This window comes from Thalassophryne amazonica, chromosome 4, assembly GCF_902500255.1.
Source record: "Thalassophryne amazonica chromosome 4, fThaAma1.1, whole genome shotgun sequence".
In the NCBI taxonomy this organism is placed as follows: domain Eukaryota; kingdom Metazoa; phylum Chordata; class Actinopteri; order Batrachoidiformes; family Batrachoididae; genus Thalassophryne; species Thalassophryne amazonica.
This window is the reverse complement of record NC_047106.1, coordinates 131,455,258-131,597,263: the sequence shown is the minus strand read 5'-3', so window position 1 is coordinate 131,597,263 and position 142,006 is coordinate 131,455,258. Positions and strand designations below refer to the sequence as shown.

The window sequence follows — 142,006 nt, the reverse complement described above, 5'->3', positions numbered from 1 at the left end:
CTTAAGTTTTGTGTCATGTCTGTGATCTGCTTTTTTTCTACAAAATTAAACAACTGAATGAACATCCTCCGAGGCCGGTGATTCCATAATTTTTGCCAGGGGTTGTATTCGGTGACTTGGAAATGTTCATGTTTCCATCCCTGACTTGTCTAAAGAAAACTGGCAATAAAACTGATTTTATTTACAGGTTTTATCAAGTTTTAGAGATTTGCTTTCAGTTTGAGTTTGAGGAAGATAATTTTAGAAATTTTAATTCTTTATTGTTTTGTATTTCTTGTATTTAAAATCAATCAATCAATCAATTTTTTTTTATAGCGCCAAATCACAACAAACAGTTGCCCAAGGCGCTTTATATTGTAAGGCAAGGCCATACAATAATTATGTAAAACCCCAACGGTCAAAACGACCCCCTGTGAGCAAGCACTTGGCTACAGTGGGAAGGAAAAACTCCCTTTTAACAGGAAGAAACCTCCAGCAGAACCAGGCTCAGGGAGGGGCAGTCTTCTGCTGGGACTGGTTGGGGCTGAGGGAGAGAACCAGGAAAAAGACGTGCTGTGGAGGGGAGCAGAGATCGATCACTAATGATTAAATGCAGAGTGGTGCATACAGAGCAAAAAGAGAAAGAAACAGTGCATCATGGGAACCCCCCAGCAGTCTACGTCTATAGCAGCATAACTAAGGGATGGTTCAGGGTCACCCGATCCAGCCCTAACTATAAGCTTTAGCAAAAAGAAAAGTTTTAAGCCTAATCTTAAAAGTAGAGAGGGTGTCTGTCTCCCTGATCTGAATTGGGAGCTGGTTCCAGAGGACAGGAGCCTGAAAGCTGAAGGCTCTGCCTCCATTCTACTCTTACAAACCCTAGGAACTACAAGTAAGCCTGCAGTCTGAGAGCGAAGCGCTCTATTGGGGTGATATGGTACTACGAGGTCCTAAGGTAAGATGGGACCTGATTATTCAAAACCTTATAAGTAAGAAGAAGAATTTTAAATTATATTCTAGAATTAACAGGAAGCCAATGAAGAGAGGCCAATATGGGTGAGATATGTCTCTCCTTCCAGTCCCCGTCAGTACTCTAGCTGCAGCATTTTGAATTAAATGAAGGCTTTTTAGGGAACTTTTAGGACAACCTGATAATAATGAATTACAATAGTCCAGCCTAGAGGAAATAAATGCATGAATTAGTTTTTCAGCATCACTCTGAGACAAGACCTTTCTAATTTTAGAGATATTGCGTAAATGCAAAAAAGCAGTCCTACATATTTGTTTAATATGCGCTTTGAATGACATATCCTGATCAAAAATGACTCCAAGATTTCTCACAGTATTACTAGAGGTCAGGGTAATGCCATCCAGTAGAAGGATCTGGTTAGACACCATGTTTCTAAGATTTGTGGGGCCAAGTACAATAACTTCAGTTTTATCTGAGTTTAAAAGCAGGAAATTAGAGGTCATGAGACTGGCAGCTGGAAACCATTAGAAAAATTTATCTGGCTTTTGGTGAAAATGTTACGGGCTTGGTGAGAATAAGGAGTGTTACTGTCGCTTTAAGGATGGCCCCCAGCGGCTGTGGGGCACGCCGCGCTCCGAAGCCGCCATCGACAGGCTGAACGACCATTTCATTTCTAAACGGGATGGAAATGAACGGCACATTCCACTGTTACAGGAGTTTTTTGTCATGGAAAGAGCGAGGCTTCGCGCGTCGCGGCGGTGCCGCATGGCGCACAGCAACGCCGTGATGAAGCCTCATGGACATGTTCTGGCATGTCCAGGCACATCCACAATTTCTCGGATAATCACTCGATGGAAAACCACCGACAGCTGTCTGAACGCCATCTCAAAGCCGTCCTGTGAGACCAAAACGGAGGTGGTTTTGTCTCGCTCCAGTAGCGAATCCATCGTGACGCGCAAAGCCTCCGCTCGGCTTTCCATGACAAAATCTCTTGTTAAAAGTGAAATCTGCCGGAAAATGGTTGATGTCCAGCTCTTGTGATAACCAGAGAAATGGCACACGATGGTCACGGATCCAGACAGGCATCCATTTAGAAATGAAATGGGTCGTTCAGCCTGTCGATGGCGGCTTCGGAGCATGGCGCGCCCCACAGCCGCTGGGGGCCGTCCTTAAAGCGACAGTAACACTCCTTATTCTGTACCAAGCCCGTAACAATTTTCACCGAAAGCCAGATAAATTTTGAATGGTTTCCAGCTGCCAGTCTCTAACAGTTTCTGAAAAAATTCTGATGGAAAAAAAGCCCAAATCATTCCGCCATTTCCGGACAATGAAAATCCGACAAGGGGGCTGGACCACTCCTCACTCAAAGCCTGCTCACAGGCGAATGATGCAAACCGACAGGCGTGGAAAAACTCACGCATGCGCACAAGGTTCAAGCTTGTCTGACGCAATCAACCGTGATTCAAACCATATGGTTTTTGAAAAAAATAATAAGGTCAGATACTTTTCTAATAGACCTCGTAAGTACTTAGTTCTGAGAATAGCCAGCATTGATTTTATTAACATCCTGATGTAAATAAGATATCACCACATGTGTAGAACTCAAAAAGAATGGTAGGTTGGGTTTCATTAAAAAAAACAACTGCAATGTGGTAAAATGTATTCATAAATATGAAAGAACAGGCTCTTAATAATTATTAACTATCGCATTACTGTATTTTTTTTTTCTCAAGATTGTTTTGCATAAGTTTGAAAAAACAACAGATCATAGGTTTAGGATAAATTACTTATCATGAATTTAATTTACAAAGTGGCACTAATAACAACAGACATACTGAACATAATTTCGCTTGCATAGACTGATTTTGGAGATCAAGCAATAATTGCAGATGGGGTGCAGATGAGGTCCCAGATAGCTTTTCTGATTTCCTTTTCTAAACTTTTAGAAAACTCCTCCACGTCGAAAAGGAGTAAGTTGAGGTGGCTCGGGCATCTTTTCCAGATGCCCCTGGACGCCTCGCTGGAGAGGTGTTCCGGGCACGTCCACTGGAGGAGGCCCCGGGGAAGACCCAGGACATGCTGGAGGGACTACATCTCTCGGCTGGCTTGGGAACGCCTTGGGGTTTCCCCCGGAGGAGCTGGGGGAGGTGTGTGTGGATCGGGGAGGTCTGGGCGGCTTTGCTTGAGCTGCTGCCCCCGCGACCCGACTCCGGATAAAGCGGAAGAAAATGGATGGATGGATGGATGGATAATGATCACATAACAGAGAGACACGTTGGTGTGTGTGCTGAACTGACAGCAGCTGTCTGTTGAGATCTGTGGTTCTGGATGTCACAGCTGGGGGACACGTACCATGTTTGGACGGATTATGAACTTACAACTGTCCACTGTGACGTGCGTGTGTCTGCTTGCTGTCCTCACATGGACATACATAAAAACATATATCGCTGTTGCAATAGGTTGCAGCGAGCAAGCCACGGCACACACATTGACAGGCTGCCCCAGGTGATACGTCAGATCATAGCACGTAGCGGGCAATCTGAATGTCACATCACCCACGTGAGCTCTGTTTCACATGATGCGGTGTCCGTCTTGCGGCACACCGTCCACAGGACACACATGCACGGGACCAGCTGACACACCGGGCCAGTAGATGTGGACATGATAACAGCACACTTCTCCCTTCTTGTCATTTCTGTGACCATGGGTCATCTACAGAGGAACAGACGGATCATACTTGTATTGTCTGCTTGATAAGAGGAATTCAATGAAATGTGGTGTTGTTTTTATGGTGTGTGATTTTATTTTTTTTAAATACATCTATCTTGTTTTGATTTCAGGCATTTTTCCACACTTTTTAGAGGACAGCAATGGTAGTGCAGTGGTAAAGTTTCTGGCTGACAATCAGTGATTTTGGAAATTGCAGGTTCGAATCCCGTGGGTGGCATGTATTTTTTTTCTTTTTTTCACAGCAGCAGCATGATGTGGTTACACATGCTACTCACTGCTCGCACTGTATTCCCACTGCGACGGTTTTGTGCACACTCATGCTTGACGGTGTCATGTGCACGAAACCGTTGCAGCGGGATCATTCACGCATACCTGTCTGTTGGGAAGGTGTCGTAGCATGGACCCACAACAGGGGGCGCAAATGAACGGACAATGAGTAAGCAAAAAGGTAACAATTTAATGTTGTGATAATACACAACGAAATTGGTCGTAATTTTCACAGTCAATAAACACCAGGTGACGTGTGGGCAGGCTCAAGATAGAAGAGACGCCCGACGAGAGAGAAGCCGCGTCCCACACGGCCTCCACCACCAACGGTCTGAAGAAACCAACGGAGGCCCGCCAAGCTCCCGAGTCCCCAGGTGGCCTCTGTCTTCGCTGTCGACCCTGGTACTGCTGGCAGAAAACAGAAAGATGATGTATGAGTGTGAGTCCGCACACTCAGTAATTTACAGTCCAGACACCGTTAGGAGGGAGCCCTCCACCTCCAAATCACACACACTCGTGCAGCTCCTGATCAACCACTTATCTGGGAGGGGGTGCGAGGTGAAGCCGTCACTGTCACAACCAAACGCCAATCCTCCAGACAAGGCACACTTCAGGAAAACGGCTGCAACAGAAGTTCAGTTGGTTACACAATGTGTCAGTCAGCAGAGAAATTACCTTAGTACTGGTAGTCGATTTCTCGGCGGGGAGGTGGAGTTGCAGTCCGGCTTATATGGTGGTGTAGATGAGTGACAGCTGTCACTCACTCTGGGTCTGGCGCCCTCATCGTGCTTGGAGCCCGCACTCCAAGCAGGGCGCCCTCTGGTGGTAGTGGGCCAGCAGTACCTCCTCTTCAGCGGCCCACACAACAGGACCCCCCCCCCCCTCAACGGGCGCCTCCTGGCGCCCGACCAGGCTTGTCCTGGTGTCCGTCTGTAGAAATCGGCCAGGAGGGCCGGTCCAGGATGAAGCTCCTCTTCACCCAGGAGCGTTCCTCAGGTCCATACCCCTCCCAGTCCACCAGCTATTGGAACCCCCGTCCCTTACGACGGACGTCCAGGAGCCTGCGGACCGTCCAAGCAGGCTCCCCGTCGATGAGCCGGGCAGGAGGCGGCATAGGTCCAGGTGCACAGAGGGGCGAGGTTGGTGTGGCTTGATACGGGACACGTGGAAAACAGGGTGACCCGCAGTGAAGCTGGGGAGTCGGAGCTTCACTGCGGCCGGGTTGATGATCTTGAGGATGGGGAATGGTCCGATTATCTGTCCTTTAACTTGGGTGAGTCCACACAGAGGGGGATGTCCTTCGTTGACAGCCACACCTCCTGCCCGGGCTGGTATGTGTGGGGCCGGGGAACGTCGGCGGTCCCGCATGGGTTTGGCCCTCGTCCAGGCCTTTAACAGGGCAGAGCGGGCGGTCCGCCACACCCGGTGCGGCACCTCCTGAGGTGGGCCTGGACCGAGGGCACACCGACCTCTCCCTCCACCAGCGGGAACAATGGGGGCTGGAACCCCAAACATGCCTCAAAAGGGGAGAGGCCGGTAGCATACGAGACTTGGCTGTTATGGGCATACTCGGTCCAGGCCAGATGGTGACTCCAGGCCGCCGGGTGCGCGGAGGGTGACGCAGCGAAGGGCCTGTTCCAACTCTTGGTTAGCCCGCTCTGCCTGGCCGTTGGTCTGGGGGTGGTACCCGGACGAGAGACTCACGGTGGCCCCCAGCTCCTTACAGAAACTCTTCCACACCTGCGAAGAGGAACTGGGGACCACGATCTGAAACGATGTCCGATGGTATCCCATGCAGCCGCATGACGTGGTGGACCAGGAGGTCTGCCGTCTCCTGGCCGTCGGGAGCTTCGGGAGGGCCACGAAGTGGGCCGCCTTGGAGAACCGGTCCACTATCGTGAGAATAATGGTGTTGCCCTGGGACGGCGGGAGGCCCGTGATGAAGTCCAGGCCGATGTGAGACCAGGGGCGATGAGGCACTGGCAGGGGTTGGAGGAGTCCCGTCGTCCTCCGATGGTCTGCCTTGCCCCTGGCGCAGATGGTACAGGCCTGGACGTAGTCTCGGACGTCGGTTTCCAGGGACGCCCACCAGAAGCGCTGCTGGACTACTGCCACGGTCCTACGCACTCCGGGATGACAGGAGAGCTTGGACCCGTGACAGAAGTCCAATACGGCAGCTCTTGCCTCTGGTGGGACGTACAGTCTGTTCTTGGGGCCAGTCCCCGGGTCCGGGCTCCTTGTCAGGGCCTCCCGGACGGTCTTCTCCACGTCCCAGGTGAGGGTGGCCACGACAGTGGACTCGGGGATGATGGTCTCGGTGGGGTTCGACAGCCCCGCTTTGGCTTCTTCTTCGTGCACACCGGGACAATGCATCTGGTTTTTGGTTCTTGGTCCCGGGGCGATACGTGATCTGGAAGTCAAAGCGCCCGAAGAACAGAGACCAGCGGGCTTGCCTGGGGTTCAGCCGCTTGGCGGTCCGGATGTACTCCAGGTTCCGATGGTCTGTGAAAACCGTGAAGGGCAACGATGCCCCCTCCAGCAGGTGTCTCCACTCTTCAAGAGCCTCCTTCACCGCAAGAAGTTCCCGATTGCCGACGTCATAGTTCCGTTCAGCTGGGGTCAACCTGCGGGAATAAAAGGCACAAGGATGGAGGACTTTATCAGCCTCCACGCTCTGGGACAGCACGGCTCCTATCCCTGAGTCAGAGGCGTCCACTTCTACTATGTACTGGCGATCAGGATCTGGCTGCACCAGAACTGGTGCAGTCGAGAACCGGCGTTTCAACTCCTGGAACGCGGCTTCGCATCGATCCGACCAGGCGAAGGGGACCTTGGTGGAGGTCAGGGCAGTCAGGGGGCTAACTACCTGACTGTAACCTTTAATGAACCTCCTGTAGAAATTTGCAAAGCCAAGGAACTGCTGTAGTTTCCTGCGGCTTGTTGGTTGGGGCCAATCTCTCACCGCCGCAACCTTAGCCGGATCAGGGGCGACGGAGTTGGAGGAGATGATGAACCCCAGGAAGGACAAAGAAGTGCGGTGGAACTCGCACTTCTCGCCCTTCACAAACAGCCGGTTCTCCAACAACCGCTGTAGGACCTGACGTACATGCTGGACATGGGTCTCAGGGTCCGGGGAAAAGATGAGTATATCGTCCAGATATACGAAGACGAACCGATGCAGGAAGTCCCGCAAGATATCGTTTACCAATGCTTGGAACGTCGCGGGGGCGTTAGTGAGGCCGAACGGCATGACCAGGTACTCAAAATGACCTAACGGGGTGTTGAATGCCGTCTTCCATTCGTCTCCCTTCCGGATCCGAACCAGGTGGTACGCGTTTCTAAGATCCAATTTAGTGAAAATTTGGGCTCCATGCAGGGGCGTGAACACTGAATCCAACAGAGGTAACGGGTATCGGTTGCGAACCGTGATCTCGTTCAGCCCTCTGTAATCAATGCATGGACGGAGTCCGCCGTCTTTCTTGCCCACAAAAAAGAAACTAGCACCCATCGGGGAGGTGGAGTTTCGGATCAGCCCGGCAGCTAAGGAGTCCCGGATGTAGGTCTCCATTGATTCGCGTTCCGGACGTGAGAGGTTGTACAACCTACTGGACGGGTACTCAGCGCCCGGGACCAAATCGATGGCACAATCATACGGTCGGTGCAGGGGAAGAGTGAGTGCCAGATCTTTGCTGAAAACGTCAGCAAGATCGTGGTACTCCTTTGGCACCGCCGATAGATTGGGGGGCACTTTGACCTCCTCATTAGCCGTAGTGCCGGGAGGAACCGAGGATCCTAAGCACTCCCGGTGGCAGGTTTCGCTCCACTGCGTCACAACCCCAGACGGCCAATCTATCCGGGGATTGTGCTTCACCATCCATGGAAAGCCCAAAATCACGCGGGAGGTAGAAGGTGTTACATGGAACACTATCTCCTCCCTGTGATTCCCAGACACAACCAAAGTCACTGGTTGTGTCTGATGTGTGATTAATGGAAGCAGGGTGCCATCTAGTGCTCGCACCTGCAATGGTGCCGGCAGAGCCACCAGAGGGAGCCCTACTTCCTTTACCCATCTGCTGTCCAGCAGATTCCCTTCAGACCCCGTGTCTATCAGTGCTGGGGCATGAAGGGTTAAATCCCCACAAAGGATTGTTACTGGGATTCGTGCAGATTTGCGGGGTTTTCCCGCATGCGTGTTATGACCCACCCTTAGCCCAGTTTCTAAGGACGGGCGTTGTAGTTTGACCGTTTTAGGGCAGTCCCTCTGCATGTGCTCGCAAGAGCCGCAGACGAAACACTCCCCGCGGGCCAGCCTCCTTTGTCTGATGTTTGATTTTAATTTGGCCCTGCTCATGTCCCTAGCCTCCTCAGCAGGGGGAGCTGTAGCCACATGGAGCTCTCTGGCAGTGAAGCGTGGGGACGATGTCATCTTATCGGAACCGGAAGGGGGAGGGACGACTCGTGCCCGGTCATGCCTCCCGGCCTGCTCCCGACGATGCTCATTTAAACGGTTGTCTAAACGTATAACCAAATAGATCAGCCCGTCCAATTCCCGCGGTTCCTCCTTGGCCAGTAGGTGCTCCTTAAGGACCGGGGACAGTCCATTTACAAAGGCGGTGCGGAGCGCAACGTTATTCCAGCCGGACCTCGCTGCCGCGATGCGGAAGCCGACTGCATACTCGGCTGCGCTACGACGCCCCTGTCTCATCGACAGCAGCACGTTCGAAGCGGTCTCGCCTCTGTTGGGATGATCAAACACTTGTTTGAATTCCCGTACAAACCCAGTATAAGACGTTAGGAGCCGTGAATTCTGCTCCCAAAGCGCCGTAGCCCATGCGCGTGCCTCTCCTCGAAGCAAATTAATAACATAAGCCACCCGGCTAGCGTCTGATGCGTACATGACGGGGCGCTGTGAAAAGACGAGCGAACACTGCATGAGGAAGTCCGCGCACGTCTCGACACAGCCCCCGTACGGTTCCGGAGGGCTTATGTATGCTTCAGGGGACGGTGGGGGGGTTCGTTGAACGACCAGTGGAATGTCTAATACAGGCCCAGGACCAGCCAGAGGAGTGGCTGCAGCAGCGCCCTGATCGCGCGCTTCCACCCTGGCGGTGAGAGCCTCCACCCTCCGATTAAGGAGGACACTCTGCTCGGTCACTAATTCTAACCGGGCCTTGAAGGCGGTTAAGATCTGCTGCAGCTCACTCAACCCGCCTCCCGCTGACGCCTGCGCTCCTGGCTCTTCCATTGGCCGTTCAAGATGGAGTTGACGCCCCTCGGAGTCCATGACGATGGCCGAGAAATCCTGTTGGGAAGGTGTCGTAGCACGGACCCACAACAGGGGGCGCAAATGAACGGACAATGAGTAAGCCAAAAGGTAACAATTTAATGTTGTGATAATACACAACGAAATGTGTCGTAATTTTCACAGTCAATAAACACCAGGTGACGTGTGGGCAGGCTTGAAGATAGAAGACGCCCGACGAGAGAGAAGCCGCGTCCCACACGGCCTCCACCACCAACGGTCTGAAGAACACCGGAGCCGCCAAGTCCCGAGTCCCCAGGTGGCCTCTGTCTTCGGCTGTCGACCCTGGTACTGCTGGCAGAAAACAGAAAGATGATGTATGAGTGTGAGTCCGCACACTCAGTAATTTACAGTCCAGACACCGTTAGGAGGGAGCACCTCCACCTCCAAATCACACACACTCGTGCAGCTCCTGATCAACCGCTTATCTGGGAGGGGGTGCGAGGAGAAGCCGTCACTGTCACACCAAACGCCAATCCTCCAGACAAGGCAACACTTCAGGAAAACGGCTGCAATAGAAGTTCAGTTGGTTACACAATGTGTCAGTCAGCAGAGAAATTACCTTGGTACTGGTAGTCGATTTCTCGGCGGGGAGGTGGAGTTGCAGTCCGGCTTATATGGTGGTGTAGATGAGTGACAGCTGGAGTAATGAGTGACAGCTGTCACTTCCTCTGGGTCTGGCGCCCTCTCGTGCTTGGAGCCCGCACTCCAAGCAGGGCGCCCTCTGGTGGTAGTGGGCCAGCAGTACCTCCTCTTCAGCGGCCCACACAACACCTGTCACCTCGATGTTTTTGTGGTTTGCTCATACGAGCTGTTCCGCCGTGATTCGCCCTGATTTGTAATTATTCATACTATGTGTGAAGGGGCCCTAAAGTTGGGCCAATAGTTAAATCTTGCTTGAAAACCTTTCAGCAGTAGTAGTGATGATACGACAGTCTTACTTTGGCCTGAATATGCACAGCGACAAGCACAAACACATGCTCCAGAATAATACTTTGCCCTCACTGTTTTCTAGAATGCCAAGACTGGAGCAAGGGCATGGTCTCTCCTGAAACAGCAGAAGCTCATCTTCTGTCTTCTGTAACTGTCCAGTGCAGAAGGACGAGGGCTACTGAGTGTCCTGCTGTCTCATGTCCAGCTGCAGCGTTCTCCAAAAGGACTCCAGAGGAACTTTCTTCATTCCCTCGTTGCAAACCTAAAAAACACAAAACACGCAAGCAAGATGCACATGAATCATATATCCGCTTAAAGCTGGGAATGTTCTCTATCAAACAGTGTCAGTGTGGGATTTACAGCAAGGGAAAACAATACCGCAGTCTGAAGAGCATTTGGGAAGGCGTGGTTGCTAATGCATGAAAAGTTGACCATCAAGTGATTAAGAAAGTGACAGAATCCATGGATGGGACTTACTAGTGAGATGCGAAAATTAATTTTTTTTCATTTCCTTGCATAATAATTCTGCACACACATATATGTTAAGTGCTATACGAGCAGCCCTATTTTGAATAATCTGTCATTTATTTATCATTTCTCCAATGGCATTTGACCAAACTGCTGGGCAATAGTCCGGATATACTAATAGTAATGCGTTAATAGTATAATTCGTTGTAGTACAACTTAGAAACCTTGCATGTCTTCTCATAATCAATATAACCCTGCCCATTTTATAAAACATATTATTTATGTTTTTTCCATGATAATATTGAATCTACCGTTACACCCAGCCGTTACACCCTCAGCCCCAACCAGTCCCAGCAGAAGACTGCCCCTCCCTGAGCCTGGTTCTGCTGGAGGTTTCTTCCTGTTAAAAGGGAGTTTTTCCTTCCCACTGTAGCCAAGTGCTTGCTCACAGGGGGTCGTTTTGACCGTTGGGGTTTTACATAATTATTGTATGGCCTTGCCTTGCAATATAAAGCGCCTTGGGGCAACTGTTTGTTGTGATTTGGCGCTATATAAAAAAAATTGATTGATTGATTGATTGATTGGTCTCATGTACTTGATTTATTATCATATTATTAATCTTAATGTTTAATACAGGTTTTTTTTTTTAAAAACAACACAACTGGAGCCAATAATCATACAGTTAGTCTTTTCTGTATTTAACACTAGCTTGTTAGATGTTACCCAGCCAACTACATTGTGCAGTTCCATATTTAAAACAGTTTCTAGATCATTGCATGAGCGTGCTTATGTATAAATGGTTGAATCATCTGCATACATCACTATACTAGCTTTATGTAAAATATATGGTAAATCATTTGTGAAAATCGTAAATAATAATGGACTGAGGCAACTCCCTTGTGGCACTCCACATACTACACTCCTGGTGTTAGAAGCTGCCATTAACAGAACACTGTCTGTGTTCTGTTAGATAGGTAACTATAGAACCAAGTCAGAGCTGATAGCTCAAAACCATAACAAGCAAGTTTTTCCAATAACAAATCATGGTCAATGATATCAAAAGCAGCAGAGAAATTGAGAAACACAGTAAAACTATATTCTTCTTCTCAACCTCTCTGAACCTATCATCGGACATATGATTCAACGCCGTGGCAGTGGAGTGACTCTTTCTATTCACATGTTGGAAATCCGTGATTAAGTTAATAGAAGAAAAAATAATTAATTTAATTTGCTGATATACAGTAGACTCCATATTTTTTCCTAACACAGGTAGAATACTTATGGGTCGACTATTTAAAGCCGAGAACGGAAGTTCCTTATTTTTCGGTAGTGGGATAATTTTAGCCTGTTTCCACGTTTGTGGACATGTATTATAAGTAAAGCTGAGGTTTATTATATGGGCTAAAACAGGAGCAATACAATCAACCAATACAGCTGCTAGTTTGAGAAGCCTACTCTCAAGACCATCAACACCCGGGGGCTTGTCTTTACAGGATTTCGGGAATTCCTTTACCTTATTTGTACTTACTTTTTCAAATTTAAACCTGATGTTTTTATTATTCATAAATTTATTTCTTATCAATAGATAAGCTTTAACATTACTTGGATTAGGCATATTTTCTCTTAATTTGTCTAGTTTGCTTATAAAAATATCATTAATATAATTAGCAATATCTACAGGCTTTGTTATGAATTTATTATCTACCTCAAGAAAAGACAGATTGATTCTGTTTTTCTTACCTGTCAGCTGTTTTAAAACATTCTATATCTTTTTATTGCCAGTTCCTGCTTTCTGAACTCAATCCTCAAAAAAAAAAAAGATTTTTCTTTTTATTACGTTTTTGAACCACTAAATCAATATGAAGCAATTGTGTTTAAAAGATTCAGTGTTTTGAAGCATTGGATACAATTAAATATGGAGACATCTGCTCACCAATCTTCAACATAGCATTTGCATTGAGCAATAAAGTGCAAGGTAATATTAAATAATAAGGCACTGTTATGAATGTTTAATAATAAGGCTTCTATGTGCATCTTGAAATTTTTATTTAAGGGCAAATGCCGCCCAAACAGTTATTTGACCTACACTTGGCCAAAGATGTAACGCACTCCAAAGTCCACTGACAGCAGTTGTAGTGCACTCCCAACAGTCGGGTACAATCAAGCAGCCGGCGCAAATATAGAGCACATGCCCATGACTATTGAGGTGCAGATGAAGTGGTGATTGTGTGCACAGTGGTCAAGGTGCTGTCTGATTGCAGTCTGACTGCAGTCGCAGTGGTTGAAACGGCACCCCGACAGCATTTGAAACAATCTGCACGGGGCTGGGTGACATACTGCAATTGCCAGCCACTACAGACTGCGGCCGAATACCCTGGGTGTGGCACAAATGAGGCAGATTGCACCTGAGCGCCCCTAGTGTGTCCCTAGTGGTGTCTGAGTGCAATACGGATGTCAAATGAATGCCCACAGTGGCCCTTCATGCAACACGAATGGAGTTCGAATAACATGAGTGGCTCCCTTAAGCAACACAACTGGCATCTGAATGTCACAAGTGGCTCCCCCATATCAGGCATGGTGGACAGGAATGGCTGGACACAATTGTACAATTCGATTATACAGCTCTGTAGAGTAAAACAGTTTAATAAAGTACTTAGTTGGGGTCAGCACACAGTAAGGCAGTCCAAGAGAAGCAACAGTACAAAAATCATCAGGCAAGGGTGTGGTCAAATGAACAGGCAGGTGATCCAAAAACACGATGAGATGGGCAGGATGAGAAAACACAAGAACAAAGCCGGAAAGAAGGCACAAGGCACATCAATCTGGCAAGAGAGAAGTGTAACCATTGGGCTTTATATACACCCAGGTGATGAGCTACAGATTAGGAACAGGTGTGTGGAAAGCACCAGAACAGGGTGTGGCCAGACAGAGTGAAACGCAGGTCAGGTTTTATGTGGGGTGAAGTTCAGTGTCTGCACACCCAAGCTTGGACTGGATGTCATTGGCAAGCCATCCGTTGGAGTTTCACTGCTGAAGATCTGTGTTTCTGAGAGGTCTTCAGTATCAAATATTGAGGGCAAGACCACTGTTTCCATTCTTCTTAACTGTGAGAGGATAAAAATCTCTTTCAGTGTTTTGATGCAATGCACAGAGGATAACTCATGATTTTTCCACTTCTTTCAATTCAATTAAATTCAGTTTATTTAGTTTATATAGCGCCAAATCACAACAAAGTTGCCTCAAGGCACTTCACACAAATAAAGTCTAACCTTACCAACCCCGAGAGCAAGCACACAGGTGACAGTGGTAAGGAAAAACTCCCTCTGATGATAATGAGGAAGAAACCTCAAGCAGACCAGACTCAGAGGGGTGAGGGGTGACACTGCTTAGACCATTCTAACAGTTACAAGATTTTGCAAAATTCTACAAATTAATTTGTTGAGAAGTCCATGCAGGCATCCAGCCCACAGGCAGGGGTCATCCATCATGTCATTCAGTGGGCCTGTTCCCTGAGCAGAGCCCATTCCACATCCCTTTCAGAAATTATGCAAATTATGCGTGAAATCCATCACATGATGTCATGACGTCGTCCATATTTTGGACAGAGAGAGAGAAAAAAAAGCAGAATCAGTCAGCCAGAAAACCTGCACCTAAGGTAAAATTCATCAACATTATCAATCAATCAATCAATTTTATTTATATAGCGCCAAATCACAACAAACAGTTGCCCCAAGGTGCTTTATATTGTAAGGCAAGGCCATACAATAATTACGTAAAAGCCCCAACGGTCAAAACGACCCCCTGTGAGCAAGCACTTGGCGACAGTGGGAAGGAAAAACTCCCTTTTAACAGCTACCTTTTAATTCTATTCTAGAATTAACAGGAAGCCAATGAAGAGAGGCCAATATGGGTGAGATATGCTCTCTCCTTCTAGTCCCCGTTAGTACTCTAGCTGCAGCATTTTGAATTAACTGAAGGCTTTTCAGGGAACTTTTAGGACAACCTGATAATAATGAATTACAATAGTCCAGCCTAGAGGAAATAAATGCATGAATTAGTTTTTCAGCATCACTCTGAGACAAGACCTTTCTAATTTTAGAGATATTGCGTAAATGCAAAAAAGCAGTCCTACATATTTGTTTAATATGCGCTTTGAATGACATGTCCTGATCAAAAATGACTCCAAGATTTCTCACAGTATTACTAGAGGTCAGGGTAATGCCATCCAGAGTAAGGATCTGGTTAGACACCATGTTTCTAAGATTTGTGGGGCCAAGTACAATAACTTCAGTTTTATCTGAGTTTAAAAGCAAGAAATTAGAGGTCATCCATGTCTTTATGTCTGTAAGACAATCCTGCAGTTTAGCTAATTGGTGTGTGTCCTCTGGCTTCATGGACAGATAAAGATGGGTATCATCTGCGTAACAATGAAAATTTAAGCAATGCCGTCTAATAATACTGCCTAAGGGAAGCATGTATAAAGTGAATAAAATTGGTCCTAGCACAGAACCTTGTCGAACTCCATAATTAACCTTAGTCTTGTTATGTGTCGACGCGGGTTGAGGAGCGGACCTGCATCTGATGGAACCCAGCGCTAAAACAACCAGAAAGCGGTTCCAATAACAAAACAATTTTATTTTCCCCCTTCTGTGCAATACAAAGTGTACAAACGTAAAATGCGTCAATCTGGCGGAGTGAAGGACGACACGCTCTCCAGCGCCCAAAAGGATCGAAGCCTGGCGCTTCTGGACCCACGTTCACAGCCAAACACTGCATACCACCTGGAGAGCAAATCAATCAATCAATCAACTTTTTTCTTATATAGCGCCAAATCACAACAAACAGTTGCCCCAAGGCGCTCCATATTGCAAGGCAAGGCCATACAAAAACCATGAAAAACCCCAACGGTCAAAACGACCCCCTATGAACAAGCACTTGGCCACAGTGGGAAGGAAAACAGGAAGAAACCTCCAGCAGAACCAGGCTCAGGGAGGGGCAGTCTTCTGCTGAGACTGGTTGGGGCTGAGGGAAAGAACCAGGAAAAAGACATGCCGAGAAGGGGGGCAGAGATCGATCACTAATGATTAAATGCAGAGTGATGCATACGGAGCAAAAAAAGAAAGAAACAGTGCATCATGGGAACCCCCCCACAGTCTACGTCTAAAGCAACATAACCAAGGGATGGTCCAGGGTCACCCGATCCAGCCCTAACTATAAGCCTTAGCGAAAAGGAAAGTTTTAAGCCTAATCTTAAAAGTAGAGAGGGTATCTGTCTCCCTGATCTGAATTGGGAGCTGGTTCCACAGGAGAGGAGCCTGAAAGCTGAAGGCTCTGCCTCCCATTCTACTCTTACAAACCCTAGGAACTACAAGTAAGCCCGCAGTCTGAGAGCGAAACGCTCTAATGGGGTAATATGGTACTACGAGGTCCCTAAGATAGGATGGGACCTGATTATTCAAAACCTTATAAGTAAGAAGAAGAATTTTAAATTCTATTCTAGAATTAACAGGAAGCCAATGAAGAGAGGCCAACACGGGTGAGATATACTCTCTCCTGCTAGTCCCCGTCAGTACTCTAGCTGCAGCATTCTGAACCAACTGAAGGCTTTTTAGGGAACTTTTAGGACAACCTGATAATAATGAATTACAATAGTCCAGCCTAGAGGAAATAAATGCATGAATTAGTTTTTCAGCATCACTCTGAGACAAGACCTTTCTGATTTTAGAGATATTGCATAAATGCAAAAAGGCAGTCCTACATATTTGTTTAATATGCGCTTTGAATGACATATCCTGATCAAAAATAACTCCAAGATTTCTCACAGTATTACTAGAGATCAGGGAAATGCCATCCAGAGTAACGATCTGGTTAGACACCATGCTTCTAAGATTTGTGGGGCCAAGTACAATAACTTCAGTTTTATCTGAGTTTAAAAGCAGGAAATTAGAGGTCATCCATGTCTTTATGTCTGTAAGACAATCCTGCAGTTTAGCTAATTGGTGTGTATCCTCTGGCTTCATGGATAGATAAAGCTGGGTATCATCTGCGTAACAATGAAAATTTAAGCAATCAAGCAAAGAAGCAAAGAAGCAAAGAAAAGAAAAGAACACCCAAAAGTCCAGCCAAACCCCCCAACACACAACAGTACCCCCCCTTTAACGGGAAGCCTCCCGGCGACCGAACAGACCAGGCCCGAGAACAGCAGATCCCTCCGGGGTCCTCGTCAGGAAGCAGACAGCGTAACGCTCCCAAGGTCCACCGCAGACAGCAGGACAGGGCGCCGCAGCTGGAAGGCCGGCTGGCATCAACAAAAACCCCAAAACAGTCCCAAGTACAACCCAACATACAAGAAAAACATAAAACCCACCCAAAACCTCCCCAGGGGACCGTCCCATCCAACCCGGGGAAGAAAAGAAAAACTCCCAAATGCAAAAAACCAACACAGCCCCACAAACACAATACAAACATAAATGTTATGTGTCGGACGCAGCCCGGAGAAACGACCAGCGTTTGAAGGACCCAGTATAAAATAAGCAGAGCACGGTACAAAGGATAACAGAGTTTAATAAACATAACAGTGATGTGAAAAAATACAAACAAATAAGTGCGCGGTCTGGCGTGGCGGATTTGCGGTGTGCTCCCAGCAGCACAAAACGGTCCGGAGCCAGAACCAGTTCGGACCCAAGGACCCCGCCGACACCCCCCAGGTGGCCGCGACAAACCGAGTCTGTGAAAGAAGAAATCATCATGTGAGTCCACACTCTACACACAGAGAGAACGCTCAAAGGTGTACAAACAGCAAACACTTCCTGGCTTAATTACTAATCAGCTTCCCACCCTGCAGGCATAGAACACCCTGTTCACAAAACTCCACTGCAGTGGAAGCTGATTAAACGACTACATACAGCTCAATATAATAAGGTGTGAGGGACACCACATTTACTGACTGTATAAATGTTAGTCACAAAATCTAACGTACCTCAGGAAGTGTGCTGACGAGCGTGAGACCTCACCCCCTCCTCTTTCACAGACCATGCATCAAACCTGGACGTTCTCTGCATCCACTGATGATGAGATGGCTCTCGAGACGACGATCTCACCCGTCTGGTCACAAGGTCGAGTCTCTGGCAAATACACACAGTGTACTCCAGTCTTAAATGCCACCATGTTCCAATCCATGTAGATGCACCACAGCTGTGAGTCCTGATGAGCCGCAGGTGATCAGCCTCAGGTGATCAGGGTGAGGTCCTGATAAACTCAGCTACACAGTCACTCAGTCCCAAATGCAAGCCACCTGGAAGGAAAAACAAAAGACAGGACAGAAAACAGAAACAAAAGGCAGCCAGGCCCCCCCAGCCACACAACAGCACCCCACCCTCACGGGAAGCCTCCCGGCGCCCACACAAACCCGGCCCAGGAGAAACACCCCCCTCCAGGGGCCATGGCTGGAAACCGTATCTGCATTCGTCTTCCAACAGAATGGTTGATGTCTTCTCCTCTGGCTGCATCTTTGCCTTTGTTTCTGTCAGTCACTTAGCACAGGTGTGGCCAGGAGTTCTTAAACCTGTGCGGTCAGCCTTTGTCCAACCATGTTTACAGTCTGATTAGTCATAAAACAAAAAAGACAAACACAAACAACCAAAACACCCCCCCCCCCCCCCCCCCCCCAGGGGACCTTCCCATCAAACCCCGGGAAGAGGAGAAAAGAAAAACACAACCCAAACTTAAGCTAACAAATAAAAACACTAACACCCCCCCCACCCCCAACGACATGTAGGGACCAACACCCCCCAGAGGACATCCCGCCAGCTCCAGGAGTAATAACCACAGCCGAGGTTCCTCTGGGATCCAACGTCACCCACGGGGACTCCCAGCGCCTCCCAGAGGACCATTCCATCAACCCCAGGAGACGCCTCCCCTCATGACCAACGGACCCAGCCCCGGCCGTCTATGGCTAGATGGACCCACAGCCCTTTCCCCCCCAGAGGACACCACAGTCAAACCCTGAGGGCGGAAACTGGGGGGAAAAACAAAAGGAGAAAAAAAAACATACAAACAAAACAACCCCAACCCCACCCCCTTGGCGCAGTGGAAACTGGAAGCACGTCCAGTGTCACCAACCGTGACTATACCCCAGAAGCCAACCGGGAGGAGTGGAACAGCGGTTATGGCAGACGGCACAAAACGGCGCCACTCCTCCGACTCCCAAACCAGCCACCAGCTGCGGGTATATCCCACTGCCCCAAACCTCAGCCACACCGATGGCAGACGGCTCAAAGGCGCGCTGAAGCCGGAGGTGGAACAGGGAATCAACAAGCAAAAACACCCCCCCCCCCCCCAGGTGCAGAGGTTACCTGGGAAACACCCAGCATAACCAAACTGCACCACTCCAGCAATGCCGACACTACGGCTCACACGGCTGGAGCCAGAGGAGAAGAGAGGGAACAAAAAGAAAATACCCCAAAACCCCCCCCTCCCCTCCCGGGTGCAGAGGTTACTTGGGAAACGCCCAGCATAACCAAACTGCACCACTCCAGCAACGCCGACTCTACGGCTCACCCGGCTGGAGTCAGAGGAGAAGAGAGGGCGTAACAAAAAACAAAACAAAAAAAAAGAAAAAAGAAAAAACAACCCAATTACCCCCCATCACCCCCCAGGGGACCGTCCCATCAAACCCTGGGGAGGTGAAACTAAAAGAAATAAAAAGTAAGACTAACAGACTAACATAAAGTTGCTTGGGTCCTTTTTTGTTGCTCCAAACAGGCTGCAGGGTCACAACTCCAGACACTAATAGTGAAAAACAAAAAATAAAATCCCACACAAAAACCAACTCAAAAAACACCCACACAAAATGAACTAACACAAAACAAATAAGTGATTTATACCGTCAAGCTCAAACAAATGGAACACACCTGCTCCAACTTAAGAGCTTGACGGTAATGTGACTCAGTCACCAACAGAGGGAGCCAGAGTGCTAAAAATGGAAAAACCCCCTTTGGTGACAGAGAAAACAAACGAGCTGCTTTTCTGTGCGCAGCTGAGTGCAACACACAACCAAAAATGTGATTCAACTAAATAACACCGGAGCTGACACAACAGACGCAGTAGCTATCTTTACCCGGGGAAACGGGGCTACGACTGTAACACAGGAAGCACCGCGACCCGTGCCACAGAGCTCCGCCATGCGTGTGCACCCATTACAGACCCACTCCTGCAGCTCCCGTTTAAACCTCTTATCCGGTCGAAGTGTGACGCGAAGCCGTCGCCAGTCACACCCCACCACGACCCACGGATAAGGCACAAACACAGGAACACGGCTGCATGAGCGCTCAAATCAGTATTCAGTAATGGGTTCTCCAACGCGCACCATCCGGGCGGAGAGCACCCGCAACTGATCCGGATAACTTCTGAACGTCTGCTGCCGCCTTCCCGGCGCGTTACCGTCTCTGCTACCACTGGGTCCGTGATGTTTGGCCAGAGACTGCTAATATGTGTCGGACGCAGCCCGGAGAACCGACCAGCGTTTGAAGGACCCAGTATAAAATAAGCAGAGCACGGTACAAAGGATAACAGAGTTTAATAAACATAACAGTGATGTGAAAAAATACAAACAAATAAGTGCGCGGTCTGGCGTGGCGGATTTGCGGTGTGCTCCCAGCAGCACAAAACGGTCTGGAGCCAGAACCAGTTCGGACCCAAGGACCCCGCCGACACCCCCCAGGTGGCCGCGACAAACCGAGTCTGTGAAAGAAGAAATCATCATGTGAGTCCACACTCTACACACAGAGAGAACGCTCAAAGGTGTACAAACAGCAAACACTTCCTGGCTTAATTACTAATCAGCTTCCCACCCTGCAGGCATAGAACACCCTGTTCACAAAACTCCACTGCAGTGGAAGCTGATTAAACGACTACATACAGCTCAATATAATAAGGTGTGAGGGACACCACATTTACTGACTGTATAAATGTTAGTCACAAAATCTAACGTACCTCAGGAAGTGTGCTGACGAGCGTGAGACCTCACCCCCTCCTCTTTCACAGACCATGCATCAAACCTGGACGTTCTCTGCATCCACTGATGATGAGATGGCTCTTGAGACGACGATCTCACCCGTCTGGTCACAAAGTCGAGTCTTTGGCAAATACACACAGTGTACTCCAGTCTTAAATGCCACCATGTTCCAATCCATGTAGATGCACCACAGCTGTGAGTCCTGATGAGCCGCAGGTGATCAGCCTCAGGTGATCAGGGTGAGGTCCTGATAAACTCAGCTACACAGTCACTCAGTCCCAAATGCAAGCCACCTGGAAGGAAAAACAAAAGACAGGACAGAAAACAGAAACAAAAGGCAGCCAGGCCCCCCCAGCCACACAACAATAAATGCACAAAGAAAAATAACAAACAACCCCCCCAGAACGACCTGCAGAGCCCAACACCCCCCAGAAGGCCTTCACCGCCAATTGCAGGAGGAATAGCCAAAGCCGGAATCCCACAGAGGTCCCCAGGTACACATGGAGCAAACGGCGCCCCCCAGAGGACCGTACCATCAAACCCCAGGAGGCACCCTCCCCACAACCCAGGAACCCCAGACCCGGCCACACTTGGCTAGTCGGCCCCACAAGCCAATTCCCCCCCAGAGGACCGTCCCATCAAGCCTGGAGGTGGAACCTGGAAGGAAACAAAAAACACAAAAGTCCAACCCCCGGAGGACTACATTAAACAACCCCGGGGGCAAATGAAACAACCGATAAACCCTGTTACCTTCCCCAGCACCCCGAAAGACCCCAGATCCCTCCCAGAGCCTTTCGGTGGCTCAATTTTGGCGAACGGCACAAAACATCAAGCCGGGGAAGGGAACAGGAAAAACTAACCCGGCCCCAACCCCAAGGCGCAGCGGAAAACCGGAAATACGTCCGGTGCCCCAACTCGACCATACCCCAGCCTATCGGGAGGGGTGGAACTACCGAAATGGCGAACGGCAACAGATCGGCCCACCCCTCCGACTGAGGTACGTTCCCGCTGCACCACACCCCGGCAACACCAATGACGAACGGTACAAAGGCCCACCGAGGCTGGAGTGGAACCGGGCCCTAACGAAACAAGAAAAAAACGCCCCTAACAATCCCCCCCCCCCCCCCCCCAGGTGCAGAGGTCTTCTGAGAACGCTCAGCGTGACCAACCTGCACCACCCCACAACCCACAAGACGAACGGTCTTGGGGCGAGTGAGGTTGGGGTTAGGGAAGTAGGGAAATAAAAAACCCCAAACCCAAACAGAAAATACCTAAATACAAATAATAAAAACCAACGATCAACTGAGTCCAGACGGGCCTCGAACCACCTGTCGTTCACTCCACCAGAAACGCCTCTGACTCCCCAAACAATTTATAACCCCTTTCAGAAAGAAAAAAGAAATTAGCCCAAACAATTTTTTTTTTTTTTTTTTTGTGTGTGTATTATTTTGCCTGTCCCAGAACACCTGGAGAGACGTCACCACTATTTTTCTTGACGCTTATATGACGGGGCAATATAGCGGCTTCAGCTCGTCCGAGCTGCATGGGCTCATCTGCAAGGTCCCATCGGAGGAGTCTCAGTGGGGCGAAGAAGAGGCAGCCCAGATCTGTGTCGGGGAAAGCCCCGAGACGAAAAAACCCGTTCTGATGGCCGCCCTCTCTCGCATCCACGCTCCTTCATCCGATCATCTAGACGAATCACCAAAGATAAATCGTCTGGCTCGTCACGGACTGCTAGCTCGTCTTTTAATGACTCATTTAAACCATCCACAAACACTCCTCGTAAAGCTGCGGCATTCCAACCGGACTGAGCAGAAAAAATCCGCCGCACTCCGCCTCCCCTGCCTGAGATTCAGCAACCGTTGGGCAACGGTATTCGTTTTCACCGGATGGTCAAAAGAAGAGAAGGAAGCCGGTCGCTGAGCAAAAACCAGAGAACATTGCATCAAAAATGAAGCACAGGCTTCAACGTCTCCCGCATAAGGCTCCGGATGACAAATAATCGGTTCGGACGCCGAATCTCTGGGTGACGGAGTTATCTGCACCGGTATCGATGGTGCCGCAGCTGGAGCAGCAGGAAGTGGAACGGCTTGCTCTGCAAGCTCCGTATGTTTATGTTTATTTACAGGGTGATTCCATAATTTATTCCTCAGAATTGAGTGAGTCCATATTTTTTTCCTCTGCTTGGTCTAAAAAAGTAACCGTTACTGACTACCACAATCTTTTTTTCTTGATTTCTTATAGTGTTTCTTAAAGCCAGAAAGTTGCCATTTGAAATGACTTAAGTTTTGTGTCATGTCTGTGATCTGCTTTTTTTCTACAAAATTAAACAACTGAATGAACATCCTCCGAGGCCGGTGATTCCATAATTTTTGCCAGGGGTTGTATTCGGTGACTTGGAAATGTTCATGTTTCCATCCCCTGACTTGTCTAAAGAAAACTGGCAATAAAACTGATTATTATTTACAGGTTTTATCAAGTTTTAGAGATTTGCTTTCAGTTTGAGTTTGAGGAAGATAATTTTAGAAATTTTAATTCTTTATTGTTTTGTATTTCTTGTATTTAAAATCAATCAATCAATCAATTTTTTTTATATAGCGCCAAATCACAACAAACAGTTGCCCCAAGGCGCTTTATATTGTAAGGCAAGGCCATACAATAATTATGTAAAACCCCAACGGTCAAAACGACCCCCTGTGAGCAAGCACTTGGCTACAGTGGGAAGGAAAAACTCCCTTTTAACAGGAAGAAACCTCCAGCAGAACCAGGCTCAGGGAGGGGCAGTCTTCTGCTGGGACTGGTTGGGGCTGAGGGAGAGAACCAGGAAAAAGACGTGCTGTGGAGGGGAGCAGAGATCGATCACTAATGATTAAATGCAGAGTGGTGCATACAGAGCAAAAAGAGAAAGAAACAGTGCATCATGGGAACCCCCCAGCAGTCTACGTCTATAGCAGCATAACTAAGGGATGGTTCAGGGTCACCCGATCCAGCCCTAACTATAAGCTTTAGCAAAAAGAAAAGTTTTAAGCCTAATCTTAAAAGTAGAGAGGGTGTCTGTCTCCCTGATCTGAATTGGGAGCTGGTTCCAGAGGACAGGAGCCTGAAAGCTGAAGGCTCTGCCTCCCATTCTACTCTTACAAACCCTAGGAACTACAAGTAAGCCTGCAGTCTGAGAGCGAAGCGCTCTATTGGGGTGATATGGTACTACGAGGTCCCTAAGGTAAGATGGGACCTGATTATTCAAAACCTTATAAGTAAGAAGAAGAATTTTAAATTATATTCTAGAATTAACAGGAAGCCAATGAAGAGAGGCCAATATGGGTGAGATATGCTCTCTCCTTCCAGTCCCCGTCAGTACTCTAGCTGCAGCATTTTGAATTAAATGAAGGCTTTTTAGGGAACTTTTAGGACAACCTGATAATAATGAATTACAATAGTCCAGCCTAGAGGAAATAAATGCATGAATTAGTTTTTCAGCATCACTCTGAGACAAGACCTTTCTAATTTTAGAGATATTGCGTAAATGCAAAAAAGCAGTCCTACATATTTGTTTAATATGCGCTTTGAATGACATATCCTGATCAAAAATGACTCCAAGATTTCTCACAGTATTACTAGAGGTCAGGGTAATGCCATCCAGAGTAAGGATCTGGTTAGACACCATGTTTCTAAGATTTGTGGGGCCAAGTACAATAACTTCAGTTTTATCTGAGTTTAAAAGCAGGAAATTAGAGGTCATCCATGTCTTTATGTCTGTAAGACAATCCTGCAGTTTAGCTAATTGGTGTGTGTCCTCTGGCTTCATGGATAGATAAAGCTGGGTATCATCTGCGTAACAATGAAAATTTAAGCAATACCGTCTAATAATACTGCCTAAGGGAAGCATATATAAAGTGAATAAAATTGGTCCTAGCACAGAACCTTGTGGAACTCCATAATTAACTTTAGTCTGTGAAGAAGATTCCCCATTTACATGAACAAATTGTAATCTATTAGACAAATATGATTCAAACCACCGCAGCGCAGTGCCTTTAATACCTATGGCATGCTCTAATCTCTGTAATAAAATTTTATGGTCAACAGTATCAAAAGCAGCACTGAGGTCTAACAGAACAAGCACAGAGATGAGTCCACTGTCCGAGGCCATAAGAAGATCATTTGTAACCTTCACTAATGCTGTTTCTGTACTATGATGAATTCTAAAACCTGACTGAAACTCTTCAAATAGACCATTCCTCTGCAGATGATCAGTTAGCTGTTTTACAACTACCCTTTCAAGAATTTTTGAGAGAAAAGGAAGGTTGGAGATTGGCCTATAATTAGCTAAAATAGCTGGGTCAAGTGATGGCTTTTTAAGTAATGGTTTAATTACTGCCACCTTAAAAGCCTGTGGTACATAGCCAACTAACAAAGATAGATTGATCATATTTAAGATCGAAGCATTAAATAATGGTAGGGCTTCCTTGAGCAGCCTGGTAGGAATGGGGTCTAATAGACATGTTGATGGTTTGGATGAAGTAACTAATGAAAATAACTCAGACAGAACAATCGGAGAGAAAGAGTCTAACCAAATACCGGCATCACTGAAAGCAGCCAAAGATAACGATACGTCTTTGGGATGGTTATGAGTAATTTTTTCTCTAATAGTTAAAATTTTGTTAGCAAAGAAAGTCATGAAGTCATTACTAGTTAAAGTTAATGGAATACTCAGCTCAATAGAGCTCTGACTCTTTGTCAGCCTGGCTACAGTGCTGAAAAGAAACCTGGGGTTGTTCTTATTTTCTTCAATTAGTGATGAGTAGAAAGATGTCCTAGCTTTACGGAGGGCTTTTTTATAGAGCAACAGACTCTTTTTCCAGGCTAAGTGAAGATCTTCTAAATTAGTGAGACGCCATTTCCTCTCCAACTTACGGGTTATCTGCTTTAAGCTACGAGTTTGTGAGTTATACCACGGAGTCAGACACTTCTGATTTAAAGCTCTCTTTTTCAGAGGAGCTACAGCATCCAAAGTTGTCTTCAATGAGGATGTAAAACTATTGACGAGATACTCTATCTCCCTTACAGAGTTTAGGTAGCTACTCTGCACTGTGTTGTTATATGGCATTAGAGAACATAAAGAAGGAATCATATCCTTAAACCTAGTTACAGCGCTTTCTGAAAGACTTCTAGTGTAATGAAACTTATTCCCTACTGCTGGGTAGTCCATCAGAGTAAATGTAAATGTTAAGAAATTTTTGCTGGTGTCGCGAAGAAATCGCGACACCAGCAACCATAGTCAATTGTCTTCCGGGGGCCAGAGCAGGCGACATTGAAGGAAATTTGAAACTGCTGGTTAAGGCTAAGCGTAAATTTGGTAAGATTGTAATTCACGTCGGCAGTAATGACACCCGGTTACGCCAATCGGAGGTCACTAAAATTAACATTAAATCGGTGTGTAACTTTGCAAAAACAATGTCGGACTCTGTAGTTTTCTCTGGGCCCCTCCCCAATCAGACCGGGAGTGACATGTTTAGCCGCATGTTCTCCTTGAATTGCTGGCTGTCTGAGTGGTGTCCAAAAAATGAGGTGGGCTTCATAGATAATTGGCAAAGCTTCTGGGGAAAACCTGGTCTTGTTAGGAGAGACGGCATCCATCCCACTTTGGATGGAGCAGCTCTCATTTCTAGAAATCTGGCTAATTTTCTTAAATCCTCCAAACCGTGACTATCCAGGGTTGGGACCAGGAAGCAGAGTTGTAGTCTTACACACCTCTCTGCAGCTTCTCTCCCCCTGCCATCCCCTCATTACCCCATCCCCGTAGAGACGGTGCCTGCTCCCAGACTACCAATAACCAGCAAAAATCTATTTAAGCATAAAAATTCAAAAAGAAAAAATAATATAGCACCTTCAACTGCACCACAGACTAAAACAGTTAAATGTGGTCTATTAAACATTAGGTCTCTCTCTTCTAAGTCCCTGTTGGTAAATGATATAATAATTGATCAACATATTGATTTATTCTGCCTAACAGAAACCTGGTTACTGCAGGATGAATATGTTAGTTTAAATGAGTCAACACCCCCGAGTCACACTAACTGTCAGAATGCTCGTAGCACGGGCCGGGGCGGTGGATTAGCAGCAATCTTCCATTCCAGCTTATTAATTAATCAAAAACCCAGACAGAGCTTTAATTCATTTGAAAGCTTGTCTCTTAGTCTTGTCCATCCAAATTGGAAGTCCCAAAAACCAGTTTTATTTGTTATTATCTATCGTCCACCTGGTCGTTACTGTGAGTTTCTCTGTGAATTTTCAGACCTTTTGTCTGACTTAGTGCTTAGCTCAGATAAGATAATTATAGTGGGCGATTTTAACATCCACACAGATGCTGAGAATGACAGCCTCAACACTGCATTTAATCTATTATTAGACTCTATTGGCTTTGCTCAAAAAGTAAATGAGTCCACCCACCACTTTAATCATATCTTAGATCTTGTTCTGACTTATGGTATGGAAATAGAAGACTTAACAGTATTCCCTGAAAACTCCCTTCTGTCTGATCATTTTTTAATAACATTTACATTTACTCTGATGGACTACCCAGCAGTAGGGAATAAGTTTCATTACACTAGAAGTCTTTCAGAAAGCGCTGTAACTAGGTTTAAGGATATGATTCCTTCTTTATGTTCTCTAATGCCATATAACAACACAGTGCAGAGTAGCTACCTAAACTCTGTAAGGGAGATAGAGTATCTCGTCAATAGTTTTACATCCTCATTGAAGACAGCTTTGGATGCTGTAGCTCCTCTGAAAAAGAGAGCTTTAAATCAGAAGTGTCTGACTCCATGGTATAACTCTCAAACTCGTAGCTTAAAGCAGATAACCCGTAAGTTGGAGAGGAAATGGCGTCTCACTAATTTAGAAGATCTTCACTTAGCCTGGAAAAAGAGTCTGTTGCTCTATAAAAAAGCCTTCCGTAAAGCTAGGACATCTGTTGTGTGGGCCGCTGAAGAGGAGGTACTGCTGGCCCACCACCACCAGAGGGCGCCCTGCCTGGAGTGCGGGCTCCAGGCACCAGAGGGCGCTGCCGCCGACGAAGGCTGTCAGGATGACAGCTGTCACCCATTACTGGACACAGCTGACTGCACTCAGGACGGAGTATATCAGCAGGACAGCGTCTCCACCTCAGTGCCGAGATATCGCCTTGAGCCTAAGGTAATCTTCTCTGCTGCTTATTTAAGTAAAATATTATAAATACGTGTTAAACCTTTCAGGACAGCTGACTACCGAAAGCCGAGTGATCGGATAAGTACTCACCTTCCTGCTTATTGTGACAAGAGGTGGAGGCGGCTTGCCCCTCTCATCTACTGGGTGCGGTCGCATCCCAACCTGTGTGTTTGTGTTCTTTCCCGCCAGCAGTACCGGATCCGACGAGCGAAGGCAGTGGCCACCTGGGAATTCGGGACTTGGCGGTTCCAGTACTTCTGGGTTTCGGTGGCAGAGGAAATCTGGGTGGTTCCGGTTCGACTAGGACGGACGTCTCCTACCTTCGGGCCTGCCCACAGGACACCAGCAGATTTCGGCTTACACCTCCAAATTGTGCATTATTGTATCAGTTGTGCTGATTTCACAACAGTAAAACTTGTTATTCACCTTTCTCCATTGTCCGTTCATTGCGCCCCCTGTTGTGGGTCCGTGTACCTACACTTTCACAACAACATCTTTCTACTCATCACTAATTGAAGAAAATAAGAACAACCCCAGGTTTCTTTTCAGCACTGTAGCCAGGCTGACAAAGAGTCAGAGCTCTATTGAGCTGAGTATTCCATTAACTTTAACTAGTAATGAGTTCATGACTTTCTTTGCTAACAAAATTTTAACTATTAGAGAAAAAATTACTCATAACCATCCCAAAGACGTATCGTTATCTTTGGCTGCTTTCAGTGATGCCGGTATTTGGTTAGACTCTTTCTCTCCGATTGTTCTGTCTGAGTTATTTTCATTAGTTACTTCATCCAAACCATCAACATGTTTATTAGACCCCATTCCTACCAGGCTGCTCAAGGAAGCCCTACCATTATTTAATACTTCGATCTTAAATATGATCAATCTATCTTTGTTAGTTGGCTATGTACCACAGGCTTTTAAGGTGGCAGTAATTAAACCATTACTTAAAAAGCCATCACTTGACCCAGCTATCTTAGCTAATTATAGGCCAATCTCCAACCTTCCTTTTCTCTCAAAAATTCTTGAAAGGGTAGTTGTAAAACAGCTAACTGATCATCTGCAGAGGAATGGTCTATTTGAAGAGTTTCAGTCAGGTTTTAGAATTCATCATAGTACAGAAACAGCATTAGTGAAGGTTACAAATGATCTTCTTATGGCCTCGGACAGTGGACTCATCTCTGTGCTTGTTCTGTTAGACCTCAGTGCTGCTTTTGATACTGTTGACCATAAAATTTTATTACAGAGATTAGAGCATGCCATAGGTATTAAAGGCACTGCGCTGCAGTGGTTTGAATCATATTTGTCTAATAGATTACAATTTGTTCATGTAAATGGGGAATCTTCTTCACAGACTAAAGTTAATTATGGAGTTCCACAAGGTTCTGTGCTAGGACCAATTTTATTCACTTTATATATGCTTCCCTTAGGCAGTATTATTAGACGGTATTGCTTAAATTTTCATTGTTACGCAGATGATACCCAGCTTTATCTATCCATGAAGCCAGACGACACACACCAATTAGCTAAACTGCAGGATTGTCTTACAGACATAAAGACATGGATGACCTCTAATTTCCTGCTTTTAAACTCAGATAAAACTGAAGTTATTGTACTTGGCCCCACAAATCTTAGAAACATGGTGTCTAACCAGATCCTTACTCTGGATGGCATTACCCTGACCTCTAGTAATACTGTGAGAAATCTTGGAGTCATTTTTGATCAGGATATGTCATTCAAAGCGCATATTAAACAAATATGTAGGACTGCTTTTTTGCATTTACGCAATATCTCTAAAATCAGAAAGGTCTTGTCTCAGAGTGATGCTGAAAAACTAATTCATGCATTTATTTCCTCTAGGCTGGACTATTGTAATTCATTATTATCAGGTTGTCCTAAAAGTTCCCTAAAAAGCCTTCAGTTAATTCAAAATGCTGCAGCTAGAGTGCTGACGGGGACTAGAAGGAGAGAGCATATCTCACCCATATTGGCCTCTCTTCATTGGCTTCCTGTTAATTCTAGAATAGAATTTAAAATTCTTCTTCTTACTTATAAGGTTTTGAATAATCAGGTCCCATCTTATCTTAGGGACCTCGTAGTACCATATCACCCCAATAGAGCGCTTCGCTCTCAGACTGCAGGCTTACTTGTAGTTCCTAGGGTTTGTAAGAGTAGAATGGGAGGCAGAGCCTTCAGCTTTCAGGCTCCTCTCCTGTGGAACCAGCTCCCAATTCAGATCAGGGAGACAGACACCCTCTCTACTTTTAAGATTAGGCTTAAAACTTTCCTTTTTGCTAAAGCTTATAGTTAGGGCTGGATCAGGTGACCCTGAACCATCCCTTAGTTATGCTGCTATAGACGTAGACTGCTGGGGGGTTCCCATGATGCACTGTTTCTTTCTCTTTTTGCTCTGTATGCACCACTCTGCATTTAATCATTAGTGATCGATCTCTGCTCCCCTCCACAGCATGTCTTTTTCCTGGTTCTCTCCCTCAGCCCCAACCAGTCCCAGCAGAAGACTGCCCCTCCCTGAGCCTGGTTCTGCTGGAGGTTTCTTCCTGTTAAAAGGGAGTTTTTCCTTCCCACTGTAGCCAAGTGCTTGCTCACAGGGGGTCGTTTTGACCGTTGGGGTTTTACATCATTATTGTATGGCCTTGCCTTACAATATAAAGCGCCTTGGGGCAACTGTTTGTTGTGATTTGGCGCTATATAAAAAAAAAATTGAAATTGAAATTGAAATGATCAGACAGAAGGGAGTTTTCAGGGAATACTGTTAAGTCTTCTATTTCCATACCATAAGTCAGAACAAGATCTAAGATATGATTAAAGTGGTGGGTGGACTCATTTACTTTTTGAGCAAAGCCAATAGAGTCTAATAATAGATTAAATGCAGTGTTGAGGCTGTCATTCTCAGCATCTGTGTGGATGTTAAAATCGCCCACTATAATTATCTTATCTGAGCTAAGCACTAAGTCAGACAAAAGGTCTGAAAATTCACAGAGAAACTCACAGTAACGACCAGGTGGACGATAGATAATAACAAATAAAACTGGTTTTTGGGACTTCCAATTTGGATGGACAAGACTAAGAGACAAGCTTTCAAATGAATTAAAGCTCTGTCTGGGTTTTTGATTAATTAATAAGCTGGAATGGAAGATTGCTGCTAATCCTCCGCCCCGGCCCGTGCTACGAGCATTCTGACAGTTAGTGTGACTCGGGGGTGTTGACTCATTTAAACTAACAAATTCATCCTGCTGTAACCAGGTTTCTGTTAGGCAGAATAAATCAATATGTTGATCAATTATTATATCATTTACCAACAGGGACTTAGAAGAGAGAGACCTAATGTTTAATAGACCACATTTAACTGTTTTAGTCTGTGGTGCAGTTGAAGGTGCTATATTATTTTTTCTTTTTGAATTTTTATGCTTAAATAGATTTTTGCTGGTTATTGGTAGTCTGGGAGCAGGCACCGTAAATCGGCTAAGAGCTAGTAGCTACGCTAAGCTAGCGGATTCCTAAAAACACGCAAAGTGAATAATGTATAAATAATTTAGAGGTGATTCAGCAGAAGGAGTGCTTTAGTTAAGGCACGTAAAGATTACACTGGGAAACAAATCGTAATCTAGATAACTAGATCAATCTAACTGCGCAGATTAAACAGCTAACAGATACAGAAAAACACCGCTGTGCTCCGGAACAGGAAGTGATACAATACCGCAGTGAGAGCCAACCACCAGTAGAGGCAAGCAAGAGCAAGGCTACCTTAATGGCATGAACAAATTAAAATGTGTGTGAAATTCCAAGTGTTCCAATACTTTTGGAGGGCACAGTATCCTAACCTTATGATGAGTGCAGAATGAGTGTGGTATTATTACTGTTTTGATTAAGAATGTTTAATTTTCACTGTTGCTGCACTTTGTGTCAAATCATAGTCATATCATATATCATATTGATATGAAAATTCAGTAAGATATATCTTCTATTATACAGTCCAAATCTAAGGTGTTTACTAGTGTTTACTAAGGTACACCTAAATATCTTTTTTAAAAAAAAAAGAGTAGAGCCACTTAGGTGCCTGGTCTTGAGAACCAGGGATGGTTGGTTGAAAAGCTTTTTTCTCCCATGGGAACTCTTCCTACCCACCTAAGCGGCTCAAGAATATGGACAGCATGTATATAAGTGACATCTACATGACAATTTATATGACAATATTGAGATACGATATTGTACCATATTGTACAGCCCTACTGTCAACTAGCTGAAAACTTTGAATATTAATTTACATCTACATTTAAAAAATGCTTAAAGTAGCAGGGAGTTAAGAGGGCTGTAATGAGGGGGTCAGCTGAAAAGCCAAAAAAGATAAATGCTTAAAAAGGTGGGGAGTATGGGGGGGCAGAGCCCCTCCAGAAGCTGAAAGGCAAAATAATGAAAATGCTTAAAAAGGTCTGAAGGTCTGAGTCTGAAGCTGAACGGTTTTAGTCATGCTCCCAAGAATCATTTTACTGAAAAAAGTCTGAAGGACCTAAAGGACATGGTTTGATGGTGAGGAGCTTTTCCAAGCATGTGAGAGGCAAATAAAGAAAAGAAAAATGCTTAAAAAGGTGGTGGGTCTGGGAGAGCAGAGCCCCCCAGAAGCTGAAACGTTTTTACCATGCTAATGTTCCCCTGAAGTATTTACTCAAAATAAAGTCTGAAGAACTTAAATGGCATGGTGAATGCTGACAAGCTTTGCTCGTTCATGTCCGCGACATATGCATATTAAACATACTTAATTTACTCATATTTGAAGTCAGTCTGGGTAAATCGTCTCATCCTGGCTGATTTTGTCTTTTTGCTCTGGTTAAAAAAATCCTTGCATTGTTAAATGTGGCGCTTTTTCAAATGTTTGATTCAGGACGTGATGCAGCGTCCGCCTTCTCCCAGTGTGTCCGCTGAAATAAATAAACAGCTTTGCAAATATCTGTGACAGAACAGGCATCTCACAAACTTACATGAACAGCAGTTAGAGTTACCTCAGTGTAGAACACCCCTCTCCACCACAGCAAACTGGTTCACACACACAGCCGCTTCACAGAGGAGTTTTCTTGGATTGCAAAACTCAGCGGGTGTTATCGCAATTCATCAGTGGAGTTTAAATCTCTACTGTCGGTCAAAATTATACCATATACAAATTAAACTGGCTATACCATGCAGCGCTAGGTTGGACCTTATTCTTCTTCCCTGGAGTTGCCAAGGGTGTGAGGTACCAGGCAGGTGTGGGGATACTCACGAGTCCATAACTGAGCTCTGCTACAGTGGAGTTTACCCCAGTAGATGAGAGGGTCACCTGCCTTGTGCCTTTGGGTGGAGGGGGAAACTATGACTGTTGTTTGTGCATATGCACCGAACAGCAGTATGGAGTATTCAGCATTCTTGGAGTCCCTGAATGGAGTCCAGCATGGGGCTCCGACGGGGGTCTCCATTGTTCTGCTGGTGGACTTCAACGCACATGGGGGCAATGACAGAGACATCTGGAGAAGCGTGATTGGGAGGAACGGCCTCCCCAATCTAAACCCAAATGGTCATTTGTTATTGAACTTCTGTGCTAATCATGGACTGTCCATAACGAACACCATGTTCGAACATAAGGATGCTCATAAGTGTACATGGTACCAGAGTACCCTAGGCCGAAGATTGATGATCGATTTTGTGATCGTATCATCTGATCTGAACCCCCATGTTCTGGACACTCGGGTGAAGAGAGGCACAGAGGTGTCAACTGATCACCGTCTGGTGGTGAATTGGATCAGAGGGTGGGGAAGGACTTTGGACAGACCTGGTAAGCCCAAACAGATAGTGCAGATGAACTGGGAATGCCTGGAGGAGCCCACTGTCTGACAGATCTTCAACTCACACCTCCAGCTGAGCTTTTCTAACATCCCTGTGGCAGTTGGGGGCATTGAACCAGAATGAGCAATGTTCAAAGCTTCCATTGCTGAAGCTGCAGCGCGGAGCTTTGGCCTGAAGGCTTTAGGTGCCTCAAGGGGCAGCAACACTCAAACACAGTGGTGGACACCAGTGGTCAGGGAAGTCGTCCGAATGAAGAAAAAGACCTTCGGGATATGTTGTCTCAGAGGATTCTGTAGGCAGTTGCAAGATACTGACAAGCCTGAAGGACAGCAGCCTTTGCTGTAGGGGAGGCAAAGCAGCAGGTGTGGCAGGAGCACAGAGTAACCATGGAGAAAGACTTTTGATTGGCACCAAGGTGCTTCTGGCGGACCGTGAGGCAGCTCAGGAAGGGAAAACGTGGAACCATACAAGGTGTCTACAGTAAAGATGGGACTCTGTTGACCTCAACTGAGGATGTAATCTGCTGCTGGAAGGAACACTTTGAGGAACTCCTGCATCAGACCGGTGCACCCTTTATATTAGAGGCAGAGGTGGAAGCTGATGGAGGAATATCATCAATTTCCCTGGTGGAAATCACGGAGGTAGTAAAACAACTCCGCAGTGGGGGTTGATGACATCCATCCAGAAATGCTGAAGGCTCTGGGTGTGGAGGGACTGTCTTGGATGGGACGTGTCTTCACCCTTGTGTTGAGGTCTGGGACAGTGCCTAAGGAGTGGAAAATTGAGGTGGTGGTCCGTATATTTAAAAAAGGGGACCAGAAAGTGTGTGCCAATTACAGGGGCATCACACTACTCAGCCTCCCTGGTAAAGTCTACTCCAGGGTGCTGGAAAGGAAGGTTCGGCCGATAGTCGAACCTCTGATTGAAGAGGGACAATGCGGGTTCCATCTGGTCGTGGAACAACCGACCAGCTCTTCACTCTCATAAGGATGCTGGAGGGTGCCTGGGAATATGTCCATCAGTCTACATGTGTTTTGTGGACTTGGAGAAGGCATATGATCAGGTACCCCGGGAGATACTGTGGGAGGTGCTGCGGCAGTATGGAGTGAGGTGGTCCCTTCTCAGGGCCATCCAACCTCTGTACTCACAAAGCGAGAGCTGTGTTCGCGTGCTTGACAGTAAGTTAGACTCGTTTCCGGTGGGGGTTGGCCTCTGCCAGGGCTGCGCCTTGTCACCAATCCTGTTTGTGATATTCATGGACAGGAGATCAAGGTATAGTCTAGGGGAGGAGGATTTCCAGTTTGGTGGGCTCAGAGTTTCATCACTGCTTTTTGCAGATGATGTGGTCCTGCTGGCTTCAACATGACTGTGACCTCCAGCACTCACTGGATTGGTTCACAGCTGAGTGTGAAATGGCTGGGATGAGGATCACCACCTCTAAATCTGAGGTCATGTTTCTCAGCAGGAAACCGATGGATTGCCTACTCTGGGTATGGAATGCGGTCTTTCCCCAAATGAATGAGTTCAAGTACTTTGGGGTTTTGTTCATGAGCGAGGGGACAATGGAGTGTGAGATTGGCTGAAGAATCAGCGCAGCAGGGGCGGTGTTGCATTCGCTCTGCCTTACTGTTGTGGCTAAAAGGGAGCTGAGCCAAAGGATGAAGCTCTCGATCTACCGGTCAATCTTTCTCCTACTCTTACCTATGGTCATGAGGGTTGGGTCATCACCGAAAGAACTAGATTGCAGGTACAAGCGGCCGAAATGGACTTCCTTAGAGGGGTGGCTGGTGTCTCCCTTAGAGATAGTGTGAGAAGCTCGGTCATCCGTGGGGAGCTTGGAGTAGAGCCCCTGCTCCTTCAGGTTGAAAGGAGCCAGCTGCGGTGGTTTGGGCTTCTGGTAAGGATGCCCCCTGGATGCCTCCCTTGGGAGGTGTTCCAGGCACATCCATCTGGGAGGAGACCCCGGGGAAGACCCAGGACTAGGTGGAGAGATTATATCTTCACACTGTCCTTGGGATGCCTCAGGATCCCCCAGTCAGAGGTGGTCAATGTGGCCCAGGAAAGGGAAGTCTGTGGTCCCCTGCTGGAGCTGTTGCCCCGTGACCTGATCCCGGATAAGCGGTTAAAGATGAGTGATGAGTGAGTAATTTGCGTGTTATTGCATGAAGTAAATATTTGATCACCTACCAACCAGCAAGAATTCTGGCTCTCACAGACCTGTTAGTTTTTCTTTAAGAAGCCCTTCTATTCTGCACTGTTTACTTGTATTAATTGCACCTGTTTGAACTCTTTACCTGTATAAAAGACATCTGTCCACACACTCGATCAATCGCACTCCAACCTATCCACCATGACCAAGACCAAAGAGCTGTCTGAGGACACCAGGGACAAAACTGTAGACCTGCACAATGCTGGGATGGGCTATAGGACAACAGGCAAGCAGCTTTGTGTAATTATTAGAAAATTGAACAAACACAAGATGACTGTCAAACTTCCTCAGTCTGGGGCTCCATGCAAGATCTCGCTTGTGGAGTAAGGATGATTCTGAGAAAGACCAAAACTACACTGGAGGACCTGGTCAGTGCCCTGAAGAGAGCTGGGACCACAGTCACAAAGATTACATTAGTAACACACTACGCCGTCATGGTTTAAAATCCTGCAGGACACACAAGGTCCCCTTGCTCAAGCCAGCACATGTCTAGGACTGTTTGAAGTTCACCAGTGACCATTTGAATGATCCAGAGGAGGCATGGGAGAAGATCATGTGGTCAGATGAGACCAAAATAGAGCTTTTTGGTATCAACTCCACTCGCCGTGTTTGGAGGATGAGATCAACCCCACGAACATCGTCCCAACCATGAAGCATGGGGTGGAAATCATTTTTGGGGGTGCTTTTCTGCAAAGGGGACAGGACGACTGCATCGTATTGAAGGGAGGATGGATGAGGTCATGTATAATGAGATTTTGGCCAACAACCTCCTTCCTTCAGCAAGAGCATTGGAGATGGGTCATGGCTGGGTCTTCCAGCATGACAATGACTTGAAACACACCGTCAGGGCAACTCAGGAGTGTCTCCATAAGAAGCATTTCAAGGTCCTGGAGTGGTCTGGCCAGTCTCCAATCCAGAACTCTATAGAAAATCTTTGGATGGAGCTGAAACTTGAAACCTGAAAGATCTGGAGAAGATCTGTATGGAGGAGTGGACCAAAATCCCTGATGCAGTGTACAAAATTGGTCAAGAACTACAGGAAACGTCTGACCTCTGTAATTGGAAACAAAGGTTTCTGTACCAAATATTAAAGTCTGTTTTTCTATTGTATCAAATATTTATTTCATGCAATAAAGTGCAAATTAATTATTTAAAAATCATACACTGTAATTTTCTGAATTTTTTTATTTTTAAATTCTGTCTCTCACAGTTGAAGTGTACCTACGATACAAATTACAGACCTCTCCATTCTTTGTAGGTGGGAAAACTTGCAAAATAGAGAGTGGATCAAACGCTTATTTGCCTCACCGTATATTGAACTGACTTTAATGTTCTTACAGTATGATCTGTGCAAGTGTAATATCTGGAAAATGCAAGTATCAGCAGATACTCTGATCAGAGGAACAAAAAAACATGATTGTGACATCATAGATAAAAGCCTCTTATTAATACATTTATTTCTTTCTGTTTTGTCACTTCCATTCAGTAGTTTGTAAACTAGCAAACGGCACTGCACCCTATATTTTGTAAAAAAAAATATATATATACCGCTTTCGGTTTGATTTACATTTTCTTGGCACCTTCCTTTTTAGTGCTGAATGCTTTTGTTGCCCCCTTCCCCCACCCCATGCAGGTTCAGTGTGAATTTACAGTGTGGTTCTATGGCCAATGCTGTCATTGCCTTACATTTTAACCCACGCTATGAAACCCAGCCTGGATATGTGGTTGCCAACACCTTCCAGTATGGCAACTGGGGCTCTGAAGAGCGGAAACCAAACACTCTGCTACCTCCCGGATCCAGCTTTAACCTGGTGATTAATGTGTGCCGTGACAGCTACCAGGTCTGTATCATCACACTGGTACACAGCATCCATACCTGAAAACATACTGTCAAATCATTAATGTACATATAAGTCAGGGACATAAACGAGCGAAGCTCTTCAGCATCTCCCCGTGTCATTTAGGTCCTTCAGACTTTTTTCAGTAAATGCTTCTGGGGAACATTAGCATGGCTTAAAAACCTTCAGCTTCTGGGAGGCTTTGCCCCCAGATCCCCCAATTGCAGTCCTCTTAACCCCCCACCATTGAAGCATTTTTCTTTATTTGCATCTCATGTGCCTGGAAAGTCCTCACCATCTCATTTAGGTCCTTCAGACTTTATTTTCAGTAAATGCTTCTGGGGAGCATTCGCATGGCTAAAAACTTTCATGCAATTTACACACTAAATAGTCACTGACTGACCTCATGTGCTGTCAAGATGAGCGCTTTCTCTCACTTTAGCGTTCCCAGATTCAATGTTGATTCAACATTTAGCATTTCCTGTTTCAGTGTTGACTGTGCACTGAATTCCTGCAAGATCTCCTCTATTCACGTGAGATCTCCTCTTTCCCCTTTTTGAAATTTTCTTTTTTTTTAAACCGAGACAAACAGTTACACAAAAACCTTACAGAGGATAAACATAACAGTGCAAAACCAACATAATGAAAAACAGGTTAATATCCTTTGCTATAGCTCCTGGAAGTGTTCAACTTTTGACATTTCATGTTTCACCGTGGGCTCAAAATTTGGCACTTCCTGTTTCAGTGTCAACTTACCACTGAATTCACGCAAGATCTCATGAGATCTCCTCTGTTGTCAATCCAGGAAGTGTCGATCCAGGAAGTGTTCAACGTGTGACATTTCCTGTTTCACTGTGTACTCAAAATTTGCCACTTCCTGTTTGGGACTCCCTGTACCATGAGCGAGCTTGTGCTGCTTGCGCGACGCTTCGCTCATAGCGTATTTTGGCCCCAGTCTCCAACATAATACTGTAAAGTGTCTCTGCTAATATCTCAAACTAAAAGGGAAAGGATAAATAAAAATCACACATTTAAAATGAAGTCACGGCAGTCTTTGTAAGACTAGAGCTTACGAATAAAGTAATCCAGAGAATATTAGACAGTAATCGTTGCTACAGTTGCACCCATCAGCACACTCTGACGCGGTGTCAAACAGGGTCAGAGCTGCTTCTCCACATGACTGAAATGTTTAGTGGTTTTAATGTCTTCAGCCACTGTCTTTGTTTTGCTAGGGATGTACCGATCCCGATACCAGTGTGGGGTATTGGCCCAATCCCGTATTCATTTACTCGTGCTTGTAATCATAAAACTTCTCAGATACTCCAAGACACAATACCCCTTTACAGCGGCATGAATTCAACCTCTCAATGAGGGATTTTCACGCACACACTCGTTAATTTCCAGACTATAAACCGCTACTTTTTTCATACGTTTTGAACACTGGCTTAAACAGTGATGTGGCTAATTTATGGATTTTTACGGGCTTTCATGTAATTTACTCATAACTTGTAATACGTCCATCAGTGCTGTCCATTGATTGGATGAAAGCCGCTGTCCATCATGCGGAGAAAATCCACACACAGAGTAAATAATAGTCTTACCTGTTCATGGAATTCATCATCACATGATCCTGAAGAATTATCCACATACAGTCTCCTGAGTTTGGAAAACAACATCTGAAAATACTTTAATTCCTAAGAAACACAGGGTGTCGCGCGGCATCTCCGCAACACACAAAGGCAAAATTGAGTAATTTTGACATTATTTTATTTTATTTTATTTTTTCTTTGTGGATCATGGGATAATTTTCTTGCGTTCAGACAGAATAGCCTGTTGCCTGTGGTAAATGAGCCATTAATGAGGCACAGTGACTCAAATTCTGGCTTAAATTGTGGCTTGTGGAGGCAAGCGGAGGGTCCGGACGCAGCGCCACAGACATTCTGCAAATGGATTACACCTGTAGTGGATCGAGCAGGTCTCCCATTGGCCTGAACACCTGCACCGAGGGCTGAAACTCACCAACCTGATGGACGACCTCCGCCGCTGAAACCATGACCTGCTGAGTTCTGACAGAGGAAATGGTGCAAAGTGTTGAAGTCAAGGAGGAACTTTTTTCAGCCACGACAAGTATTTTCAGATGTTGTTTTCCAAACTCAGGAGGCTTTGTGTGGATTATTTTTCTTCAGGATCATGTTTGGATGAATTCTACTGAAACAGGTAAGACTTTATTATTTACTGTGTGTGTGAATTTACTCCGTATGATGGACTGAATTAGGGGAGGTGATGGTCTAGTGCAGGGGTTGGCAGCGAAGGGCCGAGACACTGCAGGTTTTCCTTGCAGCCGGTCACTTCACCAGGTATGTTTGCCGATGAGCTTCTCCCTTGAAACACCTGATCATTAATGAAATCACCTGCTGAGGTGGTTGGTATCAAGGAAAACCTGCAGTGTTTTGGCCCTTCATGGCACATGATTGCCCTCCCCTGGTCTTGTGGTTAAGCGTTGGGCTTCAGACCAGAGGATCCTCGGTTCTCCTCATAACTCACTCAGTCACCTTAAGCTTAACTCTGTCACTTTATCATCTTATCACGGGTCACTTTAGACAATGTACTTTGGTTTTTAATTGCACTCCTCCCACTGCACTATTTTTTCTGTTTCTCTGTTTTTCTGTTGCACACAGCCTTTCATATTTCATATTTCTTTTTTTTATCTTAGATTTTATCTTATTTTGACACATATGTTATATTTTATCTTAGCATTTTATCTCTTCTTAATGTTGCACCATTGTACCGAAGCAAATTCCTAGTCTGTGAATCCTGTTCACTGGCAATGGCAATAAACGTCTTCTGATTCTGATTCAAATCCCAGCCTGACCAGAAAATCACTAAGGGCCATTGGGCAAGGTCCTTAATCCCCTAGTTGCTCCCGGTGTGTAGTGGGCGCCTTGCATGGCAGCAGCCTGACATCGGAGTGAATGTGAGGCATTTGATGTGTAAACCTTGGATGCTGTAGCTCCTCTGAAAAAGAGAGCTTAAATCAGAAGTGCCTGACTCCGTGGTATAACTCACAAACTCGCAGCTTAAAGCAGATAACCCGTAAGTTGGAGAGGAAATGGCGTCTCACTAATTTAGAAGATCTTCACTTTGCCTGGAAAAAGAGTCTGTTGCTCTATAAAAAGCCTTCCGTAAAGCTAGAACATCTTACTACTCATCACTAATTGAAGAAAATAAGAACAACCCCAGGTTTCTTTTCAGCACTGTAGCCAGGCTGACAAAGAGTCAGAGCTCTATTGAGCCGAGTATTCCTTTAACTTTAACTAGTAATGACTTCATGACTTTCTTTGCTAATAAAATTTTAACTATAAGAGAAAAAATTACTCATAACCATCCCAAAGACGTATCGTTATCTTTGGCTGCTTTCAGTGATGCCGGTATTTGGTTAGACTCTTTCTCTCCGATTGTTCTGTCTGAGTTATTTTCATTAGTTACTTCCTCCAAACCATCAACATGTCTATTAGACCCCATTCCTACCAGGCTGCTCAAGGAAGCCCTACCATTAATTAATGCTTCGATCTTAAATATGATCAATCTATCTTTATTAGTTGGCTATGTACCACAGGCTTTTAAGGTGGCAGTAATTAAACCATTACTTAAAAAGCCATCACTTGACCCAGCTATCTTAGCTAATTATAGGCCAATCTCCAACCTTCCTTTTCTCTCAAAAATTCTTGAAAGAGTAGCTGTAAAACAGCTAACTGATCATCTGCAGAGGAATGGTCTATTTGAAGAGTTTCAGTCAGGTTTTAGAATTCATCATAGTACAGAAACAGCATTAGTGAAGGTTACAAATGATCTTATGGCCTCAGACAGTGGACTCATCTCTGTGCTTGTTCTGTTAGACCTCAGTGCTGCTTTTGATACTGTTGACCATAAAATTTTATTACAGAGATTAGAGCATGCCATAGGTATTAAAGGCACTGCGCTGCAGTGGTTTGAATCATATTTATCTAACAGATTACAATTTGTTCATGTAAATGGGGAATCTTCTTCACAGACTAAGGTTAATTATGGAGTTCCACAAGGTTCTGTGCTAGGACCAATTTTATTCATTTTATACGTTTCCCTTAGGCAGTATTATTAGACGGAATTGCTTAAATTTTCATTGTTACGCAGATGATACCCAGCTTTATCTATTCATGAAGCCAGAGGACACACACCAATTAGCTAAACTGCAGGATTGTCTTACAGACATAAAGACATGGATGACCTCTAATTTCCTGCTTTTAAACTCAGATAAAACTGAAGTTATTGTACTTGGCCCCACACATCTTAGAAACATGGTGTCTAACCAGATCCTTACTCTGGATGGCATTACCCTGACCTCTAGTAATACTGTGAGAAATCTTGGAGTAATTTTTGATCAGGATATGTCATTCAATGTGCATATTAAACAAATATGTAGGACTGCCTTTTTGCATTTGCGCAATATCTCTAAAATTAGAAAGGTCTTGTCTCAGAGTGATGCTGAAAAACTAATTCATGCATTTATTTCCTCTAGGCTGGACTATTGTAATTCATTATTATCAGGTTGTCCTAAAGGTTCCCTGAAAAGCCTTCAGTTAATTCAAAATGCTGCAGCTAGAGTGCTAACAGGGACTAGAAGGAGAGAGCATATCTCATCCATATTGGCCTCTCTTCATTGGCTTCCTGTTAATTCTAGAATAGAATTTAAAATTCTTCTTCTTACTTATAAGGTTTTGAATAATCAGGTCCCATCTTATCTTAAGGACCTCATAATACCATATCACCCCAATAGAGCACTTCGCTCTCAGACTGCAGGCTTACTTGTAGTTCCTAGGGTTTCTAAGAGTAGAATGGGAGGCAGAGCCTTCAGCTTTCAGGCTCCTCTCCTGTGGAACCAGCTCCCAATTCAGATCAGGGAGACAGACACCCCCTCTACTTTTAAGATTAGGCTTAAAACTTTCCTTTTTGCTAAAGCTTATAGTTAGGGCTGGATCAGGTGACCCTGAACCATCCCTTAGTTATGCTGCTATAGACTTAGACTGCTGGGGGGTTCCCATGATGCACTGAGTGTTTCTTTCTCTTTTTGCTCTGTATGCACCACTCTGCATTTAATCATTAGTGATTGATCTCTGCTCCCCTCCACAGCATGTCTTTTTCCTGGTTCTCTCCCTCAGCCTCAACCAGTCCCAGCAGAAGACTGCCCCTCCCTGAGCCTGGTTCTGCTGGAGGTTTCTTCCTGTTAAAAGGGAGTTTTTCCTTCCCACTGTTGCCAAGTGCTTGCTCACAGGGGGTCGTTTTGACCGTTGGGGTTTTTCCGTAATTATTGTATGGTCTTGCCTTACAATATAAGGCACCTTGGGGCAACTGTTTGTTGTGATTTGGCGCTATATAAATAAAATTGATTTGATTTGATTTAAAGCACTTTGAGCATCTGATGCAGATGGAAAAGCGCAATATAAATGTAGTCCATTTTCCATATTAGCATTTGACACTATGGCGCACGTTTTCATCCAGGATGTTCATACTCTGCATTCATCTTTCTCTCAATCCTGACTAGTCTCCCAGTTCCTGCCACTAAAAAACATCCCCACAGTATGATGCTGCTTCCATGATGCTTCACTGTAGGGATGGTGCCTGTTATCCTCCAACAATGATTCCTGGTATTCACGTCAAAGAGTTCAATATTTGTTGCATCAGACCAGAGAATTTTGTTTACTAAGGAGTGGCTTCTGTTTGGCTGCTCTACCATACATTCCTGATTGGTGTATTGCTGCACAGATGGTTGTCCTTCTGGAAGGTTCTCCTCTCTCCACAGAGGAATGCTGAAGTGCTGACAAAGTGACCATTGCGTTCTGGATCACCTCCCTGACTAAGGCCCTTCTCCCCAATCGCTCAGTTTAGACATGCAGCCAGCTCTAGGAAGAGTCCTGGTAAATCTTCCAGTTACGGATGATGGAAGCCACTGTGCTCATTGGGACCTTCAAAGCCACAGAAATGTTTCTGTACCCTTCCCTGATTTGTGCCTTGGGATAATCCTGTTGCAGAGGTCTACAGACAATTCCTTTGACTTCATGCTTGCTTTGTGCTCTGACATGCACTGTCAACTGTGGGACCTTATATGTAGACAGGTGTGTGTTTTTTCAAATCATGTCCAATCAACTGAATTTACCCCAGGTGGACTCCAATTAAGCTGTAGAAACATCTCAAGGATGATCAGTGGAAACAGGATGCACCTGAGCTCAATTTTGAGCTTCATGGCAAAGGCTATGAATACTTATGTACATGTGATTATGTACATGTGATTTCTTAGCATTTTATTTTACATTTGCATTACATTGTTTTTTTTATTTTAATAAATTTGCAAAATTCTCAAAAAAACCTTTTTTCACATTCATTATGAGGTCTTGTATGTAGAATTTTGAGGGAAAAATTTATTTCATTCATTGTGGAATAAGGCTGTAACATAACAAAATGGGGAAAAGGGGAAGTGCTGTAAATACTATCCAGATGTATGTCACATTCCCACATGAGATCCCGAGTAGTACACATCTGTGCAAGGAGTAACGGTGGACTCCATAGGCTTATTTGAGGCTTATTTTTTGAGACAAATTTTTGTAATTTTATGATGATGAAGAGCAAAAAAAAAAAAAAAAAAAAAATTGTCCCACAAGGAGAAATTGTAAGATCGATCTATTCCCACTTCATCTTGTACCCCAAGAATTCATTGTATTTTGTGAATTGGGGTGTAAAGGTCATACAGCTGAAAGTGCTGAAGATCTGATCTTGTCGCATCTCTGACACTGTGAATGTGAGGAGGTTTGAGTGGATCCATCTTCATCACAGCGGAAAGTTTGAAATCTGACAAATCCTGTTTCCTGTCTTCAGCTGACAATCAACGGCTGTCACTTCATGGAGTACAGACACCGGATCCCGTTTAACCAAGTGGACACCATCGCAGTGTCTGGGAAGGTTGAAGTTTCCACCATTGCCTTCCAGAATCCCACTGTGAGTACCACAGCAAAGTCCTACAAAGATGACAAATAGATGAACAAGTTCACTGTAGTTTGATAAATCTGACACTGACACCATAATCCCACATTAATATGTCAGCGGTGATACCACAAGCTAAAATAAATGAATCATAACGTGCTCGCCACCTTCATCCTGGAACCTGATGACTTTCACACACCTCTCGCTGCAGTTTGGTTATGAGCATCTTTAAAGAGATTATACGATACAACTTTTCAGGGGCCTCATTTATAAAAACATTGCGTAGGATTCATACAAAAATATGGGTAGAAACAAAAGGCAAAAATAGTGTGTGAGCAAACTGTTCGTTTGCACACCTGAAAAGAAAATCATCTTTTTTAAATAAATCATACACTACTTTGACTTGTGTGCACATGGATCTGCCTCATGTCCCACCCGCTACACGCCCACATTCAACCACACATGATCAATGCAGAACACATGAAAACATACACGTACACATACATGTGAAGCCAGGGATGGACTGGGACCAAAAAACAGCCCTGGACTTCTCCCCCAAATAGGCCCACCAACTAACGGGGGGGTTGCTAGTGAAAAATGCTGGTATCTTGTGCCTGTGATTTTAAATTGATTGAAAAAAAAGACTATTTACGATTGTTTATTCAAGGACACAAAAACACCTAATGCTAATGTTATTGTTGATTATATCTAAAATGTGTGATGGGATCTAGGAAAACCCTTCACATTGTGCACTGGCATATGTCCAGGAAAAAAGGTAAGGCAGAAACAGGTTCACTCATTCACACCTTGTGGGCATGCTCTAAACTGCATAACTACTTGTATTGGACATCTATATTTAATACATTTTCAGAAATATATAATGTTAAATTTTCTCCTTCTGCTCTGACTGCAATTTTTGGAGTCATACCTTCAGACGTCTTACATCCAAAATATAATTTAAATTCGATAGCATTTGCTACACTGATTGCAAGATGCCTGATACTTTTGAGGTGGAAACAGGAAGCCCCTCCCACACATGAGCAGTGGCTTGCAGAGCTCATGAAATTTTTGCATTTAGAGAAGATGAGATATACCCTGGTAGGTTCAACTGAAAAAAATTTCAAGGCATGGCAGCCTTTTCTGACAAATATGGAATCATTTAGAATGATCATCTTACCATGACTTGAAACCCAATCACTAATACACTATGACAGTTAGCTGTGAAATGAATGTTCTACCCATGTGTGATCTTCACATCTGCGAGGCATTAATTTTGTTGGTTTGGAACCAAAATTTTGCTCGTTTACTAGTGTGCTTGGGCTCATTGTCTTGTTGAAACACCCATTTCAAGGGCATGTCCTCTTCAGCAAAAGGCAACATGACCTCTTCAAGTATTTTGACATATCCAAACTGATCCATGATACCTGGTTTGCGATATATAGGCCCAACACCATAGTAGGAGAAACATGCCCATATCATGATGCTTGCACCACCATGCTTCACTGTCTTCACTGTGAACTGTGGCTTGAATTCAGAGTTTGGGGGTCATCTCACAAACTGTCTGCGGCCCTTGGACCCAAAAAGAACAATTTTACTCTCATCAGTCCACAAAATATTCCTACATTTCTCTTTAGGCCAGTTGATGTGTTTTTTGGCAAATTGTAACGTCTTCTGCACGTCTTTTATTTAACAAAGGGACTTTGCGGGGGATTCTTGCAAATAAATTAGCTTCACACAGGCGTCTTCTAACTGTCACAGCACTTACAGGTAACTCCAGACTGTCTTTGATCATCCTGGAGCTGATCAATGGGTGAGCCTTTGCCATTCTGGCTATTCTTCTATCCATTTTGATGGTTGTTTTCCGTTTTCTTCCACGCGTCTCTGGGTTTTTATGTCCATTTTAAAGCATTGGAGATCATTGTAGATGAACAGCCTATAATTTTTTGCACCTGCGTATAAGTTTTTCCCTCTCCAGTCAACTTTTTAATCAAACTACGCTGTTCTTCTGAACAATGTCTTGACCGTCCCATTTTTCTCAGGCTTTCAAAGAGAAAAGCATGTTCAACAGGTGCTGGCTTCATCCTTAAATAGGGGACACCTGATTCACACCTGTTTGTTCCACAAAATTGACGAACTCACTGACTGAATGCCACACTACTATTATTGTGAACACCCCCTTTTCTACTTTTTTTTACTAATAGCCCAATTTCATAGCCTTAAGAGTGTGCATATCATGAATGCTTGGTCTTGTTGGATTTGTGAGAATCTACTGAATCTACTGGTACCTTGTTTCCCATTTAACAATAAGAAATATACTCAAAACCTGGATTAATCTTTTTAGTCACATAGCACTACTGTTATTCTGAACACTACTGTAAGAACGCATGAATTAATAAAAAAATAAAACCCCAAACACTGTCATCATCTTTCAAAGGCAGTAAAACACAGTATTAGAAGTCACAGTTTATCTCAGTATTAGATACACGATCTAAAAAGCTCCTGCTTTTTTCACACGTTTTGAACCTTGCGGCTTAAACAACCGCAATATGTCCATTAATGCATTGATTGTCAGAGTAAAATACATGTTAGTAAATATAAATTCTTACCTGTTAGTTTCAGTGGGATTCATCTGAAGAAATAAAGCATCCTTTTTTTCACCCATATTGGTCTCTCTTCATTGGCTTCCTGTTAATTCTAGAATAGAATTTAAAATTCTTCTTCTTACTTATAAGGTTTTGAATAATCAGGTCCCATCTTATCTTAGGGACCTCATAGTACCATATTACCCCAATAGAGCGCTTCACTCTCAGACTGCAGGCTTACTTATAGTTCCTAGGGTTTGTAAAAGTAGAATGGGAGGCAGAGCCTTCAGCTTTCAGGCTCCTCTCCTGTGGAACCAGCTCCCAATTCGGATTAGGGAGACAGACACCCTCTCTACTTTTAAGATTAGGCTTAAAACTTTCCTTTTTGAAAAAGCTTATAGTTAGGGTTGGATCAGGTGACCCTGAACCATCCCTTAGTTATGCTGCTATAGACTTAGACTGGTGGGGGCTTCCCACTGTTGCCAAGTGCTTGCTCATAGGGGGTCGTTTTGACCGTTGGGGTTTTTCTGTAATTATTCTATGGCTTTTGCCTTACAATATGAAGCGCCTTGGGGCAACTGTTTGTTGTGATTTGGTGCTATATAAATAAAATTGATTTGATTTTAAAAATCCAAAACAGTATCTAAACGGTGAAAAGTACCTCCCTCTGTACACAGCTGCACCGTGAGAGCTCCTCTCCCCCACAGAGTCTTGGCAATTAAATTATCCCATCAGCCACAAAGAAATACCATCCGTTTTGTTTGTGTCTAGGGGACGGTAACAGTGTAATGTCCAAAGTGAACCTGAACTACACTACCCACAATGCTCCCTGTATGCACTTAATGATGATGTCATCAGCAAGCAACAGGCAGCCAGTCTGCCACAAATACACAACAGACAGACTAAAATGTTTGATTTTAGGGTTTACAAGCATTTTTGACCTTTTAAAGTTTGCTCACTTTACCAGCAAAAAAAAATCGGGCTGAAAGTTATTGGAACTAAATTTATCAGAAGATAATTGGTCCGATGTTGGCTTTAAAACTTATCTGAAAAGCTAATCCGCTAGCACAAACATTAGCTTCGATAATTATCTGTTATCGGATTAGCTGAACTGTGCCCACCACTGCTTGTCGGGTAGTATTTTAACTTGATTCAAGGAGATATTGATAGACTTCGGTGCTTTTATAGTTCCTCATAGCCAAACCGTCCACACAAAGTAGTTAACAATATCAGCATACATAATCAAGGGCCACTTTTTCATGTCATCTTCCCACTCTGTTATGACCCATGGGTGAGCCAGAGTTGCTCCCTTTGAGCTTTTCAAAAAGGTTTTTGTTCTACCCATGTAATATCTTCCATTTTCCTATATTGAAAACACCGCTCACCGGAAGTCGTAAGCCAAAATGGACATGCCTTTGTTGTAAAAGTAGGTGGGGCTGAATAAGGTGAATTCTCTGCTCCTTATAAAATAAATTAAATATTTTAACAGACAAAAACAAATCCATTTGTTCCCTCAATTCAAACACTGATGCTGTCCCAATGTCAAATGATCAAGCATTATAATTGTTTTACATTTCAATGGTATTCATTGTTTTTATAATGTTCTATAGTCTCTCATTATTTTGTTCTCATGCATTTTCTTCGATTTATAAACATTTGTACAACATCTACATGCTTCTGCGGCTGTAAGAGCACACATCAGTGCGGATGCAGTATCACACCTGTCACCATACCATGGTCACACTGTGTTTGTGCGCATGCACACGATCGTGCACAAATCCATCGCTGCGGGATCCGCCCACATTCTCAGTGGTCATATATGGCTGTCCAACCATCTGTCCCTCCCGGCCGCATAACGAGGTTTGGTATTTTCCCCCATTCAGCCTGATTCGGCCTCATTCATGCTCATTCGTGTTATGTGCGAAGGCGCTTTAAGAAATCACAAGTACGTAAGTATTCACACCTTTTTGCTCAATACTTTGTTATGCACCTTTGCCATCAATTACAGCCTCAGATCTTGAATATGATGCCACAAGCTTGGTACACCAATCCTTGGGCAGTTTTGCCTATTTCTCTTTTCAGCACCTCTCAAGCCCCGTCAGGTTGGATGGGGAGCATTGGTGCACAGCCATTTTTAGTTCTCTCCTGAGCCACTCAAGGACATTCACAGAGTTGTCCTGAAGCCACTCCTTTCATATTTTGGCTGTGTGCTTAGGGTCATTGTCCTGCTGAAAGATGAACTGTCACCCCAGTTTAAGATAAAGAGCGCTCTGGAGCAGGTTTTCACCCAGGTTGTTTTTTTTTTTTTTATTAGGAGGTAAGGCACAGGAATGATCAGATCACATCTGCAATGCGGCTGTCAATAAGCACAATCAGTATTGTTGTGTGTTGGGGGGTTTGGCTGGATATTTTTGTGTTGTTTTCTTTTCTTTGCTCTCCAGGTGGTATGCAAACTGGTTTTTGTCTGTGGAGAAGGTGCTGGCAGAAGAGTCCTTCACCCTCATCAGCATTATTAGCTGCACTTGTGGAGGATGTTCACGTGCAGGCCTAATGACTCGCAGCACCTGTGGATGATGCTCACGTGGAAAATTAAAGACTTTCAGCTGAAGCAGATAATGAGATGGCATTCTGCATTTAAGCCATGAGTGATTCAAGCAGAATTGCCAGGAACTCGACCTTGTGACGTTCGTTTGTGAGACGCTGAGGACCGCGCCAGGGTTTGACACATCGTGCCTGTGAAGGAGGACGGGTGAGGGACACATGCTGTCAGCACACATCAAAGGTGATTATTGTCTGAATGATCGTTAATAGTAATTTTGCATTTTGTTACGCAGTATATTTGAACATTGATGAGAATTGTGCAGTTTGCTTCTCACTGCCGTGGCATACGGACTGATGATCCTCCACCTGTTGTGAGAAGCTGCTCATTTACATAAAGCTTAAATTCAGACCTGAATGTGTTGCTGATAGTGTGTGCCTCTGAAGGATATTTGCTGTAGCTCTGTTGACTTACCTCACCTTTTCCATCCTTAACAGAGACAGTTTGTCGTGTCCACCTGCGGGGTGTTTGGCGGTGAATCTGAGTCCAGAAGCGATCCTTTTGGGCGCTGGAGAGCGCGCCGTCCTTCACTCCGCCAGACAAACCAAATATTTATGTTGTACACTAATTATTGCACTGGAGGGGAAATAAAACTGTTTTGTTTTTGGAACCGCTTTCTGGTTATTTAGCGCTGGGTTCGGTCAGACGTTGGTCCGCTCCTCAACCTGCGTCTGCACATAACAAGTATAGTAGAAATACTGTGCATCACATTGAATGAAAAATAATGCATATGATAATCTGCCTCCTAAGGTTTTCTGTTTGAACAGGAACCGGAACATGAAAAGGCAAAACAAGCAAAGTAAAAAAAAATAAAATAAATTAATAATAATAATAATCAAGAAATTATGAGAATACTAAAAATATTTTTAACAGGGAGGGAGAGGAGGAGAGGGGGTCCATCAATCATGAGAGTGAGTTGAGAGAGCGAAAGAATGTTAAAAAGGGAAGCCATTTGTTATAAAATTGATCAGAGTTACCTTTCAGTGAACATCTAATCTTCTCCAGCTTTAAAAAACACATGGTGTCATTGAGCCACTGAGCACTAGAGGGCGCTTTAGTTGACTTCCAGTGAAGAAGAAGATGCCGTCTTGCCAATAGAGAAGTGAAAGCTAAAATATCTACTTGGTTAGAGGTAAACCTGGTATGGTCTTCTGGGAGCCCGAATATGGCGACATGGGGTGATATTTTTATGGTCTTTGAAAATATTTTTGACATGGTATCAAAGTAGTTCTGCCAGAAGCGAGACAGCAAGGAACAGGAGTAAAACATATGAGTTAAATTGCAAAATGGAGCTTGACATTTGTCGCAACTGTCAGTGACAGTGGAATAGATTTGTGAGAGTCGAGCTTTGGAATAATGGACTCTGAACAGTACTTTAAACTGTATGAGGGTGAGACAAGCACAAGCTGAGCTTGTATAAATTTTTTTAAGAGCAATGTCCCACCAGTTATCTTACAAATTCAAGCCCAGTTCTTGTTCCCAGGCAGCCTTGACTTTGGTGACTGGTGTGCAATCAAAGGACAAAATCTGATTATAAACTTTAGATATGAGTGACTTCTGGAGTGGGTCATGGCTTAGAAGATCTTCCCAGTGTAGACTTGGTGGTATTGAGGGAAAATCTGGAAACAAGTCCTTAGCACATTGTCTAATTTGAAAATAACGAAAAAGATGAGATGGTGGAAGATTAAATTCTACTGAGAGATCTGAGAAGCTGTGAAAAATACCATCCTTGTAAAGATCTTTTAAAACGTTTCAATCCTTTGTTATGCCAAGCAAAAAAGGTTGAATCTGTAATCGCAGGTTGAAATAGATGATTCCTTAATAGAGGAGTTAAAGTAGAGGTAGACTTGAATTTGAAATGCCTCCTAAATTGATACCAAATTTTGAGTGTGGAATGAACCACTTGGTTATTTGTAAAGCCGGAAAGATTGGATGGAATAGAAGAGGTAAGCAAAGCGATAAGGGAGGATGAATCACAAGACTGTGCCTCTAAATTGCACCATGGCAAATCTATTGATCTGAACCAAAATGAGGTCTTGTGAATATGTGCAGCCCAATAATATAATTGGAAATTTGGAAGAGACAATTCGCCAATGAATTTACATGTCTGAAGTGTGGATTTGCGGATCCTGGGTACCTTTCCACCCCATAAGAAGTGAGAAATAGTTTGATCAATTGTATTAAAGAACTGTTTAGGCAAAAAAAAGTGGGAGACAGTGGAATAAAAATAAAAACTTGGGCAAGATGTTCATTTTGACTGCATTAATTCTTCCAATTAAAGAAAGAGGTAAGCTCCCCCATCTTTGGCAATCAGATTTAACTTTAGACATTAAAGGCAAGAAGTTGGCAGAAAAAAGGGAATTTAATGTTCTGGTTACATTGATCCCTAGATACCTAAAGCCAGACATGCTCAATTTAAAGGGAATATCGGATTGTTTGAGTTGTAATGCTGAAGCGTTAATAGGATAGCATTCAGTTTTAGAGATATTCACCTTGTAGCCCGAAAATGATCCAAATCGCCGAAAAACATAAAATTTTTGGAATGATAGAACGGGATCAGAGACATATAACAATAAATCATCGGCATAGAGTGATAGCTTAAACTCTGTGCCCAGTCGAGTAATCCCAGTAAAAATGGAGGACAAGCACAAAAAGATTGACAAAGGCTCTATGGCTATTGCGAACAATAGGGGTGATAAAGGACACCTCTGTCTGGTGTCACGGGCAAGAGAGAAAAAATTTGATTGGATATTATTGATGGAAATATTAGCTTGTGGAGATGTGTAAAGGAGACGGATCCATGAAATTAACCCGTCACCCAGCTCAAATTTCTTTAGAACAGCGAACAAGTAGTCCCATTCAACCCTGTCGAACGCTTTTTCAGCGTCGACTGAGATCACTACTTCGGGTATTACTGCAGTAGTTCTGGAATAGATAATTTTTAAAAGTGTACGAACATTAAAGAAGAGCTGCCGCCCCTTAACAAATCCAGTTTGCTCAGGTGAAACAATAGCTGGTACAATATTTTCCAGGCGATTGGCCAAGACTTTAGCCAGGATCTTAGCATCCACATTTATCAATGACAGAGGTCTGTAGGAGCTACAGAGATCCGGATCCTTATCTTTTTTTAAGAGGAGACTTATGGATGCTTGTCTTAAAGTGGGTGGAAGAGTTCCCAATTGAAGTGATTCCATATACACAGCATGTAATAATGGGGACAGTTTATACTGAAATTTTTTTTAAAAACTCAACTGAAAACCCATCTGGGCCAGGAGCCTTGTTATTTTGCATGCATCTCATAGCGAAATTTATTTCTTCTACCGTCAATGGTGAGTCAAGTTCTTTAAGAGAAACTGGGTTTATCACTGGGAAATTAAAACTATCTAGGAATAGGTTCATTTCTGTAGTGTTAGGTGGAGATTCAGACATATATAAAGATGAGTAAAATGAGTGGAAAAGAACTAATGGTGGTGGGATCACTGTGCAGTGTCCCTGCTGAATCCTTTATCTGGGGAATCATACGTGAGGCTGTCTGGCATCGTAGTTGGTGAGCTAAAAGCCGGCTTGCCCTATCACCATGTTCATAATATATGGAGCACGAGCGTAGGAGAAGCCTCTCTGCATCATTAGTGGTGATAAGGTCAAATTCAGTCTGTAGCTCAACATGTTGTTTTAGTAAATTGGGGGAGGAACAAGTGGCGAGTTGTTGGTCTATTTTAGTGATATTGATAGAAAGTTCTTGTAGTTTGGCTTTTCGAGATTTGTTAGAATGGGCAGAGTAGGAGATTATTTGTCCCGTAAGTATGCTTTTAATGATTCCCACAGGAGTGAACATGTGATTGGTTCTGTGTCATTTTGATTAATAGCAATAAAATCGTCAATTTTAGCTGCAATAAATTTATTGAATTCATCATCTGAAAGAAGTAATGAATTGAACCTCCAAGGTGTTGAGTAGCGAGGTTGTGAGGAAAACTGAATATCTAAAGAAAGAGGGGCATGATCGGAAATAACGATAGGGTGGTAATTAACATTAAGTACATTGGGAATTAATTTGGCATCAATAAAATAGTAATCAATCCGAGAGAAAGATTGATGCATCTGTGAAAAGAAAGAGAATTCCTTGGTCTGGGGATTGTAAAATCTCCAAGGATCAATGCAACCATTTTTAGACATGAAATCACAAAGAGATCTTGACATTAAAGATAGGGTTAGGGTTCGTGGGTTAGAATGATCTAGATTGGGGTCAATTACACAATTCATGTCCCCACCAAATATATGGAGATTATTATTCAGAGGGAAGACGTTCAAAAAGCCTATTCATAAAATGTGGATCATCAAAATTGGGGGCATATATATTAACTAATAGGATGGGAACATGGAATAGTGTGCCTACAATAATCAAGTATCTACCATCTTTGTCTGATATAACTTTAGAAGCTGAGAACTGAATTGACTTACCAATTAAAATAGCGACCCCTCTGGCTTTAGAATTGAAATTCGAGTGAAACACCTCAGAAACCCAGGGACATTTAAGTCTGACCTTGTCTTTGATATGCATGTGGATTTCTTGTAAAAACACTAGATCAGCTTTAAGACGTTTCATATGAGTAAATATCCTAAATCTCTTAATTGGACTCCCCATGCCTTTAATATTCCAGCTCAAAAATCTCACAGAAGACCCAATACCATAAGTATTAGCTTTGGTAGACATTATTTACCTGGACATAGACATAGACTGAATGTGGACCCACCAAAAGGAAAGGAGTATTAAAAAAAAAAACACACACACAACACACACACTCAAAGATAGAACAACCCACCCCCCACCCACCCCCACAGCACCTACAATGACCCCATCCCCAAACTATAGAGTACCCAGTGCTAACTCCACAAGGAGTTGAATCTCTAAGACAAATACGGTTTTTTGACTAATGGTTAAGTCAGATTTCGGTTTGAGCTCCTACAAACCTAGCAACAATTTACCACAAGGCACAACTAATGCAAGTCCAAATTGAACTGAAATTAACATGAAAATGGAAAAGTGAGAAGAAAGAGGAAAATAAAAAAATAATGATAATAATAATAATAATAATAATAAAGAAAGAAAGAATGAAAAATGAATAAAAGTTAAAAAAAAAAAAAAAGGGGGGGGGGGAGAGCAAAGCATAACCTGCAAAGGCATGAAAACGACCGTGTATGATCGGCAAAATATTATCAGTCACCACTTCAGTGTTGTGCATATTTTCTCAGTTTTATTTCGTGCCTAGTGACCTGATGAATGCGGTGGCCTCTTCTGGTGATTTAAACTCTCTCACTGCACCATTGTGTGTAACACGGAGGCGCGCTGGGTAAAGCAGTCCGAAGCGTATCCCCGGTATCTCACGGAGCTGGCGTCGGACATCATTAAAGGCAGCTCGGGTGCGAGCCGTCTTCTGAGTGTGGTCGGGGAAGATGGAAAAGTTCATGTCGCCGATCTTGATCCGTTGCTGGACCCTGGCTCTGCGCAGTATGTCCACACAGTCCATATGATAATGCGGATGAGCAAAGATGGGGCGGGGGCGTCCTCCGGGTCCCGGGTTCGGCTGAAAAGTGCAGTGAGCGCGGTCAACGAGGGGCTCTTTCTCAAGCTGGAATGCCTCCTTTAGCAGAGAGGAGACGGCCATATCGATAGAAGAGGTGAAAAAATCCTCAGGGATCCCCACTAACCGTATATTGTTGCGCCGAGGTCTTGCCTCCAAGTCCTCGCATTTAGTGTCCAGTCTTGTCAGTTACGTTGACAGGTAATCCACCTTAGCTTGTAGTATAGAGATGTCGTCAGTGCAGGAGGAGAGCGACGTTTCCATTTCACCTACGGTGCCCTTCAGAGCGCGGACATCAGACTGGATGCTTGTAATGGTAGCAGATAGCTCGGACTTCACAGCCTGGAGCTCATCCTTGATGCTTGATAAATTTTGAGTCAGGGCCGCTTGTAGCTCAGATTTAAAAATAACCGACATCTCGGTGCTGAGTGATGAGAGCAATTCGGCCTTGAAGTCATGGGGAAGAGAGCCGCCGCTTGCGGCTTCGAACGAGCAGGAGGGGGAGCACGAGCCACCACCAGCCAAGGATGGAGCGGGAGAAGGCCGAGACGGCTGTATATTTAGCTTAGCTTGTTTTGGAGCCATCTTTACCGGGAAGAGGTCGGCGGTAAATTGAAGATATGGTGGCGAAGCAAACACACACCAAAAAACAAAAAAAAAAAAAGGAAAAAAGATTAAAAAGATGAAGGAAAGTGTGCCTAAGATTGGTTTTGTAGAAGTAGTTGCAGGAGCTCAGAAAAACACGTCCTACTCCATGAGTCACTGCACCGGAAGTCCCAGGTTGTCTTTGTACATTGATGCATTCATCATTCCCTCAATCCTGACTAGTCTCCCAGTTCCTGCTGCTGAAAAACATCCCCACAGCATGATGCTGCCACCACCATGCTTCGCTGTAGGGATGGTCGCTGGTTTCCTTCAAACATGATGCCTGGCATTCACGCTAAAGAGTTCAGTCTTTGTCTCATCAGACCAGAGAATTATGTTTGTCATGGTCTGAGAGTCATTCAAGTACCTTTTTGGCAAACTTCAGGTGGGCTGCCATGTGCCTTTAACTAAGGAGGGGCTTCCGTCTGGCCACTCTACCATACATACCTGATTGGTGGATTGCTGCAGAGATGATCGTCCTTCTGGAAGGTTCTCCTTTCTCCACAGAGGCATGCTGGAGCTCTGACAGAGTGACCATCAGGTTCTTGGTCACCTCCCTGACTAAGGCCCTTCTCTCCCGATTGCTGAGTTTAGATGGGCAGCCAGGTCTAGGAAGAGCCCTGGCAGATCCAAACTTCTTCCGTTTACTGATGGTGGAGGCCACTGTGGTCATTAGATTAAATTAGATAGAACTTGATTAATCCCTTGGGAAGGCTCCCTCAGGGAAATTGAGGTTCCATCTGCATTGGATAGCAGCACACATGGTACGAGCACATAGAGTATCAGAAGTAGAAGTAAGAGACAATTTGCAAACTGTAGATACAAATATAGTAAACACCATAAATATTGTCTTACTGGATACAACTGCTCTTCTTGTTCCTGTCCTCTGTCTTCCTGTTACTCCTCCTCCTCCTGAGTGAGGAGTTGTACAGCCTTAGGGACAAAGGAGTTTTTCAGTCTGTTGGTTCTGCACTTGGGAAGGAGCAGTATGTGGCTGAAGAGGCTCCTCTGGTTGCTGATGACGATGTGCAGAGGGTGACTGGCATCATCCATAATGTCCAGTGTTCTCTTCTCTGCCACCATCACCACATACCATCACCATTGTGACCTTCAAAGCAGCAAAAATGTTTCTGTACCCTTCCCCAGATTTGTGCCTCAAGACAATCCTGTCTCAGAGGTCTACAGACAATTTCTTGGAATTCATGCTTGGTTTGTGCTCAGGTGTGGGACCTTATATGTAGACAGGTGTGCATCTTTCTAAATCATGTCCAGTCAACTGAATTTACCCCAGGTGGACTCCAGTTAAATCAAATCAAATCAATTTTATTTATATATCGCCAAATCACAACAAACAGTTGCCCCAAGGCGCTTTATATTGTAAGGCAAAGCCATGCAATAATTACAGAAAAACCCCAATGGTCAAAACGACCCCCTGTGAGCAAGCACTTGGTGACAGTGGGAAGGGAAAACTCCCTTTTAACAGGAAGAAACCTCCAGCTGAACCAGGCTCAGGGAGGGGCAGTCTTCTGCTGGGACTGGTTGGGGCTGAGGAAGAGAATCAGAAAAAAGACATGCTGTGGAAGGGAGCAGAGATCAATCACTAATGATTAAATGCAGAGTGGTGCATACAGAGCAAAAAGAGAAAGAAACACTCAGTGCATCATGGGAACCCCCCAGCAGTCTAAGTCTATAGCAGCATAACTAAGGGATGGTTCAGGGTCACCTGATCCAGCCCTAACTATAAGCTTTAGCAAAAAGGAAAGCCTAATCTTAAAAGTAGAGAGGGTGTCTGTCTCCCTGATCTGAATTGGGAGCTGGTTCCACAGGAGAGGAGCCTGAAAGCTGAAGGCTCTGCCTCCCATTCTACTCTTACAAACCCTAGGAACTACAAGTAAGCCTGCAGTCTGAGAGCGAAGCGCTCTATTGGGGTGATATGGTACTATGAGGTCCCTAAGATAAGATGGGACCTGATTATTCAAAACCTTATAAGTAAGAAGAAGAATTTTAAATTCTGTTCTAGAATTAACAGGAAGCCAATGAAGAGAGGCCAATATGGGTGAGATATGCTCTCTCCTTCTAGTCCCTGTCAGTACTCTAGCTGCAGCATTTTGAATTAACTGAAGGCTTTTCAGGGAACTTTTAGGACAACCTATAATGAATTACAATAGTCCAGCCTAGAGGAAATAAATGCATGAATTAGTTTTTCAGCATCACTCTGAGACAATTTTTAATTTTAGAGATATTGCGCAAATGCAAAAAAGCAGTCCTACATATTTAATATGCGCTTTGAATTACATATCCTGATCAAAAATGACTCCAAGATTTCTCACAGTATTACTAGAGGTCAGGGTAATGCCATCCAGAGTAAGGATCTGGTTAGACACCATGTTTCTAAGATTTGTGGGGCCAAGTACAATAACTTCAGTTTTATCTGAGTTTAAAAGCAGGAAATTAGAGGTCATCCATGTCTTTATGTTTGTAAGACAATCCTGCAGATTAGCTAATTGGTGTGTGTCCTCTGGCTTCATGGATAGATAAAGCTGGGTATCATCTGCGTAACAATGAAAATTTAAGCAATGCTTTCTAATAATACTGCCTAAGGGAAGCATGTACGAGGTCTGTCCATAAAGTATCGTACCTTTTTATTTTTTTCAAAAACTATATGGATTTCATTCATATGTTTTTACGTCAGACATGCTTGAACCCTCGTGCGCATGCGTGAGTTTTTCCACGCCTGTCGGTGATGTCATTCGCCTGTGAGCACGCCTTGTGGAAGGAGTGGTCCCGCCCCCTCGTCGGATTTTCATTGTCTGGAAATGGCGGAATGAAAAGGACTTTTTTTCCATCAGAATTTTTTCAGAAGCTGTTAGAGACTGGCACCTGGAAACCATTCGAAAAATTTATCTGGCTTTCAGTGAAAATTTTACAGGCTTCACAGAGAATAAGGACTTTAACTACAGGTTTAAGGACCCCTTTAAAGGACGGTGCTTACCAGTCGAGTGAGTATAAAAGAACTTGTGGAGAGCTGGACATGTCCAAACTTGTCCTCTAACACTCCGAAACGGAGGTGTTCCTTTGTCTCGCTTCATCAGCGAATCGGTCGTGACGCGCAAAGCCTCCGCGCGCTTTCCATGACAAAATCTCTTGTTAAAAGTGAAATCTGCCGGAAAATGGCTGATGTCCAGGTCTTGTGATAACCAGAGAAAGAGCACACGACGGTCTCGTATCCACAAAGCCATCAGCTTAGAAATGATCCAGTGGTTTGTGCCGCATCGTCGCAGCTCGCAGCGCGGCGCACCGACCGTCCTTTAAAGGGGTCCTTAAACCTGTAGTTAAAGTCCTTATTCTCTGTGAAGCCCGTAAAATTTTCACTGAAAGCCAGATAAATTTTTCGAATGGTTTCCAGGTGCCAGTCTCTAACAGCTTCTGAAAAAATTCTGATGGAAAAAAAGTCCTTTTCATTCCGCCATTTCCAGACAATGAAAATCCGACGAGGGGGCGGGACCACTCCTTCCACAAGGCGTGCTCACAGGCGAATGACGTCACCGACAGGCGTGGAAAAACTCACGCATGCGCACGAGGGTTCAAGCATGTCTGACGTAAAAACATATGAATGAAATCCATATAGTTTTTGAAAAAAATAAAAAGGTACGATACTTTACGGACAGACCTCGTATAAAGTGAATAAAATTGGTCCTAGCACAGAACCTTGTGGAACTCCATAATTAACCTTAGTCTGTGAATAAGACTCCCCATTTACATGAACAAATTGTAATCTATTAGATAAATATGATTCAAACCACCGCAGCGCAGTGCCTTTAATACCTATGGCATGCTCTAATCTCTGTAATAAAATTTTATGGTCAACAGTATCAAAAGCAGCACTGAGGTCTAACAGGACGAGCACAGAGATGAGTCCACTGTCTGAGGCCATAAGAAGATCATTTGTAACCTTCACTAATGCTGTTTCTGTACTATGATGAATTCTAAAACCTGACTGAAACTCTTCAAATAGACTGTTCCTCTGCAGATGATCTGTTAGCTGTTTTACAACTACCCTTTCAAGAATTTTTGAGAGAAAAGGAAGGAAGTTAAGCTGTAGAAACATCTCAAGGATGATCAGTGAAAACAGGATGCACCTGTGCTCAGTTTTGAGCTTCATGACAAAGGCTGTACATGTGAATTCTTAGTTTTTTTTATTTTTAATAAATTTGCAAAAATGCCAAATAAACTTTTTACATTGTCATCATAGGGTATTGTTTGTAGAATTTTGAGGGAAAAAAATAATTTCATCCATTTTGGAATAAGGCTGTAACATAACAAAATGTGGAAAAAGTGAAGCGCTGTGGATGCACTGTATCACTGGTAAGACTTACAATCCCAGCTTTCAAAGGTCGGTATAGTTATTTAGTTTTTGCTGGTCTTGCTCGCACACACAGTAAAACACTGTATGTAATTACACTTGCAGCATTCCTTTATTGAGAAAATGCAATTAAGTTAGTTTTGAATTTGTGATGCACCGTTTGAGGGAATCTGCTTCTTTTATTTGTACTAAACAATTACACTAAAAGACAGAAATATTGCGTGATGTCAAAACAGAGTTTAAGTGACCCTGATGACAGATAATGAAGCTCACAGGTGAGCGCAATCAGGGATGGAAAAGTGTGTTCGTCCAACATCTAAAGTTATGCAACTGTGAGGGTTTGGGTGTTTAAAATTAAACCTGTAAGACATAAAGTGTGAAAGTCACATAGCTCATTTTGCACAGTATAGTGCAAAGAAGTAAATTGTATTACATTGTATATAAAAGGCAGCCGTATGTATCTATGCATGTATGTATGTCTGTCTGTGAAAAATGTTCACCTGTCCAACACAGGCCAACAAAAGAGGCATCATGACATTAATTTTATCATCCAGAATATGTGGAATACCTTGATCCTTCTCAGTCTATCCCAATGTCGAATCCAGGGACATATCATCTAAAAACCAGGGGCCACATGTACAAAGACTTGCATGGATTTCCTACTGAAACATGGTGTACGCCAAAACCCAAAAACTGTTGTACACACAAAAAAATTCAGTTGTATCAAAGTGTGCGTACGCATGGATCCAAGCATATTCTGTTTGTACATCCCAATCAAAGTGTAATTGAGTGCTCATGCACCAAGCTCCACCCTTTCCACACCCCAATTTAAATATGCAAATTCATGTAAATAAGCACTGGGAGCTGAGAATCCCCACTCTGTCAGATCAGTCAACATGAACACAGAAAAGAATTTATGCCGTGTGTGACCCACAGATGACTGGACATGACATACAGACATGCAGGGATAGTTTATTTGGTACCCTTACAAACGGAATAAACATGATATGGGAAAAATGTTAGTGGGAGTGTGTGGGTGAGGCTGCTGTGAGCTCAGAGCAGCACACACACGGAAGTTACAAGAAATTAGGTGCGCCGGCTGATAGTGTGTGACTTTATATACCGTTTATTGACAAATACTGAACACAGGGAGACAATCGGGGGCTTGTTAAGAAGCTCTGCAGCTCTAGTGTCACCATCAAGGAAAAAAAACATTAATAATAATAATAATAATAACATCCCCAAATGTGCCCGCACTGGTTTTCATTCAGAACAATTACACAAATAAAAAATTATTTACCCACGCAGCCACCCATCGCGCACTATGCTACCCCCTAGCCTGTTCCTAACCCAACCCAATACATCTGGACATCACATATGATTTGACCACTGATGGAATGAAATTGTTGTCTATTAACAAAAACAAATTCATCACATGATGGCGCCTTTATAACAATATGCGTGCAGTCAATAGCTCTGATTGCATCAGGGAAACCAGCTCTGACTGCAAATTGCATTTTAATGTTGGAATGTAATGTACCTGGATGACATTTGGATGATTGCATTCCACACTGCTGGCATGGCTCAGCGTAAGGTTGACTGCACACTCCTGACCATTTGGCCAACTCACGCTGGAATGCCCCTGTTGCCAGGAGGTCCAACGTGGCCAGCAACTGTGTGGGCACAGACAACTGCCTGGCTCCTAGGGCTACTCTAGGGCCATTTGCAAGTAAATCCTCAATTTCCCTGAATACACACTCACCCAGTGGTGGGCACAGCTAACCAAAACGTTAGCTTCGATAGCCATGAATCCGATAATGAAAAGTTATCTTTTATGACACTAAAATGATAAACTGCTAAAAACAATTATCTTTATTACAGATAACAATAACCGATAACTTTTAGTATTGATTCAGACGCGGCCACATCAGATTACACTGTCGGCTTCTGACAAACCAGTTTCACTTTAAGCACTGCAGGGGCTGCTGGGTAAATTCAAGGATCACAAACATAAAAAGAACGCAAGAAAAATGAATGAATAAAAAAAAAATTAAAGCCCAAACACTGTCAGTATCTTTCAAAATCACTAAAACACAGTATTAGAAGTCACAGTTTATCTCTGTATTATATACATCGTCATTTATGAACTAAAACCTGTTGCTTTTTTCACACGTAGCAGCTTAAACAACCGAAATATGTCCATTAATGCATTGATTGGCAGAGTAAAAGACACTTAGTAAATATAAATTCTTACCTGTTAGTTTCAGTGGGGTCATTAAATTCTGAAGAAATAATCCACATAAACCGTCCTGATTATCCAAAACAGTGTCTAAGAGAAGTCCCTCTGCAACACAGCTACGCTGTGTGAGGCTTGGAGATTAAATTATGCCATCACCCACAAATAAATAAATAAATAAAATAATGTTAAAATTAGTCCGTTTTGTTTCTGTGTCGAGCAGACGGTAACACTCACTGTAACATCCAAAGTGAACTTGAACTACACTACCCACAATGGTCCCTGCATCGACCGGCTAATCATGTATTGCGCTTAATGATTATGTCATCAGCAAATGACAGCCACAAACACACAACAGACGGACTAAAATGTTTAACTTTAGGGTTTACAAACGTTTTTGACTGTTAAACTTTGTTCACTTTACCAGCAAAAAAAATGTTAGCAGACTGAAAGTTATCGGAACTAAATTTATCAGAAGATAATTGATCCACTAATCCACTAGCAAAAACATTAGCTTCGATAATTATCGGTTATTGGATTATCTGAACTGTGCCCACCACTGCGCTTACCTCTGATTGCCCCATTAACGCAGCCATTGTTAAAGGAGACCTGCATTGAAAAAAATGCAGTCAGAGTTTTTGAACAAAAAATGACTTACATTTACACATGAGATCCTTCTGAATGTAGTAAAGTAAATCTGCAAGCCCAGATCTGTCATTCAACAGAGAAATCTTCATTTGAAAATGACAAATTTACAGCTAACATTTAGCCCTCCGCAAACTGTCCCTCTCATCATGGACGCTGCCGAGACGTCACGGACAAGACCCTCTCCCAGCATGCATTGCGCCAATTGTAATTTGTGGATTTACGTCAGTGCATCTGCACCTTTTTCTTGTCTTATACGGAAGGATCTACTTTTTTAAAACTTCATATTGTCTTGCGGCACGTTTGGTGAGTACACATTTCTTTTATTTGTGCTTGAAAATTATTTTGGGGGACTTTTTCATACGCCCATTTGATTGAGTGGTGTCGCAATCAAAATCTACTGTCTTTCACCTCCGGTACCATCACGGGATATGGAGGCGAGACCCGCAAAGAATCCCAGTCATTAAAAATATATAAACCTCTCTCAGCGTCCATGGAGCTCTGGGGCTCTGATTGCCGAGATGTGCAGTGCTGTGGAGTTTGCCGCAAGAAGTCTGTCCTTATAGCAACAGGTGTACCAGCCGCTTTGCATTAAAACAGCGAGCGTAATCTCAGGACTTGTGCCAACTGTGCTGCAGCTCCATTCAGTAGACAGAGAGGTGATGCCGGTGTTGTGCCAGATCAGCGCACAACACCGGCTGCAAAGCAGACACAGGCGGTGTGAGTGGCCCGCGTCGGCGGTTAACAAGCTCATTAACGAGCCCACAGACTTAATAAGTGCAGCGGAGGCAGAGAGCGGGAGAGGAAGAACGGCACCCGCTGTTGATGTCGTTGCTGATCTGAGCACACAGATCTGTATCTCACATTCATTGCAGCTTACTTTTGGATGTTGAAACCAGGACGTGTATAAGTAACATTACTAACAGATAAAATCAATTTCAATGCGGGATCGGACTGAAGGCCGGAGCGCGTCGTCTTGTCCCTGACGTCATGGAAATGATACGGCTGTACAAACTGTTTTCACAGAGGGCTAAATTTTAGCTGCAAATTTGTCATTTTTAAACAAAGATTTCTCCACTGAATTACAAATTTGGGCTTACAGATTTACTTTACTGCATTCACAAGGGTCTTATAAATACATATCAGCTATTTCTTTCTGAAATCTGACCACATTTATTTCAATGCAGGTCTACTTTAATGCCATTTCATGCATCACTTTGCACATGCTTTTATACTCATATAATTGCAAACACGTGGGTGTGTTAATTGTTCATAAGTGTGTCTCTGGTGTGCACATCTCTGATTTTTTCACACTATTAACGGTATTAACGGTTCCCAGCATCACCTCTACGTTTCAGTAGTGGAACAATAGCTGTAGAAATGTGCGTACGCCAGCCAGGACTTTTGTGTGATGCACCGCACATTTCCACAGTCATTTCACGTATGATACATCTGAACTTTAGCGTGGAGACGGACATACGCCACATTTTTGTGCATACGCGCACTTTGTACATGAGGACCCTGGATTGACAGGGGCTATGAAATCTTTGCCCACGTACTCTGCTAGTAGCGTACTTGGGTACATGCCTTTTGCCCTTTTTTTGGGATCAATAAAGTTGTCTGAAGTCTGCCAATATTTTAAATTATATGCCTCAGAAAAATCATAAAATGTGAATGGACCTCAGAATGTGATTCTATTCCATGTCTCTCCAAACTTTGCTGTTCAGTAATCCTGCTAACAAACAAACAGACCAGCAGTTACGTCCTTGCTGTACATAATAAGTCTCACAGATTAAATACAGTGTATTTACATTTGATGGCTTGTGATACATTAAAAACATTCTGATTTCCTTGATGGTTAGTTCCCTGGACACATGGCATTTCCTGCTCAACCAGCGTTTCCTTCTTGTCCGGTGTTTCCCTCACAGCCGGCTTTTCCAGCATTTCCAGGTTTTCCACCTCAGCCTGGATTCCCCTCTCAGCCCGCGATGCCTGTGAGTATTCAGATAGATGTTTGTCTGCACGGTGTGTTATGAAGACACATTTTCACCTCTGCAGCACTGAGCTCACTGTAACAGATAGTGTGCGAACTATACCGCCACTTTCAGGGGCTTTCATATAAGCACATATCACATGTAAACTCCACACATGCATCAAATCTAAGGGCCCCGTCACACATAGCAAGAATGAGCAGGAATCAAGAAGAATCAGGCAAATGTAAAAAAACAACCTCTAAATTCAAACCACATTTGGGAGGGACAGATATTCCGACAGCTGTGTAGGAATGCCTTAAAGAGACATGACCTCCCCTAAAAACATAATTTGTGAAATTTCGGTGGGGTCTCTAAAATATTGACAAAATGTTGTTTTTCCCATGCATTTCCATTTTGTTTTTAGTGCAAAGGTGGGACGAAGTCACCATCAAGTCACTCTCTTCCTCTGCTTCAATCTGTACAGGTTGTTCCCTACAAGAACATCATCAGCGGTGGTCTTCATGCTGGTCGGACCATCACCATGCAGGGGATAGTTCATCCCAGTGCCACCAGGTGTCGTTCACTAATTTTACTGCTGTATGTTACTGCCATAACAGAAATAATGCAAGACACATTACGCTTTGTACTGAGGAATTTGGACTTCAAGTGCCTCTGGGAGTATACAGACATGTATTTTGGATGATCTGGGTTTCCCTAACAATGATTGCATATTCCTTCTGGATTGTGGAGCATCAAATACCCCCTGGCCTGCCCATAATATGTATGTCGTGGACATGAACAAGTGAAGCTCTTTAGCATCTCACTATGTCATTTAGGTCCTTCAGACTCTATCCCCCCAGAACCCCGCCTTTTTAAGCATTTTTCTTTTTTTGCCTTTCAGCAACCTAATTACAGCCCTCTTAACCCCCTGCCACTTTAAGCATTTTTTAATGTAGATGTAAATTAATATTCAGAGTTTTCAGCTAGTTGTCAGTAGGGCTGTACAATATGGCCAAATTATCATATCTCAATAGTATCATATCATTATGATATACGATATGACTATGATTTTACACAAAGTGCAGCAACAGTGAAAATTAAACATTCTTAAACAAAACAGTAATAATACCACACTCGTTTTGCACTCATCATAAGGTTAGGATACAGTTCCCTCCAAAAGTATTGGAACACTTGGAATTTCTGACATTTTAATTTGTTTATGCCATTTCAAATGCAAGAAATACAAAAAATATAAAGAATAAAAATTTCTAAAATTATTTCCTCAAACTCAAACTGAAAGTAAATTTCTTAAACTTAATAAAACCTGTAAATAATAATCAGTTTTATTGCCAGTTTTCTTTAGACAAGTCAGGGGATGGAAACATGAACATTTCCAAGTCACTGAATATGTCTTGTACTTTATTTCCATCAATTATGAAGAACTACAAAGGTTTCTTTCACCAAAACATCAAATCTAGGCTTTCATCTCAAAAGTACTTTCTGGCAAATTGTAGCTGAACTTTCAGGTCTTCTTTTTAAGAAAATCCTCCTTTACACCACTTCATCAGGAAGCTGGATTTTATATTTTTAATTAATTTATATCAAGTTGTAGACATTTGCTTTCAGTTTGAGTTTAAGGAAGATAACGTTAGATTTATTTATTTATTTGTATTTGAAATGGCATAAACAAATTAAAATGTGTGAAATACCAAGCGTTCCAATTCTTTTGAGTACAGTTGAGAAACACTCCATGGCATGTGTATTTTTAAGTGAAATGCATCATCCTGGTGTCACTCAGAGAGCAAAATTAAGAGTTTTTTTTTTTATCAAGAGCTGACTGCTTGTTTAAAAATCACTGGAGACACATGCATATATTAGACAACCCAAATTAAAGGAGAAATGCCACTTTTAACAACCTGGACCTCATTTCTGGCATAAAATATGATTGTTTATTCACCAATATAACTTTGGTGTCATTATTAGTCCATGGTTCAAACGACGTGTTTAGTTCAAATCTGAGGCAAACATTTTTCATCTTCTACTAAGGTGGATGAACTTTTTGCAGTACACAGCACCAACTACTGGACAGGAGGAACCTAGCAGTCAATATAACTGATTTCAAAATGCAACTCTTTTCAACCAGACATGCGGTGAGGTGACACGTCAATCATCTGTGTCCAGTCAGATTTCGGGGGAGTCCAGTGCAATCCTGGCCTCTGCTCTAGCTCCATCCATGCCAGGAATTGTTCAACATTTGACATTTCCTGTCTCTGTGGACCCAAAATATGGCACTTCCTGTTTCAGTGTGAACTTGCCACTAAGTTCTCATGAGATTCCATGGGATCTCGTCTGTCGATCCAGGAAGTGTTTGACATTTCCTGTATATAAAGTTTGGGCACCTATGATAATTTTCATGACTTTCCTTTATAAATCATTGGTTGTCTGGATCAGAAATTTCAGTTAAATATATCATATAGCAGACAAACACACTGATATTTGAGAAGTGAAATGAAGTTTCTAGTATTTACAGAAAGTGTGCAATAATTATTTGAACAAAATTGGGCAGGTGCATAAATTTGGGCACCCTTGTCATTTTATTGATTTGAATACATGTAGCAGCACTAATTATTGGAACACAAAATTGGTTTGGTAAGCTCATGGACCCTTGCCATCCTTACACAGGTGAATCCAATCATGACAAAAGGTATTTAAGGTGGCCATTTGCAAATGTTTCCCCTCTTTGCATTTCTTCTGATGAGTGGCAACATGGGTGCCTCTAAACAATTCTCAAATGACCTGAAAACAAAGATTGTTCAACATCATGGTTTAGGAAAAGGATACAAAAAGCTATCTCAGAGATTTCAGCTGTCAGTTTCCACTGTGAGGAACATAGTGAGGAAATGGAAGACCGCAGGCACAGTACTAGTTAAAGCCCAGGTTACACAGACGGTTTTGTCGGCGGGCAGTACGTAGACCGAAGTTCGCGGTAGTTCCGGCTGTTTTCGCGGTGGAAAGGGGCAGAGCATTTCGCCTGCGTTTTGAGCGTCGTACTAGCCGCAATTGCGCGGATAAAACACCGCTAAATCCACCGAATAAAGCAGTGTTTTGACGCCGTAGCATCCGGCACACGTCAGGCAACGAGGGTTAATACCCAGTTCTATCCTTTACAATCGCAGGTTAAGATGCACGTGAGAACGGCGGTGTTCTGCTGCCGCCGATAATGCCCTGTGTAACGCTGGATTTATCCAGGCAAATCCTGCGTTACTCCAGGAACTTTTGCATATAGGCACCGCCCCCAGAGTATAATAGGCTGAAGCAGCTGTTGCTGCAGGGGGAGGGAGCTCATCTCTCAGCCTTTTATTCTCCTTTCCTTTTCCCCTCCTCAACGTGTTGCTCGTCTCCACTACAGGGCTCTCCTCTGCTTCTGAACCAGACCTCTTGGTAAGTCCTTGCCGCTGCCAGTTTTCTTTTAGGAGGCATACTGGAGCTGCTCTGCAAAAATATCTGGAGCTGGCCGCGAGGGAGAGGCCTGCATGCAGCGCGCTAGCGTTTTTATATTGACCGCCGCCTATCGGCCGTTTGGAACGCCATTAACTGGGAGGTGGCATTTAGAACAACGTACTGTCCACTAGTGCTGCCGTTTTGTCTGCCTCTGTCGCCGGTTAAAACGCCTTTGAGGACGCCGATGTGGGCTCTATCGCCGTTTTACACGCCGTTGGTTAGGGATACAACGCCGGCCACCAATTACGGCGGTGTAAACTGCGGCACTACAGGAAGGAGCAGGATGACACGGCGATTAAAAAGTATCAAACGCCGTTGTTCGCGTCGTCTCCGTCGTCACGCGAATTCTCCGGGAGCGCTCCCGGAATTATTCGACATGTTGAATAATTTTTTCGACGATTCCGGGTAAAGCCAGAACTAAGCCACGCCCCCTAGTGCCGGCGTTGACAACGGCGTTTGATCCTTAAGACGGCCAAAAACTCTTCCGTGACGCTTCCGGGAGCTTTTACCGTCTATGTGTAAACGGGGCTTAAGGCCCGAAGTGGCAGGCCCAGAAATATCTCACATAAGCTGAAGTGAAGGATGGTGAGAACAGTCATAGTCAACCCACAGACCTGCTCCAAAGACCTACAACATGATCTTGCTGCAGATGGTGTCTCTGCGCATTGTTCAACTATACAGCGCACTTTGCTCAAAGAGATGCTGTATGATGCTGTAATGCAGAGGAAGCCTTTTCTGCATACACGCCACAAACAGAGTCACTTGAGGTATGCTAAAGAACATTTGGACAAGCCAGCTTCATTTTGGAATAAGGTGCTGTGGACTGATGAAAATAAAATTGAGTTATTTGGACATAAAGGGGTGGTATGCATGGCTGAAAAAGAACACAGCATTCCAGTAAAATTTGGAGGTGGTTCCATCATGCTTTGGGGCTGTGTGGCCAATGCAGGTACTGGGAATCTTGTTAAAGTTCAGGGTTACATGGATTCCAGACAATATCAGCAGATTCTTGAGAACAATGTTCATGAATCAGTGACAAATTTGAAGTTGCGTCGGGGCTGGATCTTTCAACAAGACAACGACCCTAAACACTGTTCAAAATAGTCTATGGAGACTCTTGTCTGTCAATCTGTCCATCATTACAAAAAAGAAAGGGCTCAGAGCCCATCCTTAATGTCATCCCACCTTCAACTTGAATATATCTGTCATTCGTACTACTGCACATTGAACCACTGTCACACTGTCCTTGTACATACAATTTTCTCATACAATACCACCACTCCTCTCTTGGCACCCTGTCATAATCTTTCTTGAAAAACACAATCCAACTCCTTCTGGTCTCTCACACACCCACACTCATGTTCAACCGCTTAGTCCAGTTAAGGGTCGCAGGGGTCCCATCAGTCATAGAGCGCGAGGCGGGGTACACCCAGGACAGGATGCCAGTCTGTCACAGGGCCACAAACAGACAAAAACACATCCACACCCAATCCATTCCAATCCACCTAACCCGCATGTCTTTGGAAGTGGGAGGAAACCGGAGCACACGGAGGAAACCCACGCAAACACGGGGAGAACATGCAAACTCCACACAGAAAGGCCACAGGTGGGAATTGAACCCATGGCCTTCTCGCTGTGAGGCAACAGTGCTAACCACTAATCCACCGTGCTGCCCTGGCCTTCTCTATACTTCTTTATTAGCACTCTCAGAGCAAACATTGCACCATAATGCTCTTTCTTGGCATGAAACCGTATTGCTACTTGCACAACGTCATCTTTTTTCTAAGCCTAGCTTCCGCTATTTTTTCTCATAACTTCATACTGTACGCCTCTATAGTTATTGCAGCTCTGTACATCACACTTGTTCTTAAAAATTGAAGTTTGAAGCAGAAACAAGGTGATAATCAGTGAACCGTGGCTAATGGCACATGCACAGTGAAGGCAGGGCGGACCGATTTTTGGGGGGCTGTTCGGTCTGCGACACCGGAGGTGAGTTCACATGTATATTTATGGTGTCATGGGCTGACGAAACAGTTCCACCGTCATTCCTCCGACAGAGTTAGATGGTAAACATGTCATAATCTATGACATTATGGGGGTGACATGCATTGCGAGCGCTGTGCCAAGTCTCTAATGTGCACAATGACGCATGGACTTGCAGTGACAGACAGTGCTTTCAGTTTTATTGTGCAGTGTTCACATCCACTGTACATGAAGAATGCTGTCTGACGTTTTCAGACAGCACCTCAACACTTTTCAGATGTGGGCCAATTCATCATTCTGATGCCATTCAGCTTCATTTGTGCTGTGTGTGATGCAGGTCTTAAGGAAAGGGCCTTACACCTCATCTCCTGTCTTCTTTACACCTGTCTACTTTCATCATCTTTCCAACTATCCCAATTATTTTTCACCAACCTCTTCCTCATTATACTTTCGTGAACATCTTCATTACTTTACCAAGTCTGTTTGTCTGCTTTCTACTGTCCAGATGTCAGACCCAATACCTTCCTAGCTGTCTGCCCTGAATATTTTATATGCCCTGTCAGCATGGAAAATCTGCAGGGCATGTGCTCTCCAGGAGCAGGGTTGGAGAGCCCTGCTGTGAACACTGACTTCTTGTATGACACTTGTTTATGTTTCTTCAGGTTCCACGTGAATCTCAGCTTACACTCTGGCATTGCTCTGCATTACAATCCACGCTTCAATGAGAACACTGTGGTCCGGAACACCATGCTGAGGAAGCAGTGGGGTTCTGAAGAGCGGAGTGGAGGAATGCCCTTCCACCGGGGTCAGCCTTTCACGGTATGAATAAGTACCTCACCGACCACATCACAGCGGATCCTTGGCTCCTCTGTTACCAAAACTGGGCTGTGGGCACACTGTTCTGTATCACCCCAACACAGCTTTGTCTTTGGTCCACTTTCATAGAAGCCCTTCAGAACAGATTAAACTAGATCCACACAGTAGCATGTGTCATAGCCCTTCGACCAAGCAGGTTAAGGTGGCAAAAAAACACTTAAGAGTCCAGTCACAGTATACCATGGTGTACACAAAAATGTATGATGTCTTCTCTGGGTGGTAGCTTCAGCCAGGTTACTGGTCCATGATGTGTTATACAGGGGTCAAAATTTAAACATCCTCCAATCATATTGAAACGTATACCTCATTATTGTCTAATCATAAGGATTCTAAGTGTTGTTTTGTCATCTTAAGTGGTAACAAAACCTGCCTGGTCCATGGACTAGGATGAGAAATGCTACTGTGTGATTCTACTGATTCGGGCAAAATTATTTGTGGGCCAGATGTGACTACACTAAGAGTTTGAGTACATTTGCAATGTACTGTTTGGAGTTTTTCCTCTTTTGACATGAACTGAATTTTTCACTGTGGGTCCATTCATGAAAGAAAAGAAAAACAGTTCATTGCTTGAACTTGAAACTTGAGTTGTCTTTTTTAACAGCTCTAGTCCTGGGCTCTGTCTTCTACTTAGAACAGCACAAGTGTCATTGCTAATTTCAAACTTACACAGTTGCCATTTTTACACTCAGCACTCGCCTTTATGCAGCAAAATGTGCCTGCAGTCAGCTGTGCGCCCCTGGATTTGCTGGTCTTAAAATGAGGCACAGTGTTGATTTGTTATTGTGAGGTAATAGAATGCAGTTGCACCATAGACCAACAAAACTTTGAGTTATGCAAGATGCAGAATAACCATGAATAAACACAGCTGAATAAGTTTTTGTGGCGCTTAAAATAAATATTCAGAAAATATTCAGATATGCCTTACATGGCTGGGCAGGTCAGTCAAGACACAAAAGGTGAGTTCCAAAAAAACAGTGTTTAATTAACGACAAGTGGGTCACAGATTACACAAACTGGTGTGAGGAAGGTCTGAACAAAAATACAGTTCTTTAACCCAATTCTGGGTGAGGGATTCCAAAAGACAGCCAGGTGTAGGGAAGGTTTCAACAAAAATTCAGTTCAACCCTAAACTCTGAGTGAGGGGAATGAATCAGATAACCAAAGACAAAAAGGGAGTGCAAAACACAAGAGACTGAAAACTTACGAACCAGAGAGGAAAACAGAACACGGCAATCACAAACATTACTGGTGGTACTCGCGAATTGTACAAACAATCGCCATAATGAAAATGAACCCACAAAGTAAAGAGGACCTGCAAAGTGTGGTTTAAATTACAAACAAGTTAGAGTACAGGTGTGGTTAATGAAAGCAGAACAATGACATGTGATTACACAAACAGAACACAAGAAGGCGACAGATACAGAGACGTGACGACATGAAGAGAACACAAGAGAGCGACAGATACCAAGACATGTGACTACACTAAGAGAACACAAGAGAGCGACAGATACCAAGACATGTGACTACACTAAGAGAACACAAGAGAGCGACAGATACCAAGACATGTGACTACACTAAGAGAACACAAGAAGGTGACAGATACCAAGACATGTGACTACACTAAGAGAACACAAGAGAGCGACAGATACCAAGACATGTGACCAAGGGCGTAGGTTTGGTCTCAGCTTTGGTAGGGACAATACCACCCCCACCCCCCCCACCCCCCCGGCCCCCCTGCCCACCACCACCACCCCCTAACCTACTCATACCATTAGACGCACAAGTACAGCATAATACATAACATATGATGACATAATGCTGAATAATTTAACACTTTATTTACAATATTAAGCGTGTAGGCAAACAAACAAATAGCTTAAATAACAAAATTGCACCCAAAATCATGAATCTATTCGATAGGCCTACACCTGAGAGAACAAGACAACAAAAAAATACTTGTGGAGCTAAAAAAAAAAAAAAAGTTTTTGCAACCAAGATGTATAATTTATTCTCTTCATCAATAATGCAGTTGTAGGTATCTGGCAACCTAATAAAAAAAAAAAAAAGGGATTTCCAATGATATATATGGTGTATTACGGTAAACGAAGCCTGTGATGTCATAACGCAGAGGAAAAACACAAGTTTCACACTAATGCGCCGCTGATTCTCATTACCGTAAGTTCTCATGTAAGCCCTCACTCTGAAAAATTTAACACTGACAGCAAGCCAAGAACCCGTGGTTTCCAACAGCATGCTATATGTTGCATATATTACGGTAAAGTGCGTTCGGTGACTTTTGAAACGAGGTAAAAGTATGAAAAAGAGCGCAAAAGTGACAAAAAAGTACAGAGACAGACAGCAAACATAAATGTAGTCATTTCTGAGGAAAAGGCAGGATGTTAGTGTCATTTGTGAAGGTGTGTGTGGGTGTGCAGTTTATTTTAAGTGTGGCGCACAGCATTGTTCGCAAGCCCTCCACCCCGCCCTTCTTGTTTTTCTGCACCGGAGCAGTGTTGCCAGATATGAAATATGAAACTATCGTACCAAAACCTCAAAATTATCGTATTTTGGGAGAAATGATCGTACACAAACAAAACGCATACAATGTAGCTATTTTAGCGTTTTGTTTTGTTTTTTTTTTTATTTCCAAAGAATTTTATGTCACATTTTTAAACAGTAATTATAGTAATGGGGAAACTAGAACGCACTACTAGAAAGATTTTTTTTTTCTGTGAAGGGACACAAACGTGTTAATTACCAGACTAGAAAGAGTCGAATTCAACCTCGAGGTGGCTGTCGTCATCCGATGCCACTTGTGCAGATTTTGTTGAACACAGAAAAAATGTTGACACCTCCATAAGGAACTTTAACTTTTTTTATTTTTCTTGTATATCTCTTTGCTCTTGTGTTTTGTTCGTTTGTTGTTGCATTTGTTGAAATAAAGTTTAAAAAAAAAAAAGATGTTGGTTGGGGAATCTTCCTGTCACGGCACAGATTGGATGGGAACTCATTACTTTGTATGGAGAGGGGGCGGGCTTTCAAATGACATTGTCCCGGGCGGCCAAAGCTGTGTGTGTTGTGTCTTTGATGCCGCCTGAGTGCAATGCCTGCAAAATGATTCTTGGGTGTCAGAGAGAGATGCGTGTTTGGGCAACCAACTGAAATTATCGTACATATTGGATTTTTTCCCATTATTGATCGTACAGAGGGCAAAACTATCGTACAAATACGATAATTATCGTACATCTGGCAACACTGCACCGGAGCCACCCATCCTCTGCGCTCCGGGACCTCCCACTTTACAAATTAAGCACTGCCTGCCACGAGATGCGCTTTGTTTACGGCCATGTGAGAAGAACGTGAGCCAATGAAATTGCAACATGGGTAACCCTGTCATTCTGGCACGTCGAAAACACAAAACGTGACGACTAAAATTATAGTATCGAGTTCGCAAAAAAAAATAGTGAATGATTTTGTTATATAAACAAAAATGCTAAATATTGGTAGGGACTATTTTGCCATCCCAAAATAATGGTTGTGACTTGTCCCTATGGTCCATATGCAAACCTACGCCCCTGAACACAAACATGTTAATTACCAGACTAGAAAGAGTCGAATTCAACCTCGAGGTCGCTGTCGTCATCCGATGCCATGGCCACTTGTGCAGATTTTGTTGAACACAGAAAAAATGTTGACACCTCCATAAGGAACTTGAACTTTTTTTTTTATTTTTCTTGTATATCTCTTTGCTCTTGTATTTTGTTCGTTTGTTATTGCATTTGTTGAAATACAGTTTTGAAAAAAAAAAGAAAAAAAAGATGTTGTTGGTTGGGGAATCTTCCTGTCCTGTCCTGCAGAGATTGGATGGGAACTCATTCAAATGACTGTCCCGGCAGCCCAAAGCCAGCAGCAGCCCTGTGTGTGTTGTGTCTTTGATGCCGCCTGAGTGCAACGCCTGCAAAATGATTCTTGGGTGTCAGAGAGAGATGCGTGTTTGGGCAACCAACAGAAATTATCGTACATATTTGGGTTTTTTCCCCATTATTGATCGTACATCGTACAGAGGGCAAAACTATCGTTCAAATACGATAATTATCGTACATCTGGCAACACTGCACCGGAGCCACCCATCCTCTGCGCTCCGGGAATTCCCACTTTACAAATTAAGCACTGCCTGCCACGAGATGCGCTTTGTTTACGTCCATGTGAGAAGAACGTGAGCCAATGAAATTGCAACATGGGTAACCCTGTCATTCTGGCACGTCGAAAACACAAAACGTGACGACTAAAATTATAGTATCGAGTTCGAAAAAAATAGTGAATGATTTTGTTATATAAACAAAAATGCTAAATATTGGTAGGGACTATTTTGCCATCCCAAAATATTGGTTGTGACTTGTCCCTATGGTCCATATGCAAACCTACGCCCCTGCATGTGACTACACTAAGAGAACACAAGACAGCGACAGATACCAAGACATGTGACTATACTAAGAGAACACAAGAGAGCGACAGATACCAAGACATGTGACTACACTAAGAGAACACAAGAAGGTGACAGATACCAAGACATGTGACTACACTAAGAGAACACAAGAGAGCGACAGATACCAAGACATGTGACTACACTAAGAGAACACAACAGAGCGACAGATACCAAAACATGTGACTACACTAAGAGAACACAACAGAGCGACAGATACCAAGACATGTGACTACACTAAGAGAACACAAGAGAAAGACAGATACCAAGACATGTGACTACACTAACAGAACACAAGAAGGTGACAGATACCAAGACATGTGACTACACTAAGAGAACACAAGAGAAAGACAGATACCAAGACATGTGACTACACTAAGAGAACACAAGAGAGCGACAGATACCAAGACATGTGACTACACTAAGAGAACACAAGAAGGTGACAGATACCAAGACATGTGACTACACTAAGAGAACACAAGAGAGCGACAGATACCAAGACATGTGACTACACTAAGAGAACACAACAGAGCGACAGATACCAAAACATGTGACTACACTAAGAGAACACAACAGAGCGACAGATACCAAGACATGTGACTACACTAAGAGAACACAAGAAGGTGACAGATACCAAGACATGTGACTACACTAAGAGAACACAAGAGAAAGACAGATACCAAGACATGTGACTACACTAAGAGAACACAAGAGAAAGACAGATACCAAGACATGTGACTACACTAACAGAACACAAGAAGGTGACAGATACCAAGACATGTGACTACACTAAGAGAACACAAGAAGGTGACAGATACCAAGACATGTGACCACACTGACAGAACACAAGAAGGTGACAGATACCAAGACATGTGACTACACTGACAGAACACAAGAAGGTGACAGATACCAAGACATGTGACCACACTAAGAGAACACAAGACAGTGACAGATACCTAAGACATGTGATTACACTAAGAGAACACAAGAGAGCGACAGATACCTAAGACATGTGATTACACTAAGAGAACACAAGAGAGCGACAGATACCTAAGACATGTGATTACACTAAGAGAACACAAGAGAGCGACAGATACCAAAACATGTGACTACACTAAGAGAACACAAGACAGCGACAGATACCAAGACATGTGACTATACTAAGAGAACACTAGACAGCGACAGATACCAAGACATGTGACTACACTAAGAGAACACAAGAGAGCGACAGATACCAAGACATGTGACTACACTAAGAGAACACAAGAAGGTGACAGATACCAAGACAACTACACTAAGAGAACACAAGAGAGCGACAGATACCAAGACATGTGACTACACTAAGAGAACACAACAGAGCGACAGATACCAAAACATGTGACTACACTAAGAGAACACAACAGAGCGACAGATACCAAGACATGTGACTACACTAAGAGAACACAAGAAGGTGACAGATACCAAGACATGTGACTACACTAAGAGAACACAAGAGAAAGACAGATACCAAGACATGTGACTACACTAAGAGAACACAAGAGAAAGACAGATACCAAGACATGTGACTACACTAACAGAACACAAGAAGGTGACAGATACCAAGACATGTGACTACACTAAGAGAACACAAGAAGGTGACAGATACCAAGACATGTGACCACACTGACAGAACACAAGAAGGTGACAGATACCAAGACATGTGACCACACTGACAGAACACAAGAAGGTGACAGATACCAAGACATGTGACCACACTGACAGAACACAAGAAGGTGACAGATACCAAGACATGTGACCACACTGACAGAACACAAGAAGGTGACAGATACCAAGACATGTGACCACACTAAGAGAACACAAGACAGTGACAGATACCTAAGACATGTGACCACACTGACAGAACACAAGAAGGTGACAGATACCAAGACATGTGACTACACTGACAGAACACAAGAAGGTGACAGATACCAAGACATGTGACCACACTAAGAGAACACAAGACAGTGACAGATACCTAAGACATGTGATTACACTAAGAGAACACAAGAGAGCGACAGATACCTAAGACGTGATTACACTAAGAGAACACAAGAGAGCGACAGATACCTAAGACATGTGATTACACTAAGAGAACAACAAGAGAGCGACAGATACCAAAACATGTGACTACACTAAGAGAACACAAGAAGATGACAGATACCAAGACATGTGACTATACTAAGAGAACACAAGAGAGCGACAGACAGTGGTGGTCACAGTTCCAATAATCCGATAACAGATAATTATCAAAAATAATGTTTTCTTTATCGTATTATCTTTTTAGATAACTTTAAAAACCATTATCGGACTAATTATCTTCCAATAAATTTTTGTCCGATAACGTTTAGACCGATAGTAGTAAACAAAGCTGAACAGCGACAAACATTTTAAAAATTTTAAATCAGTTGAGCACCTACCTGTTAAAAGTTTCCTAACAGATGTATAGTTCCACCCTCTGCAAACAGAAGAGAGCTGCTTCCAGGAGAAACCACTCTATCCTCTGCAGGCAAAGGAGAACTGGTCGCACGCACACACACAAAAAAAAATAATTTCCTTTAACACCATACTGATACACTGGCAATATCACCCAAGTCATCCAGAGGCATACATTTTTAACTTATGGTTCAAATTTTAACCAAACTAATTTTGGACAAGTTATTTAAAATTACTGTCATGTCTGAAGTTTTATAAAGTGAAAATATCAGATATGTGTTTTAGTTTTAAAGTAATGTGCTAATTTTTAAGGTTTTAGTGAGCACATGCTGTGCCCAGCAGTGTATTATGGGCAGGATAGGGTAATAATCCCAGTACATTCACGACAGGACAAATGCATTTCAGACACTCCACATACACAGCATTAAGCAACAGCATTAAGCTCTAGTGCCTAAAACTCTCGTGAATATATTCTCTGGGTTTATAGACGTTGTTATTGTATTTGTGTTTGTTAAATTCCACGCATCTTAAATGTAGCAGACACAGATTATCTGGAATTTTGTTTTGGCAAATTTTCAAGGCCTCTACTGCCATCTACTGGCCAGTAGTGTTTATGGCAGTTCATGGCAGTATTCGTCCTGAAGCTGAGCAGACACTGTATGATATTTTTAATCACTGTACTCGGTTTCAGTTCAAACTGTACAACAGAACCACACAGTGTAAAAGTTCAGAGTGCCCGATTTATGTGCTCACACACATTGTACGTTCAAAAACCACATGTCGAACTCGTGTTTCCAGAAGCAAAACGTAAGCTTTTTTTCCAAACTTAATTGACAAAAACTCTCGATGGGAGACATCAAAGTTTAAAAACAAAACAAAACAACAACAACAAAAAAACATTACAAGACAGCTCTGTGGTGTTTGCACAGGCACAGTGCAAGCGGTTGGATGCTTGTAGCTCTTCAGCAGCAGGATACCCTCACAACGGCCGACCAGAATAATATCAACAGGTTTGATTTTCATCTGACCATACGATCGGCGATCAGGAGGTGGTCGTGAGATGTTAAACGCAGCTTGTTACTCCATGTACACTACACGATGCAGGATGTGCGATTAACCTGAAACTCGGTCCAAAAAATTCTCGCAAGAATGAAAAATGATCTGAAAAAGGGCCTAAACTCACACAGTGTAAAGCCAACATTTATGTGTCAAGACAGTATTGAGTGCACGTTTTACAATATAATAAAACGTACGCACGGCCCTAATAAAATGAGCGCACATTCTCTCCACATGCAAAACATTTTGCGATGACACTTCCAGGGCTCCGTAAAAATGCCTGTTTTTACAAATAAAAAATGGAATATTTTACAAAAGCACATTTATCTGTGTTTGTTACAAAACCTCAGAATTAGTGCATTATTCAACATTAAAAGATATGTTATATTTTAACTTTGAACAAATGACAGAATTGACATTAATGGAGGTATTCTGTCAGTATTCACACCAAACCATAAGTCAGCATGACTTTATTTTCCAAGGCTCCGCCTGACTGGAGCGTTGTGATAGGTAGAGAGAGCTTTGTGGCTACTCTCAGCTTGCTTCTGTGCTGGAAGCCGTGTAGTAAACAAGAGCTTCCAGCAGGGGGCAGGATGTTCAAACATAGAAGTGCGGGCTCATTGTTTGGGTCTGTTGTCACTTTTGATGCTTCCAAAAGCGATCATGGTGTTAAAACTCAAATTCAGCTTGTTAGTAGTTGCAAATGTACCAGAGACAATACTGGAATTTATCGGTTATCTGTAACTTCCGATACATTTTTGGGTGGTTTATCGGTTTATCTTTATCAAAGATAACTTTTCAGTTATCTGATTATCTGTTATCGAAGTTAATTTTTTGGTTATCTGTGCCCACCACTGGCAACAGATACCAAGACATGTGACTACACTAAGAGAACACAAGAAGGTGACAGATACCAAGACATGTGACTACACTAAGAACATAAGAAGGTGACAGATACCAAGACATGTGACTACACTAAGAGAACACAAGAGAGCGACAGATACCAAGACATGTGACTACACTAAGAGAACACAAGAGAGCGACAGATACCAAGACATGTGACTACACTAAGAGAACACAAGAGAGCGACAGATACCAAGACATGTGACTACACTAAGAGAACACAAGAGAGCGACAGATACCAAGACATGTGACTACACTAAGAGAACACAAGAGAGCGACAGATACCAAGACATGTGACTACACTAAGAGAACACAAGAGAGCGACAGATACCAAGACATGACTACACTAAGAGAACACAAGAGAGCAGCAGATACCAAGACATGTGACCACACTAAGAGAACACAAGAGAGCGACAGATACCAAGACATGTGACCACACTAAGAGAACACAAGAGAGCGACAGATACCAAGACATGTGACCACACTAAGAGAACACAAGAGAGCGACAGATACCAAGACATGTGACCACACTAAGAGAACACAAGAGAGCGGCAGATACCAAGACATGTGACTACACTAAGAGAACACAAGAGAGCGACAGATACCAAGACATGTGACTACACTAAGAGAACACAATAGAGCGACAGATACCAAGACATGTGACTACACTAAGAGAACACAAGAGAGCGACAGATACCAAGACATGTGACTACACTAAGAGAACACAAGAGAGCGACAGATACCAAGACATGTGACTACACTAAGAGAACACAAGAGAGCGACAGATACCAAGACATGTGACTACACTAAGAGAACACAAGAGAGCGACAGATACCAAGACATGTGACTACACTAAGAGAACACAAGAGAGCGACAGATACCAAGACATGTGACTACACTAAGAGAACACAAGAGAGCGACAGATACCAAGACATGTGACTACACTAAGAGAACACAAGAGAGCGACAGATACCAAGACATGACTACACTAAGAGAACACAAGAGAGCAGCAGATACCAAGACATGTGACCACACTAAGAGAACACAAGAGAGCGACAGATACCAAGACATGACTACACTAAGAGAACACAAGAGAGCAGCAGATACCAAGACATGTGACCACACTAAGAGAACACAAGAGAGCGACAGATACCAAGACATGACTACACTAAGAGAACACAAGAGAGCAGCAGATACCAAGACATGTGACCACACTAAGAGAACACAAGAGAGCGACAGATACCAAGACATGTGACCACACTAAGAACACAAGAGAGCGACAGATACCAAGACATGTGACTACACTAAGAGAACACAAGAGAGCGGCAGATACCAAGACATGTGACTACACTAAGAGAACACGAGAGCGACAGATACCAAGACATGTGACTACACTAAGAGAACACAAGAGAGCGACAGATACCAAGACATGTGACTACACTAAGAGAACACAAGAGAGCGACAGATACCAAGACATGTGACTACACTAAGAGAACACAAGAGAGCGACAGATACCAAGACATGTGACTACACTAAGAGAACACAAGAAGATGACAGATACCAAGACATGTGACTACACTAAGAGAACACAAGAGAGCGACAGATACCAAGACATGTGACTACACTAAGAGAACACAAGAAGATGACAGATACCAAGACATGTGACTACACTAAGAGAACACAAGAGAGCGACAGATACCAAGACATGTGACTACACTAAGAGAACACAAGAGAGCGACAGATACCAAGACAAGATTTGGTCAACCAAGTCTCGGATAACAGGTTCCGTTGTTTGTACCTGAATTTGTACGAATTCAATTTTAGGAAGCAGGCTCCTGACATTTAAATGTAAAATCCTCAGGCCTGATCTGACTCTGAAACTGTCAGGGGTATCGATGTTTTTCAGAGAGGGTGAACCTGGTTATACCACTTCATGATGATGTGGTACAGAGGAGGATTTTCTTTCACCAAAATATATCTAGGTTTGCATCTCAAATGTACCTTCTAGCAAACTGTAGCCGAACTTTCAGGTCTTTTTAAGAAAATCCTCATCTGTACCACTTCATCAGGAAGCTGTGTAACTGGTGATACAAAATGCAAAACATGCACTGTGCACAGTTTCTCCAATCACACCCAGAGAAGCCTATAACTTCTTCTTTAGATGTCTGGGTGTCTTGGTGGCTTTCCTCACTCTTCCACTTCGTGCACAGTCACTTAGTTTTTGAGAACTGTCTACTCCACACAGATTTACCATAGAGTGCCATACTCTTTGTATTTCTTCATAAGTGATGTAAATAAAATCCAAGACATATTCAGTGACTTAGAAATGTTCATGTATCCATCCCCTGACTTGTCTGAAGAAAACTGACAATAAAAGTGATTTACAGGTAGTATCCCAAAGCGTTCCATTACTTATGCAACCCATCATCTTGGCTTTTATATTTTTAATTAATTTATATCAAGTTGTAGAGATTTGGTTTCAGTTTTGAGTTTAAGTAAAATAATTTCAGTTATTTTTATTATTTGTATTTGAAATGGCATAAACAAATTAAATTGTGTGAAATACCAAGTGTCCCAATAATTTTGGAGGGCACTGTAGGTGAGAGCAGTGCAGAATATGTGCAAGGACCATATAATAGTGGTGCGATACAAAGTAGGAATGACCAGTCCATTCAAGGTGGATGTGGGATTATGGATCATCATGGATAGGCTCTGACGTTTTTTGTTTGCATTGGTGATGGACAGGTTGACGGACCAGATCAGCCAGAAGTCATGATGGATTACGATGTTTGCAGATGGCATTGTGATCTGTAGTGAGAGTAGAGAGCAGGTTGAGTTTAGCCTGGGCATCTGAAGACACACTCTGGAGAGAAAGGTAGGAGAAGAGGAAGGCCAAAGAGGAGGTGTATGAATGTGGTGAGGGAGGACGTGCAGGTGTTTTGTGTGACAGAGGAAGATGCAAAGAACAGGCTGAGGTAGAAACAGATGATCTACTGTGATGACCCTGTGGAGGCAAAAATGATTTTAAGTCAAAGTGTCTGAGGCTGTTTGTGGAAATAAAGTCAAGAAATCTGCAGATTAAAATAACAGGCTTTTAATTTGAGGACTCAAAGAAACACGCAATAGTCAAAATCAGAACAGCATGAGTTTGAATAAGTGTGTGCCCAGAGCACATCTGAGGGTTCTCTTTTGTACATTCAGAGAAAGGCAGGGTTGCTGGAAACAGTCACGTACACATTAACCACTAAATGAAACTTTGAGTTTCCCATAAAAACTCTCGCTGAAAATGAATGTTATGACAGTTTCTGCTTACAGTTTCTGCTGTGCGGGAGATGGGAGGGAAGGTCAGGCAGAAACAATGTGGTTATTAATGCAGCTGCTTAAAAAGCAAAAGTTTTAGGCAGACTACATGTAAGATATTAAATGAGTAATTTTGGCAATACAACCCCTAATGGGAGTAGCCATAAGAACAGGAAGTTGCTGATCATTTGTTTGTTTCTCTTTCAGCTGACCATCTGTTGTGAGAAGCACTGCTTCAGGATTATTGTCAACGGGGTGCAGACACACTCCTTCACCCACCGTTACACTCTTCTGCAGCACATTAACAACCTGGAGATTGAGGGTGACCTCACTCTGACCTCTGTGGTGGTGTAGGCCTGAGTCACTGCACATCAAGGACCCCTTACCCTCACATCTTCCATAAAAATGGCATAATGTCATAAGAAGGAAATAAGTTTTACAAATGAAATCATTGTTATATCTCTGTATTCAACTTTGAGTCATAGTAGATGTCCAGATTGTAGACTGTCCTTCATTAAGTTCTACTTTTAAAAAAGTCAACCTGTTTTTAATCAGTAAAAGAAAATTCAGATCCACTAAACAAAAACAGGTTAGATTGTTTGCTGTTTACCGCTATTAGACACCAGGTGACAGGTTAGATTGTTTGCTGTTTACCGCTATTAGACACCAGGTGATGATGTCCAATATGTCCAAAGGTCTCTGGCTTCTGAGATTTGTCACAGATGGCTAATGCCTGCTGTAAGCAACCAAATGCACATGTGCCTCATAACAATAAAAGTAAATACGTATTTGAAAATAATCCCTAAATCTGTTCACATTGCAGTGTTCTAGGCACTTTTGTTTTCCTTTTTTTTTGACAGCACGCAGCCAACACAGCTCTGTATTTACAGCATTTTATGTCAAATATTAAAAGATGTCTTTTTGTAAACCAGATTTCACCAACCAGTGAAAAATGAATTTGGAGAAATTTCCCCCAATAATCTGTATCACCTCTGTTTAAAGCTTCATTTGAACAAATCACCCATTTGATGAAATAAATTTGCGTTTTGTGACATGTTGATAATGTAGCCGCATTTTGTTTAAAAGTGGGTGAAAAGACATTCAGATGGAGACCACCCAGTTTTCAATCAAAAATCAATGTTGAAATTACATCTTGTGCTCACTGGGCTCTGTGCACTTTACACACCATGATATAAATGTACATGAAAACATACATATGTCTGTAATGGTGTTTTTTGACTGTGTGATGTAGTGTCATGGCCTCGATTTACTTTCCAATATAGAAACAAATTGCTTTGCTTTGTTTTGTTTATTTGAGCCGCTTTGTGCCTATGACATCAGCCTTTACAGCAAGCATTGCCTGGGAGGACCCCGTCCACCATCAGCCACCGATGACTTCTCAGCCCGCTTCTTCCTTGTGAAGAAGGAATCAACATCATCTATTTCCCCCTCAAATGTGGGGATATGTAGCGCCATGGCCTCGATTCACCCTGATTGAATAAAATATATTAATCCTGTCTCAACCACCTGAGTTTTCAACTGGAGACAGACTGTGTTTTCCACTCTCAGTGGAGAAATGCCTGTCATCTGGAGATCTTCAGATAAGTGTGGAGACGTCCCCCGATGGTCCAACACTGCTTCAGCAGAGGAAAACAAAGCTGTAATTCTTAAAAGGGAAGCCCTCATCTTTTATCGGGTAAACTCCGGTCATTATGAATTACATGACATTATAATTGCTTCACGTCAGAATCTGAGCTTCTCCAGGCCAGGAGAACTTTTATGATCAAGCTAAGACAGGACCTCTCCTCATCTGGGGGGGACCCTTCCTCCATGATAACACGTGGTCATAAACTTTGTCCTGACAATCAGCTTTTATCTTTGTTTACAGCAAAGGAAAATACCTTTTTAAAATAAAAGAATGGCATCAGTCTCTTTCTATTCATATATAACAAATTCTAATGTGTTGTATTGATTAATCAAGCAAATGCTGTGCATGTATTCCATTTTATTGACCTGTGTCCTTTTTAACTGATGTGTGTTTAAGTGATCTCTTTGGAGTGTCAACATGTTGATGAAGTATTCTGTTTTAACCAAATGGAGTGTTTGTCTATTAATGATGGGTGTCCATTTGAGTGTCTGAGAACAAATAGTATTCCAAAGTAATTAATGTGTTTAAATAGCTGAATCATTTGAGTCTCCTCTGAGGACATGAAATTTCTGTGAGATTACACACAACCTAAATGGGCGGAGTTTGGTGACGTCAGTCCCCTTTAAGAAGTTAGGACAGAGCCTCGCTCGACCCTTATTCTGCGGCCTTCTTCTGCCCACTTCTGCCTCCTTCTCTCCCTGCTTTCTTCTTTGTTAGTGCTTAATTTTTTATTTTTTTGGGCCAAGGCCCCATTGCTAAGCTAAGCCAAGCTAAGCTACCATGTGGCATTCATACATTCTTTACTTTTGGACAAACTTAAAGTTTTAACCTGACGCTTTAAGATGCATCAAGTCTTTTGAATTTTTAAGAGAACTTCCGAGCTGAGCTTTTCAAATTAAGAGCGAATTTGCAGAAAAGCGACTTTTCCTTTGGCTCCAACAACTTTCTCCAAAGCTACTAGACACCATTTTCAACAAACATCTACCTCTGGGTCCTGCAAGCTGACAACGGAGCTGATTTCAAACCTGACAAGCAGGCAGCTATAACCGTCGGCAAAGCCAGCCGACATGAGCCCTGGGATCACTCGGGGACACCGCTTGGTTAACCCCTCTGACCCAGGTGAGCTCACAGTGCCCGGAGCATGGACATCCACGACGGACGGATCGGTCATCCGAACCATATCTTCAAACGGACCAGTTTAATGACCCAGTCGACGGTTCCACAAAAAGGGTTTGTTGTCTATGGATACAAAGTGGCTAATTTTAAGCCTTTGGCTCTTTTTTTTTAACATATTCATGCTTAATATTTTTCTGCATAATTGGCTTCAAAATTCATCACTAAATTCCAATCAGATTTATTTACTTAAAGTTTTAAGCTTTATCTCTCTTCCTTCCAGCGTCTCATGAGTGAGTAAGAAAATAAATTGTTTCCGTGAATGAACTTATTTTCAATCACTGTACAGAAAATGCTAGTAAAATGTTCAATTCTTGTAGAAATTGTAAATATTTCCTGCTGTGGTTTATTTTGTGTTCAGAAGGAAACTCTTCAATTGAATACACCACAAAGACAAGATATTTAATGTTCAAACAGATTGACTTTTTGTTTTTATGCAAATATTTGCTCATTTTGAAATGGATGCCTGCAACACATTTTAAAAAAGCTGGGACAGTGGTAACAAAAGACTGGGAAAGTTGATGAATGCTCAAAAGAACACCTGTTTGGAACATTCCAGAGGTGAACAGGTTAATTGGAAACAGGTGAGACAAAAGAAGAAAAAGACTATCCAGATTGTTACCAGCACAAAGTTCAAAAGCCAGCATCTGTGATGGTATGGGGGTGTGTTAGTGCCCATGGCATGGAGAACTTACACATCTGTGATGGCACCAATGCTGAAAGGTACATCCAGGTTTGGAGCAACACATACTGCCATCCAAGCAACATCTTTTTCAGGGACATCAAGCAAGACAATGCCAAGCCACATTTGGATGTGTTACAACAGTGTGGCTTCGTAGTAAAAGAGTGCGGGTACTAGACTGGCCTGCCTCACAGCTTTTTTTGAAATGTGTTGCAGGAAACCATTTCCAAATGAGCAAATATTTGCACAAAAACAATAAAGCTTATCAGTTTGAACATTAAATATCTTGTCTCTGTGGTGTATTCAAATGAATATAGGTTGAAGAGGATTTGCAAATCATTGCATTCTGTTTTTAATTTACATTTTACGCAATGTCCCAACTTCATTGGAACTGGGGTGTTGTATGGCTGGGGGGCCTGGCTGCCTTTTTGTTTCTGTCTTTTGTTTTTCCTTCCAGGTGGCTTGCATTTGGGACTGAGTGGCTGTGTTGCTGAGGTTATCAGGACCTCACCCTGATCACCTGCGGCTCGTCAGGACTCACAGCTGAGGTGCATCTATATGGATTGGAACATGGTGGCATTTAAGACTGGAGTATACAATGTGTATTTGCCAGAGACTCGACCTTGTGACCAGACGGGTGAGATCGTCGTCTCGGGAGCCATCTCATCATCAGTGGATGCAGAGAACGTCCAGGGTTTGATGCACGGTCTGTGAAAGAGGAGGGGGTGAGGTCTCACGCTCGTCAGCACACTTCCTGAGGTACGTTAGATTTTGTGACATTTATACAGTCAGTAAATGTGGTGTCCCTCACACCTTTTTATATTGAGCTGTATGTTAGTCATGTATCGGCTTCCACTGCAGTGGAGTTTTGTGAACTGGATGTTCCATGCGTGCAGGTTGGGAAGCTGATTAGTAATCAAGCCAGGAAGTGTTTGCTGTTTGTACACCTTTAAGTGTTCTCTCTGTGTGTAGAGTGTGGACTCACATAATGGTTCCTTCTTTCACAGACTCGGTTTGTTGCGGTCACCTGGGGGGTGTCGGCGGGGTCCTTGGGTCCGAATAGCTTCTGGCTCCGGACCGTTAGCGCTGCTGGGAGCGCACCACGCCAGACCGCACTTTCTTTTGTTATTTTTTGTATCACTGTTATATATTAAATTCAGTTAGCCTTTGTACCGTGCTCTGCTTATTTCATACTGGGTCCTTCAAACGCTGGTCGGTTCTCCGAGCTGTGTCTGACACATAACATGGGGTTGTATTAAGCTAAGCTTTGTAATCATTTGAAAGCTGCTCCTTCATATTTTTCTAAGCACGAACTCATCACACAGCCTCTAAAATTTGCAGAATCGTGGCTGATTGGTTTCGACTGAACCTGAAGGTAAAGGGGTTGGATGAAGACAGTGGAGAGAAGTCCCGTTTAAGTGCACTGGTTTAGACACAGTACTATTCTGCAAGCTTATTATTATTATTATTATTGATTATTATTGTAACAGTAAATTCGACACTAAATTATATACATGTAATGACCGCATTACAAGTACACATGGTAAAAACATGAAGAAATAAACAAATACAGGCCGAACATCTATACGGACGGGCTGTTTTGTCTACGAGCAGCAGACACATTCAGCCTGTGTGTCACAGGTAGGATTAAGTAGCATCTAACCAGCAGATACTTATTTTCCGCTTTTATAATGCAGAAATGATCCCAGCTGTGAGTCATCCACCTGTGAATTCCACCACTGGGATCATATGAATCAGATTCCTAACTGTAATTATGATAAAGTAAGTGTTGCGCAGCAGAAACCACTGGCACTAAATTAAAAAGCCTGGTGAGCCCTTCAAATAAAAACAGGCCCCACAGAGACAGCGTCCCTCTACTGCTACATTTCACAGAACAAAAACTATGCTACCCTTTCTTCAGTGTGTCTTCCTGCAAACCACACTGTGAGCATTAAGCCCCTTTCACACTGGACCTGCATACAGTTGCATATGCTGCGTACAGTAGTGTTCAGAATAATAGTACTATGTGACTAAAAAGATTAATCCAGGTTTTGAGTATATTTCTTATTGTTACATGGGAAACAAGGTACCAGTAGATTCAGTAGATTCTCCCAAATCCAACAAGACCAAGCATTCATGATATGCACACTCTTAAGGCTATGAAATTGGGCTATTAGTAAAAAGTAGAAAAGGGGGTGTTCACAATAATAGTAGCATCTGCTGTTGACGCTACAAACTCAAAACGATTGTGTTCAAACTGCTTTTTTAGCAATCCTGTGAATCACTAAACTAGTATTTAGTTGTATAACCACAGTTTTTCATGATTTCTTCACATCTGCGAGGCATTAATTTTGTTGGTTTGGAACCAAGATTTTGCTGGTTTACTAGTGTGCTTGGGGTCATTGTCTTGTTGAAACATCCATTTCAAGGGCACGTCCTCTTCAGCATAAGGCAACATGACCTCTTCAAGTATTTTGACATATCCAAACTGATCCATGATACCTGGTATGCGATATATAGGCCCAACACCATAGTAGGAGAAACATGCCCATATCATGATGCTTGCACCATGCTTCACTGTCTTCACTGTGAACTGTGGCTTGAATTCAGAGTTTGGGGGTCATCTCACAAACTGCGGCCCTTGGACCCAAAAAGAACAATTTTACTCTCATCAGTCCACAAAATATTCCTCCATTTCTCTTTAGGCCAGTTGATGTGTTCTTTGGCAAATTGTAACCTCTTCTGCACGTCTTTTATTTAACAGAGGGACTTTGCGGGGGATTCTTGCAAATAAATTAGCTTCACACAGGCGTATTCTAACTGTCACAGCACTTACAGGTAACTCCAGACTGTCTTTGATCATCCTGGAGCTGATCAATGGGTGAGCCTTTGCCATTCTGGTTATTCTTCTATCCATTTTGATGGTTTTTCGTTTTCTTCCACGCCTCTCTGTTTTTTTTTTTTTTTTCTTTGTCTATTTTAAAGCATTGGAGATCATTGTAGATGAACAGCCTATAATTTTTTTGCACCTGTGTATATGTTTTCCCCTCTCCAATCAACTTTTTAATCAAACTACGCTGTTCTTCTGAACAATGTCTTGAACGTCCCATTTTCCTCAGGCTTTCAAAGAGAAAAGCATGTTCAACAGGTGCTGGCTTCATCCTTAAATAGGGGACACCTGATTCACACCTGTTTGTTCCACAAAATTGACGAACTCACTGACTAAATGCCACACTACTATTATTGTGAACACCCCCTTTTCTACTTTTTTTTTTTTACTAATAGCCCAATTTCATAGCCTTAAGAGTGTGCATATCATGAATGCTTGGCCTTGTTGGATTTGTGAGAATCTACTGGTACCTTGTTTCCCATGTAACAATAAGAAATATACTCAAAACCTGAATTAATCTTTTTAGTCACATAGCACTACTATTATTCTGAACACTACTGTATTTAATATGCAGGAATGTCTGCGTTAGTTGCGTGCAGCCGGGAGGAGAAGCGGCTCACAGACTGCCTGGACACGCAGATGGAGTTGATACAAAAGTCAGAATACATTATTTCCAGGAGTTAATGGACTTTATTTAGGGAATAACCCTGTTGTGTTTGATGATTTGTGGACGTTAATGCTGGATTTTACGGTCGCAAATTGAGTTTTACGGGGCTTTACTCCACGTGCCAAGTGTGTTAGCACACAGACACAGATGTCTGATTAGTTGTGCTCTAAAGCCCCTTTCACATCGGACCAAGCGTCATGACAACGGCGAGTTTTGCAGCCTCACGCAACAATACGCTGAGGGACGCAAAGGGCAATGCAAAACAGATGCAAAAAATTAAACATGCTAAACGTTTAATTTTTTTCCACCGATTTTCGGCATAGAGAACTGGATGCGGAAAGGAAGTTTTCACCCAAGTTGAGGCAACGCAACGGTACTTAACGTGACTGGATGCCACACCCACACAATACAACACTACCCTACACCAATTTATGATTCCTGCTGTGTTCCATTGTTGCTGAGCTATAAATCACAGAGCCTGGCTACAGCTCCTCGGCGCTCTCACCTCCTCATGAGTTCTCTCTTGATTGTGCTAAAATCCATCAACTCCTGCTCACAGACCGATCGCCAGGTAGAGGGCATGTCCACATCCAGTCTCCTCACGGAAGACATCTCCACATCTCCTCAAGGAGGACATCTCCACATCCACTCACAGACGGATCGTGTGTGACCGTCTATAAAGTGCAAACACGAAAAAAAGACCAAAATATTCAATACATTCATTGTAAAAAGGTGTGGTATCACCAATTTCACTGCACACATCAGTGGTGCCCTGCTGATTATACTACAACACTCAGTTTGGAAAAATGCAATTGTGAAAAAGTTTGGAGAATTTTTTACTGTTTAAATTTTCAATAGCATCAATGTCATAAGGTGTGATGTCATCAAATTTACTGCACACAGTGGTGTTCTGCTGGTTATAATAAGAACTCTGTTATAATTTAAAAAATTGGGAGAATTGTTCATTGTTTAAATTTTCAATAGCATCAGTTTGTAAAAATGTCATTGTGAAAAACTGGAGAATTTTTTGTTTAAATATTTAATAGCATCCATGTTATAAGGTGTAATAACACAAAATTTACTGCACACAACTGTAGTGTCCCACTGGTTATACTACAGCACTCAGTTTGGAAAAAAGTAATTTTAAAAAGAGAATTTTTGTATTGTTTACAATAGCACCAATGTTATAAGGTGTGGTGTCACCAAATTTACTGCACACGGTGTCCTGCTGATTATACTACAGAACTCAGTTTGTAAAAAAAGTAATTTAAAAAAATTTTGAAGAATTTTTCATTGTTTAAATTTTCACAATGACATTTTTTTCCCCAAACTGAATGCAGCCAGTAACTTACTGAATGAACCGTTCAGGAGGTCCACGAATGAATCGGGTAAGATGACGCCGTCGACAAACTCTTATCTGCTCGGAGTTAGTTCTCTTTCCGTGGGTTTTACCAGAACACTGAAGAACTGACCACCACTCGAAGCTCTTCCACTCTCTCCGTCACTGGTAAACCTGCTGTAGTCGTTCCCGTTTCCAGAGACAGAATTTGTAATTTGCAGCTATGATCCTGTGTTTACGAGGGCTGTCAATAAAGTAACTGTCCTTTTTTTCCAAAAACTATATGGATTTCATTCATATGTTTTTATGTCAGACATGCTTGAACCCTCGTGCGCATGCGTGAGTTTTTCCACGCCTTTCGGTGACATTCGCCTGTGAGCACTTGTGGGAGGAGTCGTCCAGCCCCTCGTCGGAATTCCTTTGTCTGAGAAGTTGCTGAGAGACTGGCGCTTTGTTTTGATCAAAATTTTTTCTAAACCTGTGAGACACATCGAAGTGGACACGGTTCGAAAAATTAAGCTGGTTTTCGGTGAAAATTTTAACGGCTGATGAGAGATTTTGAGGCGATACTGTCGCTTTAAGGACTTCCCACGGAGCGGGACGTCGCGCAGCGCTCTCAGGCGCCGTCGTCAGCCTGTTTCAAGCTGAAAACCTCCACATTTCAGGCTCTATTGATCCAGGACGTCGTGAGAGAACAGAAGTTTCAGAAGAAGTCGGTTTCAGCATTTTATCTGGATATTCCACTGTTAAAGGAGATTTTTTTAATGAAAGACGTGCGGACGGGTCCGCGCGTCGGGACACAGCCGGCGCGGTGCGGCAGCACAGGAAAAACACCTCCGTGTTGATAACCATTTGTAAAATCCAGGCGGCTTTTGATGGCTTTCAGTGGAGTGAGTATATGAGAAATTGTTTAACAGCTGGACATGTTCCAACTTGTCCTTAAGGCTTCCAACAGAGGTGTTTTTCCTGTGGCGGAGCGTCGCGGCGGCTGCGAGCCGACGCACCAATCCGTCCACACGGCTTTCATTAAAAAAAATCTCCTTTAACAAAAACAATAAACCCAAAGTAAACTCAAAATTACAAAACTCACATCCACACACAAAAAAGAAACATGCAAATGAACCAAACACAAGTATATTACAGTTAACACAAATAATAAAAAAATAAAAAACACACAAAATAAATTCCAGGTATGGAATAAACAGATCATAAATCCAGCATGCGATATGTTATTTCCTGCCCACATCTGGCTTTATAACCCCTACAATGTCCATGCAAAGGTTAAAGTATTACCGGACTATTAATAGAATCCAGCTTGGTCATCTAATATCCAGAATCCATAACAGCAGCAGCGGGAGGAGTTACGCAAGGCGTGGCCAGCATCTGAATTATTGAGCCGACGCAGCTGTCTCCAGCAGCCACCATGGGAGGTGCAGCCTGGTCCCGCTGTGATTTAGACACCACATTAGCAGACCAAAATAATTTGTAATTGTTTATAAAAAAAAACAAACAAACCAGCAACTCACCAGTAAGAAAATGCACCGGTCTGCTCAAGACCCCAGTGGAGGCGCACTCCCAGCCTCCAGGCAAGGTGCGTAAAAGCGCACAAAGTGCCACGCTATAAGAAAAGAAATGGCATAGGACAACGAAAGACAACCAAATGGGCCAAAAAGGCGAAGCTGGCCGCTTACTCCAAATCAGATACTAGTGGCCCAAACACGCCCGCGAACAGCGGCGGCTATTAGCTGCAGTGGTGCTCGGAGTAAAGCAGCACTCCGAGCCACTAATAAACAGCCGCACAAAGCTCCAGAAAGGGGAAAAAAGATGAACGCACGCAGTTGCCACAGCATGTAAAGCCACTCCAATGCCGGCTCACAGGAGAGATCAGGAAGAAAAAAAAGGTCAGAGCCCCAAAACAACGCTGAATTTATATCCCTGGCTCCCAACAAACACAATCAGAACCCAGGTGCGTGCAGAAGCATAATCAAACAAGGTGCGCACAACCAAGAACTTCCAGACACAGGTAGGGGAGGGCATGTACACTCCACACTACCACATCTACCCCCCACCTTTATATCGTCGTCCCGACGATAAAAGGTCAAGACCAAGGCCTAAAGATAGCAACCTGAAGATTTGAAGTTTGTTCCGGAACCCTAGCAACCCGCTCAGCAGCCTGATTACTACTCAGAGGCTGAGGAAGCCGATGCATATTTGAATGTTGGCCAGCCGTAGAATGAGTGGTTTGGTGCTGGTGCTTGGCTGGTCAACATCAGCGGAAGACAATGGTTCAGATGACTGTATTAGAGCAGGTGCTCCAATCCAATTGCAATCTGTCACACACAAGGCGGGGGTTACTGAGGGAACAAGAGAAACTACAGGCCGATGAGATTCTGAAACCAAGAGCAACACTTCACTATCAGAGGAACAAGAGTCCTCACGTGAGGCTGCCTCTGGTACAGAGGAAGGTGGAGCTTGATTACCCTCCAAAGGTCCCAAGACAGCTTTCAACATGTCACGATGCACATTCCGGACATTATGCAAGTTCTCAACAGGAGCCACGGTATAAACTGCACCCTCTCCAAATGGAATACTCACCACTTGATGGACCACTGAATTCCACAGATCCTGAATTTTATGACAGTGCGCATTATAATCCCTCACATACACCCGCTGACCTACCGACAGTGGTGCATACCGCACACGTTGATCATAGCGCTCTTTCCTACGAGTTGCAGCTACAAGAAGCTGCTCCCGAGCGCAACTAAAAGCAACCCTAAGTTTCTCTTGGTGCTCAGCCACCCAGCCTTGCACCTCACCTAATCTAGGTTCCTCAATCCTCCCTAGGAGGAAGTCAATAGGAAGCCTTGGCTCTTGGCCAAACATCAAATATGGAGACTCTCTGGTACTCTGATGTGGTGTGGTGTTATAACAAAAGAGGACTTGAGGCAAAGAAGAAGCCCAATCCTGCTTCTGCGGCAATGGCAATGTCCGCAGCAGATTATGAAGAGTGCGATTAAAGCGCTCACATTGCCCATTGCCAGCTGGATGATAGGGCGTAGTGCGAGATTTTTCCACACCATACAGCGAGCAAAGTTGCTGGCACTCTCAAAACTACGTCCCTGATCAGAGTGCAGGCGACCTGGAACGCCAAACTTGTAGAACCACTCTGAGACCAACATGTGGGCCACAGTGGAAGCCCTTTGATCACGTGTTGGAACTGCCACAGTAAATTTACTGAACACATCAGTCATGATCAAAACATTTTCATACCCATTCCGCAAGCGCTCCAGCATCGTGAAATCTATGGCATGGATCTCATTGGGCCGTGAGGAAAGCAGGTGACCCATGTAGCTGTGTGATGCTGAACCAGCATCCTTTGCTACTTGGCACCGCTCGCATTCCTGGACCCAATCTCTTATGTCCTTGAACATGCCTGGCCAATAGCACCGTTGACGGACCAACTCTGCAGTCCATTCCATGCCCTGATGACCATGTTGCTGATGAAGATTTAAGGTCTCATGCCTTAGAGAAGCTGGTAAAAGGAGCTGAAGAAATTCCTCCCCACCATCAGAACGGTAAGCCCGCCGGAAAAAGACCCCATCTTGCTCCACAAACCTTTCACGTTGGCGAAGCAAGAACAAAGCACATTTCGAGAGATGCCGCCTCTGCAGCAGAAGGCTGAATTCTCTGCCGCAAAAACACTATAACATCTTTTAACAGAGGATCGTTCTCCTGCAGAGACCTAAGGTCAGAAGAGGAATGGCCTGGGAGAGCTAAAACCAAAGACTGAGTGGCAGCCTCAACCGGATGTAACGGTGGACCATGCTGCAAGGCTAAAGGGGCTGCAGTACCAGGCAGTTGTTGAACCAAGGCTTCAGAGCCTGAATATTGCCGGCATAAGGCGTCAGCATTTCTGTTACTTCGACCCGAACAGTACCTGATTTCAAATTCGAAGGCAGCCAGCTGAGCAGCCCATCGGTGTTCCGCAGCCCCCAATTTTGTGGTCTGGAGATGACTCAGTGGATTATTGTCAGTGTACACTGTGCACTTGTGACCCAACAAGTATTCACGGAACTTCTCCGTCATGGCTCACTTGAGCGCCAAGAATTCTAACTTCATGGAGCTGTAGGTTGCCATGTTGCGCTCACTGGGTCGCAACCCCCTACTGGCATAGGCCACCGGTCTTACTCCACTATCAGTCTCTTGGGAGAGGACAGCTCCCAGCTCACTATAACTAGCGTCCACTTCCAAATAAACGGCTTAGAAAAATCTGCAAATGCTAGAACGGGCGCAAACACTAGCTTGACCTTCAATGCCTGCTCACACTGCGGAGTCCATACCGCCTCTAAAGCTTTGCCCGAACTCTTTTTGGACATTGTACCTGCCAGTTCAGCCACCAGCCAGTGTAGAGGGCCCGCCAACCTAGCCAATCCCTCCACAAACCGGCGGTAGTAACTGGCAAAGCCCGGGAACGAGCGCAGCTCTGAGGTATTGGTAGGATGCTCCCATTGAGACACAGCTTTGATCTTTTCGGGGTCCGCCGACACCCCTTGGTCCGAGATGACATGGCCCAAGTACCCCACTTTCCGCTGGAAAAATTAGTACTTTGAGCTGCGCCTTCAGGCCTTCTGTGTTAAGCTGACCAAGCACCATCTCCAGACGCTGAAGATGTTCAACAGAGGAGGAGTAGACCACGATATCAAGGTACAGCAAAAGAGACTGACCATGCTGGTCACCAAACTTCCTCTGCATCAGCCGCTGGAAGGTGCTTGGGGCATTACACAAGCCAAAAGGCATGTGGTTAAACTCAAAAAGGCCAAAAGGGGTCCAAAAGGCCGTTTTAGGATGATCTGCCTCAGTCACAGGGACCTAGTTGTAACCACTGGCTAGATTGAGTGTGGAAAACCAGACAGCACCTGACAATGAATCCAGTGTCTCCTCGATCCGAGGCAAAGGGAAAGCGTCTTTCCGCGTTTTACTGTTAAGCAGACGGTAATCTACGCAAAGCCACCATCCTCTCTCACCAATACAACTGGTGAAGTGTATGGACTGCTGCTTTCCTGAATAACTTGAGACTCCAGCAGCTGATTTATGTGCGCCTTAACTGCCTCATATTCAGAAGGTGGGATACGACGATACCTCTGGCGGGTTGGAACATCATCAACCAGGGGTATGTCATGTGATAGAAGAGTCGTACATCCCAAGTCATTTTCATGCTGGGCAAAGACTGACTCATAACATTGCAATAATGACTTCACCCTCTCCTGATCCTGAACTCCGAAGGCAGGTAGTTCCAGAGATGCTATTCTATCAGGTACAGAGGGCAAAACAACCTGAGAATTTGCAGAAGCCAACAGTGTTCTATCCTCAGTCACACCAGCTGGCAAGCTCACAATCTGCGCCACACCCAGACTACCAAGTGTGGTCCGTGGGTAAAGCAGGACGGCCTTTGTCCCCATATTAACCACAGGGATATAAGCAGTCCCTCGAACCACTCTCACTAGGCATGAGGAGACAAGTAAGCCCGCGGCTAACCCAGTCTCTGGTGGCTCTAACAAAACACTCTCTCACAGAGCCACCAACCAACGCTGAATTTATATCTCTGGCTCCCAACAAACACAATCAGAACCCAGGTGCGTAAAAGCACAATCAGACCAGGTGCGCACAACCAACAACTTCCAGACACAGGTAGGGGAGGGCATGTACACTCCACACTGCCACACAAGGGTGCGCTGCTCCGTGCTGTGTGACACAGCGCAGCACTGCTCTTACAGAGTAGACTTTGATGAATCTGTGTGCGCAGCAGTCAGTGCATGTGGAGAGAAAAAGAAACTTGAGTATCGATCTTTTTACATGAGGATCGTTCAATATCAATACCAGCGTTGGTGTCGATATTATCAATATTAGGATCGATCCGCCCACCTTTACTCGTTTCCCAACCACGCATAATTGTAGGCAGAAATTGAACATTAGCTTGTCCCCAAAAATATCAAGGTGTCCAAAGTTTTAGGCGGGGGGGCTATGATACATTGTAGTGCTTTCTGGAGAACCAAATACTATATTTTAAATACGCTCTCAGACTGCAGGCTTACTTGTAGTTCCTAGGGTTTGTAAGAGTAGAATGGGAGGCAGAGCCTTCAGCTTTCAGGCTCCTCTCCTGTGGAACCAGCTCCCAATTCAGATCAGGGAGACAGACACCCTCTCTACTTTTAAGATTAAGCTTAAAACTTTCCTTTTTGCTAAAGCTTATAGTTAGGGCTGGATCAGGTGACCCTGAACCATCCCTTAGTTATGCTGCTATAGACTTAGACTGCTGGGGGGTTCCCATGATGCCCTGAGTGTTTCTTTTTATTCACCTCTTTTTGCTCTGTATGCACCACTCTGCTTTTAATCATTGGTGATTGATCTCTGCTCCCCTCCACAGCATGTCTTTTTCCTGATTCTCTCCCCTCAGCCCCAACCAGTCCCAGCAGAAGACTGCCCCTCCCTGAGCCTGGTTCTGCTGGAGGTTTCTTCCTGTTAAAAGGGAGTTTTTCCTTCCCACTGTCGCCAAGTGCTTGCTCATAGGGGGTCGTTTTGACCGTTGGGGTTTTTCTGTAATTATTGTATGGCTTTTGCCTTACAATATAAGGCGCCTTGGGGCGACTGTTTGTTGTGATTTGGCGCTATATAAATAAAATTGATTTGATTTTGACCTTAGAAAAATGATTACATTTTACTTTACAGTAATATATTTTCTTTTCTGTTTGACATTATTATTAAACGTATATCCTTTCTCGCCTTGTTTAAATGTTATCTTTTTTTTCACGTAATGTCTTTTCTTTGGTGATGGTTTTCAGCTTCCTCTATCTCTCCTGTGTCTGACTCAACTCACTGCATGTGCTTGTTTAAGCCTCCTGTAACTGGCACATTGCTTCTTTCTGCACCTATACTATAAACTCTGAAATAGTTCCTATTATCTCTGTTTCCTTCTCCAAGAATTTAGCTCTTTAGAATGCTGAAATGCATAAATGTGAAAGAATGAAAGGTGTACATGCTTATAGCAGCACTGTTGCTTCACAGCAAGAAGGCCATGGGCTCGATTCCTGACCTGTGATCTTTCTGTGTGGAGTTTGCATGTTCTCCCCGTGTTTGCGTGGGTTTCCTCTGGTTGCCTCCCACATTTCAAGACATGCAGGTTAGGTGAATTGGAAACTTTATAAACACAGACACACAAAACTAACCTGTAAACACACACACAGTGCCATAGTGTGTTCTCGTTTTATTAACGATGCATTCTGGGTCAGTCATGCTTTTCTGGTTCCACTCTGGTGGGATGTTGCTGAATGTGCCGCCCACATGCACTGTTATACCAGTGTGCATCGGAGCAAACGGGGACTGCAACGGACTAAATCTGCTCAATTGTGGTGTATAATGTGGACAGTCTGTGAGATAAGACTTGAATCAGATATGCAGTCTGAACAAAGCCTTATTCTGCATTCACATGTTGACTGAAGAAAAACTGTAAGACCAGCCATTTTAGCGGAATTCCTGTGATGCAAACTGCAGGTGAGGACATGAGGTACTGTCCTTAAGCATTAGTTTATGTCACTGAGAAATTCAATGTGTCATGATGGGATGGCAATGCTTACTCTTTTTATTTACTGAAGAAATGTTTGAAATGTCCAGCCTTGCATTTGTCTTGAAGCTGCATGTTGCCCAGGCTTGGCATCAGCTTTACACCAGATACTCTTCCTGATGTACAAGGTAACGGGTGGGTTTTTAACCCTGGACCTTTTTGCACACTGCACTGCCATAAACCAAGCTGTGGAGGAACTGTGTATAAAAATTGCTCCAATATCTTCAAGTTTAATGTGATACGTTTGCTGAAGCCTCTGAATTAAAGCTAAAATGCTGCACCTCAAGCACATCTTACAGTAGCATTCAGAATAATAATAGTGCTATGTGACTAAAAAGATTAATCCAGGTTTTGAGTATATTTCTTATTGTTACATGGGAAACAAAGTACCAGTAGATTCAGCAGATTCTCACAAATCCAACAAGACCAAGCATTCATGATATGCACACTCTTAAGGCTATGAAATTGGGCTATTAGTAAAAAAAAAGTAGAAAAGGGGGTGTTCACAATAATAATAGCATCTGCTGTTGACACTACAAACTCAAAACTATTATGTTCAAACTGCTTTTTTAGCAATCCTATGAATCACTAAAATAGTATTTAGTTGTATAACCACAGTTTTTCATGATTTCTTCACATCTGCAAGGCATTTTGTTGGTTTGGAACCAAGATTTTGCTGGTTTACTAGTGTGCTTGGGGTCATTGTCTTGTTGAAACACCCATTTCAAGGGAATGTCCTCTTCAAGTATTTTGACATATCCAAGCTGATCCATGATACCTGGTATGCAATATATAGGCCCGGCACCATAGTAGGAGAAACATGCCCATATCATGATGCTTGCACCACCATGCTTCACTGTCTTCACTGTGAACTGTGGAAGACAGTTCACAGTATCAGTGCTGCTTTTGATACTGTTGACCATAAAATTTTATTACAGAGATTAGAGCATGCCATAGGCATTAAAGGCACTGCGCTGCGGTGGTTTGAATCATATTTGTCTAATAGATTACAATTTGTTCATGTAAATGGGGAATCTTCTTCACAGACTAAAGTTAATTATGGAGTTCCACAAGGTTCTGTGCTAGGACCAATTTTATTCACTTTATACATGCTTCCCTTAGGTAGTATTATTAGACGGTATTGCTTAAATTTTCATTGTTACGCAGATGATACCCAGCTTTATCTATCCATGAAGCCAGAGGACACACACCAATTAGCTAAACTGCAGGATTGTCTTACAGACATAAAGACATGGATGACCTCTAATTTCCTGCTTTTAAACTCAGATAAAACTGAAGTTATTGTACTTGGCCCCACAAATCTTAGAAACATGGTGTCTAACCAGATCCTTACTCTGGATGGCATTACCCTGACCTCTAGTAATACTGTGAGAAATCTTGGAGTCATTTTTGATCAGGATATGTAATTCAAAGCGCATATTAAATATGTAGGACTGCTTTTTTGCATTTACGCAATATCTCTAAAATCAGAAAGGTCTTGTCTCAGAGTCATGCTGAAAAACTAATTCATGCATTTATTTCCTCTAGGCTGGACTATTGTAATTCATTATTATCAGGTTGTCCTAAAAGTTCCCTAAAAAGCCTTCAGTTAATTCAAAATGCTGCAGAGTACTGACTAGAGTACTAGAGTACTGACGGGGACTAGGAGAGCATATCTCACCCATATTGGCCTCTCTTCATTGGCTTCCTGTTAATTCTAGAATAGAATTTAAAATTCTTCTTCTTACTTATAAGGTTTTGAATAATCAGGTCCCATCTTATCTTAGGGACCTCGTAGTACCATATCACCCCAATAGAGCGCTTCGCTCTCAGACTGCAGGCTTACTTGTAGTTCCTAGGGTTTGTAAGAGTAGAATGGGAGGCAGAGCCTTCAGCTTTCAGGCTCCTCTCCTGTGGAACCAGCTCCCAATTCAGATCAGGGAGACAGACACCCTCTCTACTTTTAAGATTAGGCTTAAAACTTTTTTTGCTAAAGCTTATAGTTAGGGCTGGATCAGGTGACCCTGAACCATCCCTTAGTTATGCTGCTATAGACGTAGACTGCTGGGGGGTTCCCATGATGCACTGTTTCTTTCTCTTTTTGCTCTGTATGCACCACTCTGCATTTAATCATTAGTGATCAATCTCTGCTCCCCTCCACAGCATGTCTTTTTCCTGGTTCTCTCCCTCAGCCCCAGCAGAAGACTGCCCCTCCCTGAGCCTGGTTCTGCTGGAGGTTTCTTCCTGTTAAAAGGGAGTTTTTCCTTTCCACTGTAGCCAAGTGCTTGCTCACAGGGGGTCGTTTTGACCGTTGGGGTTTTACATAATTATTGTATGGCCTTGCCTTACAATATAAAGCGCCTTGGGGCAACTGTTTGTTGTGATTTGGCGCTATATAAAAAAAATTGATTGATTGAATTCAGAGTTCGGGGGTCGTGTCACAAACTGTCTGCGGGCCTTGGACCCAAAAAGAACAATTTTACTCTCATCAGTCCACAAAATATTCCTCCATTTTTCTTTTGGCCAGTTGATGTGTTCTTTAGCAAATTGTAACTTCTGCACACGTCTTATATTTAACAGAGGGACTTTGCGGGGGATTCTTGCAAATAAATTAGCTTCACACAGGCGTCTTCTGTCACAGCACTTACAGGTAACTCCAGACTGTCTTTGATCATCCTGGAGCTGATCAATGGGTGAGCCTTTGCCATTCTGGTTATTCTTCCGTCCATTTTGATGGTTGTTTTCCATTTTCTTCCACGTGTTTTTTTTTTTTTTTTTTGTCCATTTTAAAGCATTGGAGATCATTGTAGATGAACAGCCTATAATTTTTTGCACCTGCGTATAGGTTTTCCCCTCTCCAATCAACTTTTTAATCAAACTACGCTATTCTTCTGAACAATGTCTTGAACGTGCCATTTTCCTCAGGCTTTCAAAGAGAAAAGCATGTTCAACAGGTGCTGGCTTCATCCTTAAATAGGGGACACCTGATTCACACCTGTTTGTTCCACAAAATTGACAAACTGACTGAATGCCACACTATTATTGTGAGCACCCCCTTTTCTACTTATAGCCCAATTTCATAGCCTTAAGAGTGTGCATATCATGAATGCTTGGTCTTGTTGGATTTGTGAGAATCTACTGGTACCTTGTTTCCCATGCAACAAGAAAGATACTCACAACCTGGATTAATCTTTTTAGTCACATAGCACTATTCTGAACACTACTGTAAGTTTAACTCCAGTGTGATCACGTAGAGACTTTTGCACCAGTTCCAACTTAAAATTACTTTGCAATAATAATGTCCATGGACAGAACATTAAGGGCTGTAAAAACCTGAAATTGGACTCCAGTGACCTTGATGCAAATTTGGACCTTGACATGGCAGTGCGACACGAGTCTACCTAAATGTGCACATTTGATCCAAACAGTGCACGCAAACCGTGTGTGGTCCTTTGATAAAACAAACCCTTTAAACTGAAATCTGAGGGCAAATCCTCTAGATTTCAAACCTAGTGTAAATCAAAGGATCTGGGAGAACAAACAGACCAAATATTTCTCAAGTTCTAGTCTGCTATAACTACTGATTTCTTTCAAAGAACCCTTCTGTCAGTTCCGACAAACTAGACGGATAAGAGGAGCCCCGTGGAAATTCAGCAACAGACATCGCTGCATCTTTCGCAAGAGGCCTTTGAGCAAGATTTTTAACCACCAGCTGCTTCTATGTGTTGATGGCAGCTCGAGTCATCAAGCGTGTTGATCAGTGATCAGACACCCTACAAACGTGGTTCATCACCCTCTTTGTCCTCTTTTACAGCTTCAACATCACAAACACCTGTTGTCACTTGATGTGATCAATAACCAACACAAACACTTTCAATAGCTTTTTATTTTCCCCTAATAGATCTGTACACTCAAACGCAAGATGAACCTAGCAAAAAAAAAAAAAAACCCCAAAACTGTACATGTTAAATGTTTTTGGGCAACAGTTTAACACACAAATAAATGAACTTGTCTAGTTTTGCAAAACACTTCAGTCCCACAGCTTGAACATGGACTATAAGGGGAAAGCAGGAAGAGCCAAATTTAAAAAAGTTCCCTTTAGTTTCCACTCATCCTCCAACACTATAGAAAAGTACAGTGACATCTTATTTACAGAAATATGAACAAAGTTAAGCTGATTTTTAAGGTGTGATGGAGTTTGTGGATTAAGCCTTTACAGAGACTACAAAAAGGGGAAACACACAAACTGACGAGTGACGACAGATGATATGGCTACTGCTCCAATTGCAGCACCAACGTGCACGGCTTCCCTCATTTCCTGCTCATGTCTCTCAAAGTTTTCGGAGCAATTCCCTTTGCTGTAGCAGCAGCCCTCCTACCCAACCGTTCCTGAGATACCCGACGTTACAGCTCACCGCCGAGTCGACTGTCAAAGTGCCGTGCACCTGTTCAACAGTTACACAGGTTTTTTTTTTTTAATGTCAGCGTTTATTTATAATGGTCAGATGTATCATTTAGAATTACTGCTTCTTACAATGGTTTGTTAAAACCCTTCAGTACGAAATATCACCAAATCAGAAGTCCCAATACAGGAACAGTCCGACTTTAGTCAAAGTTTAAACAAAACATGTAAGGACAACAAAATCCAATTCATATGTGACCACAGATAAAGAAATGTCAGTCAGCAGTTCTTAACCCAGATTCTCGGGACCTGCGGCATTAAGTCTTTATCTCACTGCTGGATTTAGGCAGAGCAGAGAGAAATGAAAAAAGAAAAGGGGAGGGGAAGAAAAAAAAAAAAAAAAATCAGCAGCCTCAATGTCAATCATGTCAAAAGTTGCACACCAAGAAACCCCAAAAGATCCATGTCCAGGAGGAAGTTCTTTTACATTCAGTCTGAAGACATTTCCACCAGAGGAAGGAGGGGGGCAGGGAAAAAAAAAAAAAAAAAAAAAAAAAAAAAAAAATCTTAGCACTAGTGCAGGAAAAAGGACCCACAAGAAAGATGTCCTTCATGTTTCTTCAAACTTTTAAACAAGTTATTGTTTAACAAATTAAAACTCCATAAGGCTAGTTTTTAAATACAAAAATACACATAGCAAGCATAAACGCTGAGCAATATGGAATAGTGTTATTGCGGCGGACACGTTTCTCCTCCCTCGGTCTTCACAGCAGCAACTTCTTTTGTCTTAGTGTGAATCAGATCACTTTTATTGCAATTCATTTTTTCAAGTTTTTTTTACCCTCTACACACCAAGAAGTTGAACCATTTATTCTGCACTTTTTTTTTTTTTTTTTAAAGATTTCAGTTTATCCACCCTTTATAATTAAAGCTTCTAAATGGTGTGTTCGGATGAAGCTTTGCTGTTTGCGGTGCTACAGTAAAAACAGGGCCAACAAAGTGATAAGTGCGACATGTTAGAAAATACATCTTAAAGACGTTACGGTGCTACAGTCCCGTTTTTATGCTCTGAAACATTACTCTCACAGGGAATTTGTTGCATTTTGTGTAGCTGCTGTAAAACTCTGGCTCCTCACAAACAGGTGCTCTCGGGGAACATTTAGGCGTTATGATTGACAGTTGTGCCGTCAACTCAAAGTCTCAATATCACTTCCGCCTCCAACATTCTCAGAGCTGAAGGAGGAAGGGCAAAAAAAGAAAAAAAAACAAAAAACAGCTGCATTTCATATTTCTTTAAAATGTAATTTTTTTTTAAGCATCATATCCTTCAAATTCATGGAGTGAGACAAACTGTCGAGTTGGTACATATGAAGCATTGCTTCATTCTCAGATTATGCCTGAAACTATTTATTTTGAAAATCTTCAAAGAAATGGACAAACAGGAAAAAAAAAACAAAACAAAAAAAACATATATATAAAGAAACACTTAGATCCAGTGGTGTGTCTGCCAGGTTGGGTGGTGCTCCTGATGAACCGGGTCCCAGACAGCTGATGGGTAGGTCGGGGTGTGGACCTGTTGTGGGGTGTGACAAGTTCAGAATCCATCCACCCAAACTCCCAGGCCCCTCTCAGCCAGTGTGCGGTTCACTGAAACCACCTGAGAGCAAAATACTCATCAGTCCAACAATCCACTGACTTTAAACACTGACAGAGTAACGCTGTTACTCTGTCAGTTACACACACAGTAACAAACCAGTGTGCAAACCTATCACTCACACACGCCATCCCCAAGATTGTAGTTTTGTGTACCGAAGCAGACAGATTTATTTTATACTGCATAAATAACCTACATCCCCAGTATGGGACATTATGAAGAAGAAAAAATACACACACACACACACACACACACAGCATCCGGAAAATATTCAGTGCCTCACTTTCTACATTTTACTCTACAGCCTTATTCCAAAATGGACAAAATGAATTTACCTCAAAATTCTACTCACTACACCCCATAATGACATGAAAAGATTTTTTGTTGTGCAAATTTATTAAAAAATGAACTAAAACCACAGGTGTACATAAGTATTCACACCCTTTGCTACTACCTTGTTGATGGACCTTTGGCAGAAATTACAGCCTCAAGTCTTCTTGAATGATGCCATAAGCTTGGCACACCCATGTTTGGGCAGTTTTGTCCATTACTTTTTGCAGCACCTCTCAAGCTCCATCAGGTTGGATGGGGATCATTGGTACACACCCACTTTCAGATCTCTCCAGAGATTATTAATCAGATTCAGGTCTGGGTTCTGGCTGGGCCACTGAGGGACATTCACAGAGTTGTCCTGAAGTCACTCCTTTGACATCTTGGCTGTGTTAGGGTCATTGTCCTACTGAAAAATGAACTGTCGTCCCAGTCTGAGGTCAAGAGCGCTCTGGAGCAGGTTTCCACCCAGGATGTCTCTGTACATTGCTGCATTCATCTTTCCCTCAATCCTGACTAGTCTCCCAGTTCCTGCCACTGGAACAACATCCCCACAGCATGATACTGCCACCATGCTTCACTGTAGGGATGGTGCCTGGATTCCTTCAAACATGACATCTCGCATTCACAACAAAGAGTTCAATGATGGAGGACATTGTGCTCACTGGGACCTTCAAAGCAGCAGAAATGTTTCTTTACCCTTCCCTAGAGTTGTGCCTTGAGACAATCCTGTCTCAGGTCTACAGACAATTCCTTTAACTTCATTCTTTCTTTGTGCTCTGACATGCACTGTCAACTGTGGGACCTTATATGTAGACATGTGTCTCTTTCCAAATCATCTCCAATCAACTGAATTTGCCCCAGGTGGATTCCAATTAAGCTGCAGAAACATCACAAGCATGATCAGTGGAAACAGGATGCACCTGAACTCAATGTTGAGCTTCATGGCAAAGGCTGAGAATACTATAGCCATTGCCATGAATTCTTTATTTTGAATAAATTTGCAAAACTCTAAATTGTCAGTTGTTATGGGGTATTGTGTCTAGAACTTTGAGGAAAAAATGAATTTCATCCATTTTGGAACAAGGCTGTAACAAAATGGGGAAAAGTGAAACCCTGTGAATACTTTCCGAATGCACTGTATATTAAATAAAACATGGTTCTTACATTTGCTTTGACTTTCATTGCAGATGGTATGAACCAAAGTTAATTTACTTTTTTTGTGGTCAACTTCATTTCATGTGGTAATATATATCTATTCCTGCATTATGACCCGCAACACATTTGAAAAAAAAATTGTAATGCTAAAGCATTTGCCAGTTTGTAATGTTGCCATTCTTTCAAAGATGTTTTGACCTTGAGTATATCAAGCGATTTAAGCATGTCAGGTGTTGTTCTGTCTCCTTCCTGCTAAAACATATTAAGGTGTATGACCTTATGGGGTTATTGTTGCATTTTCTATTGGGGACAAATCAGGATTTTTTTTTGTTTATATATTAATAATCCAATGATTAGTTATTATCGTACAATTTTAGAGAAAGAGACAAAATGAGCCTGAATAGAAACAACAGAAAATATAAAACCAACAATGAACATACATAAATAAATACGTACAGAAATAAGTGTTTCCTGTGAACACCTAGTGACTCTTACACCATTTCATCCCTGTCTTATTTAAGTTTAATGACAGTTTGTTGCGGTCAAACCATATTTTCAATGTGCTAATTTTTTCAGTGATTTCCTCCAGAACTATCTGCCAAGCTAGAAAACTGATGTATCCTAGTAAGAGCAGACTACTACTGGAATGAATTTGAATAAGTTTTTTTTTTTTTTTTCCACTTACTAAATGGATGCTGCACTCACTGCAATTTATTGTCTGGAATAGTCCCAGATTGCATTTCAGAGCTTCTAGAATTCAAACATTGCGCGGCTCTCTGCCGAGTCAAGTTAGAATGATAGAGTCCAGTCAGAATTAATAACTTCAAAGTGAAACACTTTTGTTTATTTTTATTTATGTCCAGACATCAAGGATACAGTGACCAATTTCATATTTATTTACTTTAAGACTCAATGAAATACACAGAAAACCTGTAAAGCCTACTTTTAGTACAAAATTCACAAGAGGTATTGATAAGGGAATCGATAAGGAATCGGATCGATAAGCAGAATCGATAATGGCAGATAGTTAAAATCTTATCAATACCCATCCCTAGTCAAGAGGCACCAATACAACCCCACACCATCACAGGCCCAGGTTTTTAGACTTGTTGATAAGTCTGGATGGTCTTTTTCATCCTTGGTCTGGAGCACAATTCCATTTCTTCCAAAAAAGAACTGGAATACTGATATGTCTGACCACAACATACATTTCCACGACTACAAATCACCAGTTGACATCACCCGTTTAAAATAACTCATTTTCTGAAGCTTATCCGGGTACAGATTGTGGTGCCAGCAGACCAAGCAGCTCATCTCACACTTTACTCTGCTTAAACCAGGTCCTAGAATTCTTCCTGGAGGATTTCACTGTGATCCCAAGGCACCTGGGAGATACAATCCTTCTAGCAGGTCCTTTTCCTCTCAACGGGCCTACTCGCAGTTGGATGCGCCTGGAAAACCATGACCAGGGGACATCCTTACCGGATGCTCAAATCACCTCAGCTGGGTCCTTTTGATGTGAAGAAGCAACAACTCTACTTGGAGTCCCACTCTGATATTAGAGCTTCTCATCCTGTCCTTGAGTGTAAGCCCAGATACCAGAAGGAGCAACCACATTTCAGCAGCTTGTATCCGTGACCATGTTCTTTTGGTTATGACCCAAAGTTAATGAACATAGGCAAAGACGGGAGCGTAAATCGACTGGTAAATAGAGTCTGGCTCAGAGCTTTCTTCAGCACAACAGTCAAGTACAGCGTCCATGGGACATCACACGTAGTCCCAATCTGCTCTTCTCATGCTCCAATTTATAACCACTCTTGAGCAAAACCCAAGATAAGTGAAGCAGTAACCCTCCCCTGACCAAGAGATGAAAACCCACCCTTTCCCAACAGTGGACCATGCTCTTTGGAAGTGTCTATCCCCATCCCGGTCACTGCACAGTGCACATCAGAGATCTGATGAAGCCAAGAGAACACATCATCCGCAAAAAAACAGAAAACAAAAGTTAAACGTGTTAGAATCACTGCCCCCACCCCCCACCCCCTTTCCATTTTCTACACAGTTTCAATTTTTTTTTTTCTGATTTGGATTGTTGCTAGCTGGACATTCATTCATTATAATATGAATGGTGTCATGTTTAATACTACGTGTTTGGGATACTAACTGTGTTGTCTGCAGACATGTGGAACATTGTGATTTCGGGCCAAGTACATAAACTGATTATTCAGGGATCAGACCTTTTGGCTCTTGCTTGCCTCTACTGGTGGTTGGCTCTCACTGCGGTATTGTAACACTTCCTGTTCCGGAGCACAGCGGTGTTTTTCTGTATCTGTTAGCTGTTTAATCTGCGCAGTTAGATTGATCTAGTTATCTAGATTACGATTTGTTTCCCAGTGTAATCTTTATGTGCCTTAACTAAAGCACTCCTTCTGCTGAATCACCTCTAAATTATTTACACATTATTCACTTTGCGTGTTTTTAGGAATCCGCTAGCTTAGCGTAGCTACTAGCTCTTAGCCGATTTAGCATGGCGGCTTCTCCTGTCTCTCCCGCACTTTTCTGCTCTGGGTGTGAAATGTTTAGTTATTCCTCGGCCTCCTTTAGCAGTAACGGTACTTGTAATAAGTGTAGCTTATTCGTAGCTTTGGAGGCCAGGCTGGGCGAATTGGAGACTCGGCTCCGCACCGTGGAAAATTCTACAGCTAGCCAGGGCCCTGTAGTCGGTGCGGACCAAGGTAGCTTAGCTGCCGTTAGTTACCCCCTGGCAGATCCCGAGCAGCCGGGAAAGCAGGCTGACTGGGTGACTGTGAGGAGGAAGCGTAGCCCTAAACAGAAGCCCCGTGTACACCGCCAACCCGTTCACATCTCTAACCGTTTTTCCCCACTCGACGACACACCCGCCGAGGATCAAACTCTGGTTATTGGCGACTCTGTTTTGCGAAATGTGAAGTTAGCGACACCAGCAACCATAGTCAATTGTCTTCTGCGGGCCAGAGCAGGCGACATTGAAGGAAATTTGAAACTGCTGGCTAAGGCTAAGCGTAAATTTGGTAAGATTGTAATTCACGTCGGCAGTAATGACACCCGGTTACGCCAATCGGAGGTCACTAAAATTAACATTAAATCGGTGTGTAACTTTGCAAAACAATGTCGGACTCTGTAGTTTTCTCTGGGCCCCTCCCCAATCAGACCGGGAGTGACATGTTTAGCCACATGTTCTCCTGAATTGCTGGCTGTCTGAGTGGTGTCCAAAAAATGAGGTGGGCTTCATAGATAATTGGCAAAGCTTCTGGGGAAAACCTGGTCTTGTTAGGAGAGACGGCATCCATCCCACTTTGGATGGAGCAGCTCTCATTTCTAGAAATCTGGCCAATTTTCTTAAATCCTCCAAACCGTGACTATCCAGGGTTGGGACCAGGAAGCAGAGTTGTAGTCTTACACACCTCTCTGCAGCTTCTCTCCCCCTGCCATCCCCTCATTACCCCATCCCCGTAGAGACGGTGCCTGCTCCCAGACTACCAATAACCAGCAAAAATCTATTTAAGCATAAAATTCAAAAAGAAAAAATAATATAGCACCTTCAACTGCACCACAGACTAAAACAGTTAAATGTGGTCTATTAAACATTAGTCTCTCTCTACTAAGTCCCTGTTGATAATGATATAATAATTGATCAACATATTGATTTATTCTGCCTTACAGAAACCTGGTTACAGCAGGATGAATATGTTAGTTTAAATGAGTCAACACCCCCGAGTCACACTAACTGTCAGAATGCTCGTAGCACGGGCCGGGGCGGAGGATTAGCAGCAATCTTCCATTCCAGCTTATTAATTAATCAAAAACCCAGACAGAGCTTTAATTCATTTGAAAGCTTGACTGTTAGCCTTGTCCATCCAAATTGGAAGGCCCAAAAACCAGTTTTATTTGTTATTATCTATCGTCCACCTGGTCGTTACTGTGAGTTTCTCTGTGAATTTTCAGACCTTTTGTCTGACTTAGTGCTTAGCTCAGATAAGATAATTATAGTGGGCGATTTTAACATCCACACAGATGCTGAGAATGACAGCCTCAACACTGCATTTAATCTATTATTAGACTCTATTGGCTTTGCTCAAAAAGTAAATGAGTCCACCCACCACTTTAATCATATCTTAGATCTTGTATCTTGGTATGGAAATAGAAGACTTAACAGTATTCCCTGAAAACTCCCTTCTGTCTGATCATTTCTTAATAACATTTACATTTACTCTGATGGACTACCCAGCAGTGGGGAATAAGTTTCATTACACTAGAAGTCTTTCAGAAAGCGCTGTAACTAGGTTTAAGGATATGATTCCTTTATGTTCTCTAATGCCATATACCAACACAGTGCAGAGTAGCTACCTAAACTCTGTAAGTGAGATAGAGTATCTCGTCAATAGTTTTACATCCTCATTGAAGACAACTTTGGATGCTGTAGCTCCTCTAAAAAAGAGAGCTTTAAATCAGAAGTGCCTGACTCCGTGGTATAACTCACAAACTAGCTTAAAGCAGATAACCCGTAAGTTGGAGAGGAAATGGCGTCTCACTAATTTAGAAGATCTTCACTTAGCCTGGAAAAAGAGTCTGTTGCTCTATAAAAAAGCCCTCCGTAAAGCTAGGACATCTTTCTACTCATCACTAATTGAAGAAAATAAGAACAACCCCAGGTTTCTTTTCAGCACTGTAACCAGGCTGACAAAGAGTCAGAGCTCTATTGAGCTGAGTATTCCATTAACTTTAACTAGTAATGACTTCATGACTTTCTTTGCTAACAAAATTTTAACTATTAGAGAAAAAATTACTCATAACCATCCCAAAGACGTATCGTTATCTTTGGCTGCTTTCAGTGATGCCGGTATTTGGTTAGACTCTTTCTCTCCGATTGTTCTGTCAGTTATTTTCATTAGTTACTTCATCCAAACCATCATGTTTATTAGACCCCATTCCTACCAGGCTGCTCAAGGAAGCCCTACCATTATTAATGCTTCGATCTTAAATATGATCAATCTATCTTTGTTAGTTGGCTATGTACCACAGGCTTTTAAGGTGGCAGTAATTAAACCATTACTTAAAAGCCATCACTTGACCCAGCTATCTTAGCTAATTATAGGCCAATCTCCAACCTTCCTTTTCTCTCAAAAATTCTTGAAAGGGTAGTTGTAAAACAGCTAACTGATCATCTGCAGAGGAATGGTCTATTTGAAGAGTTTCAGTCAGGTTTTAGAATTCATCATAGTACAGAAACAGCATTAGTGAAGGTTACAAATGATCTTCTTATGGCCTCGGACAGTGGACTCATCTCTGTGCTTGTTCTGTAGACCTCAGTGCTGCTTTTGATACTGTTGACCATAAAATTTTATTACAGAGATTAGAGCATGCCATAGGTATTAAAGGCACTGCGCTGCGGTGGTTTGAATCATATTTGTCTAATAGATTACAATTTGTTCATGTAAATGGGGAATCTTCTTCACAGACTCAAGTTAATTATGGAGTTCCACAAGGTTCTGTGCTAGGACCAATTTTATTCACTTATACATGCTTCCCTTAGGCAGTATATTAGATGGTATTGCTTAAATTTTCATTGTTACGCAGATGATACCCAGCGGACACACACCAATTAGCTAAACTGCAGGATTGTCTTACAGACATGAAGACATGGATGACCTCTAATTTCCTGCTTTTAAACTCAGATAAAACTGAAGTTATTGTACTTGGCCCCACAAATCTTAGAAACATGGTGTCTAACCAGATCCTTACTCTGGATGGCATTACCCTGACCTCTAGTAATACTGTGAGAAATCTTGGAGTCATTTTTGATCAGGATATGTCATTCAAAGCGCATATTAAACAAAATGTAAGACTGCTTTTTTGCATTTACGCAATATCTCTAAAATTAGAAAGGTCTTGTCTCAGAGTGATGCTGAAAAACTAATTCATGCATTTATTTCCTCTAGGCTGGACTATTGTAATTCATTATTATCAGGTTGTCCTAAAAGTTCCCTAAAAAGCCTTCAGTTAATTCAAAATGCTGCAGCTAGAGTACTGACGGGGACTAGAAGGAGAGAGCATATCTCACCCATATTGGCCTCTCTTCATTGGCTTCCTGTTAATTCTAGAATAGAATTTAAAATTCTTCTTCTTACTTATAAGGATTTGAATAATCAGGTCCCATCTTATCTTAGGGACCTCGTAGTACCATATCACCCCAATAGAGCGCTTCGCTCTCAGACTGCAGGCTTACTTGTAGTTCCTAGGGTTTGTAAGAGTAGAATGGGAGGCAGAGCCTTCAGCTTTCAGGCTTCTCTCCTGTGGAACCAGCTCCCAATTCAGATCAGGGAGACAGACACCCTCTCTACTTTTAAGATTAGGCTTAAAACTTTGCTTTTTGCTAAAGCTTATAGTTAGGGCTGGATCAGGTGACCCTGAACCATCCCTTAGTTATGCTGCTATAGACGTAGACTGCTGGGGGGTTCCCATGATGCACTGTTTTTCTCTTTTTGCTCTGTATGCACCACTCTGCATTTAATCATTAGTGATCGATCTCTGCTCCCCTCCACAGCATGTCTTTCCTGGTTCTCTCCCTCAGCCCCAACCAGTCCCAGCAGAAGACTGCCCCTCCCTGAGCCTGGTTCTGCTGGAGGTTTCTTCCTGTTAAAAGGGAGTCTTTCCTTCCCACTGTAGCCAAGTGCTTGCTCACAGGGGGTCGTTTTGACCGTTGGGGTTTTACATAATTATTGTATGGCCTTGCCTTACAATATAAAGCGCCTTGGGGCAACTGTTTGTTGTGATTTGGCGCTATATAAAAAAATTGATTGATTGATTGATTCAAAGCACAGTCACATGCAATGCGTGACTACTGAATGATACATGTTGGCAGCCATCAACTTACCTCATCCCCGACCATGTTCCACAGATGGACCAGAGGGAGACCGGTGTTGTTGTCATAATTTGACACCTTGAAAGAAACACAATATAAGCAGCCAGTGGGTTTCAGCTGACCTTCACAGGTCCTGAAGCAGTTTGTTGACAAACTCACCTGTGCAAGCAATGCCACTCCTCTGGTCATTTCCTCCAACGCTGACGTAGCCTCTGCTGAAAAGCGATCCTCTCCTGATGAAGAGAATGATACATGAGAAGTAGCCAAAACAACAGAATATCGAAAGTTTTCAATCAAGTTCACTATGAATTATTTTACTTTTCAGACCAAGTTTGAAATGTTTGGCATCAACAAACTAGTCACTGTCTCAACTTCAACTCATTAGAAAGAGGATTTGTTCAGGTCACAACCCTTTCTCGGGGGTTTGTCATCAGGTGCCTGATTCACCTCCTGAAACCAATCCAGTTATTTAGACAATTCCCAAGGACATTTCAAAACCATTAACTGGTTTGTTGTGGTGTTAATGTCACCTAATTTTTAATTTAGTCTTAGTCTTGTCAAATGTCCTTTTTAGTTTTAGTCGTATTTAGTCATTCATGTACCATTTTATTTAGTCGTGTTTTAGTCTGTAAATTTGAGTCTTGTTTCACTCAAAAGAAAACTAAATTTTAGTTTTTATTTCAGTTGAGACATTTACATCTTTTTGATAAAAAAACAAAACAGATTTGTGATTACCATTTCAGTCAATACAGTGTTTCATACATCTGAAATAACGAATGTTATCTGACAAAATACACTTGTAGAATTACTGAAGGCTTGATGTTTTTCCCTAAAAGTTTAAATCCACGATGCTTCCTGTTAGATACAATTAGACATTCAGTTTTCTTGTAAATCCACAGTGCTGTAGGGGTGCAGGTGTTTTGAAATGAAACATTTGTTGGCTCTAGTTATTCTATTTGCATGTGCAGAATTGGCTGCAAATTTGTTCAGGCATAGCAGAATAAAAATAAAATAATTCAAGATTTACAATGTTTTTAACTATTGTAAGAGGCACAACCTGAGCCAATTTCATTTCAATATGATCCGCACTTCATATTTCATTATTTTGTTTCATGTTATATATTAGTCAAATGTTAAAAACTGGTATGATGGCTGTAGCATTTTCTGCTGTTTTCAAAAATATACACAGTATCTTTAATCTGAGCATCAGAGAGCTGATCAGTCACTTTAACACCGTGAGAGAGTGTAAATGTAAACAGTATCGTTAATCTGAGCCTCAGACAGCCGATCAGACACTAACACCCTGAGACAGTGTAAATATAAACATACAGTATCTTTAATCTCAATCTCAGAGAGCCGATCAGAGTTTAACACTGAGACAGTGTAAATGTAAACTAACATACGGTATCTTAAGGGCCTTTCACCACCGAACACGTCGGAAGCTCATGCAACGCATACCAACGCATGACGTCGGACGCTACGCTTTGGAAGCGGCAAGGGAGAGGAGATTGCTACGTTACACTCTGGCTGTTTCCACAACCTGAAAAAAGTTCAGCAATCGCCTTCTTGAATTTCCGTCGCCTGAACCACAAAAAACCTAAAAAGCAGTAGAATGATTCTCCCATCACCCTACTGGGAGAAGCTTTTTTCCAGCTACTTTTCGGAGTGACGCCGACCGAGGGAGGACTGACGACTTGGTGGGATATCGATCGAACCGCGACAGCGGGCTGACCGCACGGAGAAGCGGGTCAGCCCAGTGATGATGCCTGAAGGCATCACTGGGCAGACCGAGGCAGGCAGCCGGGGTGATGGCGCAAACCCACTCAGTCTGAAATCCCCCACTTTTTGGATATATGCGAAGTCCCAGTTTGCCCAACTGAGTTTTGTTCTGCAGCTTTATCGAGGTGAGAATAATGTAAAAATAAAACGTGACGTTTACTGAACTGCTGTGAAGGTTTAATGATCGGCTAATGTTAGCTTAGCCTTTTAGCACAGTTGATCTGAGTGAACGCTTTAATTTGTAAATGGCTCAGTCTTTTATTTTTACCAAATAAAGCTACAGCTTTTTTTTTTCCCTCAGAGACTACAAAAGCTCAACTTTAAATAACTTTTTTTCTGCCGTTTTTTTTCCATCGTTTTTTCCATTTTTTTTTTCTTTTTTATATATAAACTGTTTAGTGTTTCTTTATATTTAAAGAAATATTTTTATTTGTCCCAATCAGGAACATTTGCTGTGCAGACAACCAAACTTCCATTGATGAGTTGAACACCACGAGTCCAGTCGAAAGAAAACATCTCTGCTCTTCAACAACACGACCAGAGTTCAAAGCTGCAGAAGAGACCTTCATCTGGTCCCGGGAATCCAGCATAACATCACCTGCTTCTAAATAAAAGGCTCTTTCAACAGCAACTATTTTATTTTTTAAAAAGCTGTTTCATTTTATATTTTAACAATAAATGAACGGATCATTACAAATGTCCACAAATCAAAGTCAAAAGACATTTGCACAGGTAGAAGATCTCCAGTTATTGTGCTCAAATTCATATTTTAGAAATGACTGTCCTGATAACATTAAAGGCAATTACATATTTTGGCAAAATTACAAGTTGAAATGACCACTAAAAAAAAAATTCATCATGAGGTTTATGTCACAGAAATCCTACTACATCCTTTGTATTTATTTACACTGTCTGTTTTTCTGGTTGAAATGAGATATAAATAATCTACCAGACTTAAAAAAAAAAAAAAGTACAAATTTCCATGTTATTTTGTCTAAAAATAAATGTCCGAGGTTCCTTATGTTAAACAAGAAATTATCTAATCTGAAATAACAGGTGGTTTTAATTTACAGATGAAAGATTTCTAAAGAACCATTTATTGATTTAGCTATTTTAATTACAAGTGTTCTAAACTTTTTTTTTTTTTTTAACAGTAATCAGAAAATCTGAGGTAACAAACAACAACAAAAAACATTTCCAAGGATTTTTCTTCAGAAACCTGCTCTATAAATAAGCAGTCCTGTGACACGTTTGTTTTGTACAGATCAGTGGTTTCTGCCGATCGGCTTCCGTGTTTTGGCCCGACACGTCGTTCCTATTGGACAGCACGAAGCTACATCACAGCTGAGAGCGTCGAAAGTTGGATTGGGTTGAATTTTGACCGTACAAGTGGTAATGCACGCTCCTGTTAGAAGCTTCAGTTTAGCTCGGCTTGACGCGACGCTTCTGATGCATCTAAAAAGCAACGTGTCTTATTGAAATAATGCTTTTTAGACCAATTTTGACGCATTTTGACGCTTCCGACGTGTTCGGTGTGAAAGGCCCATAAATCTGAGCCTCAGAGAGCCGATCAGAGTTTAACACTGAACAGAGTGTAAATGTAAACTAACATAAAGTTGCTTTAATCTGAGCCAAAGATTGGGATGCCCAAGCAAAAAAAAACAAAACAAACAAAAAACAACACAAACAAAAAAACCCACAGTGACCGTCACACGCCAGGAGTCCGAGTGGAGCAGTGGGGTTGCCACACTTGGTGGATATCATATTAACAATAATAATAACAATAATAATAATAAAACAGGGGGAGGAGAGGTTGTGTACCTGGAAGGGGAGTGATGTTGTCAAGCAATACTTCAGCACCTTGGAACGGGAGCGTTACAAAATCTGACCTGAAAAAAATAGTATTAATGAAAAATTACAGTCATGGCAATTATTGGTCGAGTTAATCAGGTCTGAAAAAGGACTAGATTGCACTGTGTGTTACACTTAATTATCGTGTTACAAGGTAACATATGTCCCATAATCCAATGGGCCTTGTTTGACCTTTACTTTGGAGACCAAGCATCCAACACAGTCGAAACTAACTTTTGTTAATCCAATTAACCGATAATTTGCACCACTTTTTTTTAATAAATAAAAACCAAAGCTGACCCCCCCCAGTACTTTTACTGGAATTACCCCGTAACTCCAAGACATTCAGTCATAGATAATCCAAACTATGCCTTTTTGGAATCCCAATCACGAGACAAATAATGTGGTATACTTTTCCATATAACTGGAGCATTTGTAAATGACCCCCCGTGTAATCCTTCATTGGCCCCCTACCTGGCTCGAGCTGCCACCCTGGAATGGCCACAATAATCTGTGTATGCCATGGTATAAATTAGACTGAACTGCAAGTGACATTTAGTCCCCTTAAGTGATGGCGATTAGATCAAACTTGATAGTGGATTAAGTGATGATGCTGGACATGAACCCTCACTCTTCAGGCATTTGTTATAAACAGCACACATTACAATGCAGATTTTTTTTGAAAGGGAAAACACCAATGCTGTATTAGTACCCAACCCTCAAGCATACTCATAGAAATGTAGAACTTTGAAGGCGTTTAACATTAGAATAAATGCATGAAAATATAAAAGATGCATTAAAAAGACTCCTTTAATATTATTTTATCAAGAGTTTAATATGGATGATTTGGCATACGCAGACCACAACACTGCACAACGCGTAAGAATTATCTAAAGCATATTCTTTCATGATTATGGAACTGCTGGTTGCGTCATCCAGTAACACACTTAGTCCATCATCAAGTCTGTGTACAATTACGTTCATGACGCAGCCTGTTGTCTATGCAAACGTGGTTAAAAAGCAAGCATTTTTCTACTATTATAGTCCGCAAAACAGAGTAAAGGCCTGTATGCACATATGTACTGTATCATCATGACCAGTGAAAATTTGAGCCGTAAAACCCACCGTGACTGATCGCCTTCTTTCAACTGTCATGTTCAAAAGACAGACTTCATACGGCATATTTTGTTATTTCCAGCTGCAGTAATGAGGCAAATGTTGGCTCTGGTGTTACTTCTACAGAAGAAAAGTCTCTTCAGAAACAACTCTGTAGGATGCAAAGTTTAAGGCTCATCCACATGGAGATGAATTTAGGCATTTAAGCAGAAGTTTATTTTAATTTTTTATTGTAGTGGCATTTTGTCCTCATGGAACCAGCAGTTTTGGAGCCCAAAAACTGCTTTTTGAAAATGGGTCCAGAGCAGATAAATCTGAAAACACAGCATTTGTGGTTTCATGTATACAACCAATACACGTTTGTGAAATGATTACTGCACAGCCCCACCTTTCTAACCTCAGACCTGTTATTAGTAGATCCCAAAAAGGATACTGCTGCCATTTTAAATATTGGGAACAACCCTGGAACATACTCATACATACAAAAATGTAGAACTTTGGAGGTGTTTAACATGAAACAAAAAACATAAAAATGTAAAAAGATGGATTAAGAACTGGTTTTGTGCAATGAGAGTCACTGCTAATGAGAGTGGAGACAGTGGCACAGCAAGGCAACACAACAGAGGGGAAAAAAAAAAGCTTTAGTGAATTTTTTTCACTGAACGTACCTGATGGACAATATGTCATCAGGGTAATTTAATACTTTTTTCTGTCTTGGTGGATACTTAACGGGGTTTATTTTCATTGCTAGTAGAATTCCTGAGAGACAAAGAATGGCTGTGGTGAATGTTGGAGTGAATAATGGGGCCGTTAAGTTTTCTTACTGGGGCAGGCACACCCCAACTCATCCACTAGCATAGACAGCAAAAATAAACCTTGAGGGACTTCTTTGAAAACCCTGCGCTTATTCACAAGCAATTTCCATGGTAAGAAATTTAAGTATTTCCAGAAGTAGTCTTCCAAAACAAAGTTGTCCTACGTGGATTAACAGTTTTCTGCAGACTGATGATGAATCCGACTGAAATGATGCAACAGGTCAGATTAAAAGAGCATTTACTCAGTGAGCTGCTTTGTAAAGTTCTTGCTTCCTCTCCTACGCTGTAGCTTTGTTATATTAGCGCCTTACACTGGTTTGTACACAGTGTGTAAGTTTTATGCACATGCTCCATATCTCCGGTTTTGTTGTGGGAGCATTAAAGTGCCACATACAGGCCTGTCATATATACTGTACGTCTGCATTTTCAGTGGGTTCGTGTGTACGCAGATATTTCTTGAAACGGTGCAGTGTTTACGGAACACTTTTTGAAAACGACAAAGATCGTATCAGTTTTCATGTGGATGACACTGCAACATGTTTGAAACTCACCTTATTTGCCGTAGCGTGTCAATCTTTACCCTGTCATATCCCCCGTAATCAACGTATCTGATCTCCACTTCATTTGTTTCTTTGTAAAAAGTGATGACCTGGGCTCTCCACCAGGCTCCTTCCACTGCTGGAGCTGCACAGATCACACCAACTGCCAGAAAGGATGATGACAACAAAAACACACAAATACAGTTAGAGCTGGACTCACCAGAATGACCAGAGTTATACACACATATCCTACTGACTAAAAGATGAGGAGAAGCTGGCAGTCATTCAACATGGGAAAATGTTTTCTCCACATTGTGGGTGATCATACTAGTTGAAGTGATGATGTCTGTCACGGCACTGCTCAGTGTGCATGGGAGAGAAACAACACAGGCTCCCAGGGTGTACACAGACGCTGGTTCCACCAGTCTCACTCTTCTTTGTCCCTCTCTTGCTTAACCACCAACTGTCTCACTGCCTTTGTGCCCTTTTTATTTCCAAAAACTCACAATGTATACCATTTGAATGAGGGCAAAGACAAGCAGACTTTTTTTAAGCAGTTCTAACATGTCACTCCCAAGAAGGTCCCTGCTTCAACACCACCCAGTCTCATACATCTGGAGCTACAACCAGCATAACAGTTGTGCTAAAACAACATGTGGAGCCACAGCGGTAATCCCAAGAGAGGTAGTGGGGAAAAAAAAAATAAAAAATGGAGAAGCTAACAAATTAGTGCATCTGGAAAGTATTCAGTGCTTCACTTTTTCCACATTTTGTTTTGTTACAGTCTCATTTCAAAATGGTTGAAATTCATTTTTTTTGTCCTCAAAATTATACACACAATACCCCATAATGACAAGGTGAAAAAGTTAGATTTTTGCAAATTTATTAAAAAAGGTGTCTCATGTCCAATCAACTGATTTTTCCCCAGGTGGAGTCTGAATGCATCGATTCGTTCAGTGTGCGTCGAGTCATTTGACAGGTTCTATTGTGTTGCATCGCTTGCTGCCTGCTTGCATTGATTTTTTTTCTGATGCACATTGAATGGACCACGGACGGAAGCCAGAAAGCACATTTCTACCACAACAAAAGTGATGACATCAATAGTTTTTTTGCTTAACGATTCCCTTATTGGTCCTTTAGTTCGGTACACCGGAGCAGCTGTTGTTTTTGAGGGTGTTTATCGGAAAATGATCATTTCTCAGTGATTCTAGACTGCAGCGGGGCTGCTTGAAGCAACAAAGCAGTGTTTTGTCTCACTGTTTGCTGGTTCTCTACTTCACTTCCAGCGGCACGTAGGCAATGTCTTCATTAAATCAAATCAATTTTATTTATATAGAGCCAAATCACAACAAACAGTTGCCCCAAGGCGCTTTATATTGCAAGGCAAAAGCCATACAATAATTACAGAAAAACCCCAACGGTCAAAACGACCCCCTATGAGCAAGCACTTGGCGACAGTGGGAAGGAAAAACTCCCTTTTAACAGGAAGAAACCTCCAGCAGAACAAGGCTCAGGGAGGGGCAGTCTTCTGCTGGGACTGGTTGGGGCTGAAGGGAGAGAATCAGGAAAAAGACATGCTGTGGAAGAGAGCAGAGATCAATCACCAATGATTAAAAGCAGAGTGGTGCATACAGAGCAAAAAGAGGTGAATAAAAAGAAACACTAGGTGCATCATGGGAACCCTCCCAGCAGTCTAAGTCTATAGCAGCATAACTAAGGGATGGTTCAGGGTCACCCGATCCAGCCCTAACTATAAGCTTATTCAAAAAGGAAAGTTTTAAGCTTAATCTTAAAAGAAGAGGGGGTGTCTGTCTCCCTAATCCGAACTGGGAGCTGGTTCCACAGGAGAGGAGCCTGAAAGCTGAAGGCTCTGCCTCCCATTCTACTCTTACAAACCCTAGGAACTACAAGTAAGCCTGCAGTCTGAGAGCGAAGCACTCTATTGGGGTGATATGGTACTAACAGGTCCCTAAGATAAGATGGGACCTGATTATTCAAAACCTTATAAGTAACAAGAAGAATTTTAAATTCTATTCTGAAATTAACAGGGAGCCAATGAAAAGAGGCCAATATGGGTGAAATATGCTCTCTCCTAGTCCCTGTCAGCACTCTAGCTGCAGCATTTTGAATTAACTGAAGGCTTTTCAGGGAACCTTTAGGACAAACTCATAATGAATTACAGTAGTCCAGCCTAGAAGAAATAAATGCATAAATTAGCTTTTCAGCATCACTCAGACAAGACCTTTCTAATTTTAGAGATACTGCGCAAATGCAAAAAAGCAGTCCTACATATCTGCTTAATATGCGCATTGAAGGACATATCCTGATCAAAGACTCCAAGATTTCTCACAGTATTACTGGAGGTCAGGGTAATGCCATCCAGAGTAAGGATCTGGTTAGACACCATGTTTCTAAGATTTATGGGGCCAAGTACAATAACTTCAGTTTTATCTGAATTTAAAAGCAGGAAATTAGAGGTCATCCATGTCTTTATGTCTGAAAGACATTCCTGCAGTTTAACTAACTGGTGTGTGTCCTCTGGCTTCATGGATAGATAAAGCTGGGTATCACCTGGGTAACAATGAAAATTTAAGCAAAGCTTTCTAATAACACTGCCTAAGGGAAGCATGTATTAAGTGAATAAAATTGGTCCTAGCACAGAACCTTGTGGAACTCCATAATTAACCTTAGTCTGAAGAAGATTCCCCATTTACATGAACAAATTGTAATCTATTAGATAAATATGATACAAACCACTGCAGCGCCTTTAATACCTATGGCATGCTCTAATCTAATAAAATTTTATGGTCAACAGTATCAAAAGCAGCACTGAGATCTAACAGGACAAGCAGAGAGATGACTCCACTGTCACTTCACTAATGCTGTTTCTGTACCATGATGAATTCTGAAACCTGACTGAAACTCTTCAAATAGACCATTCCTCTGCAGATGATCAGTCAGCTGTTTTACAACTACCCTTTCAAGAATTTTTGAGAGAAAAGGAAGGTTGGAGATTGGCCTTTAATTAGCTAAGTAATGGTTTAATTACTGCCACCTTAAAAGCCTGTGGTACATAGCCAACTAATAAAGATAGATTGATCATATTTAAGATCGAAGCATTAAATAATGGTAGGGCTTCCATGAGCAGCCTGGTAGGAATGGGGTCTAACAGACATGTTGATGGTTTGGAGGAAGTAACTAATGAAAATACTCAGACAGAACAATCGGAGAGAAAGAGTCTAGCCAAATACCAGCATTACTGAAGGCAGCCGAATATAAAGATATGTCTTTGGGATGGTTATGAATAATTTTTTCTCTAATAGTTAAAATTTTATTTGCAAAGAAAGTCATGAAGTCATTACTAGTTAAAGTTAAAGGAATACTCAGCTCAATAGAGCTCTGACTGTCAGCCTGGCTACAGTGCTGAAAAGAAACCTGGGGTTGTTCTTATTTTCTTTAATTAGTGATGAATAGTAAGATGTCCTAGCTTTACGGATGGCTTTTTTAAAAAATTTTTTTATAGATAGATATATTTATATGATGCCGTCTCTCCTAACAAGAAATAACAAGATCATTAACCCCTCTCAAAGCCATTTAAACATGTCAATCGTGAATCAGCTTTGTGTGGATCAAAGTCACGAACTGGGACTCTTGTCTGGTTGTGGGCAAGAAACCAGAATCGTCCTCTGTTCCACACTGGAGTTTTACGTGATGGTTCTCTGGCGTTGAGCACCAGCCAGTGTGATGAGCTCAGCCCGAAGTTGTCCATCGGGTAAAGGCAATAATAATAATAATAATATCCTCTGTTTTGTGGGACTAAGAGAGCTGTGCAGATTTCTGTAAGAATTAATAACTTAAATCAAATGACACCTCTTTCCAAACGTTATAATACAACCCCTGGCAATAATTATGGAATCACCGGCCTCGGAGGATGTTCATTCAGTTTAATTTTGTAGAAAAAAGCAGATCACAGACATGACACAAAACTAAAGTCATTTAGTTTTAGTTTAGTCTGTAAGAGCTAGTTTCCCTCTGGCAGATCCCGAGCAGCCGGGAAAGCAGGCCGACTGGGTGACTGTGAGGAGGAGGTGTAGTTCTAAACAGAAGCCCCGTGTACAACCGCCAACCCGTTCACATTTCAACCGTTTTTCCCCACTCGACGACACACCCGCCGAGGATCAAACTCTGGTTATTGGCGACTCCGTTTTGAGAAATGTGAAGTTAGCGACACAGCAAACCATAGTCAATTGTCTTCCGGGGGCCAGAGCAGGCGACATTGAAGGAAATTTTAAACTGCTGGCTAAGGCTAAGCGTAAATTTGGTAAGATTGTAATTCACATCGGCAGTAATGACACCCCGGTTACGCCAATCAGAGGTCACTAAAATTAACATTGAATCGTTGTGTAACTTTGCAAAACAATGTCGGACTCTGTAGTTTTCTCTGGGCCCCTCCCCAATCGGACCGGGAGTGACATGTTTAGCCGCATGTTCTCCTTGAATTGCTGGCTGTCTGAGTGGTGTCCAAAAAATGAGGTGGGCTTCATAGATAATTGGCAAAGCTTCTGGGGAAAACCTGGTCTTGTTAGGAGAGACGGCATCCATCCCACTTTGGATGGAGCAGCTCTCATTTCTAGAAATCTGGCCAATTTTTCTTAAATCCTCCAAACCGTGACTATCCAGGGTTGGGACCAGGAAGCAGAGTTGTAGTCTTACACACCTCTCTGCTGCTTCTCTCCCCCTGCCATCCTCTCATTACCCCATCCCCGTATAGACGGTGCCTGCTCCCAGAACACCAATAACCAGCAAAAATCTATTTAAGCATAAAAATTCAAAAAGAAAAGGTATATAGCACCTTCACTGCACCACAGACTAAAAACAGTTAAATGTGGTCTATTAAACATTAGGTCTCTCTCTAAGTCCCTGTTAGTAAATGATATAATAATTGATCAACATATTGATTTATTCTGCCTTACAGAAACCTGGTTACAGCAGGATGAATATGTTGGTTTAAATGAGTCAACACCCCCGAGTCACACTAACTGCCAGAATGCTCGTAGCACGGGCCGAGGCAGAGGATTAGCAGCAATCTTACATTCCAGCTTATTAATTAATCAAAAATCCAGACAGAGCTTTAATTCATTTGAAAGCTTGGTTCTTAGTCTTGTCCATCCAAATTGGAAGTCCCAAAACCAGTTTTATTGTTATTATCTATCGTCCACCTGGTCGTTACTGTGAGTTTCTCTGTGAATTTTCAGACCTTTTGTGTGACTTAGTGCTTAGCTCAGATAAGATAATTATAGTGGGTGATTTTAACATCCACACAGATGCTGAGAATGACAGCCTCAACACTGCATTTAATCTATTATTAGACTCAATTGGCTTTGCTCAAAATGTAAATGAGTCCACCCACCACTTTAATCATATCTTAGATCTTGTTCTGACTTATGTATGGAAATTGAAGACTTAACAGTATTCCCTGAAAACTCCCTTCTGTCTGATCATTTCTTAATAACATTTACTCTGATGGACTACCCAGCAGTGGGGAATAAGTTTCATTACACTAGAAGTCTTTCAGAAAGCGCTGTAACTAGGTTTAAGGATATGATTCCTTCTTTATGTTCTCTAATGCCATATAACAACACAGTGCAGAGTAGCTACCTAAACTCTGTAAGTGAGATAGAGTATCTCGTCAATAGTTTTACATCCTCATTGAAGACAACTTTGGATGCTGTAGCTCCTCTGAAAAAGAGAGCTTTAAATCAGAAATGCCTGACTCCGTGGTATAACTCAAACTTGCAGCTTAAAGCAGATAACCCGTATGTTGGAGAGGAAATGGCGTCTCACTAATTTAGAAGATCTCACTTAGCCTGGAAAACGTCTGTTGCTCTATAAAAAAGCTAGGACATCTTACTACTCATCACTAATTGAAGAAAATAAGAACCCCAGGTTTCTTTTCAGCACTGTAGCCAGGCTGACAAAGAGTCAGAGCTCTATTGAGCCGAGTATTCCTTTAACTAGTAATGACTTCATGACTTTCTTTGCTAATAAAATTTTAACATTAGAGAAAAAAATTACTCATAACCATCCAAAGACGTATCGTTATCTTTGGCTGCTTTCAGTGATGCCGGTATTTGGTTAGACTCTTTCTCTCAGATTGTTCTGTCTGAGTTATTTTCATTAGTTACTTCATCCAAACCATCAACATGTCTATTAGACCCCATTCCTACCAGGCTGCTCAAAGAAGCCCTACCATTATTTAATGCTTCGATCTTAATATGATCAATCTATCTTTATTAGTTGGCTATGTACCACAGGCTTTTAAGGTGGCAGTAATTAAACCATTACTTAAACAGCCATCACTTGACCCAGCTATCTTAGCTAATTATAAGCCAATCTCCAACCTTCCTTTTCTCTCAAAAATTCTTGAAAGGGTAGTTGTAAAACAGCTAAGTGATTATCTGCAGAGGAATGGTCTATTTGAAGAGTTTCAGTCAGGTTTTAGAATTCATCATAGTACAGAAACAGCATTAGTGAAGGTTACAAATGATCTTCTTATGGCCTCGGACAGTGGACTCATCTCTGTGCTTGTTCTGTTAGACCTCAGTGCTGCTTTTGATACTGCTGACCATAAAATTTTATTACAGAGATTAGAGCATGCCATAGGTATTAAAAGGCACTGCGCTGCGGTGGTTTGAATCATATTTATCTAATAGATTACAATTTGTTCATGTAAATGGGGAATCTTCTTCACAGACTAAGGTTAATTATGGAGTTCCACAAGGTTCTGTGCTAGGACCAATTTTATTCACTTTATACATGCTTCCCTTAGGCAGTATTATTAGACGGCATTGCTTAAATTTTCATTGTACGCAGATGATACCCAGCTTTATCTATCCATGAAGCCAGAGGACCACACACCAATTAGCTAAACTGCAGGATTGTCTTACAGACATAAAGACATGGATGACCTCTAATTTCCCTGCTTTTAAACTCAGATAAAACTGAAGTTTATTGTACTTGGCCCCACAAATCTTAGAAACATGGTGTCTAACCAGATCGTTACTCTGGATGGCATACCCTGACCTCTAGTATACTGTGAGAAATCTTGGAGTCATTTTTGATCAGGGTAAACAAGTATGTAGGACTGCTTTTTTGCATTTAGCAATATCTCTAAAATTAGAACGTCTTGTCTCAGAGTGATGCTGAAAAACTAATTCATGCATTTATTTCCTCTAGGCTGGACTATTGTAATTCATTATTATCAGGTTGTCCTAAAAGTTCCCTGAAAAGCCTTCAGTTAATTCAAAATGCTGCAGCTAGAGTACTAACAAGGACTAGAAGGAGAGAACATATCTCACCCATATTGGCCTCTCTTCATTGGCTTCCTGTTAATTCTAGAATAGAATTTAAAATTCTTCTTCTTATAAGATTTTGAATAATCAGGTCCCATCTTATCTTAGGGACCTCATAGTACCATATCACCCCAATAGAGCGCTTCGCTCTCAGACTGCAGGCTTACTTGTAGTTCCTAGGGTTTGTAAGAGTAGAATGGGAGGCAGAGCCTTCAGCTTTCAGGCTCCTCTCCTGTGGAACCAGCTCCAATTCGGATCAGGGAGACAGACACCCTCTCTACTTTTAAGATTAGGCTTAAAACTTTCCTTTTTGCTAAAGCTTATAGTTAGGGCTGGATCAGGTGACCCTGATGGCCTTGCCTTACAATATAAAGCGGCTTGGGGCAACTGTTTGTTGTGATTTGGCGCTATATAAATAAAATTGATTGATTGATTTCAAATGGCAACTTTCTGGCTTTAAGAAACACTAAGAAATCAGGAAAAATAATTGTGGCAGTCAGTAACGGTTACTTTTTTAGACCAAGCAGACTCACTCAATTCTGAGGAATAAATTATGGAATCACCCTGTAAATTTTCATCCCCAAAACTACCACCTGCATCAAATCAGATCTGCTCGTTAGTCTGCATCTAAAAAGGAGTGATCACACCTTCGAGAGCTGTTGCACCAAGTGGACTGACATGAATCATGGCTCCAACACGAGAGATGTCAATTGAAACAAAGGAGAGGATTATCAAACTCTTAAGAGGGTAAATCATCACGCAATGTTGCAAAAGATGTTGGTTGTTCACAGTCAGCTGTGTCCAAACTCTGGACCAAATACAAACAACATGGGAAGGTTGTTAAAGGCAGACATACTGGTAGACCAAGGAAGACATAAAAGCCTCAAGACAGAAAACTTAAAGCAATATGTCTCAAAAATCAAAAATGCACAACAAAACAAATGAGGAACAAATGGGAGGAAACTGGAGTCAACGTCTGTGACCGAACTGTAAGAAACCACCTGAAGGATATGGGATTTACATACAGAAAAGCTAAACGAAAGCCATCATTAACACCTAAACAGAAAAAAACAAGGTTACAATGGGCTAAGGAAAAGCAATCGTGGACTGTGAATGACTGGATGAAAGTCATATTCAGTGATGAATCTCGAATCTGCATTGGGCAAGGTGATGATGCTGGAACTTTTGTTTGGTGCCATTCCAATGAGATTTATAAAGATGACTGCCTGAAGAGAACATGTAAATGTCCACAGTCATTGATGATGAAATCATTTTTCAAGATGATAATGCATCTTGCCGTAGAGCAAAAACTGAAAACATTCCTTGCAAAAAGACACCTTTTCAATGTCATGCCCTGCAAATAGTCCGGCTCTTAATCCAATTGAAAATCTTTGGTGGAAGTTGAAGAAAATGGTCCATGACAAGGCTCCAACCTGCAAAGCTGATCTGGCAACAGCAATCAGAGAAAGTTGGAGCCAGACTGATGAAGAGCACTGTTTGTCACTCATTAAGTCCATGCCTCAGAGACTGCAAGCTGTTATAAAAGCCAGAGGTGGTGCAACAAAATACTAGTGATGTGTTGGAGCGTTCTTTTGTTTTTCATGATTCCATAATTTTTTCCTCAGAATTGAGCGATTCCATATTTTTTCCCTCTGCTTGGTCTAAAAAAGTAACCGTTACTGACTGCCACAATTTTTTTTCCTGATTTCTTATAGTGTTTCTTAAAGCCAGAAAGTTGCCATTTGAAATGACTTTAGTTTTGTGTCATGTCTGTGATCTGCTTTTTTTTCTACAAAATTAAACAACTGAATGAACATCCTCCAAGGCCGGTGATTCCATAATTTTTGCCAGGGGTTGTACAAACAAATTACTACCGACCAAAACCGTCCCCCCCGTCCCCCAAGCGAGATGTCCTACGTTTCATATGAATTACATCCTGACGTGCAGCACAGCCGGCTGTAAGAGCTAAGCTCAGAGTCTATGGAGTTACTTTTGTATCATTATCTGGAAAAAAAAAAAAATGCTGTTGACAAAAACTATATATTTTGTTTATTTCTATTTAAGTCCAGAGATCAAGGATCCACCGTGTACGGATTTTATTTACCATGTACAGATTTTATTGATTTTTTTTTTATTTATGTCCAGAGATCAAGGATCCAGTAACCAATTCCATATTTATTTACTTTAATATATAGAAAACCTGTAAAACCTACTTTTTGATAAGGGAATTGATAAAGAATTGGATCGATAAGCGGAATTGATAGACAAAATCTTAATACCCATCATTAATCGTATCACACCAAATTGCATCGTATTGCATTGTGAGGAACTGAATCACCATCAAATCGCATCGAATCTGGAACAGGGGTGAATTAAGGATGCTTCGATCCTGACACCAGTATCGGCCCGATCCTGTATTCATTGACTCGTATTTGTAATCATAAAACGTTTCTGATACTATGTGACCAGATACCCCTTTACAGCAGCGTGATGTCAACCTCTCAATGTGGGATTTCACCCACAGGCTCCGAAAATTCTGGACTATAAGCCGCTACTCCCCCCATGTGTTTTGAACACTGTGGCTTAAACAATGATGCGGCTTTCATGTAATTTACTCATAAGTCGAAATACGTTGTCGATGTTGTCCATTAATTGGCTGAAAGCCGTGGTACTCATGCAGAGAAAATTCAGACACAGTAAATAAAAGGTCTTACCAGTTTGTAGAATGCATCATCATACGAACCTTAATAAAAATAATCCACATAAAGCCTCTTGAGTTTAGAGCACAACATCTGAAAATATTTTAATTCCTCGTGTGGCTGAAACAAGTTCCTCTTTGACTTCGGCACTATGCGCCGCAGTTCCTCCATCAGAATTCAGATCAGGGTTTCAGCGGCGGAGGTCGTCCATCAGGTTCTTAAGTTTCATTCCTTGGTGTGGGTGTTCAGGCCGATGGGAGACCATCTCGGTCTGCTACAGGTGTAATCTGTTTGCAGAATCACTGTGGCGCTGCGTTCAGACCATCCTCTCGCCTCCATGAGGTGCTCTTTGCGCAAGAAATTGCACGCCTCATTCTTTAACAGCTCATTTACCACAGGCAACGAGCTATTCTGTCTGAACGCAAGGCAATTATCCCATGATCCACAAAGGAAAAATAAAATAATGTTAAAATTACTCCGTTTTGCCTCTGTGTGTTGCAGAAAATCCGCACAACACCGTGCGCGTACACATCGTGCTCCTCCAATATTGACATATTTCACCTTTGGGGGGGAACTATTTACAGTTTGTATTTGTGTATGTTACTGGGGTCGCAGACCAAAAGATCCCCCTAAAAATCGGTCCTCCCGATGACGTGGTTCATGGATTAACACCTTGTTTCTGCTTCAAACTGCATCATGTATCTCAGCAATGCTTCTAAAGATATTTTTACCTTCAGCAGGTGAGGGCAGGGCAGGCGTGCCCGGTTGGGAATAACACATGAACATCTGTTGGTCAAGGCTTCGTAGTGCGTGGTAGGTGGGATGGGTGTGCTGCTGGACGAAGACATGACCCGCTGACACGATATTTACCACAATCACTTCAACTGTCACACCACTGGGGAGAAGAAGCTAGAACACAAACGAGACTGATGGTAAAACCACATGACATGAAAATAATTATTGATATAGCACTTTATCAAAACAAAGTGCTTCACCACAATGAGTTAAATAAAAGCAACATATACACAAACAGAATTAAGACAAAAACAAAAACAACAAAAACAAGCGAGAATGACACTTTAGTCTGGACTTGAAGACCTCAAACAAACTCCACCACCTTATCTCAAACAGACTATTCCATAGCAATAAAAGGGCTGTGAAATGAAAATTGTGAAATCCGAGGAAAATTCACAGGGGGTAGATTGTAGAATATATATAAAAAAATAAATAAATAAATCAGGGTAAAATATCAATAACATACCTTATAGTAAAAAGCCACACATTCTTGTGTAAATTCCTGTAAATCCACTCAAAGCCACAGTCTTTTTTCCCATGAAAAAAGTTTACATTAATAAAAACTAATTTACATTCTTGTGTAAATTCATGTAGCCTAAATTCATTCAAAGCCACAATGTTTTTTTTTTTTCAATTAAAGTCTAGATTAATGAAAGAAAAAAGGCACAATCTTTTCTGATATCCTGTTTGAACAGCACAATGTTTATTTTCCAGAGAGAAAAAAAAATTCTTACCAGTTCGCTTTCCCGTTTATCTTTCAGGTGTGTTCATGAAGCCAGCAACAATTCCACGGATTCTTGTCCTTAGACTTTTTCAAAACGTCTTTCTCACCATCTTCGCTCTGTCTGATGTCGCTCTGACACAGACATGCTGCAAAATTCTTCTTTTAAAAACTTGAAAGTTCTAAAAGTTTGCGATGTCCACATGCTACGTTCAGCTAGCTTCGCACAGGAACCACACACCGTCACCGCAGCAACCAACCAGTCCCGCTTTACGACAACTGTCTTAACAGCCAGGCTTTGAGTGGCATTTATTTTCCTCGAAACTCCGCGGATCCGAGGAAACTGATTTGTATCTGTAACACACAGATCAGTGTCCACGGACTTATAAAACTTGCATGATGTCGTAAAAAAAGAGAATGCTTTGCAATAAACTTTTTAAAACTCAGTAACTATCACAATTAAAGAGTACAACACTGACACTCCCGCACCCATCCCCATGATGAAATCCGCAGAATTCCGGAGTTTTCACAGCCCTGCAATAAACATGGAGAAACAGCTTGCAATCAGTCTTCATTGAAATACTGATGCCAATGGATTGTCCTAAACATAATGCACCAAGACATTTAAAGCTCAAAGATTTCATTTCTACATCATTGGATTTTAAGGGGAAGTCAGATAAAAAAAAAACTAGTCAGATAAAAAAAAAACTAGACCTTTTTATTATTTTTTAGGATGTTTTTAGGTTCAAAGTTTCATTCCTGTTGTAAGCAGAAGACCAAGCCCCTCTGCAAGAATCAAAAACAAAAGATGGCCAAGATACTAAATGTATAAATGTTGTATAAAATGTTCTTGCAGTGGAAAATGGCTGCAAAAAAAAAAAAAAAAAAAAAAAAAACATGCAACATTTGCTGAGTGCTGATGGAAGAATATAGAGAAGGCCAGTAGGAGTTGCATTGTGTATCTGTGGATTTCAAGAAAGCTTATGACAAGCTGCCAAGAAACGCATTGTATGGAAAGCCTAGAGTGGCACAGAAGTATGTGAGGGTGATGCATGATGTGTACAAGGAGAAATGACCAATACCTTAAAGGGGCTAGAGAATCAAAATCATCTTTTTCATGTTTTTGGTGTTAGTTCAGAATACACACGAAGTGCCAGCAAGTTTCAGAACCTCTGTTTCAAGTATTTCTCCTTTTTTGAATTGCCCCTAGAAAACAGGCCAATCCCTTTGAGAGAAAACTTAGGTCACTTTTTCACCAATAGCCCCCCCCCCCCACACACCTTCAAAATTAATTATTCATAAGGTTGTGCCCACCCATTCGTAACACTCGAAGAGAAGCAATGGTGAGCTACAGGTGTGCTTTCCCAGGCTGTTTTAGTGGACTACGATCTTCCCACGGAGAGCAATGTACGCGATCACTGGCTTTTATTCATTTTTAACCGCATCCCCAGTACATACAACCGCTGACTTTTTTTGTTCTGCGAATTTCACGGAGGACTGTTCACAAACCTTGCACAATTTCGAGCTGGCTTCAGTCGGCATTAATACTCAGTAGAGGGTCAGTTCTGACTCTGTGACAAAATCAACCCCAGCAATCAGTACAGCCTGTGAGTATCACATTTTCTTTTGTTTTAAATTTGTGTTGCGCCATATTCCTGTTGTAAGAATTGCACGTTAGCTCTGGTTTGTTCCTCTAAAGGGAATGAGCTAACCCCTTAGCAGCTAGGGATGTGTATCGAGAACCGGTTCCTTTTGGGTATCGTTAAGAAATGACTCGATCCACCAACATCAATAAGCTTTGTGCTTAACGATTATGTTATCGGTCCTTCAGAGTGGCCGTTGTTTTGGGGGGCGTTTGTCAGGTAAATGATAATTTCTGTATTGATTACAGACCCTGCAGCGGGTCCGTAAACAGCTTTTTCTGCAGCGCGGCTTTGCTTTGAACCTTGAACCAATCGAAGCAGTGCTTCGCAGATTGAAGCAATGCTTTGATTATTCTTTCTTTTGCTTAATTTTCTCCTGCTAAAACCCTAAAGAGCATACGTCTGTGAGTATTATTTACCTTTTCTATGTTAAACCGACCTGTTATGTTCTTCTGAAACAATTGATGTATTTTATAACTTAAAAACGGGAGCGATGCTAACGGGTTAGCATGTCTATGACATTTTCAATGTTAAAAGTTAGCATTGCAGCTGTCATCACGGTGCATTTGTTTTCAAATTGTAATATTTCTTAAATTTATTTTTGTTTATATATTATTAATCTAATGATTATTATATACAATTTTAGAGAAAGAGGCAAAAAAAAAAAACCTGAATAGAAACAGAAAATATAAAAGCAATGAAAATAAATAATGCTTTTTCAGTGAGAGCAAGGGCAGCCAATCAAACAACGGCAACCGATCAGCGCCACCTACTTGCATTTCATAATGAGGTTGCCAAATAGCTCCGAAATGACGCCATTAAAGGCAAACAAGGCATTCTAAACCAGCATAGTAACATAGCTGTTTCAGAGAGCCTTTTAGGAAGGTTCTGAGCCATTACAGACCCAACAAGGTGGGTTTGCTCATGAGCTTCTCCCCTGAACATAAACACCTGATCATCAATGCTGCTGAGGTGATTGGTAAAAAGGGAAAACCTGCAGTGTCTTGGCCCTTCATGTCACATGATTGCCCACCCCTGGGCTAGAACATAAAATTTTCACTTTCTGGAATACATGGCAAAAAATATTAAACTTTTCTCTAATTCTAGTATTCAAATTTTTTGAGATGGACCTCTGGAGAAAGGATGCTGCAGAACAAGCCATGTCTGAGGAGCAGGAGGAGGCCAAAGTAGGTTTATGGATGTGGTGAGGGAGGACATGCAGGTGGTTGGTGTGACAGAGGAACATACAGAGAACAGGGTAAGATGGACACGGATGATTTTCTGTGGTGACCCCTAACGGGATCAGCTGAAAGAAGAAGCTACAATACTTAAAACTACAGCTTTAGGTAGAAAAGCAAGCATCTTGACAAATATGCACTTCAAAATGTCATGACGACCTCCAGTGACTTTGTCCTTACCCAGGAGGTCATGGGAAGAGATGGCAGTGAGAGTGGAGGCGGTTGCGGTGCATATAGGTTTGCCAAGTCCAGATCTTTAAACTTCTTCCCGATCAACAAAAGGGCTTTGTCAACTTGCTGTTGCGTACCTGTGGAAAATTTGAAAAGGTGTGATGTACTTCAAAGGACAGCCTGATTTAAAACACAGGTGCAAAACATGTTCGATACCGTGTGATAACTGTTGAGCAACTCCGAAAAATTATGTCTAATAACTTACCGTACTTTTTTTTTTCTAAAAATTGCTTTTAACAGTTAATGAACCAAGCGCCCTTTATCATACAGTTAGGTCCATAAGTATTTGGGCAGAGACAATTTTATAGTTCTGCCTCTGTGCACCAAGACAATGCAGTTGAAATCAAACAATTAAGATGTGCATGTAGTGCAGACGTTTAGCTTTAATTCAATAGGTTTAACAGCCATCAACTGTTATGGCATTACTGTCACTTTTCTACACACACGCAGAGTTATGGCTTTAGAAGTGAAGGGACCGTTTATAAAAATGACCACTTCCTAAACTGCTCTTGACATTTTGTTCAAAACCTGAACATTTCTGATCATTTCACTGAAGCCCTCTCGTGGTTGTGTAAAGGCAAAAGTACAAAAACTGTGTGTTAACGAACTGACTATTTCTCCAGTTATCAAAGCCGAATGAGTTAAAGCACTTGCGTATATTTTAACTTTTTTAGCGCAACTGAAAAAAAAAATGTAATAAAATACTCTCGGCCCTATGAGCATGTACCTGTTAATGGTGTCTGCAGGAGGGTGTTCCTGTGCGCATACATGAGCCTTTTAAAAGACTGGAAATTAACTTTGACCGCATGTGGTGCGTGTGCACGCTGACGTCTGAGATGTCTTGCAAATCATTCCAGAGATTTTATCAGGTTACAAAAATAGCGTTTACAGTTTTAGAAGTGTTTCTCGCTAGCTTTTACATAATATATGAGAAACACGTTTGAATACAGAGAAAGGCAGAGGTTTCGGAGCGGATTCCACCATGCTGAATTAGCAGCCAGAGAGACAGCAGCCAGTGACATCACAGTGCCTCTACTCTTATTGGCTCCCTCCCCCCCAAAACAGCTTTTCATGATTCATAGTAACAAATCTGCATTGGTTGATCGAGCATATCTGTCTTTTCTTTCTGTGATTTTGGAATAGAGTGGTGACGCTGAGCCACCACAGATAAACAGTTAAAATTAAAGTATTTGAGTATTTGTTGTTAAACATCTCTGATAAATTAGCGATGTTTAACACTAAACTTCAAACATATGAAAAGTGTAAATGTCCATTTTCTCCAACATGACTCCTTTTCAAAATTGTTCAAACGTCAAGTCTGGACTATTTTCATTTTTCAAGCTGCTCCATGAAAGCTAAAACCTGAAGGGGGGGGATAAAAAAAAAATATACCAGTTGGAATATGGTGTGCATATATATATATTATATATATATATATGGATTTTGATCATATACATATATGATAAATCCGATGTTTGGAAACAATTTGACATTTCAATTCAAAGAGACACCATGACCTATATACACGTTAGCGGCATCATAGATCACATGGGAGCTTCCCCCGATCAGTCATATTCAGTGACATGTTCACACATACAATCACCTGACATGTCTGAAGTAAACTTTTACTTTGTGTCTAAAATGGCATAAACAAATTAAAATGTGTTTAAGCCCAAGGGGGTAAAAACATTTGCAAGCCACTAGAAACACACAGCGGACAGCCTGACAGCCCTTGAGATGGCACACAGTCCCATCATCTGTCACGTTCCTTGTTTCCAGAAGGAGTAGTGTGACAGCCCGACTGGGAGGAGATCAGGAGGAGCAGTTTGTATCAATCACCAAAGACTCACCCTCTAAGTGACAGATCTGGAACTCCTGTGTGTAAGGCAAAGTGGAAATGTAGATCTTTGCTCCAGAGGTCTGCTTCAGGAAGCTCACATATCGCCCCTGCTTCCCAATTAGCCGCCCGACCAGATGCTGAAAGACAATGACAGATCAGGAAAGCATTTTAGAAATACATCTTCGTAAATGCTGTTAGCCAAACCCAATTAAATAATTCTGTGTTGGCAACCATTTAGTGTTTGTTCACATTTAATACTGTACATGTGTATATATACTGTAATACTGTATCTGACTGGGCCTGGTTGAATGTGTGATTGAGCAAAAACTAAAAACTCATGACAAAATTTAATATTAAAAACTCATGAAATACCTACCAATTCTCTTTCCCTTTCAAATGTGTAAAATGAAGGGAAAGAGAAATTTGTATTTCCTTTATTCACAAACTTATAAAACAAAATTGGACAACAACAAAATAGAACAAAAGAAGTAAACGTTAAGAAAAAAAAAAAGCACCAGGCCTTTAACCCTGTACACAGGTGTGTAATTATGGCAGTTCATTCACAGTAATTAATCCTGCCAAATGCTTTACTTGCATCTTACATAAGACCAACACATGTGAAGTCCCGGTCCCACTGGTGTTTAGGAAGATTTGCGTTTGGATTGTGCACAAAAATGGCTCATATACGCTAAACATCCGCAATATCCGTGAAACATGCTTGTATGAGTCGGTTGACATCTGCACACATCCACAGAGGCACGTTTTTCCATTGCCAGGTTTTTTGAGCTGCACAAAATTGTGGTTGCGGATGACATCCGCCTTACATACTCAATACATACTGAAGCTATGCGCTGTATATCCGCCTTTATCCGCAACTGACGGGGATTTGCGGGTTGGCAGCAGACTGGGACAGTGTGTAAAATGGATACATTGCGTGCCCATCATATCCACATCACAAACTAAAATAAGTTGTAGCGAATGCATACAGATTGGCCAACAATAAAGTGTTGTTTTACGTCTGCATCTGATTTGCGGAGAATTTGCGAATGCATAACAAACACGTCACATAAACCAAAGTACTATATGTGGCAGAAATCAACATACCTGCCAGTCCAGCTGTGGAGACGTGCAGATGTAGTTATGGATCCCCACAGACATAAAAGCTGCTGCCATCCAACAACATACTGTAAATCCCCAGCTGCAGAGAATCAACCGTGGACCTCGGTTCTCTTTCAGAACATTTATTTAACTCCAACAAAAGAAAGAGTTGCTGTTATAGCCGCAACTCATGTTGAACACTTTGAGAGAAGAGAAGAAGAAAAAAAACAAAAAAAACAAAACAAAAAAAAAAAACGTCACAGCCTGAGCGGCTTCCCCCCTCCCGCTCCCCAAACTCATGAACAGTTAACCCTTGCAGGACAACATTAACTCTATGATCATTATAATACCAATCAACTTCTCCGAGTCCAACAATTGCTTCAGAGACTGTGGTGGTGTGAAGAGTGATGCCAAAAGGCGCTTCTTTTATGACCGTGTTACACGTGCGCGATGCATTAACAATACATCCGTAATACTGCCGTGATATTCGCAATGTGCACCGATCTGTTTCCTCAATACATGCGTTATACAACGGTGATTGTTCATCATATATTCTGCTATACATTATTAATATATATCCGTAATTCATACTGGGACATTTTCATTTTTGGCCCTGTAATTTGTATACTCAACTCATGCACAATTAATCTCTCCCCAGTGGGACCGGGCCTTGAGAACCACTGCTGACATAGTATGAAAACTGTTTTCAACAACCACTGCAGTACTACCATACCAGTTGACAAACCATTCTATTACACAAACTGCAAATTAGTAGCACATATTTTAGCGCTTCCTTAAAAAGTATAAATCAAAATAATTATAAATAACACTGTCAAGTGATGGCATGAAAGTTATCAGACATTTAAATTTAACCACCTAAACTTTGGGATGGGGACATAGTGCCATCTGACAAACCATCAGGTAGCGCTGTGCAAATTGACCATAATATGGTATAATTTTGGCCAACGATAGAGACTGAGTCCACCGATGAATTGTGATAACACCCGCAGAGTTTTTCCAATCCTACAGAAGTCCTCTGAAGCGGCTGTGTGTGTGTGTGTGTGTGAGAACCAGTTTGCTGAAGCAGAGAGGGGTGTTCGAGCTGAGGTGACTCTTACTGCTGCTGATGCCTGTTCTGTCACTGATATTTGCAAAGCTGTTATTTATTTCAAGCGACGCAATGGGGGGAAGGCGGAGGCTCAGTCGTGACCTGAATCAGACATTTGAGAAAACGCCACATTTAATAATGCAAGGATTTTTTTTTTAACCGGAGCAAAAAGACAAAAATCAGCCAGGATGAGATGATTTACCCAGACTGACTTCAAATATGAGTAAATTAAGTATGTTTATTAATAATTTATTATAAATTTTTTTTTGGTGGTTTCGTGTTGATTTCTGTAAATGAGGAAAGCGTCAGTGATCATCCTGAAAGCCCTTCATGTATTCAGAGTGGGAGTGCCATCTAGTGTTCAAGAGATAAAACTTCAGCTTCTGAACCAACAGTAAATAAATATTAATACTTTCTCCGAAACATCAATCTAGGCTTGCATCTTAGATGTACTTTCAAATTGTCAAATTGTACCTGTAGTTTTGAAGCTGCACAATAAACATTTTCAAAATTACATCTGTTTTTATTTATTTATTTTGATCAATTTACCTTTACTAGGGACCCAATCAGAAACACATTATGATTTTACCTTAGGTTATATTGCGATATATACCGTTACCATGAAGAATTCAATTTATACTGTGATATGAATTTTAGGTCTACCGCCCACCTCTACCATAACCATCAGATATGAAACCATGCTTGATCATGGCAGCATATGAAATAGAGAGTACAACATGCAATTTGCAACTACCATAATAATATGATCTCTTATTACATTTAAGTTTTTTAACCCCCTCAACAATGTTAGATACTGTGATAACATGGACACCATGTGTACAGTGAGGAAAATAAGTATTTGAACACCCTGCAATTTTGCAAGTTCTCCCACTTACAAATCATGGAGGGGTCTGAAATTTTCATCTTAGGTGCATGTCCACGTGAGAGATAATCTAAAAAAAAAAAAAAAAAAAAAAAAAAAATCCAGAAATCACAATGTATGATTTTTTAAACTAATTTATTTGTATGTTACTGCTGCAAATAAGTTTTCAACACCTGTGAAATCGATGTTAATTATTCGGTACAGTAGCCTTTGTTTGCAATTACAGAGGTCAAACGTTTCCCTATAGTTTTTCAAAAGGTTTTTCACACACTGCAGCAGGGATTTTGGTCCACTCCTCCCATACATGATCTTCTCCAAATCTTTCAGGTTGGAGTGTCAGCTCCCTCCAAAGGTTTCTATTGAGTTCAGGTCTGGAGACTGGCCAGGCCACTCCAGGACCTTGAAATGCTTCTTATGGAGCCCCTCCTTAGTTGCCCTGGCTGTGTGTTGGGGTCATTGTCATGCTGGAAGAACCCAGCCATGACCCATCTTCAATGCTCTTATTGAGGGAAGGAGTTTTTGCCAAAATCTCGCAATACATGACCCACCATCCATCATCCCTTCAATACGGTCTGCAGTCGTCCTGTCCCCTTTGCAGAAGAGCACCCCCAGAGTATGATGTTTTGCACCCCCATGCTTCACGGTTGGGATGGTTTTCTTGGGATGTTCTCATCCTCTAAACATGGTAAGTGGAGTGTGATTCCAAAAGCTCTATTTGGTCTCATCTGACCACATGACCTTCTCCCATGCCTCCTCTGGATCATCCAGATGGTCACTGGTGAGCTTCAAACGGGCCTGGACATGTGCTGGCTTGAGCAAGGGGACCTTGCTGCCCTGCAGGATTTTAAACCATGACAGCATCATGTATTACTAATGTAATCTTTGTGACTGTGGTCCCAGCTCTCTTCAGGTCATTGACCAGGTCCTCCTGTGTAGTTCTGAGCTTTCTCAGAATCATCCTTACCCCACAAAGTGAGATCTTGCATGGAATCCCAGATCGAGGGAGACTGACAGTCATCTTGTGTTTCTTCCACTTTCTAATAAATAATCGTAACAGTTGTTGTCTTCTACCAAGCTGTTTGTCTGTTGTCCTGTAGTCCATCCCAGCCTTGTGCAGGTCTACAGTTTTGTCCCTGGTGTCCTTAGACAGCTCTTTGGTCTTGGCTATAGTGGACAGGTTGGAGTGTGACTGATTGAGTGTGTGAACAGGTGTCTTTTATACAGGTAAAAGTTCAAACAGGTGCAGTTAATACAGGTAAGAGTGCAGAATAAGAGGGCTTCTTAAAGAAAAATGAACAGGTCTGTGTGAGCCAGAATTCTTGCTGGTTGGTAGGTGTTCAAATACTTATTTGCAGCAGTAACATACAAATAAATTATAAAAAAATAAATAAATCATACATTGTGATTTCCGGATTTTTTTTCTTTTTTTTTTTTTTAGATCTGTCACAGTGGACATGCACCTAAGATGAAAATTTCAGACCCCTTCATGAATTCTAAGTGGGAGAAGTTGCAAAACCGCAAGGTGTTCAAACACTTATTTTCCTCACTGTATATGTACCATCTACAGTAGCGCATATTAACTGATTAATTTCAGATTGTAACTTGCACATTTCATCTTTGTCATATGGAACACCCATTATACAATGCACTGAATTTGTTGGCAAAGATCTGCAAAATGTTCTACACCTACTGCATGATTAACCTTACTTAGATATGAACTTCTACTTCTAAAGACCTAGTATGCTTATACAAATGTGACAGACTTCCAGGCCACTCATCAGCCATCATGCCACACTTAATCTCAGCCCGTTTCCTAACAACCATTTTATAATCTCTATGATACTGTGCTCTTGTTTTTCTCCTGAGATCAACTATTACACCTT

The 142,006-nt window shown here is 42.5% G+C and overlaps 2 protein-coding genes across 4 annotated transcripts in view; one reads left to right on the top strand and one right to left on the bottom strand.

The window, feature by feature from the left end:
- The first annotated feature begins 37,506 nt into the window (after positions 1–37,506).
- On the top strand, positions 37,507–84,347 carry LOC117509039 (galectin-9C-like). The gene is made up of 6 exons (XM_034168853.1): positions 37,507–37,749; positions 44,653–44,772; positions 65,269–65,400; positions 65,864–65,952; positions 71,526–71,682; positions 84,161–84,347. The coding sequence occupies exons 1-6, from the start codon at positions 37,507–37,509 to the stop codon at positions 84,305–84,307; spliced, it is 888 nt and encodes a 295-aa protein (XP_034024744.1). The 3' UTR covers positions 84,308–84,347.
- A 21,382-nt stretch (positions 84,348–105,729) lies between these two features.
- The window catches only part of akap1b (A kinase (PRKA) anchor protein 1b), an 88,286-nt gene continuing 52,009 nt past the window's right edge, over positions 105,730–142,006 (bottom strand). For 2 of the 3 annotated variants that reach the window (XM_034168574.1, XM_034168575.1), the window contains exons 4-11: positions 137,045–137,171; positions 135,144–135,271; positions 131,298–131,475; positions 120,528–120,678; positions 118,016–118,083; positions 114,575–114,648; positions 114,428–114,493; positions 105,730–106,029 (exon numbers count right to left, since the gene is read on the bottom strand). In XM_034168574.1, the coding sequence (XP_034024465.1) occupies positions 105,967–106,029; positions 114,428–114,493; positions 114,575–114,648; positions 118,016–118,083; positions 120,528–120,678; positions 131,298–131,475; positions 135,144–135,271; positions 137,045–137,171 (855 nt within the window). In that variant the 3' untranslated portion in view covers positions 105,730–105,966. Of the gene's footprint in view, positions 106,030–113,536; positions 113,548–114,427; positions 114,494–114,574; positions 114,649–118,015; positions 118,084–120,506; positions 120,679–131,297; positions 131,476–135,143; positions 135,272–137,044; positions 137,172–142,006 lie in introns of those variants that run through there. The other variant, XM_034168576.1, reaches the window with a different exon arrangement.

What these genes read in the sequence shown, in the direction of transcription:
- LOC117509039 (XM_034168853.1), top strand. Translation starts at nt 37,507, where the DNA reads ATGCTTTTGTTGCCCCCTTCCCCCACCCCATGCAGGTTCAGTGTGAAT. An exon ending in TGTGCCGTGACAGCTACCAG is followed by an intron (nt 37,750 to 44,652) that starts GTCTGTATCATC and finishes TCCTGTCTTCAG; the next exon opens with CTGACAATCAACGGCTGTCA. An exon ending in CCTCTCAGCCCGCGATGCCT is followed by an intron (nt 65,401 to 65,863) that starts GTGAGTATTCAG and finishes CAATCTGTACAG; the next exon opens with GTTGTTCCCTACAAGAACAT.